This window comes from Rhinolophus ferrumequinum, chromosome 14, assembly GCF_004115265.2.
Source record: "Rhinolophus ferrumequinum isolate MPI-CBG mRhiFer1 chromosome 14, mRhiFer1_v1.p, whole genome shotgun sequence".
Taxonomy (NCBI): Eukaryota; Metazoa; Chordata; class Mammalia; order Chiroptera; family Rhinolophidae; genus Rhinolophus; species Rhinolophus ferrumequinum.
Genome location: NC_046297.1, coordinates 35,824,803 through 35,968,981, shown reverse-complemented (window position 1 = coordinate 35,968,981; position 144,179 = coordinate 35,824,803). Strand labels below are relative to the sequence as shown.

Below are 144,179 nucleotides of genomic sequence, written 5' to 3'. Positions count from 1 at the left end.
TGACACAGTGCTTTGATCACTCCTCACCATTCCTCATGTGACGCCTCTGGCCCAGAACTACAGAATCTTGCCAGTGGTTGCAAGTGTCCTCCACTGTATGCACTAACTTCCCACGCATCCAAGTGGTTTCTGGGCATACTGGATTTCACAGATCTTTAAAATTAAACCAAAAAGGGGGGAACCGCGACCACCATAGGAAGGATTTATATTTTTAATTTTGCTAAGAAGGGTATTTCAAAACAAAACCAATGAATGTTTACTGTCCCTTTCATTTCATAAGAGAAAGGCTATTTTAACACCAAAAAGAAAGATAGACTAATCTCAGAATATAGGACAATTTTTATGATAGTTTTAGGAAAAATTTGCCACAGTGTTCTTTTTAACTCATCCAACTTCACATTGGAAAAAATTAATCACATACCAGTGTTTTGGAGCTACTATCTTGATCCTCGTCTGAAAATTACCAACAAATTAAAACTCACTTGTGTTTTCAAAATCAATGTATATTTATTTAAATCAAAGTAATACAAGAATATCATTTTATACGTCTAATCTACGTGGTTTATAATGAAAAACTGCAGTCACCTGTCACTCTTGCCCCTGAACTCTGATTCTTGCTTCCCAGAGGCAGCTGCTATCCACTTCTACTTTCAGCTGTCTTTCTTTCCTTGTAGTTAACTCATTTTTAAATAACATGTACTTATTAATATTAAAAACCTTCTTGTTTTTAGTCTAAAAGCCTACTTTAATCTTGTTGCTCCCTTCTCAAATTGAATTTGAGCTATGGAATAAAATATATATTATCTCAAATCTCAAATCCATCTGTGTTGCTTCCCAGATAGTCAATCCCTCAGTGATTACCACCATAGACTATATATGTAAGATGGTGTCCTACTTCAAGTAGGCAACAACTAAAATTCTAGACTCTTTCAATTAATGGTCACTCTTCTTATGCCTGCTTTCATTACCATTGTTAAATTCTTCTCTTTATGGGCATTTTAACAACCAGGAGAACTTGCTTATGCTTAGAACTAGGGAAAGGAGTTTGATGAGGGTATTCATCAATTATGTTGGCCTTCGAGGGAAGAATAAACACTTAATGAAACACAAAAACTACTTCCAATAACAGGACATCCCTTTCTTGTCCAAATCTGTATCCTGGCTTTAGCTAATGGAGGAAATATCTGATTTTAATCAGAATCCATTCCTGCAAACAGTATTTTGAATCAGACTCCAAGATAGCACGTGGAAGGCAACACAAAAAACCATTAGCACCTACTCCCTCTGAGGAGTGGGTCCATAGAGTTGATAGGAGAGGGAGGAGAAAAGAGATCTTTCTGTTTACATACATAAATAACAACAATAAAATAGCTTTTATTTATTGAATTGACTCTATATACCAACTACCATTTAAAGCCCTCACAAGCATTATCTCATTTAATTCTCGCAACAACCAAATGAGGTAAAAATAGTGGCTTTTTACCCCACCCGCCATGTTACAACTGAGGAAACCGAAGGTAAAGAACAACTTGGTGAAAATGACCTGGGCAGCCTGACAGAGCTGAGATTTAATGCCTAAGGAGCCTGACTGCAGAGATTATGTTTAGCCCCTATAGTATACTGACCATGAGCCACATTTATACTTTAGAAATCTTATTAACAAACTGAAATAGGGCAGACTGTCACGAAGTAAAACATCTATCTCCCTCTGAGAGCTTGGCTGCAAAACATACATGACTAACAAAAAGCCACAAAAGCAAAGCTACAGTAATCTGATTTAATAGCTGAGTAATATCACACTTTCAATTTTATAAAATAACTGCATTTTATACCTCAGCTTGTTTACAAGGTAACCATGAATTATGAAGTATCCTTGAGACCCATCAAAGAAGTAACAGTCTACAATAGTTATAAATAGCATGGTAGTTAACATAAGCATTAAATATGTCATCAAAGCTTATTATTTTCAAATTTGGAAGAGACTTGTAAATTTTATTCCAATTCCCTCTTTGCACAAGAAACCAAAGAAGTTAAGTGACTTGCCCAACCAAGGTGACACAACTAATTAGCAGCAGGACTGTACTCAAAGCTGAGGTCTCCTGGCTCCCAACCCAATGCTCTTTTCCTGTTGTGTTCATGACATCCTCCCTATGAGAATATTATGGTCTTTCTAGATGGGACTTGGAGATGTCTGTGAAGCTGATTTTGGTTAAAAATACCTTTCTTAAGTATTTGGTAGGAAAAAGACATCTTGGTTGAGAGATCTTCATTACAGCTTAGGGGATAGAAAGAAGACATGGGTGTCCCCCTCTGATGCTGACACACCGTGCTATCCTGGAGTCCGATTCTGGAGCTACTGCCTGACACATTGAAAATTAGAAGAGATGCGGTGGGAGGGCAGGAGGTGGGGTAAGTGAAATTTGGATGAGCTATTAAAAAAAAGACTCTCCAAATAAATTTTAATGGATGCATTCTTTTGATTTTAGAAAATACAGATACATGGGACATGATCTCTGCTGTTAAGGAGCTTGAAATCCAACAAAAGAGGCAAAGTTCAAAGAGCTTGGCTGACTGGTGTGGTGTAGATCCCTTGAGAACATGGCCCCAGCCCAGAGCAAGAATAAGAAGGGTGCTGTAGTAGATGGCCTGCACACAAATGCTTTTCTGAACCCCTGAGTCACCAATCTGGCTAACCCATTTTCTATCTTCACTTGGTTACCTCCTCGAACTTGTACCGACTCTATCAGCTTTCCATCTTCTTTATTGGACATTCAGACTTCAACTACATTCTTCATCCTGAAGTGTTATCTTTTTTTTTTTAATTCACCCTTTTGCAAATCAAATTCACCCAAGTGCAAATCAACTTCACCCTTTTGTAACTCAAATTCACCCAAGTGCAAATCAAATTCACTGTTTTGCAAATCAAATTCACCCAAGTGCAAATCAAATTCACCTTTTTTTTTTAATTTATTGGGGTGACAATTGTTAGTGAAATTACATAGATTTCAGGTGTACAATTCTGTATTACATTATCTGTAAATCCCATTGTGTGTTCCCCACCCAGAGCCAGTTCTCCTTCCATCACCATATATTTGATCCCCCTTACCCTCATCTCCCACCCTCCTCCCCCTTTACCCTCTGGTAACCACTAAACTATTGTCTGTGTCTATGAGTTTTTGTTTCTCATTTGTTTGTCTTGTTCTTTTGTTGTTTTTGGTTTATATACCACATATCAGTGAAATCATATGGTTCTCTGCTTTTTCTGTCTCACTTATTTCGCTTAGCATCATACTCTCAAGATCCATCCATGTTGTCACAATGTTCCTATATCATCTTTTCTTACTGCCGAATAGTATTCCATTGTGTATATATACCACAACTTCTTTATCCATTCATCTATCGAAGGACATTTTGGTTGTTTCCATGTTTTGGCCACTGTAAACAAAGCTGCAATGAACATTGGAGCACACGTGTCTTTATGTATAAATGTTTTCAGATTTTTTGGGTCTGAAGTGTTATCTTTACTGACAGTCAGCTAGCAAAATTCCTCCCATGGTGTGGTCAGTGGCTCTATTCTTTGGTAAGATTCCCTCAACTAATCTCCTTACTTCCCCTCCTCTCAAAACAATGGCAACTGCAACCACATGGGAGGAGTAGCAGAGTATATCTAGTGAGAGTCTGGATCAGGCATTCAGTGTTCTGCTTTATCTATCTCCAGCCTCTCCTTCCAGCCCCAAATTATCAGCTATATAAATGAAACTCACTATTTTGTTTTGTTTTTTCCTAGCTTCCTTACTCTTCTAGGCAGAACTGGTCACTTGCTCCTCTAGGCTCCCACAACTGTCTATACTTCCTATCATATAGTATTTAAAGATTCTTATCAGCCCAGATGGCTGCACTGGTGATTATATCAAATATTTAAAGGAGAATTGACACTAATTCTTCACAAACTCTTCACAAATCCTTCACAAAAAAATAGAGGAGGAAGGAACACTTTCCCAACTCATTCTATAAGGCTAGTATTATCCTTATTCCAAAACCAGACAAAACCATCACAGATAAACATCCCTTTTGAATACAGAAAAATAAAGCAAACTGAATCTAGCAACATTTTAATGATTGTACACTGTGATCAAGTGGAATTTATCCCAGGAATGCAAAGTTGGTTCAACATGCATAAATCATTGTAATACACCATATTAACAGAATAAAGGACAAGAACCACATGATCATCTCAATGTGGGATAAGCATTTGACAGAATCCAACATGCTTTTATGGTAAATCACTCAACAAACTAGGAATAAAGGGAACTTCCTCAACTTATTAAAGAGTATCTATGAAAAATCCACAGCTAATATACGTAATGGTGAAAGGCTGGATACATTCTCCCGAAAGTTAGGAACAAGGCAAGGATGTCTGCTCTTGCCATTTCTATTCAACACTATACTAGAACTTCTAGCCCAAGAAATTAGTTAAGAAAATAAAAGGTATCCAGATAGGAAAGGAAGAAATAAAACTATTTACAGATGACATGATATTATATGTAGAAAATCCTAAGGAATCTACTAAAAAAAGTAGAACTAAAAAAACTATCAACAAAGTTGCAGAATACATTGTATTTCTATGCACCAGCAATGAGCAATCCAAAAATGAAATTAAAAAACAATTCCATTTACAATCACATCACAGAATAAAATAATTACAAATTAATTTGATAAAAGAAGTACAAGATTACTGCACTGAAAATGACAAAACTTTGTTGAAAGAAATTAAAGAAGACTATATAAATGGTAAGACATCCCATGTTCATGCATTGGAAGACTTAATATTGTTAAGATGGCAATACTCCTCAAATTGGACTATGTATTCAATCTGTATCAAAATCCCAATGGCGTGCAATGGCGTTTTTTTGCAGAAAGTGACAGGCTGAGCCTACAATTTATATGGAAGGGCAATGACCCAGAATGGTTCAAACAATCTTGAAAAAGAAGAAAATAGTTTGAGTGCTCTCATATCCTGATTTCAAAACTTACTACAAAGCTATAGTAATCAAGACAATGTTGTACTGGTATATAGATAGACATACTTGTATAGATCAATAGAATTGAGTCAAAAAAGAAATCCTTAAATTTATGGTCAATTGATCTTCTACAAGGGTGTTAAGACTATTCAATAGGGAAAGAACAGGCTTCTCAAAAATAGTGCTGGAGCAATGGGATAGCCGTAAGGAAAAGAATTAAGTTGGACCTCTTCCACACACTATACACAAATATAACTCATAAAGGGATCATGGACCTAACTGTAAGAAATGTGTTATATTCATACCATGAAATATATTATACAGCTATTAAAAAGGCATGAAGTACATGAAACTAATAAAAAAAAAAAGGAATGAAGTATTGATACAAGGTACAACCTGGATGAAACTTGAAAACATGCTAAATGAAAAAAGTCAGTCACAAAAGGCCTCACATTGTATGATTCTATTTATATAAAATGTCCAAAACAGGCAAATCCATAGAGATAGGAATATTATAGAGTAGTGGTTATCAGGAGCTGGGAGGGAGAGGAGAAGGGGGAATTTTTGCTAACGAATACAGAGTTTCTTTGCGGGGGTGATGAAATGTTCTAAATTTAGATAGTAATGTTGGTTTTGCAACTCTGATCTATGAAAAACCTCCAAACTGTACACTGTAAAATGATGAATTTTATTGTGTGTAAATTATATGTCAATAAAGCTGTTAATATGAAAAAAATTCCTATCATACAGCATTAAAATTACATCTCTAAATACTGGAGGTGCCAAAAAAATGTATACACATTTTAAGAAATGTTCAACATTTCTCAAGCCGTAGTTCGCCGTATGCAGAAGTGTCTGGACGCTGATGGTAACCACTTTGAGCACTTCTTGTAATTGCAGATTTCATCTTTTGTTATCGGTATATATTATTACAATTTTAATAGTTTTCATTTCTTAAAATATGTATACGTTTTTTTGGCACCCTCTGTATATTTCTCCTACTACCAGAATTAGACTATGAACTCCCTTCATCCTTACACATTGTAGGTACTCATATGAATATATACTTGTTGATCCAGTAATTACTGACATATTTGAAAGACGTTTAAAACAGTTGGAAGAAAACATTATTAGTGGCTGAGCAGAGGCATGAAGAAGGAAAAGCACCAGGTTTGACCAGTCAGCAGTTCCTGTCTGGCCAGGAGATGTAGGAAAGGAAGCAGTCAGATGTGAGTGGTAAGAACAATGCTACCTAATCTTTGTTCTATTTTGAATTGTTAAATATTGCTTTTTGTTTGTTTTTGTTGTTTAGATTTTATTGGGGAAGGGGAACAGGACTTTATTGGGGAACAGTATGTACTTCCAGGACTTTTTCTAAGTAAAGTTGTCCGTTCAATCTTAGTTGTGGAGGGCGCAAATCAGCTCCAGGTCCAGTTGCCTTTCTTAGTTGCAGGGGGTGCAGCCCACCATCCCTTGCAGGAGTCAAACTGGCAACCTTGTGGTTGAGAGGATGCGTTCCAACCAACAGCCATCCGGGAGCTCAGCGGCAGCTCAGCTCAAGGTGCCGTGTTCAATGCTAGTTGCAGGGGGCAGAGCCCACCATCCCTTGCGGGAGTCGAGGAATCAAACTGACAACCTTGTGGTTGAGAGCCCATTGGCCCATTTGGGAATTGAACCTGCAGTCTTCGGTGTTAAGAGCTCGAAGCTCCAACCACCTGAGCCACCAGGCCGGCCCCAAATATTGTTAATTGATGGTTTTTTGCTAACTAAAAATATTTTCATATTCATTCTCTCCCCTATGCCTTTTCCTCCCTCCTTAGTTTAGTCAAAAGCTATAAAGGAGGTTGCTCCAATTGGAGCAAAATAGTTTCATCTTTGGCTACCACACCAGCTCTTCCCACTCTGGAAATCTTGCTTTAAAAGCCTAAGGTGATCATCATGCTTCATTCACACAACTACTCTGCCCTACTTTCACACAGGTCTAAAGCCAGAAACCTATTCACACCTACCTACGCAACTTCATTCCTTCCTTCAATTCATTCGACAAATATTTGTCAAGCACTTCCTTTTTGCCAGGTATTGTGCCAGGTACTATATGGCAGTGAATAAGTAAACTGCTCTCAATATATGTTATAGTATCCAACGCTGAGCTAAAGCATTTCTATTGGACTATTAGCAACATTTTAGAAAGAACTTAAAAACCAGGCTCTCGTGAATGTGTGGGAATACTATCTTAGATTTGACCGTAATGGAACTATGCAGTATTAAAGGATTTCATTTGCAATATTCCATTTGATACTGAAACCTATTAAAAAGGATAGGATAAGTATTATCTTCATTTTGCAGATGAAACAAATGAGATTTGGGTAGATTAAATGATTCCTTCAAGTTCACACAGCTAGTAAGCAGCAAAGTTAGCTTGGGAACCTAGCTGTTACTTTTAATTGGTTGTATTTTCCTATTACTCCTTACTGGAGTGAAAGGTCTGACTTCACAGGGGGCAGCTGCCTCTCTCTGTAAACAATAAGGCAGCAAAGAACTGTTAGGTTTGCTCTTTTTAAATTTGTAATAAACCACCACTCTGCTTATTATCAATTTTATAAACAGGCAGCTGTTAAGCAAAGTAATGAACAGATGGGGACAGATGGGGACATTTCGAAAATATGTTTCTGTGAGACTTGTAAGTGCATAGTTAATGAAAATAGAAATCAAATGTTCAGACTGTTGGTCTCTAGCAAAGTGTGCAGTTCCTGACCCAAAGTTCTCTCCTGGAGATCTTTCTCATTTACCTCAGCTATTGGCCTTTATGGGAATAACTTCCAAATTCAATTCAAATGTTATGGGAGTGACAAAATACCTGGTGCACTGAGCATATAAACAAGAATGCTGTAATGATATGGCAAGTGCTGTAATGATATGGAAATTGTTTTAAGAAACAAACAATTATGTGTAGGAAACAATTAAGAATAATTCTACATCTGAAATCTTTCAGAACCACCAAGCTTTCCAGCTTTCTTAATGAAAAAAACATTTTTATTAAATACCTACCATATTTCCCCAAAAATAAGACCTAGCCGGACAGTCAGCTCTAATGCATCTTTTGGAGCAAAAATTCATATAAGACCCAGTCTTATTTTACTTGTAGTAATATAATATATAATAAATATAATATAATATAATATAATATAATATAATATAATATAATAATACTGGATCTTATATAAGACCGGGTCTTATATTAATTTTTGCTCCAAAAGACGCATTAGAGGTGATTGTCCGGCTAGGTCTTATTTTCAGGGAAACACGGTATTATGTACTGGACATTATGCTAACTGCTATACAGGTAGTATATCTTATTTAATCCTCAAAACAACCCTTTGATTATTTTTCATTTTACAGATGAAAAATCTGAGGCTCAGAGAGGTTGAATGACTTGTCCCAGGTCCCACAGCTCCTAAGTGGACAGAGCCAGTTTGGGCTCCCAAGTGCATCCTCTTAATCAAAAACCCTATAGGGCTTTTTGTTTTTCCTCCAGATGTAACTGTTCTTTCATCTTACTGAGATCTCAAAGACCTTGGCCTCTTTTTCTCTCCTTCTGGCCATTACCATTCCTTCCATCACTCTCTATCTTCCAGCCATGCCAAACTACTCACAGTTACCCCACTAGTGTGTTGCATGGCACCTCTTTTCCTTTGTACACATGGTTCCCCCTGCCAGGATGAGCCAATTCACAGAGCTACCAAACCCATTTTGAAATCTGGCACAGTGACAGATGAAAAAGAACCATAATAGTAGAGTATATTTGAAAAGTTACTATGTCACTCCCATAATACTGCAAGAATTAAAGAAATTACAGAACTGGAAAATTCATTGTAGATTTTACACATGAAAAGATCTTACTGGTAGAATGTAGGGAACACACTCTTCAAGTGTAGTTTGAGATTTACATAATTTGTTCCTGTATTATAGGACAAAGATACGCATAGTTAATACTTCAAGATATTTCCAAAAATATCATTGCTAGTCAATGACAAAACAAAATTTCAAATACATTTTTAATGAAATATACATATATATATATATATATACACACACACATACATATACACATATGTATGTGCATATGGGTGTATATATACATATATATACATATATATAATCTCAAATAAAACCTAAGTTTAAAGCAAATTCAGATCACAATATTATCAATTTTCTAAACAAAAATAAAAATTTAAGACACATCAGATGTTAAGTGAGCATCTAGAGGAAAACCTCTTTGCTCTTAAATGCTTATAGTAGTAAAAAAAATTTTTTAAAGAAACGATGAATTTAGTTTCTGTGTAAAGACTATAAAAAGAAACAAAATATCTGTTCGGCACAGCTCAGTTCTGCCATATCTTAACCTTTTGCTATATTTAAAATTACGGATGTGGAAAATCAGTTTTGCTATTTTTTAAAGAACTGTATTGGTTTATAAATTCTGTTTTTTGTCTTTATATAATTGATGACAAATCAATACTTTGACTTGGGACACTATTGAAAACAGTTTGGAGGTTCCTAAAAAAATTAAAAATAGAACTATAATACAATTTCAAAAGAAAAAAGACTGGGAGGATGTATATGAAACTGTTAACAGTGTTTGTCTCTAGTGAGTGAGATGCAAAGATTTCCCTTTTACTTAAAACATTTATAATTGTAAAAAAAAATCAGACTAAATGGGCAAAAATCAATGAAGATATTTTTGTTTGGGGAAAAATGGTCACTTGACTCAAAAGATTCTTCCCAAACTTTCAAAAACTGTCCAATTCCCATATTACATTATATTAAATAATCCCCATATTACAATACATTATTGTTTTTAAGGTAGGGACATGGTTTACAATTTTGTTTATTTTATGATTAATGTTTTTTCCCCAGCTTTATTGAAGTATGATTGACAAATAAAAATTGTGTATATTTAAGCTGAACAATGTGATGTTTTGATACACATTGTGAAAGAATACTACAATCAAGGTAGTTAGCATGTCCATCCCCATACATGGTTACCATTGTGTATGTGTGTGGGGAGAACACTTGAGATCTAGTCTTTTAGCAAATTTCAAGTACATAGTACATTATTAACTGTAGTCACCATGCTATAAATTAGGTCTCCAGAACTTATTCACTTTATAACTGAAAGTTTGTACTCTGATCAATATGATGCTAATGTAGTTTTGATTCTACTAACTTGACAAGAACAACCAGAAAGAACAAATTTTCAGGTTAATCCTGTTTTTGAAGCCCAACTCTACAACACATAGTCAAGTCCTCTCCACCCTGTCTACGCAGGCTTGTTCCACAGGCATCATGCAAGACAGAGGGTCAGTGCACTTAACGATTAAAAATAAATCAGATCATTATCTCAACAGACTCTAGGATGGCAAGAAATAATATTCACCATTTGAAATATGGCAAAACATTGAGATTTGACAAAGGTGGGTGGAGGATGCACTGATGTTCATTCCATAATCACATTTCAGTATGCTTAAAAGGTTTCATAATACAAAAGATTAGATGATTTAAAATTACTTATGTATATACAAAAGTTCACAAACTTGTTTGTCTGCCCTGTATACACATACACATTTTTAAAATTGTATTTTCAAACCTTCCTTCTCAATAAGGAAACCTTTTTGTAGACTCTCCTCTTGCTAAAGCCTATGCTCTTTCCAAGTCTCCACCTCAAAAAAATACTATCTTCTGGGGCAGCCGGATAGCTCAGTTGGGTAGAGAGCAGTACTCTTAATAACAAGGTTGCCAGTTCAATCCCCAGAGAGCTGTGCTCTCTGCAACTAGATTGAAACAACTACTTGACTTTGGAGCTGATGGGTCCTGGAAAAACACAAATAAATAAAAGCTTTGTTTTTCTTTTTTTTTTAAAGAATGTTTTATTTACTGATTGTACTATCTGTTTTGTACTATTTGTTGTGAATACCATGTGTTGCCATATATAATGTGCACTTTTTTGCCCGAATTTGTGAGGTAAAAATAAGGATACGCATTATCCATGGGTGGTACTAATTCCATATCTATGTAAATGTTTTTAGTTCTTTATTTATGCTTATGAGTCAAAAGTGTAACTCTAGAAATCAATAACGATATCTGCATACAAAATAATACCCTGGAATACAATAATCAGTTTTGTTGAAATTACAACAAACTTGCAACGTGGAAGAGTTCTTGGCCTTCTATGATGTGTAAATATAGTAAATTTGTTACCAATACATAAAATTTCTTGTACTTTGTATCTGTTCTTTTGTTTTGCAATTATTTGTTACATAAAATTTCTTGTACCATAATATGTTAAAAAATAAATTCTAAAATTCCTTTATAATACAAAAAACAAGTACCTAAATGTAAACAAATAAAAATTTGAATTAAAAAATTAAAATGAAAGCTTCTCCTGAAAGTTTGGGCCAAAAACGTAGGTGCGCATTATACACAGCAAAATACGGTATATTGGATCTTTGCATATTAGAATAGATGCATATTAGAGTAGATGTTGGATGCACTCTCAATGTCAACTACCAGATTCTATGCACTTTAACCACATCTCCCAACAACTCTGAACCAAGTCAACAGACAGTGAAACTCAGGCTTGGAACCCTATTCTGCTTTTGAAAGCAAATGGTTTATGAATCAAGACCTAACCATGATTCCTTGGTGTGGGATTTTAAAACAAGTACTCTTTCACCTTTCAATTCTCTTGCCACTTCCTCTAGGCTAATGGTTCTCAAAGTGTGAGTCCCCAGACCTGCCACATCAGTGTCATGTTGGAAACTTGTTAGAAATGCGAATTCTCAGAATACATGCTTTCTTGGCCAGGGCAGACAATGGCTGAGAGATTGGGAAGAAAGAAAGGCCAAGGCCTGGAAGTTTCAGTAAGACAGGAAACAGTTGCATTAGAAGGAAAAGAGACCCTATAGGGTCTTGATTAAAAGGAGCCGAAACTGGTTGTGTCTACTTAGCAGCTGTTGAACCTGAAACAAGTCACTTAATCTGTCTCAGATTTCTCGTCTTTAAAATGAAAAAATAAACATAGGGTTGTTTTGAAGATTAAATGAGACATACTACCCATATAGCAGTTAGCATAATGTTAAATAATATAACAGGGATGTCATGCAGGGTGTGGGGACACAGTCCCAGAGAGCAATTTCCAGGCTCTCGGCCTCAAGTGGAAAGGTGCTGGCTCGGATAGTAGATGGTCCTCAGCTGTGACTAGTTGGCCATCAGCTGTAACCAGTTAGCCAATTAGCCACTAATATAATTGCCATGGCTACGTTGGTTGGTTGGTTAGCAGAGAAGCGGTCAACATATTGTGGTTCGTGCAACTCCTGCTTCCTGTGTCTCCAACCCAGCCGCCAGCGAGACTATAGTGGTACGAAACCCCTATGCATGGTTCCATGGGTGTTCCTTTTTGGCCTCACCATATTCTGTGTTCTTATGTGGGGAGATGTGAGGAGCGGGAGCTGAGACCCCGTGTGACACCCTGCATGACATCCTCCCACCCCTCCTTGGGGGTCCAACTCCTGAGAACAGTGGCTTCCGGGTACCACACACAGTGTGGGGGCCACCATTCCTACCTGGCCGGAAACCTGGTCGCAGCACCAGGAATCTGATTGGGTGGTGGCCTTGGTGTAAGATGTCCACAACTCTAGGAGCCATCGGCAGCAGCAGACCACCAAAAGGAAGACAACGCTTGCTTTCATCAATAGGGCAGCATGCCATCCGGAGGCTTGAGAGTACCACCAATTCACCGAGGGGTCTCGTTTCTCCCAAGCAGATTGTGTTTCCTATTCCCTGCGCCGCTCCTCACGGGCTTCCTGAGACTGAGTGTTCATATACACAAATTGCTGCACCACCCTTTGGAGAGCTTTGGCCAGCACCATACGCTGCTCGGGAAACTGAGCTTTCGTACGTATAAACTGCTCCATTACCCCTTTGAAAATTCTGGCCGGCACCATACCCTGCTTGCTGCACCATGTGTCATGCAGGGTCTCAGCTCCTGCTCCCCACACAAGAACGCAGGATATGGTGATGCCAAAAAGGAACACCAACGTGGGAGTCATAAATGTGGGCCATAAAAGTGGGAGTCATACCACTATATTCTCACTGGAGGCTGGGTTGAAGACACAGGAAGCAGGAGCTGCAATCTGCGGTCCGCTTCTCTGGCAACCAACCAACCCCCTAGCGTAGCCACAGCAGTTACATTAGTGTCTAATGGCTAACTGGTTACAGCTGATGGCCAACTAGTCACAGCTGATGGCCATCTACTACCTGAGCCAGCACCTTTCCATGTGAGGTCTAGAGCCTGGAAACTGCTGTCCTGGCTCTGTCCCCACAAGATATTTAATAAAATTTTACTTTCATTAAGGAAGCTGGAAAGCTGGAAATTGTAAAAGATTTCAGATTTCAGATATAGAATCTGGGGATGGGGCCTAGAGAACTGTGTTTTAACACGTCCTCTTGGTGATTCTGAACCATATGCTCAAGTCTTGAGAACCACATTAGAATCACCTGGAGAGTTTGTAAAATTGCCATCCCAGGCTGCATGCAGACCTATTAAACCAGAATCTATAGGGCTAGAGCCAATCCAGGCCTCAGTGTTTTCAGAGCTTCCCAGGTGATTCCAATGTGCAGCCAAGCTAGAGAGCCACTGCTTAGGCTCACACTAACATAATTTAAGGGTTTATTAAGCACTTATGTGCCATGAATTGAGCTTCTGATTTACATTTATATATAATCCTCACAACAACTGTAGAACTTAGTTTCATCATTCTCACTTTAAAGAAATTAATATTGAAGCTTAAGATGAAGTTTTCCATCTTGCCCACAGGCACCAACTTAGCCGATCCAGGACTCAAATTCAGAATTCTCTGACTTAAAATCAGAACCACAGCTCCCTCCCCACTGCCAGATAATGCGGCTTTCTTAGAGCTCTCATGAGTATAGGAGCAAGTGTAGTCCGCTGAGGGGTGAAACTAAAGACTTCAGAGTAGGTGGTGGTTACACAGCTGCTAGAACTAACAAAGCTCATGTTTGGGACTCAGACAAACCCAGCTTTAATGCTGGTTCTGCCCACGGTACCACTTTGTAACTTAATCTCCCTAAGCCTCAGATTCCTCAGGTATAAAATGGAGATACTAATATTTTATAGGATTGCTATGAAGATTAAATGAGATGACACCCACGAAAGTGCCTGGCCCATACTAAGAGCACAGTAAATGTTTGTATATTCTTCCCCAGAGATAAATTCCTCCTCTACTTTGACCCTAACCTGTTAGGGCTCAGGGGGAGGAAGTTATTGCCATGGGACTCAGCCTTGGAAAGAGCAATTTCTCTTTCTTCAATGTTTTCCAATGGTCGATTCTATTTACATTTTATGTTCTTCACTCAGTCCCTAATGAGAGCGAGTTAGTCCTTCTCCCTACCACTGTTTGAATCACCCAACTGTCATGCAGGGACTCTGGTCCTGCTCCCCACACCAGAACGCAGGATATGGTGAGGCCAAAAAGGAACCATAGACAAGGGAGTCATACCACTATATTCTCGCTGGTGGCTGGGTTGGAGATACAGGAAGCAGGAGCCACACGATCAGCAATCTGCCGTCTGCTTCTCTGCCAACCAACCAACTAACCGTCTTGCCAGCATAGCCATGGCAGTTATATTAGTGACTAATGGCTAACCAGTAACAGCTGATGGCCATCTACTACCCAAGCCAGCATCTTTCCATGTGAGGCCGAGAGCCTGGAAACTGCTCTCCTGGCTCTGTTCCCACCCCCACCCAAAACTTTGCCTAGATGCGTGAAATGGATCACCTTCCTTTTCTAGTTTGACAATCATTCTGCACAGGTCAACTCTCTCCTCTCCTGATTAACTGACCCCTCTGTGGTCCAACACCTACAGTTCTTGCCTGATACTAAAGATTAAATGTAATTACAGTGTTGGCCAGCATAACGTTGATGGCACATGGTTTGATGATAACTTCTTGGCCCTTTAGAATACCCAGCCTCTGGGAAAGGCTTTACGTGAAGTAACCTAATTTCTCATCCTCCATCGAGATTGTCTCGTCTTTCCTCAGTATTCCACCACTCCTGGCCAGAAAGGCTTGTTTCTTTAGACTCAGACAAAACTGAAAAGGACTTTAAAGAGGGAGTTTTGAGTCCTTTCCTTTTGTTTCATAGGTGAGGAAACAAATTGTTGTAGGTGAAGTGGCAAGTCAGTGGTGAAGCCCAGACTGTAACTCAGGTTTTTCGAACCCCAGCAAAGCACTCCTGCATCAGGAAGATGTTTCATAGTAGAGACTGCTCTGGACTAAAGTGGCAGTCCTGTGATCTTACAGCAACAACCAAACCAAGCTTTAGTGTCCATCTGGCTATTTTTTTGTTAATATTTTAAAATTGTATATTAATTAAAATGTCATAGTAGAATAACGTAACAAAAAGAATAAAAATCAAGAAAAAGACAGAAAAAAAGGTGGGGTGGGGATGGAGAAGAGAGAAGCAGCTAAAATTAACTGACAGGAAAAGAGAAGGAAAAGGGCAAATGAAGACTGAGGCACGGAATGGGTGAGCATCCTGCACCAGCCTTGTTGGTCAGAGGCCGATCCTCAGCTACTGGTTCTATCACACAAATAATTACTTAGAGAACATCACCGTTCCCACAATCAACCCTAATTGCCCCACCCCACAGATCTAAGGATCTGTTACTATTCCCTCCTTTTTCTACCCATAACACTGCCCTCCATTGGTAGCTGAGCCCAAAAATCAGGGAAAACTCAAGGTATATGTGTTGGAATAGCTGGCTCAGAAAAATAAAAATCCTGCAATGCTCAGTATAAAATCTAGGTTCTCCTGACTCTCAATGCATGAAACACTCTGGAGAACTTCTTTTTTGGCCTGATTTAATACCTTCCAGGGTCAAATTTGGATACACTCCTGTCATGCAGGGTGTCACGCGGGGTCTCTGGTCCCTCTCCCCACATAAGAACGCAGGATATAGTGAGGCCAAAAAGGAACACCCACGGAGCCATAGATAGGGGAGTCATACAACTATAGTCTCACTGGTGGCTGGGTTGGAGACACAGGAAGCAGGATCCACACGATCTGTAACCTGCTGTCCACTTCTCTGCCAACCAACCTCACTTGCTAGCTGCAATCCGCCGTGCGAACTGCAATCCGCTCTTGCAGGCTCAGCCACCATCTTCTTGCTAGCCCCCATTTACTGCTAGCATAGCCACGGCAGTTATATTAGTGACCAATGGCTCACTGGTTACAGCTGACAGCCAACCAGCCACAGCTGATAGCCATGCAATCACAGTTGATGGCTATTTACTACCTGAGCCAGCACCTTTCTATTGTGAGGCCAAGAGCCTGGAAACTGCACTCCTGGCTCTGTCCCCACAACTCCCATCTCTAATTCACTCAAAGGGCATTGAGTCAAACTGGAGATTCCAAGAACAAGTGTCATGCACGCGCGGTCTCTAGTCCTGCTCCCGCATAAGAACGCAGGATATGGTGAGGCCAAAAAGGAACACCCACGGAGCCATAGATAGGAGAATCATATCATTATAGTTTCGCTGGCAGCTGGGTTGGAGACACAGGAAGCAGAAGCCACATGATCCGCAACCCGCCTTCCACTTGTCTCTGCCAACCAACCTCACTTGCTAACTGCAATCCGCCTCTGCAATCCGCAATCCACACTCCGTCACTTGCTAGCTTAGCTACGGCAGTTATATTAATGGCTAATGGTGAACTGGTAACAGCTAATGGCTAACTAGTCACAGCTGATAACCACCTATTACCCGAGCCAGCACCTTTCCATGTGAGGCCGAGAGCCTGGAAACTGCTCTCTGGGGCTCTGTCCCCACAACAAGGCTGAATCTCTTTCCATTACACTTTGAGAAGGTACATAATAATGCATAGGGAAGAACCAAGAGCCATAGACACATCCTGACTCATTCATTTTTTAAGTTGAAGCTGTTTTTTTTTAAGGAGGACTTTTTTTTTTTTAACAGGACTTTGCTAGGGAATAGTGTGTTCTTCCAGGACTTTTTCCAAGTCAAGTTGTTGTCCTTTCAATCTTAGTTGTGGAGGGCGCAGCTCAGTTCCAGGTCCAGTTGCCATTGCTAGTTTCAGGGGGCGCAGCCCACCATCCCTTGTGGGACTCGAGGAGTTGAACCGGCAACCTTGTGATTGAGAGCCCACTGGCCCATGTGGGAATCGAACCGGCAGCCTTCAGAGTTAGGAGCAGGGAGCTCCAACCGCCTGAGCCACCGGGCTGGCTCTAAGTTGAAGTTTTTATTGAGATAATTACAGATTCATATCAGTTGTAAGAACTTAGAGAAATACAATGTACCTGTACCAAATTTCTTCCAATGGCAACATTTTGCAAAACTACGATATGATAACCAGGATGTTGACCTTGATGTAATCCATTATTCAGATTTCTTCAGTTTTACTTGTACTCATTTGTGTGTGTATTTAGATATATGCACTTTTGTCACCTGTGAAGGATGTATCCATCAAAGTGTAGATACTGAAGATCCCTTGTGTTACTTTATCATAACCACAAAGATCCCTTGTGTTACTTTATCATAACTACACCTCCTTCCACCATACCTAATCCTGGCAACCACTATTGTGTTTCTAAAATTTTGTTATTTCAAAAATTTTGTATAAATGGAACCACAGAGTATGTAACCTTTTGGGGTTCGCTTTTTTTCACTCAGCATAATTCCCTGGAGAGTCAACCAAATTGTTGCATATATCAATAGTTTGTTCCTTTTCATCACTGAGTTCATTCACTTTTTTACTCTTAGAAATTAATACTTTTTTACCTGAAGGACTCTGGAAATTGTCTTAATCCTTCTAAGCCTCCATTTATTCATCTGCTTTTTTTTTTAATGGTTCATAGTTGATATAAAAATCAAAGTAATAGACATAATGATGTTGTGAACTATAAAGTGATGTACACATGTAAGACGGTATAATAATAGCTTCTTTGAGGGAAGCTTGTATTTTAAATTTTGTTTTTTCTGCTTCTTCCAGACATACCAAATTATTCCCATTTTGGGATTTTCTTCCAGCCAACTGAAATCAGGGGGTATGGAGATTTCGTTTTCAGGCCTCTCTCAGGAAATTGCTTACCTGAGCAGAGAGAAAGAGGTGGTGGGGTGAGGAGGGAGAATTGGAAGGAGGGAGGGGGGGGAAAGAGAGAGAGAGGGAAAGAGAGAGAGAGAGAGAGAGAGAGAGAGAGAGAGAGAGAGAGAGAAGGAAAGAAGAGGAGGGAGGGATGAAAGGAGGGAGGGATGGAGGGACTGGGAGAGAATGAAGCTTTCAGAGCCATTTCAAATATTCTCAAACCTGTTCTGATGGCAGAGTACCTAAAAGTTACATTAAATTTGCATAACAATGTCAAAATCATCACTAAAAAAAACAACCCAGTATTAAGTACAAAAAGCAATTTCAATGGCAAAAAAAAAACAAACAACCCTCTAATTCTATGTATGCCATCAGATCTCAGTCATGAACACACATATTCATGAAAAAGAGCAGGAGGTCTAAGTACGGTTACCTGTTTCTGAGTTTTTCAGTAAATATATGTACATTTTGCGTCCTACGAAAGTTCATCAGAATACAAGTGGTAGCAAGCTCTAATTCTTCTCTCAAGAAAAAATTTAGGAGAGATAACTTAAAATCTGAAAGTTCTACCTGTTAACCTGTTTTTTTCACCAGGAAAAAAGTATTGATTCTGTTTTAGTGGGAATGTTCCTGTCTAGCTCACTTTCTACTTGAATCAGCTAAATCAGGATTACTCAAGGAGCTTTTAAAAAATATAGATTCCATTAGTGCAATAACATATTTTGAGAGAGAGAGAGACCGCATTCACATAACTTTTATTATGGTATATTATAATTGTTTTATTTTATTATTAATTGTTAATCTCTTACTGTGCCTAATTTATAAATTAAACTTTATCATAGGTATGTATGTATAGGAAAAAACATAGTGTGTATATATATATATATATATATATATATATATATATATATATATATATAGGGTTCGGGACTATCTGGGGTTTCAGTCATCCACCAGGGGTCTTTGAACGTATCCCCTGCAGATAAGGGGAGAATAGTGTGTGTGTATATGTGTGAGTGTGTGTGTATATGTGTGAGTGTGTGTGTGTGTGTGTGTGTGCCAATTTCCACTCCTACTAATTCAGTAGCTCTGGCAGGGGACCAGGAAACTTGTTTTGTTTTTTGTTTTTAAGTTCCTTGGTGATTCTGACATTCATCCTGTTTGGGAACCTCTTCTATTTGGTATTTGTCTTCAGTGCCCCCTGGGCATATCTGGGTATGCCTCTCTCCTGGATGATCTGTTCTCACAAAAGTTTTCCTTTTTTTCAAAATCTGGTTTCCATTGGGTTTTCAACCTTCTCACTCCCTGGAACTACTCTTGTCAAGGTCATCATCACTTTTTTATTTTGTTCAACAGCTCAGTAGCATCGGACACAGTGGCACACCCACTTGACTTGAAATACTTTCAACTTTTCATTTCCACGATGTTGGACTGTCCTACCTCTCAGATTCATCCTTCTCAGCAACTTTGTTGGCTCTACTCCCCTGCCTCACTCCTTAAGGTCCCATACCTGGAGTTCTAGCTAGGCTCTTTTTTGCCAGGTCTGAACTTTGTTTCTAGGTGATCCCATTTAAGCAGTTGGCTTTAAATACTATCGATATGCTAATGGCATCATTTATAGTTCCACCCCTGACCTTCCTGACCTTCCTGAGCTGCCTACTTGACATCTTCATTGAATATCTCACAGGCATCTCAAACTTAACATGTCCAAAATAGGAGGACCCTCTTTCTAAGCAGCTCCCTCCATCATCTTCCACTCCCAAAAGGACCCAAGAGGTGGAGAACTGGCTTTTTGTGCAACATGGTGAAGGCCAAGGTATTTCTGTATTAAAGTCATGTCTCTATCTCACCCCTTCAATGGTATGTTCTCCTTTTTTTTTTCTTGACACCCCCTCCATTCCCCCTCCCCCCCAACATCACCAGCTGGTTCTGTTGTCTTTCTCATTTCATTTAAGAGCAACACCATCCCTTGACTACTTTTCTAGTCCATGACATTCTGACATTCATAGTCTCTCCTGGAACTATTGTAACTGCCCCCTAGTTGGTCTCTCTGCTTCCATTTTTGCCTTCTAAGAGCTGATGATCCACTGAGCACTATTAAAAATATAAATGAAGTGAGACCACTCTCTGTTTAAAACTCTCTAATGACTTTTCATTGCAAGTAGAAAAAAATCCAACCCCTTATTTTGGAGCTTACAAAACTAAACAGCATAGCCCTGAACACTTGTACTGCTGTTCCCTCTGACTGAAGGTTCTTCCCACAGATCTTTGCATTGCAGACTCCTCAGCTTTTAGGCCTTGACTCAAACATCACCCTTAGAGAAACTTTTCCTGAGCATGTTATCTGAAGACTTCCAACCTTCCCAGTCTTTCTCTTTCTTGGTATCTGATTCATTTTCATCATTGCCCTTTCACTATCAGACATTTTTATTTATGAATTTGTTAACTTGTTTATTGTTGGTCCAGCCCCACTAGAATATAAGCTATAGCTCCATAAAGCAGATGCTCAATTAACATTTATTTAATTAAGTCACTCATTTGCAACATAGTATAAAATGACTGACAGGTACTCCAAGTATTCTGTTTTTCTTGGGCATTGCATTTTAACTGGGATCAAAGCTTTAAGATCAGGAAAAAGCAAGTTGTGAAATTTCAATCATCAGTTTACTGACTGAGGAGAATTTCTTCACCACTCCCCTGAAAAATCATACCTCTGTTTTTATAGGCCACCCCACTTTCTGTCTGTACTTGCTTCTGGATCCCCTCCAACTTTCCTGGGATGTTCCCTTGGAAAACTGTTCTTTCCTAGTTGGACCCATTCCCCCAGCCTCAATAGATAGATGTTTAAGTGTCCAGGTGTACAGATTCTTGTTTGCAGTAGCTACACCTTGGGTACCCTTGTTAGAGGCAATGCCTGCTTCTGGAGGTCCCTTGAGCTCTTCTCACCCTCCATCTCAGCAGTTTTCAGTAGTCTACTGCCACCTCAGAGTTATGCTCCTGATTGTCCACACCCTCATTCCTGCCTACCAGCTCTGCTAAGCCTGTTTACAGTGCCTTTTCAGGCCTGTACTTTTTCTTGCTTTTTTACTGGCTAAATGCCTAATTCTGCCTCCAGCTTCTCCATTTCTGGAAACATTCCATTACTGCTGCCACAGTTCTGCCCCCTAGTAGCTAAAACTGAAAACATACATCCCTGGTGGGAACCACAGCACTTCCTCTTTCTAAGCAGCTCCCTCCATCATCTTCTACTCCCAAAAGGACCCAAGCGGTGGAGAACGGCTTTCTATGCAGCATGGTGAAGGCCAAGGTATTCCTTTATTAAAGTCATGCTCTCTATCTCACCCCTTGAATGATATGTTCTCCTTTTTTTTCAATGGTATGTTCTCCTTTTTTTTTTCCCCCTCCATGTCCTGTTCATGACAGGGATGGCAGTTATTCCAAGGGCTGGACTGAGAATTTGGTACCACTTTAAATTAACAGTATTCTGTAAATGTTCAATATGTATTTAGTGAGGGTGGAGAGAAACTAGTTTTCTATTAGTAAAAATTACTCAAACTAAGGTATTTATAACATGTAATTTCTAAACCTTCTGGGAAGAATAATTTTTTTGCCCTCCTGAGATAACCACAATTTTGACTTCTGTTACCTCCGGTTATATTTGTTTACTGTTGAACTTTGTATAAATGGAATCATACAATATGTACTTTTTTGTGTGTTGTTGTTTAGCTCTTTCAGTATGTTTTTAGGATTTATCCGTATTGTTGCATGTAATTGTTCTTTTTATTGCTGAATAGTACATTATTGTATGGATGTACCATAATTTGTTTACCCATTGTCCTTTTGATGGACATTTAGACTGTTTCCAGATCTTTTCAGGCTACTATGAATAAAGCCACTACGAACATTTGTGTACAACTCTTTTCATGGATGTATGTCTTCCTCTTGGGAAGTTACTTTAGAAGCAGAATTGCTAGATCATAGGGCATATATTTAAGTTTATTAGAAACTGCCAGTTTTCCAAGGTGGTGGTGTCATTTTACATTTTGGGAGACATACAAAACTGTTTAAAATTTAGATAATAAAATAACTCACCCTCTGTTACTAGCTTTACACTATGCTTTATTCAGTACGAGAATTTCATCGGTTGTGACCACCAGGCTCCAAGGAACTGTCAGCTGGAAGTTCTTGGGGCTGGAAACTTATCTTTCAGTTTTATTTTACAAATTGTCCGTTCAGGTTACAAAATTCGTCTTTCAAGATTGGTCAATTCTAGCAAAGCATGCCTTTTTGTATCTCTGAAAAATGCTGTGTACTTTTGGTCAGTTCTGTAAGGAGTCAGGTGAAATCCCAAGTTAACTGCTACAATATTTCAAATTTATCCTAGCGGTGTTTTTAATGCCCCTATAAGAACACTGTGGAAAAGTCTGGGCATGTAGATGTGGTTCTCTTATTGTCCTTTTCATTTTGGAAGATGGGGTTGGAAACACCTTTACTCTGTCATCTAAGACCTAAAATGCTTTTTGGTTGTAACACAAATATTTTAAAAATCATAGAACTAATATATAGCTTCATAAATTTTTTTGAGGTTAACACCCTCGTAATCATCCTCCATGAAAGGAGACAGGAACTTGCCAGTCACTCCAGAAGCCATTCTTGTGCCCATCTCACCACAAAGAAGAGTCGTTCTCCTGACTTTTCCTTTTTACCTTCTTTTACTTGCAATTTTATTATCCAACTATGCATCCCTAAACAACGTACATTTATTTATTTATTTATTTATTTATTTATTTATTTATTTATTTATTTATCTTTTAAGTCTTCTAAATCTATACATTTTCCTTTTATCTCTTTTTCCCCCTAGCAATTTGTTTGTTGAAGATTCTGGATCATTTGTCCTGTTGAGTTTCCCAGAGTTAGGATTTTGTTGACTGAAACCTTATAATGTAGTTTGTTTATCATTATCCTCTGTTCTCTGTATTTCCTGCAAATTGACAGTTGCATCTAGAGGCTTTATCAGATTCAGGTTTGAATTGGGGGAAGAAGACTCCTTTGTAGGTCGTGTTGTCTTCTTCATCAAGAAGCACATAATATCCAGGCAGCTCTCTTTTTGTGTTGCTAGGAGCCATTGAGGCTCAATTCATCAGAGATTGCAAAATGATGATATTCCAATTCTACCATCCCTTCTTCATGTGTAGTTGAAATGCTTCTACAAAGAGAAATTTCCCGTCATCAGTTATTTGGCTACCCCATGGTACATTAATGGGAAATGCAAGATATAATCTTGAGTAAATAAATTTTTTATTTACCAGTTTTCAAAACAAAGATTTAGTTCCTAAGCATCCTCGCAAGAGGATCAAATTTTTCTTTAATATCATTATAAAACCTATGAACTTAAACATTTTTATCTTTATTGATATTCAAACTGTCTTTTCTTTAGCAATGACAACCTCTTCAAAAATGTACCCAAAACCTTTTAACGCGATTCGGTCAATTTTTGACAGATTTTTTTCTCTCTTTGGTGTGATATAATTTTATAGGCTCAGCATACATATGTCCAGCCTTAGTCCTGGATTCAGCTCTTTTTCCCCCCCAAGAAGCTTTGTTTTTATTAGTGGGAAATGGTATTTCAAGACCATGTTTTGGTGTTAGAGTTGATAATTGCTATTGGGTTATTATTGTTTCCTCTCTTATTCTCTCTTGCTCTCTTTCTCTCCCTCCTTTCCTCCCTCTCTGCCTCGCTCCTTTCCTTCCTTCCTTCTTTTGATAAAATACTTCCTCAGTCATATTGACCCTTTCAATTTCAAATTTTACATAACCTATATTATACCTTATTTTCTCCTAAGTAAAAATCCTGTTTCTCAAGGACAGTGGAGATAACAGAACTGGAATATCACATAATTTCTCATTTTCTTTATTCCTTTTGTCACGCAGGGTGTCATGCGGGGTCTCAGCTCCCGCTCCCCACATAAGAACGCAGGACATGGTGAGGCCAAAAAGGAACACCCACGGAGCCATAGATAGGGGAGTCATACCACTATAGTCTTGCTGGCAGCTGGGTTGGAGACACAGGAAGCAGGAGCCACACTATCCACAACCCGCCGTCCATGTCTCTACCAACCGACCTCTCCTGCCAACTGCAATCCGCCCTTGCTAACTCAGCCACCATCTTCTTCCTAGCCCCCATTTATTGCTAGGGTAACCACGGCAATTATATTATAGCTCACTGGTTACAGCTGACAGCCAACTAGCCACAGCTGATGGCCATCCAATCACAGTTGATGGCCATTTACTACCTGAGCCAGCACCTTTCCACGTGAGGCTGAGAGCCTGGAAACTGCACTCCTGGCTCTGTCCCTACACCTTTATTTTTAAAACAGATTTATTTAAGTATATTTGACATACAGTAAAATGCACCCTTTTTAGGTACACAATTTTGATGAGTTTTGGCAAATGTATATAGCTATTTAGTCATCACCACAATCAAGATATAGAACATTGCCAGCTCAGATTCAGTGTGAGAGGGAATACACAAGGACATGCGGATAGTGGGAGGCATGGTTCACTGGGGCTATCTTTGGAGACTTGCTACACATCAAGCTTCCATTTGGGGCCCTTTTCTTTCCTTCTCATTCCATATACTCTCCCAAGCAACCCATCTACTTTCATTCCCTTAATACTGACTCATGATGGCTCCCACATCCTTATCTCCTGAGCTCTAGACTGACATGCAGACATAGTTTCCTGAAGGTGTCACATTATCTTTTCCCAACCTGCTTCTCCCCTGCATACCATACCTTAGTTATTATGAATTACCCTGTGATTTATCCTTCATCTTGGAACATACTGCCTCTCCTTCACCTCTTCCTCAATTCCTACAGTCAACAGATTTCAAGGCTGTCAATTACCTTTTGAAATATCTCTGGACTCAGTCCTTCCCGCTACAATTTTTTGAGTTTGTACCCTTGTCATCTTTCATCTAAATAACCATTTTGTTTCTGTAGACTCTTCTTCCAGTCTAATACTTCCCTTCTCTCCATCACTCCCTTTCTCCTCACACTTCTTCCTTCCCATCTCTTGTTTTCTTTCAGTCTATCCTCAATAGTCTGCAGTTATATTTCTAAATATAAATCAGATCATGTAATCTGCTGTCTAAAAATCTTGAATGACTTGTCACTGATTATAGGATAAAATACAAACATTTGAATCCTATACAAGGTCTTTTTCACATTCTAAAATATACTTGCAGTTCTCCCAAATAAGCCATGAGTTTTCCTTTTTTTGCATGTTTCTTTTTTCTTGGTATGTCCTTCATATTTTTCTATTCATAAATTTCTCTCTTTCAGGAGATAAAGCAATAGCTTCCTCTTCTGTAAAGCCTGACTTGATTTTTCCCAGAGACACTTAGGATCACTCTCCTTATGCTCTCATATCTTTTATATAATTCAATCATGTTTTTTTTTATATAATCTTCACTACCCCCTTCCACCTCATTCTGGAAAATATGCTTCTTCAGAATAAGAACATCTTTTTTAGGTGTATATTCTTGTTGCTAACATGGAGACTGGCTGTATCAGTTAGATTTTTTTTCTATTAACAATGGAAGCCTGACTATGATTAACATTAACCAAAGGGAATTTACAAGAGGAATATCAACTCATAGAATCAACTGGAAGAATGGAGAGCTAGATTTGGAAGTAGGAAGTGTCCAGGGTTATTTTTGAGAGATAGGAAATAGAAGTGGACAGAACAGTCCAGTCTTGCTGCTGGAGCAAACTAGATGAACTTCAACCATTTTCTGTCTCTTTGGCTAGGCAAAGTTCTAGAAAGGACTATCCAATTATCCTAGCTATGCCCATTTCTAGCCGTGAGACCAAGGTCCCTGGTGAAGTCTTGTATAATCAGCCAATGGAGATAGGTAATTTCTTTTTTTTCTTTCTTTTTTAAGATAGAGAGAATTTTAGTTTACTATATAATTATAAAGATAACCATTGGAGAAATACAGAGATTATAAAATGTCTGAGTCATAGGAAAAAAAATTCCCAAAACAATGACACTGTCACAATATAAACTCACTTATTTTAAAAAAGAATCCTCAAACTGGAACACAAAACAAAACTCATCTATCTACATGCTACATTTTAAAAACTCATCCACAATAAAGAGACCCAGACAGGTTGAGCAACTAATGCAATAAAATAGAAATCATGGCCAAGAAATTAACAGCAACTGTAGGTCATATTTAGGGGTAAAAATCCAGTTTAAAAGATAAGAACTATAATCCTCAAAGAAAATTTAAATGTGGTGATACACAAAATAAAACATCAACATGTATAAGTAAAAACTACAGGTAATACAAGGGTAAAGAACCAGAAACAGAACAGAATTAATTCTCCACTGTTGGCCTGTGGTAGATCAAACAATTTTTTTTAATGGACAAAGCTGGAATAATCTGAGCAACAAAGTAAAGTAATATTGAATTATAACCCAAAGTTATAAAATAAATATCCATGAGTCCACAATGATTAAATAAATGATTGAATAAGATTTTTCTTTTTCTCTTCTTCTTAAAGAAGTCCCTTTATCATTTCTTGTAATACTGGTTTAGTGGTGATGAACTCCTTTAGCTTTTCCTTGTCTGGGAAACACTTTATCTGTTCTTCATTCTAAATGATAGCCTTGCTCGATAGAGTAGTGTTGGTTGTAGGTCCTTGCTTTTCATCACTTTGAATATTTTGTGCCAATCCCTTCTGACCTACAAAGTTTCTGTTGAGAGATGGGCTGACAGAGATGAGGTAATTTCTTGAAAGGAATAAGCTGGTGTTGGGAAGGGAAAATGGATACCTGCTAGTTAAAAAGACAACAAACATTCATTATACTAGCACATAGGAAGCACTCAATAAATATTTTAATGTGAATCAATGAATGAACACTTAAACATTTTTATTTCCTGCTGTACTAAACTACAGCCATTCACTTGAGCCATTCACTCAAATAAACCCTTCCCCACCTTTGCCTGGGCAGCCCATCCTTTTGCATTGTCCTTTCTCTTCTTTTTTCACCTGGGAATTTGCTTGTCTTCTAAGAGTCACCTTGTGGGGACAGAGCCAGGAGTGCAGTAGCCAGGCTCTCAGCCTCTCGTGGAAAGTTACTGGCTCAGGTAGTAAATGGCCATCAACTGTGATTGGATGGCCATCAGCTGTGGCTAGTTGGCCGTCAGCTGTAACTAGTGAGCCATTGGCCACTAATATAACTGCTGTGGCTACAAAATGGGGGCTAGCAAGAAGATGGTGGCTGAGCTAGCAAGCTGTCATGCGGGGCGGCCTGCAGGGTCTCTGCTCCCGCTCCCCACATAAGAACGCAGGATATGGTGAGGCCAAACAGGAACACCCACGGAGCCATAGGTAGGGGAGTCATACCACTGTACTCTCACTGGCGCTGGATTGGAGACACAGGAACCAGGAGCAACACAATTCTCAACCCTCACTGCACCACTTGCAGGCTCAGCCACCATCTTCTTGCTAGCTCCCCCTTTTCTTGCTAGCATAGCCACAGCAGTTATATTAGTGGCCAATGGCTCACTGGTTACAGCTGACGGCCAACTAGCCACAGCTGATGGCCATTTGATCACAGTCGACGGCCATTTACTACCTGAGCCAGCACCTTTCTATGTGAGGCCGAGAGCCTGGAAACTGCTTTTTGGGGCTCTGTCCCACACAAGCGCAGATTGCAGTTAGCAAGTGGGAGTCAAGTCGAGTGAAGTCGGTCGGTTGGCAGGCAGAAAAGCGGACAGCAGATCGCACGTCGTGTGAATCTAGCCTCCAGTGAGAATATAGCGGTATGACTCCCCTCTCTATGGCTGCGTGGGTGTTCCTTTTTGGCCTCACCATATCCTGCGTTTTTATGTGGGGAGTGGGACTAGAGACCCCGCAGGCCGCCCTGCATGACAAATGGCGCAGGGAGCACGGTACGGTGCTGGCCAAAGCTCTCCTAAGTGTGGTGGAGCAATTTGTGCGTCAGTCTCAGGAAGACCAGGAGGAGCAGCTGCTGGAGAGCTGGACCCCCGTGGAGGGGTGGGAAGACATGGATGGTTCTCCAACCAGCATAGGCCGGAGAAAGAGAAGGTCATTGTGGCCCTGTGATCTGGGAAGTTCTTGTTGAGGCAGCCCGGATGCAGGACTTGTAGTCCCAGGAGGAAATGCTTGCTGAGTCCTCCGTGGGAGCTGAGGGTGAGGTCAAGGTCATCCCTCACCCCCAGCACAGCCCTGGCAAATGACTATGGACTATGGGGAATTGCCTTCCATCCCTAATTTAATGGACCCCTTGACTGTTTGCTTGGGAACATACCACCATGTAGTGGAACTGGCGGATGTTTGCTTTTGTGTCTTGACAGGGCCGCCATCGAGAATATGTAAGCACCTTGACTGTGAGTTGCTGTTGTTCCAGCACGGTACCCTGAGAGCTCTGGCTGTGCCCAGAGAGAGAGTGGCAGTTCTCTGAGAACCCTGGCTGAGCCCAGGAAGTCTGGCTGTGCCCGGGGAGACTGGTGGTACCCTAAGAAGCCCAGGAAGTCTGGCTGTGCCCAGAAGGACTGGTGGTGCCCTGAGAAACCCTTGCAGTGGCCAGAGAGCCTGGCTGTGTCCAGGATATTGCATTTACCTCCAGGCTCCTCGCACAGGGCCCCTCAGGAATACGCTTGTCACGTAGATTTTTGTCACGTGAGGTGAGATCCTGTAGGGGTGGAGTGTGGGGACAGAGCCAGGAGTGCAGTTTCCAGGCTCTCAGCCTCACGTGGAAAGGTGCTGGCTCAGGTAGTAAATGGTCATCAATTGTGATTGGATGGCCATCAGCTGTGGCTAGTTGGCCGTCAGCAGTAACCAGTGATCCATTGGTCACTAATATAACTGCTGTGGCTACAAAATTGGGGCTAGCAAGAAGATGGTGGCTGAGCTAGGAAGAGCGGATTGCAGCTAGCAAGTCAGTTGGTTGGCAGGCAGAAAAGCAGACAGCAGGTTGCACGTCATGTGAATCCAGCCTCCAGTGAGACTATAGTGGTATGACTCCCCTACCTATGGCTCCGTGGGTGTTCCTTTTTGGCCTAGCCACATCCTGCGTTCTTATGTGGGGAGTGGGACTAGAGACTCTGCCTGTCACCCTGCATGACACCGTGTTTTCCCGAAAATAAGACCTAGCAGTACAATCAACTCTAATGCTTCTTTTGGAGCAAAAATTAATATAAGACCTGCTATTATACCCGGTCTTATATAGTAAAATAATAATATTTTACTATAATATTTAATAAGACTATTTTGCTATTATAGTAAATAAGACTATTTTACTATTATAGTAAAATAAGACCGGGGTTTATATTAAGTTTTGCTCCAAAAGACTCATTAGAGCTGATTGTCCGGCTAGGTCTTATTTTCGGGGAAACACGCTATGTCCCTGAGCACACTTTGTTTACCTTGAAGTTCTTCAGAGATCTAGTTAGTCATGCCTAGAAATGAAATTAATCTGGGAGAATAACATAATAGATCAGGGTTCCATTTAGAATTTTTCTATTTTTCATTTACTTTTTTTTCTATAACAAACATTTCAACAGAATTTAAAATATTTTCAGAAAGAGTATTTTTCACTTGTTTTTAATTTTAAGATTTAAAAAACATCTGTTTTCAGACTACCAAGTTCAAGTATGAAATGGAGGAAATGAGTCATTAGGAATAAGAGTTAATTTTTGCAACAAAAAAATCTTATGTATTCTGAAAAATTTACCCCCCTTCTTTCCCCTCCGCCCTCCCCCTCCAGTTCAAGGTTTGAGCCTTGACTGCCCCCCTGGCGGTTTCCAGTCGTCTGCCTCCAGGGCACACAGCTGCACTCAGCAGCCCAGCTCCAGGGAGAGCTGTTGTTTACAATTTACAATCTTAGCTGATAGAGGGCGCAGCTGGCCCTTGTGGGAATTGAACCGGACCTCGGTGTGAGGAGCACTGCTCTCCAACCACCTGAGCCACTGGGTCGGCCCCTTAAATTTTTTATTTGAGGCTTAGAAGTTAATTTTTTACAGTTAAAATAGAAGCCTTCTATTAAAATTGAACAATTCTAGCATAAAATAGAAAATGGAAAAAATTTTTAATCTTTTAAAATGTAAAGTATATTTTGATTCACGTAATGCTTTTGTGGGATAGAATGGCAGATGAGACATACAAGTTTGGTAATTGCACACACCCTGGGCATCTGTTTTCAAAAACTAGTGAAAGGAGTTTCATTGCAGATGCCTGAATAATTTTGTGATTACGTAATGTTCAGGTTAGTTTCAGAAATCATTTAAAACAAAGTAACCAAAAAAGATAAAAATGTAAAAGAGTCATGTCCAGATATGTTTTTTAACACTCAGAAGCTGTGACTTTTATTCTTTCCTCTTTCCAAACTGCCAAACTGGCTTTTCTGGAAGCAGGCTTGATCTGGATGAATGGCAGTAGTAATATTTCTGTTGGGGTAACTCTCCTTTGAATTTTTGGTCTCTTGCTCCCTCCCCTAACTCTTTAATCTTTCTTTTATTTTCTTCTTCTATCTTTTTGTCTTGTCCTTGTGGCTTTCCTTGGTTTCCTCTGGGCTCTTTGCTTGTGCACTCCCATATTTCCCTTGGAACTCTTCCGGCTCTTACTTGTCATGCTTTCCCATGGTCGTCTACTTCCATGCCTGTTTTCCTACACCAAGTATTTAGGAAGTGTCTGGGAGTGCAAAAGTAAACAGTAAACTTTGGTTTTCAGCTGCCCTGGGTCAAATGTTAATTAGTGTGACAAATCTTAACAAACACTTATAATTGGTGATAGTGTACTTGCTAAGGTATAGAACATACAAAATATGGGTGTCTCTCACACCCAGTAGGATGACTATTATCAAAACAAAACAAAAACAAAAATGGAAAATAACAAGTGTTGGCAAGGATGTGGAGAAATTGGAACCTTTGTGCATTGCTGGTGGGGACATAAAATGGTGCCGCTGCTGTGGAACATAGTTCTTCAAAAAGATAAACATAGAATTACCCTATGCCCCACCAATTCCATTCCTAAACATATACCCAAAAGAATTAAAAGCAGAGACTTAAACACATACTTGTACACCATTGTTCATAGTAGCATTATTCACAATACCCAAGAGGTGGGGAAAAAAAATAAAAACAGAGAGGGAGCCAAAAAAAATGTATACACATTTTTTTTTTTGTAATTGTAGTTTTTGCAATTTTTTTTTAACCTTTTAAACAGCAGTTACTTTTTTTTTTAGAGTTTTTATTGTGGAAAGGGAACAGGACTTTATTGGGGAACAGTGTGTACTTCCAGGACTTTTTTCTAAGTCAAGTTGTTGTCCTTTCAGTCTTAGTTGTGGAGGGCGCAGCTCAGCTCCAAGTCCAGTTGCCATTGCTAGTTGCAGCGGGCGCTGCCCACCATCCCTTGCGGGAGTCGAACTGGCAACCTTGTGGTTGAGAAGATGCACTCCAACCAACTGAGCCATCTGGGAGCTCAGAGGAAGCTCAGCTGAACGTGCCATGTTCAATTTTAGTTGCAGGGGGCGCTGCCCACCATCCCTTGGAGGGACTTGAGGAATTGAACTGGCAACCTTGTAGTTAAGAGCCCACTGGCCCACGTGGGAATCGAACCTGCAGCCTTCGGAGTTAGGAGCATGGAGCTCTAACCGCCTGAGCCACCAGGCCGGCCCCTGTATACACATTTTAAGAAAGGAAAAAAACTATTAAAATTGTAATACTCAATATACACCAATAACAAAAGATGAATATAAGTCATGTGTATACATTTTTTGGCACCCCCGATATATATACAATGCAATATTATTCAGCCATAAAAAGGAATTAAATTCTGAAACATGCTACAACATGGATAACCTTGAAAACATTATGCTAGATGCAAAAGGACAAATATATAATTCCACTTATATGTGATACCTGGAGTAGTTAAATTCATGAAGACTAGGTAGAAAAGTGGTTGCATGTGGGGGTAAGGGATATGAGGAGTTGGTGTTTAATAGATACAAAGTTTCTGTTTGGGATGGTGAAAAAGTTCTGGAACTGGATAGTAGTGATGGTTATACAATATTACTAATGTACTTACTTAAGGCCACTGAATTGTATGCTTAAAAATTTACTATTTACAATAGAAAATTTTATGTTCCATTTGTTTTACCACATGCAAAAAAAAAAAAAAATGTAGGTGGTCTGTGGCTAGCCCAGACTAGGTTCTGCCAAAGTACCTGTACTCCCAGTTTATCTAATGAGAGCCATCTGTAGGCTTCATGAACCAGCTCTGTGTCTGCTCCAACTCTAAGGACCTAGAGGAGATTGTATCTGTCTTTCCTAACCTCTGTCTGGAGAGGGAATTACTGTCATTAAGTGGAGCAGTTTCTAGAAAGTGCTGTTTAGTATGAATCACAACTTTGGGAAAAGCCCAGAGCTGTGCATTGTAACTGGGTATAATATGGGACTTCTGTAGAGTTAGTACGTTGGATAACATTAAATTTTTAAAAAATCTTACATTTATTACCAAAATTACTCCTATTTATTACAGAAAATTTAGAAAATAAAAGTACCAGGAAAAACAAGTCACCTATAATCCCATCATTCAAAAAGAAATAACTGTAATATTTTGGTGTATATCCTTTCAATTGTTTGTATTTCATCTATATCATATATGCAAATATGTATAACTTTTATAATCTCACTTTTGAATGTAACAATTTTTTGTAAATATCTTTTGATGGGAAACATGCAGACAAAATGTTTAATGGTTATTTAATTAAATTTGTTCTGTTACCTTTTTTGGCTTTAAAATAAACTTTTATTTTGGAATAATTTTAAATTGATAAAAAAGTTGCAACGGTAGTAGAGTCCCTGTGTATTTTTTGCCTAGCTTCCCCTAATACTGATATCTTATAACCTTTACACATTTGTCAGAAAAATAAATTTACCTTGGTACATTTCTAAACTGCAGACTTAATTTGAATTTCACTAGTTTTTCAATTAATCTTTTTCTGTTCCAGGATCTAATCTGGGGTACCACACTGCATTTAGAACAAGTATTTTTTGACCATTTAGCACATGCAAGATATTGTAGAGGATGCAAAAATAAATAAGTCACAGGCTTGCCCCCAAAGAGTTCTCCATCTGATAAGGAGGTAATATCGATACATACAAGGTGTGACAGTTAAGTTTGCACCAATGTTGCTAACCTTTTTTGATGTCAGAGGGATTATTCATTATGAATTTGTACCAACTGGACAAACAAATAACCAAGTTTACTGTTTAGAAGTGCTGAAAAGGCTGCGTGAAAAAGTTAGATGACCTGAACTTTTCACCAACAATTCATGGCTCTTGCATCACAACAATGCACCAGCTTATCTGGCACTGTCTGTGAGGGAGTTTTTAGCAAGTAAACAAATAACTGTATTGGAACACCCTTCCTATTCACCTGATCTGGCCCCCAATTACTTCTTTCTTTATCTGAAGATAAAGGAAATATTGAAAGCATGACATTTTGATGACAGTCAGGACATCGAGTGTAATATGACAGCTCTGATGGCCATTCCAGAAAAAGAGTTCCACAATTGCTTTGAAGGGTGGACTAGGCACTAGTGTCGATGCATAGCTTCCCAAAGGGAGTACTTCGAAGGTGACCATAGTGATATTCAGCAATGAGGTATGAGGTATGTAGCACTTTTTCTAGGCTGAATTCACAAACTTAATTGTCTGACCTCGTAAGCCAGTAGTTCAGGGCAGGTTACAATAACTGTGTAAAAAGAACAAAGGGCTGTGGTGAGTCCATTTGGAAGGTCAGAAATGTTTAGTGAAAAAAGTTGGCTAGGCATGGACAAAGTCATGGATGTGGAAGGTTGAGGGTTTTTCAGAGATTGTAAATAGCAGTTCAGTGTGTCAACTACGCAGGCCATGTCACCCTTTCTCAGGTCTCACCGTGAATCAAACTCCTCTCTACAGCTTTTTAAAAATTCGGATGTTTGAGCCCAATTCTCCTATCTATTGCACCTGAATTTAAGAAGGCAGGGCTAAAAAGCTTTTTTAAGAGTCCTTGGGTGAATAGGAGAGAATCCAGAAGATATGGTTAAAATAAAATCAGAGAATCACTAAACTGAATCGACTCTATTAGTGTTTTAATAAATTTGAATATTCCTTTTAGTAGATTCATCAATAGCAATATGAAATAGAGGCACTGCTCCAGGAAATTGCTTAGGCGCTGATTATAAAATGACCCATCTCACCGGCATCTCTACTTATGCATGCTTGAAAATTCCAGCTGCCTATAAGTGATCAAGTGACTGCCATATTGGCTAGAACTTCTGTACATGACGTTATCCTCCTGATTCCTCATCTGTGAAGTGGTGGGTAGTACTCAAAATATGTTGGATTTGTCATTTTATGGTTTAGTGTTGCTTTTAGTATTGTTGAGATACTGTTATCTTTTTAGTATTCAGGATCCCGAAATTCTTTCTTCAGCCACTTTTGAGAATGGTCTATTTGAAGTGTAAAAAAAGCACATATCTATGTGTAAAGCTGAGCTCCCACTGGTTCTTGTGCTAGTTGATCTACTGGGGCATATCTGCACACAAGTAGTGGTTAGAATTTAGATACTCAGGACCTTACTTTTGCTTTGAACACTGTTACACTGGCCCCTTAACCACTTTGGTGGAGCAACAAATAAACAGAAAAGGCTTCCAGGCATTATATGCTATCAGGAAAAGGGGCCTGGGCTACCTTATGCAATCTGTTACCCTGATTTAGATACATGTTTGGGCTGGAGGAAGTCAAAGGCAAAGATTACACCTAAAAAACAAAACTGCAGAGATTGGCTCATAAAACAGCCTCAACAGTTTAGACTCCCCCTGGTGGCCATATGAGTCAGTAAGGTAATTTGCAGAGCTACAACTTGGCCTTCCCTCCCTTGATCTTTGTTCAAGTTTCCTTAAATAGACGTTCCAACTTAGGAATTCTTTATACCAGAAAAGAATAGAGCTTCTTCAAAGCTTTTGTTTCTGAGTTCAAGAATTCTGTCCTAAAAGTGGGAATAATGTCAACATCTTAATTTGAAAGCAGAAAGGACAATAATAAAAGACAAATTATAGGTTCCAGTGAATAAAATGTACTTAACATTTGGGGCATGTAGGAATAATGCCAGTATTAATCAGTAGATACAGATATGTGAGCCAAAACAGAAACAGCAGTTCCGGAATAAAACAAATGCTACTACTGTGATGTTTTCAAATATTCAACAGACAGGTAAAACTGTACTTTTTTATTCAGTTAAAGTATATCTGTTTAAATTTGTGCTTATAAGCAATAAGCTCCATGAGTCCAAGAAAAGTGTTAATGTGTGTAACATGTTCTTGGGCAGAGTAGATACCAGTTCCTCTTTTAAAATAAAAGAAATACCTAATTGTTTACAATGTTAGATCCCTCTAAACTAATACTCAACTCAAATTTTTCCTTTCTACATATAAAAACAGACTGTTGGAAGGTCCTGACCAAACTCAAGTGCTGAAGCATAGGAGCCTGGGCAGGTAAAGAATCAGAACAAAGGTATTTTCATAGAAGCTTTCTTTGCTATATGGTGCTAATCAGAGTGTGTGGCTTGAGTTGTGACCAGATTGGGACAGGGGCTGGACATAGAATACAGTCTCACCATGGTAAGTCCTCTGTGGGGAAAAGAGTCAGCTCTCTTTAGAGAGTATGTACTTCAAGGAAGCAATCTGTGGCTACCACAGCATTCCTTCTCTGATCCAACATTTAGTCCAACCTTACAGCTTTCCCACACATGGTTCCCCCTCTGGTAATATCTTTCCCCACTCTTCACAGCACTGGTTTCCTGTCCTTCAAGTCTCAGCTTAAGAGTCACCTTCTTACAGAGGGCTTCCCTGACCATCATATCTTTCTCCATCAGGATGCTGTTGTTTCTTTCTCAACACTCCTTTTACTTTTTAATTGTATTTATTGGTTTGTTTACCTGGTTAGTGTCTCTCTTTTTCCATAGATTGAACTCCATTAACGCAGGGTCTGTGTCCATTTCCATCAACATTTGTCTGGCACAGTATATGGCTCAGTAAAAACTTTACAAATATGTGTTGAACGATTGGATAAATTTAGCATTGGCTAAAGACAAGAATATAGGTTTCGTTTGTTTGTTTGTTTTAATTAAAGTTTATTGGGGTGACAATTGTTAGTAAAGTTACATAGATTTCGGGTGTACAATTCTGTATTACATTTTATCTATAAATCCCATTGTGTGTTCACCACCCAGAGTCAGTTCTCCTTCCATCACCACGTATTTGATCCCTTTTACCCTTTTCTACCACCCCCTCTCCCCTTACCCTCTGGTAACCATTAAACTATTGTCTGTGTCTATGAGTTTTTGTTTCTCATTTGTTTGTCTTGATCTTTTGTTGTTTTTGCTTTATATACCACATATCAGTGAAATCATATGGTTCTCTGCTTTTTCTGTCTGACTTATTTCGCTTAGCATTGTAATCTCAAGATCCATCCGTGTTCTTACCGCCGAATAGTATTCCATTGTGTACATATACCACAACTTCTTTATCCATTCATCTATCGAAGGACATTTTGGTTGTTTCCATGTCTTGGCCACCGTGAATAAAGCTGCAGTGAACATTGGAGCACACGTGTCTTTATGGATAAATGTTTTCAGATTTTTTGGGTAGATACCCAGGAGAGGGATTGCTGGGTCATACAGTAATTCTATTCGTAATTTTTTGAGGAACCTCCACACTGCCTTCCATAGCAGCTACACCAGTCTGCATGCCCACCAACAGTGTATGAGGGTTCCTTTTCTCCACAGCCTCTCCAACTCTTGTTATTATTTGTCTTGTTGATGATAGCCATTCTAACTGGGATGAGGTGAGAGATATCTCATTGTGGTTTTTATTTGCATTTCTCTGATGATTAGTGATGTTGAACATTTTTTCATATGTCTATTTGCCATTTGTATGTCCTCTTTGGAGAAATGTCTCTTCAGGTCCTCTGCCCATTTTTCAATTGGGTTGTTTGTTTTTTAGTTTTTGAGTTGCGTGAGTTCCTTGTATATTTTGGATATTAGCCCCTTATCGGAGGCACTGTTTGCAAAAATCTTCTCCCATTCAGTTGGTTGCCTCTTTATTTTGTTGATAGTTTCTTTTGCTGTGCAGAAGCTTTTAGGTTTCATATAGTCCCATTCATTTATTTCAGCTTTTACTTCCATCGCCTTTGGAGTCAAATTCATAAAATGCTCTTTGAACCCACGGTCCATAAGTTTAGTACCTATGTTTTCTTCTATGCAGTTTATTGTTTCAGGTCTTATGCTTAAGTCTTTGATCCATTTTGAATTAATTTTGGTACATGGTGACAGATAGCAGTCCAGTTTCATTCATTTGCATGTGGCTTTCCAATTCTCCCAGCACCATTTATTGAAGAGGCTGTCTTTTTTCCATTGTATGTTTTTTGCTGCTTTGTCAAAAATTATCTGTCCATATATATGTCGATTTATTTCTGAGTTCTCAATTATATTCCATTGGTCTACGTGTCTGTTTTTCTGCCAATACCATGCTGTTTTGATTATTGTTGCCCTGTAGTATAAGCTAAATTTAGGGAGTGTAATACCTCCAGCATTGTTCTTTTTTCTTAGGATTGCTTTGGCTATTCGGAGTCTTTTGTGGTTCCAAACAAATCTGATGATTTTTTGTTCTATTTCCTTAAAAAATGCCATTGGGATTTTGATGGGGATTGCATTAAATCTATATATTGCTTTGGGTAATATGGCCATTTTAACTATGTTGATTCTTCCAATCCATGAGCATGGAATATATTTCTTTGTTTCTTCTTCAATTTGTGTTTAAAATGTCTTGTAGTTTTCAGCATATAGGTCTTTCCCATCCTTGGTTAAGTTTATTCCTAGGTATTTTATTCTTTTTGCTGCAATTGCAAAAGGAATTGTTTTTTTATTTCTTTTTCTGAGATTTCATTGTTAGTATATAGGAATGCAATGGACTTTTGTACATTGATTTTGTAGCCGGCAACTTGACTGTATTCGTTGATTGTTTCTAATAGCTTTTTGGTGGAGTCTTTGGGTTTTCTATAGATAGCATCATGTCATCTACAAAGAGTGAGAATTTAACTTCTTCATTCCCAATTTGGATGCCTTTTATTTCTTTCTCTTGCCTGATTGCTCTGGCAAGGACTTCCAACACTATGTTGAAAAGCAGAGGTGATAGGGGACAGTCCTGTCGTGTTCCTGAACGTAGAGCAAAGGGCTTCAGTGTTTCACCATTAATTATGAGATTAGCTGAGGGTTTGTCATGTATGACCTTTATTATGTTAAGATATTTTCCTTCTATACTTATTTTATTAAGTGTTTTAATCATAAATGGATGTTGTATCTTGTCAAATGCTTTTTCTGCATCAATTGATATAATCATATGATTTTTGTCCTTTATTTTGTTTATGTGATGTGTCACATTGATGGATTTGCGTGTGTTGAATCATCCTTGTGCCCCTGGGATGAATCCCACTTGGTCGTGATGAATAATCTTTTTAATGCATTGTTGCATTCGATTTGCTAGAATTTTGTTTAGAATTTTTGCATCTGTATTCATCAGAGAAATTGATCTGTAGTTTTCTTTTCTTGTGTTGTCCTTACCAGGTTTTGGTATCAGAGTAATGTTGGGCTCATAAAATGAGTTAGGGAGTACTGTCTCTTCTTCAATTTTTTGGAAGAGTTTGAGCAGGATTGGTAATAGATCCTCTTTGAATGTTTGGTAGAATTCACTAGTGAAGCCATCTGGTCCCGGACCTTTGCTTTTGGGAAGGTTTTGGATGATGATTCAATTTCATTACTGGTGATCAGTCTGTTCATATTTTCCAGTTCTTGATGGTTCAGCCTAGGAAGGCTGTGTTTCTAAGAACTTTTCCATTTCTTCTAAGTTATTAAATTTGGTGGCATTTAATCCTTCATAGTATTCTTGGATGATCCTTTGTATTTCTGTGGCATCTGTGATAACTTTCCTTTTTTCATTTCTGATTTTGTTTATTAGTGTCTTCTCTCTATTTATCTCAGTGAGTCTAGCCAAGGGTTTGTCAATTTTGTTAATCTTTTCAAAGAAGCAGCTCTTTGTCACATGAATTTTTTCTATTGTCTTTTTGTTCTCTATTTCATTTAATTCTGCTCTGATTTGTATTATTTCCTTTCTTCTGCTGACCTTGGGTTTCATTTGCTCTTCTTTTTCTAGTTCTTTAAGGTATAACGTGAGGTTATTTATTTGGGATATTTCTTGTTTCTTGAGATAAGCAAGATAGGCATTGTAATGATATAAATTTCCTTCTTAAAAGTGCTTTCACTGCGTCCACAAAATTTTGGTAGGATTATTTTCATTGTCATTTGTTTCTCTGTATCTTTAGATCTCTCCTCTAATTTCTTCTTTGACCCAGTCATTCTTTAAAATTATGTTTTTTTAATCTCCATGTATCTGTGGCTTTTCCTGCTTTCTTTTTGCAGTTGATATCCAATTTCAAAGCTTTGTGATCAGAGAATATGCTTGGTATGATTTCAGTCTTCTTAAATTTTCTTAGGTTAGTTTTATGTCCCAATATATGGTCTATCCTTGAGAATGTTCCATGTACACGAGAAAAAAATGTATAGTCTGATGTTTTAGGATGAAGTGCTCTATAAATGTCAATTATGTCCATTTCATCTAATGTGTCATTTGTGGCTGCTATTTCATTATTTATTTTCTGTTTGGATGATCTATCCATAGCTGTCAATGACGTATTTAGGTCCCCTAGTATAATTATGTTTTGTTTAATTTCTCCCTTTAGTTCTGTTAGTAGTTGCTTGGTATATTTCGGTGCTCCCTGATTGGGGGCATAAATATTGATGACTGTTGTGTCTTCTTGTTGTATAGTCCCCTTTACCTTTATGAAATGTCCATCTTTGTCTCTTCTTACTTTTTTTATCCTGAAATCTGTTTCATCTGATATCAGTATAGCTACACTTGATTTTCTCGGGATATGATTCTCTTGGAGTGTCAATTTCCACCATATCACTTTGAGTCTATGCTTGTCCTTGTCGCTGAGATGCGTCTCTTGGAGACAGCATATGGTTGGGTTTAGTTTTTTGATCCAATCTGCTACGCTGTGCCTTTTTATTGGTGAGTTCAGTCCATTTACATTTAGGGTGATTATTGATATGTGAGGATTTCCTATCATTCTATCTTTAGTTTTCTGGTAAGACTGTGTCTCTATTGTTTCTTTGCCTTTTGTTGTTGTCTATTATTTCTGTGTGGTGGTATTCTGTGATGTTTCTCTCTGTTTCTTTTTTATTACAGTATATATTTCAGGTCTGGATTTTTTTGAGTGGTTACCCTTAAGTTTATGTAAAAGAAAGTTTGGTATTTAGAGTATTCCATTTTCTTCAGCATGCCTACTTTCTCCATTCCCATATTCCGGTTCAGGCCTTTACTCTCCCCCTTTTTATGTTTTGGTTGCCACAAATTGTCCCTGTTGATGGCGGTCGAATAGCCTCCTTTAGTATTTCTTGTAGTGCAGGTCGTGTATTAGAAAATTCCCTCAGCTTCTGTATGTCTGGAAAGGTCTTTATTCCTCCTTCATATCTAAAGGATGTCTTTGCGGGGTATTTTATTCTTGGCTCATAATTTCTCTCTTTCAGTAGTTTGAATATTTGGTTCCATTCCCTCCTGGCTTGTAGAGTTTCTGCTGAGAAATCTGTTGATAGTCTAATGGGCTTTCCTTTCTAGGTTACCATCTTCTTTTCCCTGGCTGCCTTGAGCATTCTTTCTCTGTCGTTGATTTTTGACAGCTTCAATACAATGTGCCTTGGAGAAGGCCTGTTGGGATTGAGGTAATTAGGTGTTCTATTTGCTTCTTGGATTGGAGGATCCAGTTCTTTCCACTAGTTTGGGAAGTTCTCATCGACTATTTTTTTAAATGTACTCATTTTTCTCTTCTCTCTTTCTTCTTCTTCTGGTATGCCCGTTATTCTCATATTGCTCTTTCTGATGAAGTCAGAAAGTTCTTGTAGTTCTTTCATTTCTTTTAAGTCTCGAGTCTCTTTCTTCTTCCATCTGTGTCATTTCCAGGTTTCTATCTTCCGTGTCACTGATTCTTGCCTCCATCTGGTCAACTCTACTACCTAAGCTGGCTCTTTCATTCTTCATTTCTCCTACTGAGTTCTTAATCTCCAGAAATTCTATTTGGTTCTTTTTAAAAATTTCAATCTCTTTGGTAAAATGTTCGTGTTGTTTTTTGATTGTGTTTCTGAGTTCATTAAACTGCCTTTCTGTGTTTCCTTGCATTTGTTGAGTTTTTTCAGAACTGCAATCTTGAATTCTCTGTCAAGTCACATATTTCCATATCTTTAAGTTCATTTTCTGGAGACTTTTCACTTTCTTTCTGAGCTGTCTTGTTGCCTTGGTTATTCATGGCAATTAATGGTTTATTATTTCTCTGTCCTAGACATCTACAGGAGTTGGTACTGCAACAGGTTGATAGGAAGAGGTCTTTCTTTTGTTTTCCAATATGTGTTTGTAGAATGTTTTATTTTCTCTCCGACTGCAGCCTTTGTTTCTCTCTCACACTGTAGTGATATGTTTTGTCTGCACTATTCTAGCTTCTCACTATGGGGGATTCCCTGGAAGGCGGGCTTCTCCTCTGTTAACAGTTCGCCTTGGCGATAGGGCACCGCGTCCGTGTGGGGATGCGGTGACCTTTTGAAGTTCCAAAGCTCTTCCTGCACCAGATTCAGAGCCCGTGTGTTTCAGCAGTTCGGTTTACTCCTGCAGGGATCTGCCCAGATAGGTGGGGACAGGGACGGGGTGAGTTGTGAGAGGTGGCCCAGAGCAATGTCTGCGACCACAACCACAGCCAGTCCTGCTTCCACAGCTCCCTCCCCTTTGCTGGAACTAGTTGGGCTGCGAATCTGTGTCTGTGGACCACAGTTCTCAGAACTGCAGATATTCTGTTCTTTTGATCTGACACTGCTACTTTTCTGCTTCTAGCACTGGGTAGGTGGAGGCGGGGTGAACTCTGGGAGGGAGGGAGGAGGCGGCTAGGCTCAGTGCCTAAGGCTTCTATTCTCTGCAGCACTAAGGGCTTACACCACCGTTTTCAGCGTTCTTCCCTCAGTCTTTGCTCTGAGGTCTCTGCCGTGAACATTGGGTTCAGCTGTCCCCTCAACCCTGTGGGCTATAAGCGGAGCCCTAGCAGTCCCAGTTCTTCCCTCTCCCACGGCTGCGGTAGTTCTGGGATGCAGCGAGCTTGGAGTACTGAGCTAGGTTTGTGTCTTGTGCCCGCAAAAGCGGCTCCATCTCCGCACTTCTCCCTTTCCTCCTCCCTTGCTCACGCAATTTGCCCACCTTTAGGTGAATTCAGTAGTGAGACTCTTCATCTTGCCTCTCTGCTGTGCAGGGAGACCTTTGTGGAGTTATGGTTGTTTGATTTGTTGTAAATTCCAGGGGAGATTTCCAGAGCTCACCTCACACCACCATTTTGATGACGTCTCCAAGAATATAGGTTTTATCTCCTATGCCAACTCAGACCTATTGCTATGGAGTGCTTGTGTTGGAATGATTCTGAGACCAAGTCTGTACTCAGTAAGAATTGAAAAATGGATCATTGTGGTAGGCTGATAATGGCTCCTCAAAAATGTCCATGGGCTAATCCTGGAAACTGTGAATATGAGGTCTGCCAATTAAGTTCGCGAATTCAGCCTAGAAAAAGTGCTACATACCTCGTTGCTGAGTATCACTACATCACCTTCGAAGTAACCCCTTGGGAAGCTATCCACCAATACCAGTCCAGTCTTCAAAGCAATTTTGTAACTGTTTTTCTGGAATGGCCATCAGAGCTGTCGTCGTATTACCCTTGATGTCCTGAATGTCATCAAAATTTCTTCCTTTCAATATTTCCTTTGTCTTCAGATAAAGAAAGAAGTAATTGGGGGCCAGATCAGGTGAGTAGGGAGGGTTATTGGTTAACTGTATCTAATACAGTTATTTGTTTACTGGCTACAGACTCCCTCACAGACAGTACCAGGTAAGCTGGTGCACTGTTGTGATGCAAGAGCCATGAATTGTTGGCAAAATTTCAGGTCGTTTTCATGTAACTTTTTCACGCAGCCTTTTGAGCACTTCCAAATAGTAAACTTGGTTAACTGTTTATCCAGTTGGTACAAATTCATAATGAATAATCCCTCTGATATCCAAAAAGTTTAGCAACATCTTTTCAACAAGTTCGTGAACTTAATTGTCTGACCTCATATTTTACCTCAAATGGCAAAATGGACTTTGCAGATATAATTAAGTTAAGGATTTACAGAGGGATAGATTATCCAAGATTATCTAGGTGGGCCCAAAATAATCACAAAAGTCCTTCTTAGAGGAGAAGATGTGATGTTAAAGCAGAGGTCAGAGAGAGAGAGAGAGAGAGTAGAAGATGCTATCATATGCTGCTGGCTTTGAAGATGGATAAAGGTAATTCCTACAGCCGAGGCATGGAAAAGATAATGAAATAGATTTTCCCTTACAGTCTGCAGGAGGAATGCAACTTTGATGGCTGATTTTATACTTGTTACCTCAAGCTATAAGATAATTGATTTGTGATGTTTTAAAGAAGAATTTGTGGTGTCTTGTTATGTTTGACATAGGAAATTAATGTAATCAGCATTGTCACAGTATTCGTACAATATTCCTGAATAATTAACAGTAAGCTTTCATGAGCTCATACAAGCTGATTCCTACATACCATTGCAACTATTCTAAGAATGGCTAATAACTTAACTGAGGAGACAGTGCCTTGTTTTCATGGTATTTATTTCCTACCCACTAGCATTCAGGTGTTTTATAAGTAGAATAGTTATAGTTATTACTTCCTGATCTCTATGAATTTCTAATGAAGTTCTAATATAATCTATGAAGTTCTAATATAAAATCAGCAATGTCATGAACCAGTGTGACATTTTGTAGAATGATGAGATCATCAAGGTTTCTAAAGGTTAAATTGCCAGAAATGGAGAGTTAATTTAGCCCCAAGTCAAAGGTATAAAGCTGTTACATATTGATTTCCCCGGTAGGGGAAAACAAATTGTTTCTGATATTTTCTGAATATCTGGATGGTGGAAAACAGCATACTCCAGATTAACAGATGTATACTAGGTGCTGGGAACTGTGCTGATTTGCTCCAGTAAGTATACCACATCTCAACATCAGCTGCAAGTGGAGTCCAACCTGATTGACATTATGACTAACTACTGTTAGTATCATGTGTCCCTCTTCCCCTGGAGTCAATCTCACCAAATCCATAGCCATTTCTAATCTGGGCACTCTAAGTGCTTGCTCTGCTTGCCATGGACGAATAGCTCCCTTGATTAGAGCCATCTCTTCTATCAACTCCCAATAGGGGCAAAGGTGGGGTTCACTCTAAATGACAGTGTATTAGTCTGCTTAGGCTGCCATTAAAAATACCATACACTGAATGGCTTAAATAATAGAAATTTATTTCTTATAGTTCTGAAGGCTGGGAAGTCCAAGTTCAAGATGCCTGCCAATTCAGTACTGGTGAGAGCTCTCTTCGTGCCTTGCCTATGTCTTCATATGTCCTTTCTAGGTTTGTGCATAGGGAGAGAGACATCTCTTTCACTTTCTCTTCTGTATAAGTCCACTAATCCTATTATTTTGGACTCTACCCTTATGACCTCATTAAACTTTAATTACATCCTAAAAACCCTATCTCCAAATACAATTACATTGGGGGTTACAGCTTCAACATATGAATGTGGGGATGGGAGGCACCATTCAGCTCATAACAGGCAGAGCATGAGCTGGATAGGTGTGTGCTGTGCACTTCAGATATTTTGTGGAACATATTCTCTAGTTGCATGTACTCTCTACTTCTCAAATTGTTGCTCTTAAATCTTTGGTAAAGACTTTGTGAATAGCAAATGTAACTGTATAATAGTGCAAACAAGTTCAAGTTTTATTATTAATATTTCTGTTTCTTTTAAAGGAATGTGTAGTCTGTATTTTTAAAACCAAAAATAAAACTGACACAATTTAATCCCATTTTCATTATTATTATGTGCTGGTAATTCTAAACAATGTAAGCAATAACCTCTAAAAAATCTTTTGTTGGTCTGGGTTCTAAATACTTGCTGCAGTTACTGATGAGAGATTTAATTGCTTCAAATTGACACTTTTTAAAAAATTTTCCTTTAATAAACCTGGTATTCTACATGGAAGTGAATTGGGGAAGCTCCCAGTTAATATGGTTGGATCCTTACACACATAGAGTTGCCTGTTCACATTCAAGAGTAAGTTCATAAGAATTCAGAATGATCTGAGCTCACTTTGGACTCCGTTCATGTATTGGACTCCAAATCTTGTATTATTACATATTCTTGTATTTAAATGGTAGATTTGAAAAAATTAATGATAGTTATAGATAGTAGTAGCTATATAGACAGAGAAAATTTGAATCACTTTATTTCTGCCATTCTGCGTTACCACTTAAAGTTTCTATTTGTCTTTAAAATTTAAAACAGTGAGATAGAGTGTAAACTGCAAGTTGCATATTTTGGTTTGGTAAGTGCAAGTTATAGTTCATGCATGAAATATTTTACCAAATTTGAATATATTTTCAATTAAAATGTACTATTCTTGTAAAATTGTTAATTGTTTGTTTTAAACCTAGAAAAAGAATCAAGAAAATACAAAGTTACATCAGTTGTACCATTTAGTAGTTGCCTAAATTATACCTTTTGCAGGTGGTTTGATTTTATTAAAATTTATTTTTTACTGAAAATTGTTTACACAAAATATTATTGGATTAAGGTATAACCAAGAGATCAAAGTTCAATGTGATAAGTATATATATAGGTATATATAAAATCTTTTGAATAAACAGTTATGCTTTTTCCTTTTTGTTCTGAAATATATGTTTTATTATTATATTTAATTTTTAAGTTTAGTAGAGGGAAATTTTCATTGTGTATATTTTCTAGTCATTATTGTCATTCATTTAATTTCTTGATTACTAAAAATGATCCATTTGTGGTTTTAAAAATGCTAGGTACATCCCAGCCCAGCCCAACCCTCTCTCTTGATCTCTCCCACTTCTCCCTGGGTCATTTGCCCACAATTCACTAATTCCTGACATTTCTTAAGCACTGCAGGTTAGCTACCTCTGTGAATAAAAGAAAGGCACCTGTAAGGGAATTAAGAGGAAGGGAATGTGCCTGTGTTGGGGTCCGAATTTTCAAGGAGTACACTCAAACACCAGCACTTGAGATATCCCAGGGGAAAATGACTTGGCGTGAATAAGACTGGAGACTATAAGATCCAGCTGCCCCCTTCCTATTGGGAGTCTCCATCCTTTGTCAAACCTAGGCTACATTCTGTCAAGGGAGATAGAAGCTTCCTTCTGTTTACCCAACTACCCCTGGAAGGCTATAGATCTTGTATCTTCAGTTCCTCAGCCCCTAAGGCATAGTATTAGGCTGAAACTATAGATTTTTAGGTAAAAAAAAAAATGTCAAACAGCTGCAATTTCATGTGATTCAAGTGTTCCTTGGTGCTGATCATGATGATTATAATGAAGAATTTCTTTCAGTTCTCTAATGTCGAGGTGTTCTTTCACAGGGAGGGCCAGAGGGCTACAGGCCCGGGCCGCAGATTCTAAATGGGCCTCAACCTAATGGGCCTCAATCTTTGGAGATGGGAATGATCTCTACAGAGACACATTGTTACAATGGAAAGAAGAAATCAATCACGTAATTTTAAATTCAGGTTTCATTATCAGACCGCACAGCCTACAGAATACTACCTAAATAAATCATCTAATTATTTTGTGATTTATATAATTAATTATGTTACATTCCATGTTTTGTATTTAAAAACATTAATGTTGTTAGATATAAGCATTTTAAAATATTTCACAATTCTTATAACTCTGTTTTGATATTTCTTCAATTTTTAATATATCAGCAGTCTCCCCAAATCTGAGTGACCTAGGTCTCTTGTTACCTTTAAGAGGCTATCTGGGTAATGTTCATTTTCATGTTGCACGCACACACATGTGTGTACCCTTGAAGCTCATTGTTCATTTAACAAATGTTAATTAAACACCAACAACTGACCACCTAACTGTACTAACTCTAGGAAAGTAATACAAAAAATTCTCTTAACAAATTCATAGTCTAGTGAAATATAAAGACAAATCTTTAAAATGGCACTCCATAATTCAGGGACAAATTTATCGTTTCAGGTTTTTGTATACTGGTAAGATAAAAAATTTCAGCTTTAATACCCTGCTCAATGTTCAGATCGTTTGTATAGAGACTCAATAGTCTGTGAACCTTTCTGGCCAAAACAGTTTATTTAGCCTGATGAAGACACAGCCAGATCAGAAAAAAATATAATTAAAAATTTAACTAAAAGGAAATCATGTTCTGGTTTTACTAGTGATTTAAAGGGAAAAAAATAGATCATATTATGCTTAATATATATTTTGTGTGTTTTGAAAGATACATTTCATATGCGTGTATATATATATATATATATATATATATATATATATATATATTTATTTCACCCAGTTTTGTAATTTGATCAGTCAGGTAAAAAATTCTTTAAAATTTGTAGTTTTAATCTTTCTTTGGATATTCTGGGGTTATAAAATATTTTAAAAGTTCTGCTTACGTTTATAAAATGTTGCAGAAGGTTGTTTACAGTTATAAAGTGTAGAAGATTATTGTGTTTATATTTATAAAATGTTGTAGAGTGTTGTTACAATTATGAAGTGTAGAAGGTTGGTTGTGTTTATAGTTATAAAATTTTGTTGAAGTTTCCTTTGGTGACTATATCAATACTGAAAATAGTGTAATTTAAATAATACTCTCTGTTGTTGTATTAGACAAAACTCTTTTGGTTGCAACTGATGGTAACTCAATTGGATAGCCATTAACCACCTTAGTTGCAGGTGCTCCCAGCTTCTCTGCCTCACAGGAAAGATGGAGTTGTCATGGCAAAGGCTCTAGTTCTTCCAGTTTGACTTACAAACTCATATCTGAAGCAGTCACTGTTGCCATGTAGATAGGTATCTTTTAGAGAATAACTCAATAATTGCATCACCACCTGGACTTCATGGAGTAGGGAATGGCTGGTTCCCAAAGGAAAGAACATTAGGCAGATAAATTACATTTGTCCACTGAAGTTTTCTTTCAAAATTAGTGTCAACTGTGAACAGCCTTGTTGGGGCTAAGTCTGGATTTTCATCATTTGGAAAGGAGAAAAATGACAATACTGCTGGATAAGTCATTATTTCCTAGAAAGAATAAAGCTGTAATTTGCACCATTATGGGCATCAGGGTTTGTGCTGAGACTAAAGAGATTTTCTTGTAGGATTACATTTATGTTTGGTAGGAAAACAATCTCTAACCTTCATTATTTTTGGTCGAAAATAGGATAGCTGGCTTTTTTTTTTTTTAATAGAAGAAAGCCTCAGTAAATCCTCTGTAAGTCTCCATTGTTTAAAAATTCTTCTCTAGGGCAGATGACATGATATTGTATACAGAGAACCCTGAAGAATCCACCAAAAAACTATTAGAACTGATAAATAAATGCAGTAAAGTAGGAGGACACAAAATTAATATTCAGAAATCAGTTTCATTTTTATATACCAATAATTAACTATTGGAAAGAGAAAGTAAGAAAATAATCCCATTTACAATTGCATCAAAAAATGCCCATGAATAAATATAACCAAGAAAGGAAAAGACCTGTACTTAGAAAACTATAAGACATTGAAAAAAGAAATTGAACAAGATACAAATAAATGGAAGGATAACATTGTTAAAAGGTTCATACTACCAAAGCAATCTACAGATTCAATGCAACCCCTATCAAAATACCAATGGCATTTTTCACAGAACTAGAACAAATAATCCTAAAATTTATAGAGAACCACAAAAGACTTCTAATAGCCAAAAGCAATCTTGAGAAAGAAGAACAAAGTTGGAGGTATCACAATAGCTGATATCAAACTATACTACAATGCTATAGTAATCAAAACAGCATGCAACTGGCATAAAAACAGCCACATAGATCAGTGGAACAGTAAACCCACACCTATATGGTCAATTAATCTATGACAAAGAAGACAAGAAACGGCTCTGGGGTAAAGACAATCTCTTCAATAAATGATGTTGAGAAAACTGGACATACATGCAAAAGAATGAAACTGGATCACTTTCTTACACCATATAAAGGAATAAACTCAAGATGGATTAAAGACTTAAAATGTAAAACTCCAAACCATAAAACTTCAAGAAGAAAACGTAGGTAGTAAACTCTCTGACATTGCCCTTGGAATTTACATTCTCCCCTGGAATTTACAACAAATTGAACAACTATAATTCTACAAAGGACTCCCTGAGTAGCAGACAGGCAAGACTAAGAGATGCACAACTGAAATCATCTAAAGGTGGGCAAATGGGGTGAGTAAGGGGAGAGGGGGGATGGAGGAAGTGCAGAGATGTGGGCTGCGTGGTGCGGGAAGTAGACCAGAGCTTGGAGCTCCAAGCTCCCTGTATTCTGGAAGTACCACAGCCATGGGAGAGGGAAGAATTTGGACTGCAAGGTCCCATCTGAGGGATCAGCATATAACATGGCTGAATCCAACACTCACGGCAGAGACCTCGGAGTAAAGACTGAGGGAAGAGGGGTGAAAACAGCGGTTTAAGCCCCAAATGCTGGGGAGAGGATGAAAGGCATAGGCAAAGACCCTGACCGACCGCTCTCTACCCTCCCAGATCTCGCCCCACACCACTGGCCCACTTCTAGAAGCAGAACAACAGCAGTGTCAGATCAAAAAAACAATATTTGCAATTCTGAGAACTGCATCCCATAGCCACGGATTCGCAGCCTAACTAATTCCGGGGAAGGGGAGAAAGCCTTAGTTGCAGGACTGGCTGTGCTGGTAGTCAACACCATTGCTGACAGCCTCCTCTCACAACCCACCCCGCTGCTGCCCAACCTACCTGTGCAGATCCCTGCAGGGGTAAACAGAGCTGCTGAAACACACAAGCCCTGAATCTGGTGCAGGAAGACCTTCAGAACTTCAGAAGCTCTCCACATCCCCCAATAGAGGTGGTGCCCTGAGACCCAGGTGACCTGCTCACAGAGGAGAAGCCCACATTCCAGGGAACCTCCCTCCCCCATTGTGTGAGAAGCCAGAACAGTACAGAGGAAATATAGCACTATAGCGTGAGAGAGAATAAAAGGCTGCAGACAGAGAGAAAATAAAATATTCTACCAACACCTACTAGAAAGCAAAAGAAAGAACTCTTCCTACCAACTTGTTGCAGAACCCACTCCTGTAGATGCCTAGGAAGAGAAATAATAACTCATTAATTGCCATGAATAACCAAGGTAACAAGGCAGCTCAGAAAGAAAATGGAAAGTCTCCAGAAAATGAACTTAAAGACATGAAAATACGTGATGTAAAAGACAGAGAATTAAAGATTACCGTTCTGAAAAAACTCAACGAGATGCAAGAAAATGCAGACAGGCAGTTTAATGAACTCAGAAACACAATCAAAGAACAAAATGAACATTTTACCAAAGAGATTGAAATTTTTAAAAAGAACCAAATAGAATTTCTGGAGATTAAGAACTCAATAAAAGAAATGAAGAATGAAATAGCCAGCTTAGGCAATAGAGCTGACCAGTTGGAGGAAAGAATCAGTGACATTGAAGATAGAAATCTGAAAATGACACAGATCAAAGAAGAGAGAGACTTGAGAGTTAAAAGAAATGAAAGAGGGTCCGGCCCGGTGGCTCAGGCAGTTAGAGCTCCATGCTCCTAACTCCGAAGGCTGCAGGTTCGATCCCCACATGGGCCAGTGGGCTCTCAACCACAAGGTTGTCAGTTCAATTCCTCGAGTCCCGCAAGGGATGGTGGGCAGTGCCCCCCTGCAAATAAGATTGAACAAGGCACCTTGAGCTGAGCTGCCTCCCGGATGGCTCAGTTGGTTGGAGATGGATGGCTCAGTTGGTTGGAGCATGGGCTCTCAACCATGAGGTTGCCAGTTCAATTCCTCTACTCCTGCAAGGGAGGGTGGGCAGCACCCCCTGCAACTAAGATTGAACACGGCACTTTGAGCTGAGCTGCCGCTGAGCTCCCGGATCGCTCAGTTGGTTGGAGCGCTCCTCTCAACCACAAGGTTGCCGGTTCAACTCCCGCAAGGGATGGTGGGCAGCGCCCCCTGCAACTAGTAAGGGCAACTGGACCTGGAGCTGAGCTGTGCCCTCCACAACTAAGACTGAACGGACAACAACTTGAAGCTGAACGGCACCCTCCCCTAAGATTGAAAGGACAAAAACTTGACTTGGAAAAAAGTCCTGGAAGTACACACTGTTCCCCCAATAAAGTCCTGTTCCCCTTCCGCAATAAAATCTTTAAAAAAAAAAAAAAAGAATAAAAGAAATGAAAGAACTCTACAATAACTTTCTGACTCCATCAGAAAAAAGCAATATAAAGATAATGGGCATACCAGAAAGAGAAGAAAGGGAGAAGGGAACAGAAAGTTTATTCAAACAAATAGATGATGAGAACTTTCTAAATTTGTGGAAAGAACTGGATCCTCCAATCCAAGAAGCAAATAGAACACCTAATTACCTCAATCCCAACAGGACTTCTCCAAGGCACATTGTGTTGAATCTGTCAAAAATTAACGACAAAGAAATAATCCTTAAGGCAGCCAGGGAAAAGAAGACAGTAACCTACAAAGGAAAGCTCATTAGGTTATCATCAGATTTTTCAGCAGAAACTCTACAAGCCAGAAGGGAGTGGACTCAAATATTCAAACTATTGAAATAGAAAAATTGTGAGTCAAGAAAATATATCCAGCAAAGATATCCTTTACATATGAAGGAGAAATAAAGAAATTGAGGGAATTTTCTAACACATGACCTGCACGATAAGAAATACTGAAGGAGACTACTCGACCTGAAACAAAAAGTCAAAGAATACAAAACAATGAGTAGTATTATGAACAGACAGACAGAAGTAGGAAATGGTAATCCCCACACCAAATGAGACACTATACATAAGTAAACATAACATACGTAAAGAAGAAAAAAAAACACTTAAAAAAAATAGAAGGGTGGCCAGATGACTCAGTTGGTTAGAGCATGAACTCTGAACAACAGGGTTGCCTGTTCGATTCCCACATGGACCAGTGAGCTGCCCCCCCCCACAACTAGATTGAAGACAATGAGCTACTGCTGAGCTTCTGGAGGGGCAGCCAGATGGCTCAGTTGGTTAGAGCATGAGCTCTCAACAACAAGTTTGCCAATTCAATTCCCACATGGGATGATGGGCTGTGCCCCCTTCAACTAAAGACTGAAAACGGCAACTGGACTTGGAGCTGAGCTGTGCCCTCCACAACTAGATTGAAGGACAACGACTTGGAGCTGATGGGCTCTGGAGAAACACACTGTTCCGCAATATTCCCCAATTTAAAAAAAAAAAAAAGGAAGGAAAAAGACAACTTGCTACTGCAGCACAGAAATCAACTCACAGCATAAACTGGGATAATTTGTGCCAACAAAAACATAAAAGGGGAGAGAGTAAAGGTCTTAACTAGTACAAGGGAATGGAGAAAGGAAGCATGCTGAAGAAAGTGGGAATACTCTAAATATGAAACTTGCTTTTACATAAACTTAATGGTAACCACTGAAAAAAAAACCTCCAGAACTGAAATATATAAGATAAAAAAGAAGAAATAGAGGGGAAAATCATAGAATCACACCATACTGAAATAATAGACAGCAACAAAAGGTGAAGATACAATGTAGACACGGCCTACCTGAAAACCAAAGATAAAATGATAGGAAATCATCATATATCAATAATCATCCTAAATGTAAATGGACTGAACTTACCAATAAAAAGGCACAGAGTAGCAGATTGGATAAAAAAACTAAACCCAACTATATGCTGCCTCCAAGACACACATATCAGGTACAAGGACAAATATAGACTCTAAGTGAAAGGGTGGACGAGCGGCCGGATGGCTCAGTTGATTAGAGCGAGAGTTCTCAACAACAAAGTTGCCGGTTCAATTCCTGCACGAGATGGTGGGCTGCACTCCCTGCAGCTAAAGATTGAAAATGGCGACTGGACTTGGAACTGAGCAGTTCCCTCCACAACTAGAATGAAGGACAATGACTTGGATGTTATAGGCCCCGGAGAAACACACTGTTCCCCAATATTTCCCAATAAAATTAAGAAAACAACAAAAAATGAAAAAACCCTTAATGGTCCTTTAAAAGAAAAAGTTTGGAAAGGATGGAAATTGACACTCCAAGCAAATGGTATTCAGAGAAAAGCAGATGTATACATACCAATGTCAGATGAAACAGACTTCAGGATAAAAAAGGTAAAAAGAGACAAAGATGGACATTTCATTATGATAAAAGGGACTATAAAACAAGAAGACACAACAGTCATCAATATTTATGCCCCCAATCAGGGAGCACCAAAACATATCAAGCAACTACTAACAGAACTAAAGGGAGAAATTGACCAAAACACAATTATAGCAGGGGACCTAAATATATCGTTGACAGCTCTGGATAGATCATCCAAACAAAAAATAAAGAAAGAAATAGCAGCCCTAAATGATACATTAGATGAAATGGACATAATTGACATTATAGAGCACTTCATCCTAGAACATCAGACTGTATATTCTTTTCTAGTGTACATGGAACATTCTCTAGGATAGACCATATATTGGGACATAAAACTAGCCTTAGCAAATATAAGAAGATTGAAATCATACCTAGTATATTCTCTAATCACAAGGCTTTGAAATTGGATATCAACTGCAAAAAGAAAGCAGGAAAAAACACAAATACATGGAGATTAAACAACATAGTTTTAAAGAACGACCGGGTCAAAGAAGAAATAAGAGGAAAGATCAAAAGATACATAGAAACAAATGAGAATGAAAATACATCCTACCAAAATTTTGGAGATGCAGCGAAAGCCTTTTAAGAGGCCAGTTTATATCATTATCTATCTCAAGAAACAAGAAAAATCCCAGATAAACAACCTCATGTTACACCCCTAAAGAACTAGAAAAAGTAGAACAAATGAAATCCAAAGTCAGCAGAAGGAAGGAAATAATAAAAATCAGAGCAGAATTAAATGAAATAGAGAACCAAAAGACAATAGAAAAAAATAATGTGACAAAGAGCTGGTTCTTTGAAAAGACTAATAAAACTGACAAACCCTTGGCTAGGCTCACTAGATAAAAAGAGACACAAATAAACAAAATCAGAAATGAAAGAGGGGAAGTTACCACAGATGCCACAGAAATATAAAGGATTATCCAAGAATACTATGAACGGCTATATACCAAAAATTCAATAACCTAGAAGAAATGGACATGTTCTTAGAAACACATAGCTTTCCTAGCTGAATCACAAAGAACTGGAAAATCTAAATAGACCGATCAACAGTAAGGAAATTGAATCAGTCATCCAAAACCTTCCCAAAAGCAAAAGTCCAGGACCAGATGGCTTCACTAAGTGGATTCTGCCAAACATTTAAAGAGGATCTAACTGTCTGTGGGAACAGAACCCCAGAGAGCAGTTTCCAGGGTTTGGCCTCACATAGAAAGGTGCTGGCTCAGGTAGTAGATGGTTATCAGCTGTGACTAGTTAGCCATCGGCTGTTACTGGTTAGCCATTAGCCACTGATATACCTGCCGCGGCTAAGATAGCAAAGGGTGGTGTAGTGGCGTGGCATGGTGGAGTGTGGATTACGGATTGCAGAGAGGATTGCAGCTAGCAAGTGAGGTTGGTTGGCAGAGACAAGTGGACGGCACGTTGTGGATCATGTGGCTCCTGCCTCCTGTGTCTCCAACCCAGCCTCCAGTGAGACTATAGTGGTATGACTCCCCTATGTATGGCTCCGTGGGTGTTCCTTTTTGGCCTCACCATGTCCTGCATTCTTATCTGGGGAGTGGGATCAGAGCACCTGCATGACACCCTGCATGACATTGTCCTACTCAAACTCTTCCAAAAAATTGAAGAAGAGACAATGCTCCCTAACTCATTTTACGAGGCCAACATTACCTTGATTCCAATGGTAAGTATAACACAGAAAAAGAGAACTATCAACCAATATCTCTGATGAATACAGATGTGAAAATCCTAAACAAAATTCTAGTAAATCGAATGCAATAATGCATTAAAAAGATTATACATCATGACCAAGTGGGGTTCATCCCAGGGGCACAAGGATGGTTCAACGTATGCAAATCGATCAATGTGATACACCACATAAACAAAATAAAAGATAAAAATCATATGATAATATCAATAAATGCAGAAAAAGTGTTTGACAAGATACAACATCCATTTATGATTAAAACACTGAATAAAATGTGTATAGAAGGAAAACACCTTAGATTAATAAACACCATATATTGCAAACCCTCCATTCATATAATTAACAGTGAAAAACTGAATCCCTTTGCTCTACATTCAGGAACATGAGAGGACTGTCCCCTATCACTCTGCTTTTCAACATAGTATTGGAAGCCCTAGCCAGAGCAGTCAGACAAGTGAAAGGAATAAAAGGCACCCAAATAGGGAATGAAAAAGTTAAATTGTCACTTTTTGCAGATGACATGATGCTATATATAGAAAATCCTAAAGACTCTACCACAAAGCTATTAGAAACAGTAAACAAATACAGTATAGTTGTTGGCTACAAAACCAACGTACAAAAATCCATTGCATTCCTATATATTAACAATGAAACCTCAGGAAAAGAAAAAAAATTCCTTTTGCAATTGCAAGAAAAAGAATAAAATACCTAGGAATAAACTTAACCAAGTATGTGAAAGACCTATACACTGAAAACTGTAAGACATTTTTAAAAGAAATTGAAGAAGACACACAAAAAATGGAAAGACATCCTATGTTCATGGATTGGAAGAATCAACATAGTTAAATGGCCATATTACCCAAAGCAACATACAGATTTAATTGCAATCCCCATCAAATTCCCAAAGGCATTTTTTAAAGAAATAAAACAAAAATCATCAGATTTGTATGGAACCACAAAAGACCCCGAGTAGCCAAAGCAATCCTAAGAAAAAAGAACATTGCTGGAGGTATCACAGTCCCTTACGTCAGCCTGTACTACAGGGCAACAATAATCAAAACAGTTTGGTATTGGCAGAAAACAGACACACAGACCAGTGGAATAGAATTGAGAACCCAGAAATAAACCCACATAAATATGGACAGATAATTTTCAACAAAGAAGCCAAAAAAATACAATGGAGAAAAGACAGCCTCTTCAATAAATGGTGCTGGGAGAATCGAAAAGCCATATGCAAAAGAATGAAATTACAATGCTATCTGTCACCGGATACCAAAATTAATTCAAAATGGATCAAAGACCTAAGCATAAGACCTGAAACAATAAACTGCATATAAGGAAACATAGGTACTAAACCTATGGACCTTGGGTTCAAAGAGGATTGCATGAATTTGACACAAAGGTAAGGGAAGTAAAAGCTAAGATAAATGAATCGACTATATCAAACTAAAAAAGCTTCTGCACGAGAAAAGAAACCATCGACAAAATAAAAAGACCACCAACCAAATGGGAAAAGGTTTTTGCAAACAATGTCTCTGATAAGGGGCTAATATCCAAAATATAGAAGGAACTCATACAACTCAACAAAAAAAACAAACAATCCAATTAAAAAATGGGCAGAGTACCTGAATAGACATTTCTCCAAAGAGGACATACAAATGGCAAATAGACATATGAAAAAAATGCTCAACATCACTAATCATTAGAGAAATGCAAAAAAATCACAATGAGATATAACCTCACACCAGTTATAATAGAATGGCTATCATCAGCAAGACAAATAATAACAAGTGTTGGAGAGACTCTGGAGAAAAAGGAACCCTCGTACACTGTTAGTGGGAATGCAGATTGGTGCAGCCTCTATAGAAGGCATTGTGGAGGTTCCTCAAAAAATTAAGAATAGAATTATCATATGACCCAGGAATCCCTCTCCTGAGTATCTACCTCAAAAATCTGAAAACATTTATCTGTAAGATGTATATGCTCCGATGTTCATTGCAGCTTTATTTACAGTGGCCAAGACATGGAAACAATCAAGGTGGCCTTCGCTAGATGATTGGATAAAGATGTTGTGGTATATATACACAATGGAATACCATTCTGCCATAAGAAAAGATGAAATAGTGCCATTTGCAACAACATGGATGGATCTTGAGATTATAATGCTAAGTGAAATAAGACAGAAAAAGTCGAGAACCACATGATTTCACTGATATGTGGTATATAAAAATGAAAACAACAGAAGAATAAGAAAAACAAATGAAGAAACAAAACTCATAGACACAGACAATAGTTTAGTGGTTACCAAAGTGTAAGGGGGGAAATATATATGGTGGTAGGTGAGGGTAAAGGGGATCAAATATGTGGTGATGGAAAGAGAACTGACTGTGGGTGGTGAACATACAATGTGATATATAGATGATGTATTACAGAATTTTACACCTGAAATCTATGTATCTTTGCTAATAATTGTCACCCCAATAAACTTTACTTAAAAGAAAAATCAATGGGACTACATCAAATAGAGTTTTAGCACAGTAAAGGAAATCACCAACAAAATGAGAAGTCAGTCTACCTAGTGGGAGAAGATATTCACCAATGATATATCCGATGAGGGGTCAATATCCAAAATATATCAGGAACTCTGACAACTTAATCCTCCCACCCCCGGAAACAAGCAATCCTGTTAAAAAATGGGCAGAGGACCTGAATAGACATTTCTTCATAGAGGACATACAGATGGCCAACAGACATATGAAAAAATGTTCAACATCACTAATCAGGGAAATACCAATTAAAACCACAATGAGATATCACCTCACACCTGTCAGGATGGCTATCATCAATAAATCAACAAACAACAAGTATCAGCAGGATATGAAGAAAAGGGAACTCTTGTGCACTGTTGGTGGGATTGTAAGTTGGTGCAGCCACTATGGAAAACAGTGTGGGGGTTCCTTAAAAAAGTAAGAATAGAACTACCATGTGATTAGCAATTCCACTTCTGGGTATTTATCTGAAGAAATCCAAGACACTAAATGAAAAAGACATATGCATCCCTAAGTTCATTGCAGGATTATTTACTATAGCCAAGATATGAAAACAACCCAAGTGTCCATCAATAGACGAATAGATAAAGAAGAAGTGGTACATATATATAAAGAGCCATAAAAAAGTATGGAATCTTACAATTTGCGACAGCAAGGATGGACCTAGAAGGTATTATGCTATGTGAAATAAGACAGGGAAAGATAAATACCATATGATTTCACTTATATGTGGACACTAACAAACAAAGTAAATGGACAAACAAAACAGAAACAAACTCATAAGAACAGAGAGCATTTTGATGGTTGCCAGATGGTGGGGGGTGGGGGATGAGTGAGAAAGGCAAGCTTGGCAGAGCCTCAGGCTGTGAGCAAAGGCTAGATATATAAATTAATATGGCACATGTGCTGAAATCTCAAGCAGTTGGATAGGAGACAAAAGAGGGAGACAGTGTCTTGATGGTCTGAGCTCTAGTACTACAGAATTTAGGCTTTCTACAGGATAGGTTAAGATTGTTTAGATTGGCACTGTGCTGCAGTGTGGTGGATGGCTTAAGGAGGATCAAGACTGGAGGGAGGGAGTCAAGTTAAGAGTCTGGTGAGAATGTGATGAAAAGATAAACTAGTTGAGTCCAGGGAATATGTCTTACTGATCTTTGTATCCCCAGTTCCTGCTATAATTCCTGGTACATGTAATGCGTTCAAATAATTACTAATTGAGCTAAGTTTACTTTTCCTTTTCCACATTCTAATGAAATCTCCATCTTTTTGCATTAGAACCACATTTCTAGTGACTATTATAATACGTACTAGAGTTCAAGGGAACAATTCTACAAATACATCAAGCAAAATACTGAAAAATAATTATGCTGCTAAATAAAACAAACTGGAAAATCTGCCTAACCATGATCTTAACTCATTCTACAAACATTTATTGATCCTTCCCACACTTTGCTATGTGTTCCTTGTTCCATAAGTATGTGGATAAGAATATAGATTTTTAAAGGATTATTTTAATCACCATTGCAATAAAAAAAAAAAGAAGAAAACACTAAAGCTAGATGGCCTATCAACTAAGAAATGCTTAGTGCAGGAAGTAAGGAAACCTGTAGCTGTCATTGCCTATAAAAGATGAGGCAATGATCTTTTGCTGGGATCATTGTTGATTGATCTGTTGAGATGTATTTTTTTTACCCATCAAAACAAATTTTATTTAATACAACTAAATCCCAAGGCAGTAATTAGTCATCTTCTCCAATGTTAGCTTTTTCTTTTTTTTAAGGATTTCACTATAAACCCCCGTGGACATATTTTATTATTTTTAAGTTAAATTTATTGGGGTGATATTGTTTAGTAAAATTACATAGGTTTCAAGTGTACAGTACAAGTGTATTGTACAATTGGAACCTATATACATTATCTATATATTGCATTGTATATTCACCACTCAAAGTCAATTCTCCTTTTATCACCATGTATTTGATTGCCTTTACCCTCTTTACCACCCTGAGATATGTTTTTGAAATCTCTAAAACCAGAGTTTAGTGTGAAATTGGGCATTTTATATAAATATATAACTGTAGAATAAGGTATCACAATGGGGAGAACTAAGCTAGGGAGTGAAGGCAGGAAGAGAATGAAGAACCATATGACGCCTGATAGCAGTTAAATTACTAACCACCATCATGCTGGGAATCTGACACCATTCAACCTCTTCATTGGATATTCACAGGGGATTACATCTGCGCCCACATTTCTTCTGCATTTCGATGTTGAATTAGTTTTCATATTTCTTTTACATTACTCACTTTTGGATTTTTTTCTCCAGTGCCCTCAGTATCAGTGAGATATTTTGGGAAGAAGTTTGCAAATGATAATAGCATTATTAAGCATATATTCCCACAAGATTTTTTTACAAACATATACATGAGCCCTTTTCATTTTGTGAAATAGGAATGAAGGTGGAGCAAGGACAATTTTTAATAAGGAATATTTTCTGGGACTATCAGAAAGTCTGGGTGTCATTTTCCTGTGATTTTAGCGCTCTTGTGATTTTAGCACCTAAAATTTATGCTGTGACAGTGCCCTTAATAGTTTGCCATTCCCAGAAATAACTATTTAATGTTGATTCATTTCTTTCTAACCACAGTATCAAAACAAGGTACAAGAATTGACATGGCAATGTTTGGCAGAAAAGACTTGTGAAATTACAAAACAAGAATCTCATATTGCTAAAAAAATTGTAAAGAGCATTAAATCTTATGGTTGCTAAATCACTCCTGGCTCTGTGATTATTGACTTGGCAACTAAGTGGGCGGGGGTTGGGGTAGAAGAACTATTGATCTGGAATTCTTAAAGCTAGAAGTGTTGAAAACTATGCTGAGTCATGAGGTGATATTGTAGTAATATAAGTTTCTAGTACTGCATGAAAGGTTTAAAAAATAAATGTTAGAAAAAAGAATTGTTCATTGTAACCCTAGTTATTCCCTGCCTGGGGAATATGATATACTAGCCAATTGACAACTGTTTTATTATATCTGTTAAGATGTTTCAAGTGCAAATAACAGAGAACCCACCTCAGAAGGACTTAAGCAAAAATGATAATGTAGTATCTTATATAACAAGAAGTCTGGAAGTATAGTAGTACCAAAGTTCACTAATTCAGGGACTTAACCATATCACCAAGGGCCCAGATTCTTTCCATCTTTTTGTTTTGCTACCCTTACAGTGTTGGGCAGTTCCTTCAGAGTTGCAAGATGGCTACTGAAGCTCCAGCAGCTCCAGGCATCACTACATTAACAACTGGAGTTAGAAAAGAAACTATTTCATCTTTGGGTATCTCTCTTTTTTAAAATAATTGTGGTAAAATACATATAAAATTTACCATCTTAACTATTTTTAACTGTATAGTTGAGTGACATTAAGTACACTCACATTTTGTGCAACCATCTCTACCATCTATCTCTAAAACACTTTACATCTTGCAAAACCGAAACTACATGTTAAGCAATAACTCTCCTCTTCCCTTTCCCAGCTGTCCTTGGCAACCACCATTCTACTTTCCATCTCTGTAAATGTGACTGTTTTAGGTACCACATATAAATGGAATCATACAATATTTGTCCTTTTGTAATTGTGTTACTTCACTTAGTGTAATGTCCCCAAGATTCATTTATGTTGTAGCATGTATCAGAATTTCTTTACTTTTAAAGGCTGAATAACATTCTACTGTATGGATATACCATGTTTTGTTTATTACTCATTTTTTTAAATTAATTAATTAGTTAATTAATTAATTTTTAAACTTTCTTTTTTTGGGGGTAGGGGAACAGGACTTTATTGGGGAACAGTGTGTACTTCCAGGACTTTTTCCAAGTCAAGTTGTTGTCTTTTCAATCTTAGTTGTGGAGGGCGCAGCTCAGCTCCACGTCCGGTTGCCATTGTTGGTTGCAGGGGGCACAGCCCACCATCCCTTGCAGGTATTACTCATTTGTTGATGGACATTTGGGTTGCTTCCACCTTTTGGCTATTGTGAATAATGCTGCTATGAACATGAGGTATGATCAAAAACTATAGTTAATGTGTAAATTTTAAAAATATTTATTACAGTAAAAGACACATTGCCACTAATCCCCCTCAAAATACTCCTTGCTTCAAACACTTATCCCATCTTTCTTGCCACTTTCTGAAGCAGTTCTGGAGATTCTTTTCTATGAGTGTCTTTAGCTGAACTGTCGTGGCTGCCTCGATGTCCTGAATCAATTCAAAACGTTTACCTTTCATGTCATTTTGATTTTGGGGAAGAGCCAGAAGTCGCACGGTGACAAATCCGGTGACAAAGGTGGATGAGGACACACTGTAATGTTTTTATTTGACAGAAATTGCCGTATACCAGAAGCGATGTGTGACACAGAGCATTGTTATATGGAGGATGAAACCGTTTGCCCATTTCTCAGGCCATTTTCTACGCACATAGTTTCTTAAACATTCGTAAAGAGAATTTTCAGGACTGCTTCAGAAAGTGGCAAGAACGATGGGATACATGTGTTTGAAGCAAGAGGGAGTATTTTGAGGGAGATTAATGGCAATGTGTCTTTTAATGTAATAATTTTTTTAATTTAAACATTCACCATATTTTTTATCATACCTTGTATATGTTCGAGTCCCTGCTTTCAATTCTTTTGGAAGTGGAATTGCTAGATTGTGTAGTAATTTTATATTTAATGTTTTGAGGCACCACCATACTGTTTTAAATAGTGCCCGCACCGTTTTCATTCTCACCAACAGTACACAAATTTTCCAGTTTTCCTATATTTTCACCAACATTTCTTTCTTTTTTAACATTAGCCATCCTAGTGGGTGTGAGGTGATATCGAATTCTTTTTTTAATTTGCATTTCTCTAATGATCAGTGATCATCTTTTCATATCCTTACTGGCCATATCTTCTTTGGAGAAATGTCTATTCAAGTCCTTTGCCCATTTTTTAAATTGTGTTTTTGGTTGTCATAGAAGTTTTTTATACATTCTGGAGATTAACCATTTATCAGGTATATTGATGCACAGAGGTTATACATTTTAATGAAGTCCAATTTATCTATTTTTTATTTTGTTGCCTGTGCTTTGGTGTTCTGTCTAAGAAATCATTGCGAAATCCAATATCATGAGGATTTTCTCTGTTTTTTGTTTTTTTTATTTAGAGTTTTAAAGTTTTAGCTTGAAGAGCTAAGAAATCTTTTCTGGAAGCCTACTCAGCCAATTTCTCCACATGCCTCACTGACCTAAGTAGAATCTTATGCTTCTCCCTAAACCAATCACTGGCAAGGAGAATGTAATAGCCATGAAAAGAAATTAGACCAAACAAGACTCACTCCCTCTAGTTAAGGCTGAGGACTGCTTTCCTGACATGCAGGATTTCAGGAAAGAAAATGAGGCATGTTTATCCTAAACAAATCAGGGTTCTCAGCATTGAAGAAGATGCAACTATCTGTTTCTTCTATAGTTATCATCCCCCTTATTAGATATAACCCAATAGAGGACGAGGACATGCAGAGACTGATTATAAAGACTGGGATTTGGAATTTCCTGAGTCCATTCATCACCCCACATCTCTGATTGTATAGGTCTATAATGATGAGTTAACACATATTCTGGTTTTTCAATGAAAATTAAAACATCAAAATCTAGTTTATACATAGTCATTTGTGAGTGTGATTAAAATGACTTTATTCTGATTATTTCTGAGGAAACCAGTTAACCAGAGTTTCTAATTCTGTGAGGTTGAAGCCCAAATCCTAGTTCTAGATCTAGTACCTCAGCCATGATCATGCTAAGACGCTGCACCCTCACCATGAGTCTTTCCTGAAGCAGCCAGCCAACCACATCTATTTAATTCTCCATGTAGTTATAGTTAATATTCTGACACAGATTCAAAGCACATGATCTCACTTGGGAATATCAAATAGAGAAAAGATAAAAATGTTCCATAAATTAGTAAGAATAAAAATATACAATAAAATATAATAAAAATATAAAGAATGAAAATATAATCTCTGTACCCCATGGGTGGTTAGGTAAAAGAAAGGAATAAATACTTATTGAATGTATAATATTTGTTAGGCACCATATTTTAGTGATTAACTATGGAGAAGGATGGATTAGAATATTAAAAAATAAAATGATATCCATAATCAAACAGTCTGACCCTTGATATATTTCTTTCTATGCTTTTGACATGCATGGAATATTAAATTTTTATTTAGCTTTATACAGTTGCAATCATACTATTGTTCAGACTGAGTCCAAGTTGTTCCAAGATTCGTGCCTGAGAAGCCACAAGTTCAAAGAACACACCAGGTGGCTAGGTGCATGACATAGGTTTATTTAGACTTAACTGAGTGGGGAGAGTCTCTGGTGGCAGCCGTTGAAAGGGGAGCACTCCACATGCAGGCAGAGAAGAAGCAAGGTTACATAGGGACAGCAAACAAAGCACATTCTGTGAGAAAAAACCATCTGGAAGGCTCTGCTGGCCTGCTGTCCTGTACACAACATCCCAAGGAGCCAGGAGACCTTGACTGCCTGCTAGCTTATAGTACTGTGGGCCAGGTCTCTATAAGCATATATGCATTTTTCCAAATAAAATACACATTCTCATGTAATTCTAAGTTATTCATGAATACCATTTTGATAGCTATAAAATATTGCATTGTTTACAATTACTATTTTATTGGACATTATTTCCAATATTTTGTTATTATAAATTATGTGATACATGTCTGTAAATAAAGCTGTTTCACCATTTTGTGATTACTTCCTTAGGATTAATTTTCAAAATGAAAAGTATTGGGTAAAAGGGCATGAATATTTTAAGGATATGCATATAGACCCAGTATTACCAATATTAATATATCAATAATCATTTAAATATAGGATCACTCTACTAGATTTCAAAACGTGTTACCACAACATGACAAAAATAAAAATTTAATGGTATTGAATCAAAATTTTAAAAAATTGTAGGTCAGGAGCCAAGATGGAGGCAGTGGTTGGAGTCTCCTTGAGGTGCTAGTTCCTGGTCACAGAGCTTAGTGGAGCCTACCTGCCAAGAGGCCCAGACAGCTGCAGCCACAGCCCCCCAAATCAAGAAATTTGCTATCTACCAATGGGGCCCAGACAAGACTGGAGATAAACCTTATATGCAAACTTATAAAATTGATTTTTCAAATGTGGTCCTATCATGTTGGAGACTTTAATTAAGAATGAAATTGATTCTACCTAGACATTCAGAAGAGTATTTAATCAGTATTAATTTGTAGAACAAACCAGATGCCTGGTACAAACAAAAGTATTCTTACTTTTTAACATGTCTTTTTACTCCATTCTTTTTTTAAAAAAATTTTCTTGGCGAGGGGAACAGGGCTTTATTGGGGAATAGTGTGTACTTCCAGGACTTTTTCCAAATCAAGGTGTTGTTCTTTTCAATCTTAGTTGTGGAGGGTGCAGCTCAGCTCCAGGTCCAGTTGCCATTGTTAGTTGCAGGGGGCGCATCCCAACATAACCTTGTGGGAGTCAAAGAGTCAAACTAGCAACTTTGTGGTTGAGAGCCCGAGCTTCATCCAACTGAGCCATCTGACACTCACTGGTCCATGTGGGAATCGAACCGGCAGCCTTCGGCATTAGGAGCATGGAGCTCTAACTGCCTGAGCCACCTGGCTGGCCCTAAAATAACTTTCTTAATGACCTCTTTGCTTCTAAGCTCCCTTTATTTCAATTAATTGTAAACACCACAGGAAGAAGTCTTCCTGACACATCTTTTCTATTATTACATACTCTTTTCAAAAAGGCCAATGCTCAACATCAATTCCTCCGTTCACTCTCAGCTTACAAGATAAATTTCAATATGGAACTCAAGACTGTTCTCCATAGAATCTCAGTTGACCCTCCCATCTTATCTTTAGCTTCTACACTCAAATTCATCTACTCACTGATCATACTGGTCATTCTGCCTTGGTTCAAATTGATATACCAACCGGGAACTCTCTCCTCTCTTCTCTAGCCATCTCATTCTTATCTATCCTTCAGAAACAATTTAATTCAAACCCCTTTTCTGTGAAGACTCAACCAACCTCAGTCCTCATTTATTCACTAATTCAACAAATGCATAAAGAGAGCATATATTGTATCCTGGCACTATTAGGCAAGGAGATACAACCATGAAAATGGTATAGTTCCTTCTATCAAGGGTTTTATACTTCCTAAATGGAAGGGTAATTGCAATGTAAGAATGAGTGATGTGGGGCAGGACCGGTGGCTCAGACGGTTAGAGCTCCATGCTCCTAACTCCGAAGGCTGCCGGTTCAATTCCCACATGGGCCAGTGGGCTCTCAATCACAAGGTTGCCATTTCGACTCCTCATCTCCCGCAAGGGATGGTGGGCTGACCCCGCTGCAACTAAGATTGAACACGACACCTTGAGCTGAGCTGCCTCCCGCTGGCTAGGTTGGAGTGTGTCCTCTCAACCACAAGGTTGCAGTTCGACTCCCACAAGGGATGGTGGGCTGTGCCCTCTGCAACTAGAAACGGCAACTGGACCTGGAGCTGAGTTGCGCCCTCCACAACTAAGACTGAAAGGACAACAACTTGAAGCTGAATGGCACCCTCCACAACTAAGATTGAAAGGACAACAACTTGACTTGGAAAAAAGTCCTGGAAGTACACACTGTTCCCTAATAAAGTCCTGTTCCCCTTCCCCAATAAAATCTTAAAAAAAAAAAAAGAATAAGTGATGTAATAAAGTACATTCAATAAGAGCATATAGCAGCCTCTTGCTTGTATTGAGTGTGGTGGTCAAGGAAATATCCCCAAGTACTGAAAGGTGAATAGAAAGCTAGCTAGCAAAGAAGGGACAAGGGCATTTCAAACAAGAGAAGGATTAGAAGCATGAAAGCAGAAGAAAGCATTTATAATTTGGGGACCAAAATCAAAACAAACCAAAATACTCAAGGATTCCAAACCCTTAAGTAGATTCTAAATGTTCTCTCTCAAATTCTGAAGCTAGGGAAAGAATTGGCCAAATCTGTATTTGTCACTCTGGAGGATAGATTTGTGCAGAGCAAGACCAGTCAGAAGGCTGTTGCAGTACAGTAGACAAATGCTGAGGAACTCAGTTCAGGGAAAGCAGTGGGGATGGACAGGATGGGGCTTCATGTGAATGTCATTATGGAGGTGAGATGGTCAGGTCTTACTCTATGGGATGAGAGTGAAGAGAATAAAAAATGACATCTAGCTGTGAAAAATAGTGGGGATCCAGACCATCCAGGTGGGATGGAATGCTGTGGGGAAACCAAGACATCCTCTTAAAGGGCCCCTCACAGACTCACTCGCTCCCAGGCACTCACCTTGGGCTCCTGCAGGGGGACGGTGACTGAGAGGTCGCCAGAGGCATACGGGGAGGCATACAGACAGGTGTATGGCTTTGAGGCTAGGGCTGGAGTACAGTTGTCAATTTCCCTGTATGGGGTCCTCCTGTGCAGGCTGCATGCAGATGCCATCTTTAATGTGTTGAGCCCTCCCTCTCTGCTTACCACCAAATCTATATCTGATTGTTCTGGTGAGCTCCACTGCTGTGCCCTCCTGACTCATTGAGACCCTGCCACACCCAACTCTGCCACACCAGGGGCACTTTCTCGAGAGCAGCCAGCCCTGCCCAAATTGTACTCTTTATTGGAAAACTACTGGACTGCCCAGACCCCAAGCAGTTGGCAACTGGCCTGGGTGTGCTCTGAGACTTTTGCTGAGTTGCTCCAGGCTCAGTAGTGGCACCAACCCAGAGTCTATGTTAACCTGGTGACCACAACTCTTCCCACTCTATTGATTCCTTAAGACCCTACATCACCCAACTTGCATACCACATGAGACTCTATCACCAGCTGAACCTTAAGGGAGCTGGCAGGTGACAGTGGGCCTCAGGGTGTTCTGGCTTTCTTCAGAGCTACCCCAGGTGTGGTACTGGTGGCAGCAGTCCTTGCTTCACAGTGTGGCCTTTCCCAAATGTCTCCAGGTTTAGCACAGGCAAACAACTGCAAATGGCTTTGTAGCTCCTACCAGCTAATCCCTAGCTGGTCACAGGCAGTGGGTGATCTGGGCCTACACTGGAGCCCTCCTAAGAGGCCCCAAAACCAGCATACTTGGAGGTCATTTTCAGACCACAGTAGAACACCAACCAATTAGCTCCATGAGTGGCACACAAAAAGGGTGGTCTCAACAGGCACCAGAGCCCACTTGGGTGAATCCCACTCAGTGGGGTAAGCCCCCCTGCACATCAGCCCGTAAGTTGTGGATGTGGCCAAACCTCACAGCCAATCAGCCTGGGGTTAATCCCACCCACTATTGTGCCAATAGCAATCAAGTCTCAACTATAACAGGAGAACACACACAACCCACACAAGCGACACTTCTGGAACACCCAGAGCAGGTGACCAGGGAGATAGCACCAGGACCCCACAGGGTACTTACTACATAAGGCCACCCAGCCAAGAATGGGAGACATAGTAGATCTACCTAATACATAGAAACAAACACAGGGAGGCAGCCAAATGAGGAAAAAAAGAAATATGTCTCAAATGAAAGAACAGTAAAACACTACAGAAAAATAAGTAAACAAAATGGAGGCAAGCAATCAACCAGAGACAGTGTTCAAAACAATGGTTATAAGGTTGTTCAAGGAACTTAGTGAGAATTTCAACAAAGAGATAGAAGCATCAAAAAGGACATAGAAACCATAAAAATGAACCTGTCAGAAGTGAAGACTATAATAACTGAAATGAATAATGCACTAGAAGGAATCACTAACAGACTAGATGAAACAGAGAATTGAATCAGTGTTTTAGAAGATAAGGTAGCAGAAAACACCCAATGAGAGCAGCAAAAGGAAGAAAGAATCCAATAAAATGAGGGCTCTTTAAGGGGCATCTGGGACAACATCAAGGGTAACAACATTCACAATATAGGGGTAGCAGAAAGAGAAGAGAGAAAGCAAGGGATGGAGAACCTATTTGAAGAAATAATGATTGAAAACTTTCCAACGTGGCAAAGGAAATAGACATACAAGCCCAGGAAGTGCAGAGAGTCCCAATCGGAATGAACCCAAATAGGCAGACACCAAGACATATAATTAAAATGGAAAAGGTGAAAACCAGAGAGAATCCTAAAAGCAGCAAGAGAAAGGCAACTTGTAACTTATAAGGGAGCTCCCATAACATTGTCAGCTGATTTCTCAACAGAAACTTTGCAGGCCAGAAGGGATTGGCACAAAATTTCAACATGATGAAAAGCAAGGACCTACAACACAGATTACTCTACCTAGCAAAGCTTTCAGAATCAAAGGAGAAATAAAGAGCTTCCCAGACAATATCAAGCTAAAGAAGTTCATCACCACCAAATTAGTATTACAAGGGGTGTTAGAGGGACTTTTTTAAGATGAAAAAAAAGCAAAATTATGAATAATAAAATGGAAGTAGCTATGTATCTATCAACAATTACTTTCAATATAAATGGATTAAATGCTCCAATCAAAAGACATAGGAGGTCTGAATGGATAAAAAATAAAACCCTTACATATGCTACTTACAAGAGGCCCAATTCAGATTTAAAGATGCACACAGGGATGAAAAAAGTGATGAAAATTTTTTTTCCATGAAAATGGAAATGAAACAAACACAGAAACAAAAAAATCTGGGGTAGCAATACTTATACCAGACAAAATATACTTTAAAACAAAAGCTATAATAAGACACAAAGAGGAACTCAGTAATTCCACTTCTGGGTATCTATCTGATGAAATCCAAAATGCTACTTCGAGGGGATGTGTGCATCCATATATTCACTGCAGCATTATTTACAATAGCCAAGATGTGGAGGCAGCCTGGGTGTCCATCAATGGGTGAATGGATAAAGAGGAGGTGGTACATATATACAATGTAATATTGCTCGGCAGGGAAGGGAATGGGTTCTTGCCATCTGTGATGGCATGGATGGACCTGGAGGATATTGTGCTGAGTGGAGTGTTAGACAGAGAAAGACAGATGCAATGTGATTTTGCTTATATGTCTAAAGAACAAAACAAATAAAACAGAAACAAACTCATAGATACAGAAAACATTTTGATGGTTGCCACATGGGAGGGGGGTTGGGAATGGGTGAAAAGAGGTGAAGTGCTTAAGAGGTACAAATTGGTTGTTATAAAATAGTCATGGAGATGCAGGGTATAGCATAAGGAATATAGTCAATAATATTGTAATAACTATTTATGGTGTCAGATGGGTACTAGATTTATTGGGGTAATAGATGGTAGGGGGTTGAGGGACACTGTGCAAAAGGTGAAGAGATTAAGAAGTACAAATTACGTCTGAAGTACAAGATTAAGAAGTTACAAAATAGTCATGGGAATACAAAGCACAAGGAACATAGTAAATAATATGGTAGTAACTATGTATAGTGCGCGGTGGGTACTAGACTTGTCAGGAGGATCACTTCTTAAATTACGGGATGTGGAAAAAAGATATGGTGAATGTTTAAATTTAAAAAATTTGTTACAGTAAAAGACACATTGCCATTAATCCCCCTCAAAACATTTCTCCTCCCTTCGAACACACTTATCCCATCATTCTCGCCACTTTCTGAAGCAATTCTAAAAGTCCTCTTTCTTGTTGTGGCTCCTTTGATGTCCTGAATCTATTCCAAATGTTTATCTTTCATGGACATTTTGACTTTGGGGAAGAGCCAGAAGTCGCATGGTGCCAGATCTTGTGCATAAGGTGGATGAGGACACACTCTGTTTTTATTTGACAGAAATTGCCATACCAGAAGTGGTGTGTGATATGGAGCATTGTCATGATGGAGTCTTTCCATTGTGATCAAGAAATACAGTGAATGCTGCTGCAGAGTGCCATCCAACAGAAAGGCAGGGATGCTTCAATGGGAAGTGGTGCGTCAGACCTTAGTATGCGAGAAGTTTGATGCAGTCAGTCAGGTGTGAGCTATGATTGAGAGAAGGTGTGTTTTAAAGTGTTCTGTAAATCATCCATCATCATGACAATTGCTCCATGTCACACATCGCTTCAGGTATACAGCAATCTCTGTCAAATAAAACCATTACGGTCTGTTCTCATCCACCTTATTCACCGGATCTGACATCGTTCAACTTCTGGCTCTTCCCTAAAGTCAAAATGATTCAGGACATCGAGGCAGCCACGACAGCGCAACTAAAGACTCACGAAAGAGGACTTCCAGAACTGTTTCAGAAAGTGGCAAGAATGATGGGATAAGTGTGTTTCAAGGGAGGGGGAATATTTTGAGAGGGATTAATGGCAATGTGTCTTTTAGTGTAATAAATTTTTTTATTTAAACATTCACCATATTGTTTGATCACACCTCATATATGTCTAGCCACTATGCCGTACACCTGAAATTAATATAAAGTAATAATAAAAAAAAGAAATGTGTGAATATCAAATCTCTTGAGGAGTAGGAGTAGACAATAAGGGGATAGGGAGTATGAATATACCACATTTTGTTTATCCATTTATTTGTCGATGGATATTTGGGTTGTTTTGACCTTTTGGGCATTGTGAGTAGTGCTGTTCTGAACATGTGTGTAAAAGTAATTTAGCACCTGTTTTCAATTCTTTTGGTACATACCCAGCAGTAAAATTGCTTGGTCATATGATAATTCTGTTTAACTTTTTGAGGAACTGCCAAACTGCTTTCCACAGCAGCTGTAACAGTTTACATTCCCACTATCAATATACAAGGGTTCCAATTTCTCTACATCCTTGCCAACACTTATTTTTTAAAGTTATAGTCATCCTAATGGGTGTGAAGTATTTCATTGTAATTTTGATTTACCTTTCCCTCATAACTAAAGATGTTGAACATCTTTTCATGTGCTTATTGGTCATTTGTACAACTTCTTTGGAGAAATGTGTATTGAAGTCCTTTTGCCCATTTTTTAACCGGTTGGTTTATCTTTTTGTTGTTGCGTTGTAAGAGTTCTTTACGTATTCTGGAGAGTAGACCCTTATCAAATATATAATTGGCAAATATATTCTCCCATTCTGTAGGTTTTCTTTTTACTCTCTTGATAGTTTAAGTTTGATGCACAAAAGTTTTTAATTTTGAGGAAGTCCAATTTATTTTTTCCTTTGTTGCTTGTGTTTTTTGTATCATATCTATGAATCTATTGCCAAATCCCAGGCAGTGAAGATTTACCTGTATGTTGTCTTCTAAGAGTTTCATGATTTTAGCTCTTATATTTAGGTCCTTCATCCATTTTGAGTTCATTTTTGTATATGGCATTAGATAAGGGTCCAAATGCATTCTTTTGCATATAGCCAGTTATCCGAGCACCATTTATTGAAGAGATTATTCTTTCCCTATCAAATAGCCCTGACACTCTTGTTGAAAATCAATTCAGTATATACGAGTATGTTAAGGTTTATTTCTGGACTCTTAATTCTATTCCATTGGGTCTACATGTTTACATTTATGCCATTACTAGTTTTGATTACTGTAGTTTTACAGTAAGTTTTAAAATTAGGAGTGTGTGTCCTCCAAACTTGTTCTTTTCAAAGATTATTTTGACTATTTGGGGTTCCTCTGCAATTCTGTATTAATTTGAGGATCATATTTTCCATTTCTAAAAAAAAACTATTAGAATTATGATAGGGATTACATTAAATCTATAGATCACTTTGGGTAACATTGTAATCTTAACAATATTAAGTCTTCTAATCCATAAACATGGATGTCTTTCCATTTATTTGAGTCTTCTTTAATTTTTTTTCCAGCAATATTTTGTAGTTTTCAGTGTACAAGCCTTTCACCTTCTTGGTTAGTTATTCCTTAGCTATTTTATTCTTTTGCATTATATTTTAACTGTGTGTAGATTTTTGAAAGCCGTATTGAGGAGTCACATTCAAAGCAAAGAAAACCATGTAAGAGATTCACATCTCTTATATCTCTTACCTCTGTATTAGGCGAGCTACATCTAGCTGGGAATGGCTGAATCATCAAAGTGGTGTGGTAGGGACAAGGTGAAAGAGTGAGCAAGAAGTGAGTATGATGCCTTACAAACTATGAGAGGTGATAGATAGCCAACCAGGGATTCGGGGCTCTCCCGGAAGTCTAGTTAATACCTTCTCTCTTCTTTGACCTCTTAGACATCTTTCTGCCCTCTCAGTCATAGCTGATGATCTCATTGAGACAAAGAAACCATTAAAAAGGAACTCCCTCATTTCCACATACTAAGTCATTATTCCTATCTGTATGTGCACCCATGGACTCCTTTCCCCTTGTTACCAGGGAGCAGGTGATTTTTCTAGCAAAGGTCACTTTCTACTTGGGTTCCCTGCCCACATACTCAATACTTTGCTGCCTCAGATATCCCCTTTCTCTCTTCTTCATCACTGTTTCTCTCTCCATTGCTTCATTCCCATCAGTCTGCACACTCTGTATAACATTTATGTCATTTATGCCCCCATCTTAAAAACACTCTCTCTTGACCCCATGTTCCCCTCGAACAACCACCTAATTTCTCTGTTCTATGCAACAAATTTCTTGGAAGAGATGTTTATACAAGATTTCCTCTACTCCTCAATTTTTATTAATCTTTTAAAATTTTACTTAATAGGTAATATATGTACATGGAAACAGAGTCCCTCTATTTCTGTACCTTAGCCATCAAGCTCCCTCCCAGGAGGCAACAACTATTCTCAGTTTCTTGCATAATTCCTTCAGAGATAGTCTATAAATTCAAATATACATATAGTACATATGAGCAACACAAATAGTGAATCCTAATGTAAGTCACGGACTTTAGTTAATAATAATATGTCAATACTGGTTCAATTATAATAAATGCATCACATCAATACAAGATATTAATAATAGAGGAATCCTTGAACAGGGGAAAAACGGAATATATGGGAGCTCTGAATTATCTGGTCAATTACCTGGAAAACTAAAACTACTCTAAAAAATAGTCTATTAGTTAAAAAAATAGCTATCGCACACTACTCTTAGGTCAAAATGAAAATCAAAGCTAAGAAAATCAGACTATGTAAAATATACCAATAATATAAAGCACTATAAGGTATATTAACAGTTAAAGCAGAGCCTAGGTGAAAGTTGGTAGACATAAATATATATAGTAATAAGATATATGAATATAAATAACTTAAGCATCACTATAGAAGTTAAAGCAGAAGGAATTAGTAAATTCCAAAGCAGAAACTAAAGAATCAGAAAATAGAAAAACGCTGGAAATAATAAATACGAATGCAAGAACTGGTTCTTTGAAAAAACAAATAGTAAAAGAGACAAACTATTAGTTAACAGAGGAAACTGGTGGCTGAGGAAGGGGTGGATGGGACATTTACTTTAAAACTGAAAAATGAATGCATTATTAAATATTTCAGACATATCAAAAGGCACAGACAATAATGTAAGACACAACTGTGAAACCACCACCAATCTAAAGAACAAAATATTACCAAAGCATTTGAAGCCCCTGTGCACTTCTCAATTACATCTCCCTCCAGTTCACCACTATCTTGACATTTTAGTGTTTATCATTCCAATGCATTTCTTCATAATTTTAAAACATATATGCCCCTAAAAATTTACGTAATTTTGCATGTTTTGAACTATATAAAGGTGATTTTACACTATTCTTCAACCTGTTTGCTTAACCGTTTTTTAGATTATCCATGTTAGTAGATATAGCACTAGTTCACTCCTTCTACCTGCTATATACAACAACCACGTTGTATAAATATACCAAGGTTTACTTATTATTCTCGTTAATGACAAGTTTACAGCTTTTTTTGCAATATAGTGTTGCCATGTACATTCTTGTATCTGTAGGTGTATCTTTGGGCACGAGTGCAAGAATTTTCCTAGAAGTGAGGTAGGCACGTGTAATTTCACTAAATAATTCCTAATTGCTTTCCCAAGCACTCCTGTCTATATAGACTACCAAATAGTTCCAGTTGCTGCAATGCTCAACAGGGAGACGGCGACTTTTCACTCTACATTTTGATGTTGATGGCATTTCACGTTATACAATTTCTTGAATTTTTATTTCAATTTATCCTCACAAAAAGCCTGTGGGTTGGGTATTATTATTTACATTTTGAAGATGAGAAAAAAATCTCTTCGTTTTAAGACGTTTCTTTTCTTCTTTTTAAGAAGTGTCTTACTATTCAACTTAGATAATTGCACTTTTTTCATGCCAGTCTTGGAAAAACTGTCTGCTTGCTGGCGGTTTCACTGGGTATCCAGAGCCGGCAGCTTTCCCCACTCCTCCACCTCTTCAAAACCTGCTCGACACTCCGCCACTCCGAGGCCATTGCGGCTTTGTAACGCGGTAGAATAACAGAGTTTGGACCACTGGAGTCACCGTAGTCCTCCCCTCTTCTCCCTCCACCTCTTCGGTGCTTCGAGGGAGCCCTCCGCCGCGCTGGAGTAGGCGGGGCCGGCGACTTCGGGAAGTACCGCGCTTCGGGATAGGCCAAGGCTTGAGGCACTAGCGCTCCGGTCTCCGGAAGTGCTGCTGTCTCTCTCTGTCTTTCTGTCTCTCTGTCTCTGTCTCTCTGTCTCTCCCTCCCTCTCTTTCCCCCTCCCCTCCCCCTCTCCCTCTCCCTCTCCGTCTCCCTCTCTCTCACTCTCTGTCTATCTCTCTGTCTCCTGAGCCGCAGTCGCTGAGGTTGGACGGCTGCCCCGGAAGTCCTCCCCCTTTCCCCTCCCGTGGCAAACATGGCGGTGGACTCAGCGATGGAGCTGTTATTTTTAGATACTTTTAAGCACCCGAACGCTGAGGTAAGTCTTCACTATTTGATTCTGACCCTGCTTCTCGACTTTGGTACCCTTACAAAAAAATCCTTAGGCGTGCTTCCACTTTTCTTCCTGCCGGTTGCCGCTTTAATTCCTCACATACACCCCCCCTCCCTCCCAGCAGTGTGTGGGTACTGCGTCTGAGGGAGGGCAACGGTGGCCCCCACATTTCTCTGCGTTGTTACCTCAGGCTCCCGCCTCTTTGGTTGAGGTGGCTGCTCAGCTTGTTTTGCTCTCCCCCTCCCCCCTTCAGCTTTAGGCCTTGAAATGATCTTGGTTCTCAGGTGTACCTCAGGGGGTGTTTGGGAAGGGTCCTCAGACCGCTTGTGTTTGACAGTAGTGCAGGTAACCGATCAGCTCACCTTGGCTTCGTGGTTCCTAACTCCCTTCTACTAGGTCCATTTCCTAACGGGAGTTGGGTTGCCCAGATGTGGCACTCATTCGGTTTAGGATTGCGGCGTTCTCCAGTTTGCCCTGAAACTTTAATACTTACCTCCTGGAAAGATTTCACTCATTAGGACATGAAATACTTACATGGAACGGCTTTTGCGTGGAGAATACCTGCGAGGAGGGGAAAATTGAGAGAATTGTAGTCAAACTATAAAGCACTGTAGTATTGTCGTTTTGAGGGGCGAGGGTGGGGAATTGTGGAGTAATCGTTCGGTAATAATCTGAGCGGCCCTGAACATATATGACTGGCTCTGCGGTATGTAAATTGAATGTAGCTAAATAGCTATGAGTTCTCGAAAGCCGGTCAAAAATGAACATTAAGAAAGTCCACAGAGAAATTAAAGAAACCTCAGAACCCACACATTTTCTTTCAGTGTAGACTTAATCATTTTAGAGAACTATTCTTTCCTTGGAGATAGTGATAATAGTGGGTAGTGGTTGTATCTTAATGCTTTACTTGACAAAATAAAAAAATGTCAACGTTGGTCTTCTAGTTACTTTAATGAGTGGTTTATAGGTGTATAAAAATAAAATGTTTGGAAACTTTAGCATGTCTTACTAACAATGAATTAATTTGTTGTCTCGCATTTCATGTAGGTCAATTAGCTCTTTGTTCAATGACCATACTTTTCTGGCTGTAATTCCACCTAGGCTTTAGAAAACTCACAATGGAGGCCGTAGTTGGATCAGAACAAACCTGTCATGTGTACAGAAATAGAGAACAGTTAAAAATGAAAGAAAGAAGCATATGATGAATTAGTAGTATTTTAGTTTAGGAAAATTAGCATTCATTCACTTATATATTTAAGAATCTGGTATTTCTTTATTCATTCTTAGACAAACATTGAGGACCATGAGAGGATAGGAACAGTATCCTGGCAATGTTTGGGGAAGGCTTAGTAGAGATCACATTTGAACTGAGTCCTGAAGGAGAAGTGGGAATTTATAGGGGGATATGGATTTTTTTTAAAAAAAATTTTAGTTCTGGATCCTGATTTCCTGGAACCTTTTCCTGTATCTGAAGCCTATTTTTAAAAATTTATTATTTTATTTGTCAATTACAGTTGGCAGTTTATTTTATATTTGTTTTAGGTGTACAGCATAGTGGTTGGACATTTATATAATTTATGACGTGATCCTCCCATTAGTCTAGTATCCACCTGGCACTATACTTAGTTATTACAATGTTATTTTTTGACTTGGGAGGGATATGGATTATTGAGATGTTTTGTTTTAAAGGAGTTTATAACTAAGTATTGGAGAGTAGGTCTACAACATTATGATTCAAGTTAGAATGTGATGAGTGCATAAAGAGACAGAATGCCCATCACTTTCTGACATACTAGGACCCCAGTTGGTATTTATTTAGCCCCCTTTTGTTGGTACAAATAAAGGTTGTGTGATTTCCGAGGAGAGATCTTTATTTGAGAGCATTAGGAAAGACTTCATCAAGGCAGTTGGCATCTCAACTTGATCTTTGGTGGAAGAGGGTATGTTCCACAGTAGTAGACAGGAAAGGAGGATATTCTCTTGGAATAGTCAGTCTTCTGTAGTGTATGCGAAAGTAGCAGTGCGAAGTGGCACCTGAAAGGTGGTTCCAAGCCAGGTCATAGAATTCCTTGATGCTCAACAGAGGAGTACAGACTTTATTTTGTAGGAAATGGGTAGTTTTTGAGCAGAGTTCAGTTTTGGACTTGCTGAGTTTGTAGTGCCAGAGGAACATTCAAATGGGGATATCCAGTTGGCAGTTTGATATAGTGGTTTGGGGCTCCGGAGAGATGTTCGAGGTGGAGATAAGGATTTGAAGTCGACCTCTGGCAGTGGATGAAAATCTTATTTCTTGTAATTTTATTTATTGTACTTAGCTACTCTGCTCTACTTCCCTCTCCCATTTTGCCCTCTCGACATGGTGAACTGTGCTTACAATTACTTGACCCTTCCAAGTTCTTGTTTGCTTTCCTTTTGTGCATGTTTCTTCCTTTGTCTGGAAAGCTCTTCCTTCTCTTTCTCTTCCACTGATTCTTGTTTTCCTTGCAGACTTAATTAGCTCAGGTGCTACTTCCCAGACACTCTTTTCCCCCCATAAATATTTGCTCACAATCAGAGTTAGGTAAATACTTCTCTGAATTTTCAGTTTTCTGTGTGAGTCTGTGTTACAGCAATTTATCTTTCTGTCTACCCCAATAGATTGTTCCTTAATGGCAGAGACTATGTCTTGTCTTTGTATCCACAGGACCTAGCATACCTTGGAACATAATATACTTTTAATAAATGTTTAGAAATAATTGTTGAATAAAAGTGGTAGTGCCTAATACAGAAACTCTTCTACTTACAAGCAGAATATTTTAAAAGGCTGTTTGTAAAATCTAAAGTTCATTTTTGTAGGTCCACAATGACTATACCCTAATTACTACTAATACCATTAATTAATTAATTAATTGAAGGCGTGGTGGAGGAGGATAGAATTGATAAACTTTTCTTCTAAAGTTCCTTTGTAGATACTAATGAGACTTTATAGCCATGTACCACGGAGCTTCTATGTATAGTCATGAGCTGCATAACAACATTTCATTCAACAATGAACTGGATATATGATAGCGGTCCCATAGATTATAATGGAGCTGAAAATTTCCTTTGTCTAGTGTCATAGCTGTTGTAATGTCCTAGTGCAACTCATTACTCACGGGTTTGTGGTAACACTGATGTAAACAAACCTACTGTGCTGCCAATCATATGAAAGTTTAGCACTTAAAATTATGTATAGTATATAATACTTGGTAATAATCAATGACCGTGTTATTGGTTTATGTATTTATGATACTGTACACATTTTAGGAAAGACTAATTTGAACAGTTTTTTGGTCTGTTGATATGCATGATATTCTTCTCAGCTTCAAGAGAGGCTCAAGATTTGGTCCTTCTAGATGCAAATAGCGTGAACCATTCTTATTGTGAACTTTGACCACTAGATAATGATCAGGCTGGCTGAACTGCTAAGAAAAGCAGTCCAAAAGCAATGTGAAATTTTATTTTTAAATTATTGATCACAAGAGCTTCATTTGTTTGATTCTGTGTCATATAATACAAAAAAAATAAGTATACAGTAAATGTATGCTATCCATTTCTTTTATTATGATAAACTCTTAGTTTGTGGATTTTTCTTTTTTTAAATTTCAGAGAGGGTTTACCTCAACTATTCAATACCTAAATTGCTTCCCTTGATCTTTTGATTAGTTGGTATGTTTAGTAGGTTAAGTTAATTTAAGTACAGATCCACAATCCATTATCTGAATTCCATATTTAGAATTCAGGAATTCTAAAATGGCAGAAAAACCTACCCTGAATTCATTTGGCCATGCAATCTGATTTGAACTGACATGATGGTAGTTAATGATCTTTATTTATAGTGGGAATGTTTGTTTATACATGTGACTGCAGAAATATTGTTTTCCTTACAAGATACATGTGACTGCCTCAGAAACCATTGAGTGTGTTAAGTGTTATAATACGTAGTATTTGTATCATATTACCTTTCTAAAAATCTAAAAAGTCAGGAATCTAAAAGGCATCTGGCTCTAGAGGTTTCCAATAAGGGATTGTAGGTCTGTATTGGCCTAAGCAGAACATCAGCGAGGTGAATTGCAGAAAATATTATTACACAAATGGGGAGATTTGACTAGGTATATTTTATCTTCAGCTATTTTATAAAAGAGTGCTTTACACAGCGTTGTAAATAATATAATAGCACTGTTTTAAAGATACAGAGTTTAAGATTATTTGTGACAGTCAGAGTAAAGAGTAAAGATACAGAGTTTAAGATTATTTGTGACATTCTGAATGCAACAAATTGAAGATGAGTAAATTTTGAATAGACAGAGTGTTTGCTTACAGTATGTCTCTCCCTCCCCCCTTTTTAAAGCAAAGTTCTCATATAGATGTGGTTCGTTTTCCATGTGTGGTTTATATCAATGAAGTCCGAGTCATACCCCCAGGAGTAAGAGCCCATAGCAGCCTGCCTGACAGTAGAGCATATGGGTAAGTCAGCATTCTTTTTAAAAGTATTGTGACTGAAGATTGTCCCAGAAACATATTCTTAAATGAAAGGTAATATTTTGTAAGTAAAAAAAGTATTTTATAAGTAAAAAAAAAAACACCCTAAAACTTTATTCAGTTTTAGTTATGTTGCATTGTAAATTAACTCTAGGTGTTCTATATAATCCACATATCATCATAAACTTAAAAAGAGTAATTATTTGATCTAAGTACTAGATTAAATTTTTCTTTCTTTGTTCCTTTTTTTATTTAATAAGTGGAAATAGGTTTATATTCGCCAAAATATTCTAGGGTGGCATAATATAGTAGATAAGTATTTTTAACTTTTTTCCTTGAAAATAAATAAGAATGTCTGAATATTTAGAAGTATATCTTTTATTATGTTACTACATTTTAATTACACTGTTTTATAGTAATAAGTATTCATGTCTTATTTATGATCTTTTAAACTGATACATGTGTCTTTTAAAAAATAGTATCTTCACATTAGCTATTAGTTGTACTTAGCAAGTTGTTATTTGATGCTTTATCTTTCTTAGGCTCTGTGGCAAAATGTAAGACATGGTCACTGACATGGAGTTATTGATAACTATAAAAACTGACATAAAACAGGAATTTGATCTTGGTTGTAACTTGAATAATATTTTCTTTTGATTTTAATTACATGAATTGAAGATATAAACTAAGATTTGGTTGTGGAAACATGAATATATATGTAGTAAATATATCTATGTGAGTTTTTAGCATATAGCCTAGGTTTTAATCTTATATATCAGTACCACATTTCATTATGTGCATGCTGTGATAGCTCATTTTCTATTATGTAAAAGAGTTAAATCAGCTATTTAGTGTTGAGTGTTGTGGTACAAAGTTAAGTGCTCATTTCTTTATAATTGTGAAAAGTAGTTGGTTATTTATAGAATCAGATAAAAAAATCTTCAAATGTTTTTAGGTCACTCAAAAAAAAGTAAAACAAAAGCAATAAGAATGTTTAATGTTTATAATGATAAATCATTATGATTGACTTCATATCTTTTTTCCATGTTTAAGGAAATAGAAACTCACGTTTTCCTATAATTTCTTCCTACTTTTCCTATAAACGGAGATGCGTATAGAATGGGAAAAATGGAGTAATTTTAGTGTATCTAGCAGTTTTCTCAAATTGTACTGCTTTTGGTCCAGAAAGGTCTGTTAGCTATTGCTGCATAACAAAAATACAGCAAATTTTGCAGCCTAAAACAGTAAAACATTTATTATCTCACACTGTTTCTGAGGGTCAGGAACCTGGTAGCATCCACGTTGGCTCAAGTTTTGTCATGAGGTTAAAGCTAAGACACGGGCCCGGCTGCAGTCTCAGATTTTTTTTTTTTAAATTTTATTTTTTAAATTTATTGGGGTGACAATTGTTAGTAAAATTACATAGATTTCAGGTGTGCAATTCTGTATCACATCATCCATAAATCACACTGTGTGTTCATCACCCAGTGCAGTCTCAGATTTGACTGAGGTTGGAGATTTTGCTTAGAATTAGAAGCTCACTCACATGGCTGTTGGCTGGAGACTTCAGTTCCATGTCAGGAGATCTTCTTATATGGAGTGCTCATTTCACAACATGGATTCCTCTAGAGTGAGTGATCCAAGAGGGAGAGACCCTACCCAAAAACGGAAGCCACAGTCAGTGTGTTTTATAACTTACTATCAGAAGTGACATGCTGTCGCTTTTATCATATTATTATATTATATTTTATTATATATATATTGGTTACATATTCTACTGGTACAGTGTGGGAGGGAATTATATAAGGAGGTGAATATCAGGATCTTTGGGGGCCATTTTGGAGGCCAGCTACCACAGCAGGCCAAATGAATCTCTACCAATAGCTAGTTGCAATGGGTAAGAGTATTTGTTACATTTTCCCTCTTATCTTTCTCTTTTTTCTTAGCCATTCTTGGGGGTGAATGGTTGTTCGAGTTTTAATAATTCCAAATGTGAAATTGTCAGAAACAACGTTATACACAATATGTTACAAAAAAATAAAGTATTAATTCAGTAACACAGATGTAAGATGTCAGGAAGGGAAGCCTGACATCTCAAGGTTGAAAGTAATGCTAGAGATCAAATGATATTTGTGCAGCATACTTTAAAGTTTTTCTCATTATAAAATTCAGAAATGTAATTAAAATCTCTTAATCCCTCCATACTGAGAGAATCCTAACATTTGATCCTAACATTTTTAAATTTATATTGTGTGTTTGTGTATGTGTTTAGTTATTTTTTGTAACTATTATACCTTATACAAAGTTAGGTTTGAGTCAACAAGTTTTAAGATGAAAGTCTAGTACAGTCATATTACCATTGATTCTTTAAATTGCCTTTCAGTGACCAGGAGCTGAATCTTTGGTACATCAAAAGTAAAGAATTTACATTTCAGCCCTTTTCCTTTTCTTTGAGATATTGGAGGCCAGGGTCTAGTTTGAAGAACAAGGATGGGAGGGAGAGACTAGAGTTGTTGAGCACATAATAGTTGAATTCGGGTAAGGTAAATATATGGTGCTACTCTGACCCCGTTGTATACTGTTCTGTCTGTTCCTTTATTTCATTTAACATTCTGTCAGGAATACTTTCACATCATTCACTTTTATTTGAAAATGTGATTTCTAATGGCTGCATAATCTAATGAATGACTTACAAGGTTGGACCATTAAGTTTGCGAACTTATCCTAGAAAAAATGCTGCATACCTCATTGCTGAATATCGCTATGGTCACCTTCGAAGTACTCCCGTTGGGAAGCTATGCACTGACACCAGCGTCTAGTCCACCCTCAAAGCAATTGTGGAACTCTTTTTCTAGAATGGCCATCAGAGCTGTCATCATATTACCCTTGATGTTCTGAATGTCATTAAAATGTCTTCCTTTGAATATTTCCTTTACCTTCGGGTAAAGAAAGAAGTCATTGGGGGCCAGATCAGGTGAGTAGGGAGGGTGTTCCAATACAGTTATTTGTTTACTGGCTAAAAACTCCCTCACAGACAGTGCCATGTGAGCTGGTGCATTGTCGTGATGCAAGAGCCATGAATTGTTGGCAAAAAGTTCAGGTCGTCTAACTTTTTCACGCAGCCTTTTCTGCACTTCCAAATAGTAAACTTGGTTAACTGTTTTGTCCAATTGGTACAAATTCATAATGAATAATCCCTCTGATATCAAAAAAAGTTAGCAACATCGTTGCAACAAGTTCGGGAACTTAATTGTCAGACCTCGTATTGTAATTTATTTGGCTAGTTCCTCATGTGGGGACCATTAGATGGTTTTTAGTTTTCAAATTGCAAGTAATAGTATCATGGACATCCTCTTGAAAGAAATCTTGGTTTGCATGTCAGTGTTTCCATAGAAACACTTTCTAGAAAAAAGTATTTCGGGATCAAATGGTGTGAACGTTTTCTCAGTCTCCTGAATTTTATTGCCATATTATCTTTCAGAATGATTATACACCTGTTTGTACGCTTACCAGAAGTGCATGAGAGAATCTCTATGATAGTACTTTGGGCATTACACTTTTTACCGTTTGGATTTTTTATAAATAAACAACAAAGCATGCAGTGTTTAAAAATCAAGATTTTAGTTGAGCCTAGGGAATTTCAGCTAAATGTGAAATATATGTCAAGTGTAGCAAGATTTCATTCTAATGCAAATTAAATAGATTTAATCTTTATATAAATCTACCAAAAAACAAAAATATTTGTGTAAATTGTGGCTATATAAATTTCAGTTTAGGGTTTAAGTCACAGTTTAGTGCTCTGATGCTAAAATTATTATAGTTTTGTATTAATGTGAATTAAGTGGAAATCAAATTGTAATTGTAATATACAACTTGAAGTTAACTTCTGATTCTTTTTGCTAATGAAAGAAAATGATGTAAAGAATTATAAAATTTGATATCAAAATTAATTAGAATTTATCTTTAAACTGCATTAAAATTTTTAAATTTTTAGGTGATTTAGAACGGTCCAAGTAGCAGGCAAATGATACTTGATGATTAAAATTGTTTCAGTAATACTCCAAGTAAATAGTTGAGAATTGGATGTGAATAAAATTACAGGAAATAATTACAATCAACTGTATATTTTTGTTATTTAAATCTTAGGACTATTATATTTTAATTCTAGAATTGATTTTAAATTTATATTTTCTTTTTTTGTTTTAATTTAGGGACTGTTTATTGCAAAGGCTGATGTTTCATCTTTGTTTCATTCACAGGGAGACATCTCCGCACACATTTCAATTAGACTTATTCTTTAACAATGTAAGCAAACCAAGTGCCCCAGTTTTCGATAGGTTGGGAAGGTATGTACCTACTAGGTAATTTCATCAGAAACTCATGAGTTAGTAAGGAAATCTTTTTATTCTTTCGGTGGGAGAAAGGATATATGTGGTGATAGACCCAAGACCTCAGGGTTTAATTTTATCAATTGGCAGTATTAAAGAAATGTCAAGCTCCTAAGAAGATGTTGAGTTTATTTACAAAACAGAATTTTAGATGTGTTAAACATTAGCCATTTTTTGTTTGCTTCTTATGGGTGTATGCATTTCTTGTACATATCACATGATTTTATAATAACCTAATTTGGAAAAGATTGCTTTTCGATTCTTAAAACTATATAAACACGTTGAGAGCTAATGTTTTGTCTGTGTCTTTTATATTATACAACTGCATAATTTAAAATTCCATAGTTATGGTTTGTAAAATGAGAATTTTGTTAATAGATACCTCTGTTTTGGATTGTTTAACACATGCTAGGTATTATTAAAACTAGTTGTTTTGATAGCTACAGAATAATTGACCATTAAGTGGGTTTATGTCAAATTCATTCATAAAATAAAAAATTTAAAAGGCTGCTTAAAAATGGAAAAATTTCTATCCCTATCAGGGATTAAGTTTTTTAGACATCACTTCTTCTTTCATTGATTCTTCATTTATTATTAAATTATACTGATAATTTAACTCTTTAAAAAATTAAGGGAACCTAGATAATCCAAAGCAGCTAATTTTTAATGTTATAAAATGTTTTTCTTATGCTATTACGTACTTGATAAAAATAGGTGTTTTTCTTTAATTTTGGTCCCAGTACAGTACGTTTTTTGAAAACTGTAATGCATGGTTCTCTACTCTGGCTGTGTATTAGTATTACTTGGGGGGATTTTATAAAAATACTGATATGTACTCTCACCCCAAATGAATTATATCAGAATCTCTGGGGGGTTTGGTTTTATACTTTTTAAAATAACACGGGGGGGGGGGCAAATTTAACTCAAACTTTGCACTTCATTAAATCAGAAATGAATCTAGAATCTAGAAAGACTTCTTTATGAACTGTGGTGTTCACTGTTTGAGCCTATATATTTATTCCTACTCTTTTGGCAGCCTGGAATATGACGAGAATACTTCCATTATCTTCAGACCCAACTCAAAGGTAATAACAGAAATCAGTTTTCAACTTGTTACTACTGTTTATTTTTACCTCCATTCAGAGTTTTTGATCCAAATAAACCAGTGATGCAGAATGTCAGCGTGTTTGGTTCTAGTTCTGCAGAATAGCATCATTTTTCTGATTCCTCTTCTATCCAGAAATGGTTTGTTTATTTATTTATTTATTTAAATACATTTTATTGGGGAATATTAGGGAACAGTGTGTTTCTCCAGGGCTCATCAGCTCCAAGTTGCTGTCCTTCAATCTAGTTGTGGAGGGTGCAGCTCACTGGCCCATGTGGGAATCGAACTGGCAATCCTGTTCAGAGCTCGTGCTCTAACCAACTGAGCCATCCGGCCGCCCCTCCGGAAGCTCAGCGGCAGCTCGTTGCCTTCAGTCTAGTTGTGGAGGGCACAGCTCACTGGCCCATGTGGGAATCGAACCGGCAACCCTGTTCAGAGCTCATGTTCTAATCAACTCAGCCATCTGGCTGCCCCAATCCAGAAGTGTTTTAAAATGGAGCAAAAACATTGTAATGTCATTTTCTACCTAGGTAGCTCTTTCTTCACATTTTATCCTTGAGTCAGGAAGAGGTCAGCATCTGTGCTTTCCCTTCATTTCATTTAGGTGGGCAAGTTCAGAAGATGACAGGCAGATAAATTATTAGACGCTAGTGTGCCTTAGTAAAGTTTTCCTAAGAAGTACATATTTCATATTTCTTCCTTTCATATCAAAGTGTGCTTTTTTTCCTTGATGTACCAAATTCCATTCTAGAAGCATCTAAAAGATCTGAATCATGGAAGATCTGAAGCCCCAAAATAATTGTGATCTAGTATAGGACTACTCAGCCTGCTGTTTGTTTTTGGTGGAGTATAAGTATTTAATCCTCACTATCCTGTTTCAGTTTCTCTCCTCATCTTCCTTCCAATGGGATTTCTGTCAATCCCTGGGCATAGTCTTTGAGCCTTTCTTCTGGTCCCCCGTTTCCATTAACTAAAATTTGCTTGAGTTAGCAAGGAGAATAATTTCTTCCTTATTTTGCCTTTAGAAGGAGTCCTATTAACACTTATTACTTGGTCTTTACCCAACATGGTAGATTGGAAAGAGAACTCAGAAGTCAGTGCTTTTGTTTCTAGTCCAGGTTCTTCTACTGACATGCCAATTTTCTTATCGATAATATTTATCCTCACTACGTCTCATAGTTATTGTGAAGATAGAGGAATTAATGTAGATAAGTTCTGAAAAAAGTTATTTTTATAAGGAAATACTGAGGGTTAATGGCATTGATAAAATCTTTGATCTTTTTAGGAGAAAGTTTCTTTGCAAAAACAATTTTTTTAATGTTTCTGGTTACCCTTACTTTTTAATTACAATGTGGGTACATAAGATACACCTGTATGTTGAGTTGGACATGTAAAGAATGTTACACAATTTTTTTGATTTTAAAAATCTTGAGACTGATGTCTCCATGACCTCTGTACTACTGGGATTTAATTCATTAATTGGTAGTAATTCCCATTTAGTTTCATTCTCATTACTCTTCTCTTGGTTAGGAATCTGATTATGCTTTTTGAACAGGGATAAAATAAAGGACTGGGGAGATGTATCCTTGAGATAGATTTAAGTTTGGTAACTCTGGAGAGCCGTATAAAAGCTGTGCCTCTGGGTGAATTTCCACCAATACTGACCTTTGCATTTTCAGCACACTTTTAAAAATCTTAGTTGAACCACAAAGTAATTAATATCAGTTTACCTCTGGCATATTAAAATATTAAATTGAAAGATATTTTCCACTCACAAATCAGGTGAATCAGGTGATATTTCCAAAAATATTTTAATATTTTTTTTCCATTTAATATCAGTTTACTTCTGGCATATTAAAATATTAAATTGAAAGATATTTTCCACTCACAAATCAGGTGAATACTGATGGTTTGGTGCTAAGAGGCTGGTACAACTGTCTGACACTGGCAATATATGGATCAGTGGACAGAGTGATAAGTCATGACAGAGAATCTCCACCACCACCACCTCCACCTCCACCTCCTCCTCAGCCACAGTCAAGTTTGAAAAGGAATCCAAAACATGGTGAGAATTTTAAATTTGCTTTTGTCAGTGACACATGTTGGTTAGAACAGGAATAGGTAGCTCAAAGAGCTCTTCTATCTTTTGAACATTGTGTAAGACTTCAGAAGGCATCTGTCAATCTCCTATTCTTTCCTGTAAGAGTTTCTTTTTATGTTGAAGTGATTACATTTTATTTCCTTTTTCTACTTTCCTAGAATGCTTTTTAAATTGTCCTGAGATGTGTCTTTTTTGTTTGTTTTTAACTGGGGAATAGTGGGGAGCAGTGTGTTTTTCCAGCACCCATCAGTCGTTGTCCTTCAATCTAGTTGTGGAGGGTGCAGCCCAGCTCCAAGTCTAATCGCTGTTTTCAATCTTAGTTGTAGGGGGTGCAGCCCACACGAGTTATAGGGGGCACAGCCCACCATCCCATGCGGGAATTGAACCGGCAACCTTGTTAAAGAGTTTCCGCACTCTAACCGACTGAGCCATCCGGCCTCCCCTGAGATGTGTTTTTTAAAATTTCAATATGTAAATGATAATGTAATCCAATGGTTATTATTGTTTACTATCAAAGTTGTCTCTAAAATAATTGAAGAATAGGCAGTAAGTTTGGTATTATTATTTTGTGTTTGTTTATTTTATTTTTTTATTGTTTTTAAATTAGTTTCAGGTACACAAAACAATGTAATAGACATTTATCATTTATATCCTCACACTGTGTCAACCCCCCTCCCCCCATCCACTCTCTCTCTAACATCGCACACAGCCATTACATTTCCACCGTCTCTATTCCTAATGCTGTACTCCGCTTCTTGTGACTACACACTCTCTCTCTCTCTCTCTCTCTCTCTCTCTCTCTCTCTCTCTCTCTCTCTCTCTCTCTCTCTCTCTCTCGTAGTTGACATTCATTATTGTTCAGCTTCAGTTTCAGGTGCACAGTGCAGTGATCAGGCATCTACATCTTCCCTGAGGTGGTCTCCCTAATGAGACAAGTGTCCATCGGATACCCTACAAAATCTTTACAACATTATTGATTACATTCCCCAAATTAACGTTCGTAACCCCGTGGCAATCTTGTGGTTACTGACTGTGTTTTCTAATCCTCCCACCTTCCCCCTTATCCCCACACCCCCTCCCATCTAGCAACCCTTAGTTTTTCCTCTATGTCTCTGAAACTGTTTCTGACTAGTTCATTCATTTATTCTTTTCTTTAGATTCCACATATAAGTGAGATCATATGGTATTTGTCTTTGTCTGACTGACTTCACTTAACATAATGTTCTCTAGGTCCATCCATATTGTTGCAAATGGTAAGATTTCTTTCTTCTTTATGGCTGCGTAATACTCCATTGTATAAATGTACCACAGTTTCTTAATCCAGTCGTCGACCAATGGCCATTTCGGTTGTTTCCATGTCTTGGCTATTGTGTATAGTGCTGCAATAAACATAGGGGTGCATAAATTTTTTTGAATTAGAGTTTTGGATTTCTCCGGATAGATACTGAGGAGTGGAATTGCTGGATCATAAGGTAGTTCCATTTTCAGATTTTTGAGATACCTTCATACTGTTTTCCATAGTGGCTGCACCAATCTGCAATTTACTGCAATCCAACAGTGCACAAGCGTTTCCTTTTCTCCACATCCTCGCCAGCACTCGTTGTTTATTGATTTATTGATGATAGCCATTTTGACTGGGGTGAGGTGGTATCTCATTGTGGTTTTTATTTGCATTTCTCTAATGATTAGTGAAGTTGAGCATTTTTTACTATGTCTGCTAGCCATCTGTATGTCCTCTTTAGAAAAATGTCTCTTCATGTCCTCTGCCCATTTTTTTATTGGGTTGTTTTTTTTTTTTGGGAGTGGATTCGAGTGATTTTATAAATTTTGGATATTAACCCCTTATTGGATATATCATTGGCAAATATCTTCTCCCATTCAGTAGGATCTCTTTTTGTTTTATTGATGGTTTCCTTTGCTGTGAAAAAACTTTTTAGTTTGATGTAATCCTACATCTTTATTTTTTCTCTTCCCTTGCCTGAGGGGATATATCAGTAAAAATCTTTCTCCAGGAAATGTCTGTAAAGTTTCTTGCTATATTTTCTTCTAGGAATTTTATGGTTTCAGATCTTACATTTAAGTCTTTAAGCCATTTTGAATTTATTTTTGTATATGGTGTAAGGAGGCGGTCCAGCTTCGTTTTTCTGCATGTGTCTGTCCAGGTTTCCCAGCACCATTTATTGAATAGACTGTCTTTACCCCACCGTAAATTTTTGTTTCCATTGTCGTAGATTAAATGACCATATAGGCATGGATTTATTTCTAGGCTCTCTGTTCTGTTCCATTGATCTATGTGTCTGTTTTTATGCCAGTGTTTGGTATTATTTTTGGAATACTCATATTAATGGCATTTTTTCAGGAGTGCATTTCAAATTTGTTTAGATGTCTAAATTTTTGCTAATGCAGATTTTTCCACTTTTTGAGAACCTTTTGCCTATTAGCTGGAGATAAGAAAAATGAGAACTCCAGTAAATTTCAGTGGCTTTCCTTGTATAAAGGAGACACCTGTACTCCTGTGTCTCTTCTCCTTACTCCATTATTATTCACTGTAAGCTATTGAAATGAGACTCAGGAATACATTTTGGAATTATAATTGAGGTTAGTAAGAAAAAATATTTTATTTTACAATGAGCATTTTATGAGCACAAATAAAATGACCATTGTTTCTCGACATAATAGTGTGGTGTGTGCTCATTGTCTCAGGTGGTGGTCACACACTGTATTTTAATCTCCTATATCTTACCTGCTAAGCACAGTTCATCTTTCTTTTCTTTTTTCCTTTTAATCTTTTATTCTGCTGCGCTCATTTGTCTTTTATATCAAACTGTGAGTTCCTTGTGGGCAGAGTGTTTTTGTGTCTCTGGTTTTTCTTTTAAATAAAATTTATTTAAACTAAAAAAAATAAAATGGAGTTCACTCGTTTCTCCTACCCTTCACCTCCCCACATCTGGCAACCACCCGTCTATTTTATTTATGAGCTTTATTTAAAAACTTTTTTTGAAGATTTCACATATAAGAGATCACACAGTATTTGGCTCTGACTGATTTCACTTTAGTAAAATTCCCTTATGGTCCTTCCATGTTGTTGCAAATCACAAGATTTCATCCTTTTTTTAGGGCTAAATATTCCGTTGTGTAGATATACCACAATTTCTTTATTCATCTATCAGTGGACACTTAGGTTTCCATATCTTGGCTATTGTAGATAATGCTACAGTGAATAGGGAGGTGCATATATCTTTTCAAGTTAGTGTTTTCATTTTCTTTGGATAGATATCCAGAAGAGTAATTGCTGGGTTATATGGTAGTTCTATTTTTAATTTTTTAGGAAACTTCTTACTGTTTTCCATCGTGGGGGTGTAGCACTTTACATTCCCACAACAGTGCACATCCTTTTCTCCACATCCTTGCCAACACTTGTTATTTCTAGTCTTTCTAATAATAGCCATTCTAACAAGTGTGAGTTGGTATCTCATATTGGTTTTGATTTGCGTTTCCCTGATGAGATCTTCTGCCCATTTTTTAATGGATTGGTTGTTTTTTTGCTGTTGAGTTATATGAGCTCTTTATATATTTTGGATTTTTAGCCCCTTATCAAATATGTGATTTGCGAATAATTTCTCCCATTCAGTAGGTTGCCTTTTCATGTTGTTGAAAGCTTCCTTCGCTGTACAGAAGCTTTTAAATTTGATACAGTCTCACTTGTTCATTTTTGCCTTTGTTGCTTTTGCTTTTGTGTTAGATTCAAAATATCACCAAGACCTATGTCAAGGAGCTTACCACCCTACTTTTTTTTTTTTTTTAGGAGTTTTATGGTTTCAGGTCTTCCTTTCAAGTCTTTAATCCAATTGAGTTAATTTTTTTTTTAATTATGTTTTAAATTTATTGGGGTGACAATTGTTAGTAAAATTACATAGATTTCAGATGAGCAATTCTGTATCACATCATCTATAAATTACATTGTGTGTTCACCACCCAGAGTCAGTTCTCCTTCCATCACCATATATTTGATCCCCCTTACCCTCATCTCCCACCCCCCAACCCCCTTACCCTCTGGTAACCACTAAATTACGTTCCCCAGATTAATTTTCAAACCCCGTGGCCATCCTGTGGTCACCGACTGCCCTCCAATCCCCTCACCCTCCCCCCCACCCTTACCCCCCACCGCCCATCTAGCAACCCTCAGTTTTTCCTCTTTGTCTCCAAAACTGTTTCTGATTAGTTCATTCACTTATTCTTTTCTTTAGATTCCGCATATAAGTGAGATCATGTGGTACTTATCTTTCTCTGTCTGACTTATTTCACTTAACATAATGTTCTCTAGGTCCATCCATGTTGTTGCAAATGGTAAGATTTCTTTCTTCTTTATGGCTGCGTAATACTCCATTGTATAAATGTACCACAGTTTCTTAATCCAGTCATCTACCGATGGGCATTTTGGTTGTTTCCATGTCTTAGCTATTGTGTATAGTGCTGCAATAAACATAGGAGTGCATAAAGATTTTTGAATTGAAGTTTTGGATTTCTCCGGATAGATACCTAGGAGTGGAATTACTGGATCATAGGGTAGTTCCATTTTCAGATTTTTGAGATACCTCCATACTGTTTTCCACAGTGGCTGCACCAATCTGCAATCCCACCAACAGTGCACAAGGGTTCCCTTTTCTCCACATCCGCGCCAGCACTTGTTGTTTGTTGATTTATTGATGATAGCCATTTTGCAATTGAGTTAATTTTTGTGTATGGTGTAAGATAGTACAATTTCATTCTTTTGCGTTTTTCTGCCCTATTTTCCCAGCATCTTTTATTGAAAAGTCTGTACTTTCCCTTTGTATATTCTTGGCTCCTTTGTTGTAAATTAATTGATCATTTATGTAGATTTTTTTCTGGGCTCTCTGTTCTATTCCATTGATCTGTGTGTCTGTTTTTAGGCCAATATACTCTTTCTAATAACTATAGCTTCGTCATTCAGTTTGAAATCAGGAAGCGTGATACCTCCAGCTTTGTTCTTCTTTCTGAAGGTTGTTTTGGCTATTCTGGGTGTTTTGTAATTTCATATACATTTTAGGATTGCTTGTTCTATTTCTGTAAAAAATGCCATTGTAATTTTGAAAGGGATTTTATTGAATCTGTAGATTGCTTTGGGTGGTATGGACCTTTTAACAATATTATTCCAATCCATGTGCACAGAATATCTTGCCATTTATTTGTGTCTTCAGTTTCATTATGCATGTCATTTACCTCCTTGGTTAAGTTTATTCCTAGGTATTTTATTTTTGTATGGAAACCCAATTGATTTTTATATCCTCCAACTTGACTGAACTCATTTATTCTAATATTTTTTTCATGGAGTCTTTAGGGTTTTCTATTATAAATAGAAATATATGTCATCTGCAATAGAGTTTTGCTTCTTTCCAATTTGGAGGCGTTTTGTTTTCTTTTTCTTGCCCAATTGCTCTGGCTAGGACTTCCAATACTATGTTGAATAGAAGTGGTGAGAGTGTGCATCCTTGTATTGTTCCTGATCTTAGAGTAAAAGCTTTCAGCTTTTCACTGTTAAGTTGTGGGCTTGTCATATATGGCCTGTATTATGTTGAGGTACGTTCCCTCTGCCCCCCATTTTGTTGAGAGTTTTTAGTATAAATGGTTGTTGAATTTTGTCAAATATATCTTTTTCTGTATCTGTTGAGAGGATTATATGATTTTTATCCTTCATTTTGTTAGTGTTGTATTACAAAGACTGATCTGAGGGTGCTGAACCATCCTTTCATCTCTAGAATAAATCCCAGTTGATCATGGTGTGTGATCCTTTTAATGCATTGTTAAATTTGTTTTACTAATACTTTTTTGAAGATTTTTGCACTTATATTTGTCATTGATATTGGCTTGTAATTTTCTTTCCTTCTGACATACTTGTCTGGTTTTGGTATCAGGGTAATGCTGGCCCCGTAAAATGAGTTTGGAAGGGTTTCCTCGTCTTCTATTATTTGGAAGAGTTTGAGAAGTGTTGGTATGAATTCTTGAATATTTGGTAGTGAAGCCATCTGGTCCTGGACTTTTGTTTATCGGGAGGTGTTTCATTACTGATTCAATCTCTTACTAGTAATTGGTCTGTTCGGATTTTCTGTTTCATCATATTTCAGTCTTGGTGAGTTGTTGTTAATAGGAATTTATCCCTTCTAGGTTGTTCAGTTTGTTGGCATATAATTTTTCATAGTATTCTCTTAGGATCCTTTGTATTTCTGTGGTCAGTTGTAACATTTCCTCCTTTATTTCTGATTTTATTCATTTGAAATCTCTGTCTTTTTTTCTTAATGAGTCTTGGTAAAGGGTTGTCCATTTTGTTTATTTTTTTCAAAGAACCAGGTCTTAGTTTCATCGATCTTTTCCACTGTCTATAGTTTTATAATAGCTACTCTAAATTTTGTTAAATTTACTGAGTTGTTTTAAAATTGACATTTAAGCTTATGCATTGTTTATGTATGTATGTTTTTAACTTATATTGATATAATTACAGCTTTATAAAAAGTTGCAAAGAAATGTACTGGGAAGTTCTCTGTATTCTTCCCTAGCTTCCTCCAGTGTTAACATCTTTTACAACTATAGTACAATATCAAAACAAGAAAATTAGCATTGGTACAATCTGTAGAGCTTGTTCAGATTTCACCAGTTATACATGCACTCATCATGTGTTTGTATTTGTGTGTGTGTGTGTGTGTGTGTGTGTTTCTGTATGCAATATTATGTCATGTCTAGCCTTTCATAACTACCACCACTATCAAGATACTTGATTGTACCATCACAAGATTCCCTGAAGTTCATCCGCTTTAAAGCATGTATCAATAGTTTGTTCTTTTTTGTTGCTGAATAGTATTACATAGTATGAATGTATCATAATTTATTTAACTGTTCAATCATTGAAGGGCATTTGGTTTTCAGTTTTTGACTTGCAAATAAAGCTGTTAGGAGCATTTGTGTACATCTTCCTGTAGGAAAATAAGTTCATTTCTCTGGGATAATGCTCAAGGGTATATACAGTATATTTTGGTATGTGGGAAGTCAGAAATTCTAACTTTTCCTAATATCAGTAAATTAGCAAAATTTCTCTTAGACATCAGAAGGAAAAGTTAATAAATCCTAAAGATAAAAAACTCAAATGATGAACAGTAGTTTTGTCATGTATTCATTTCTCTATACTTTAATAATTTGAAAGTTCTTTTGTTGTCTAATAAAACTCTAGCTGATGGGGAGAAAGAAGATCAGTTTAATGGAAGCCCTCCAAGACCACAGCCAAGGGGACCAAGAACTCCACCAGGACCCCCTCCACCTGATGATGATGAAGATGATCCCATGCCTTTGCCAGGTACAAATAAAATCAGTGCTATTTTTTTAACCCCCTTGATAATGTTAATAGTGCTTTTTTAAAGAAAGAAAATTAAATGCTGAAAGAAAATTGATGAATGCTACTCTCTTTCATCCTGTGCAGTATTTCCTTGTTGTTTTCTGTTGGCAGGTGAACTTGTTTAAAAAAAAAAAAATCAGTTAAGTCATTTGAAGCTACATCAACATTGCTTTGAAAATAAAGGGTTAATGTGCTATAGTGGTACGTACAGAAGAGAACTAGTAAAAACAAGCAGTGTGTATTAGGAGAGATAAAAGTCTGCATAGTTCCTTAATAAATAAAAAAAAGGACTAGTTTATGGTATTAGAAAATAAAATAGTGTATTTTGTTAACTTGGACAGCGTAAAGTTGTGCAGTATATACTCAATATTTTTTAAAGGCAAGCTTTTTTAAAAAAAGTGTAAGCTAAATCATTCAAAAATGTCATCACGTAATTACAGTATCCAATCCTGCTGCCTTATGTTATTTAAGCCATTAAAATAATCTGTGCTTTGAGGACCTGAATAGACATTTCTCCAAAAAGGGCATAGAGATGGCCAAAAGATGCTCAACATCACTAATCATATGGGAAATGCAAATTTAAACCACAATGAGATATCACCTCACACCTGTTGAATGGTTATCATCCGTAAATCAACAAGCGTTGGTGAGGTTGTGGAAAAATGGGAACCCTTGTGCACTGTTAGTGGGATTGTAAATTGGTACAGCCACTATGGAAAAACAGTATGGAGGTTCCTCAGAAAATTAAAAATAGAACTACCATATGACCCAACAGTTCCACCTCTGGGTATTTAGCTGAGGAAATCCAAAAACATTAATTTGAAAGATATGTGTACCCCCATGTTCATTTGCAGCATTATTTACAATAGCCAAGATACGGAAGCAACCTACTTGCCCATCAGTAGGCGGATGGATAAAGAAGTAGTGGTACATATATATACGAAGGAGTATTAGTCAACCAAAAAAAAGAACGAAATCTTTTTTTTTTTTAAAGTTTATTGAGGCGACAATTGTTAGTAAAGTTACGTTGGTTTCGGGTGTACAATTCTGTAATACATCATCTATTTATCACATTGTGTGTTCACCACGGAGTCAGTTCTCCTTCCATCACCATATATCTGATCCCTTTTACCCTCATCTACCACCCCCCACCCTCTTACTCTCTCGTAACCACTAAACTATTGTCTGTGTCTGTGAGTTTTTGTTTCTTCATTTGTCTGTCTTGTTCCTTTGTTTTCAGTTTTATATACCACATATCAGTGAAATCACATGGTTCTCGACCTTCTGTCTGACTTATTTTGCTTTCCATAATAATCTCACGATTCATGCATGTTGTCGCAAATGGCATTATTTCATCTTCTTTTATGGCAGAATAGTATTCCGTTGTGTATATATACCACCTCTTCTTTATCCAGTCTTTATCCAAAGAATACTTTGGTTTCCATGTTTTGTCCGCTGTAAATAAAGCTGCAATGAACATAGAAGCACATACATCTTCATGGTTAAGTGTTTTCATATGTTTTGGGTAGATACCCAGGAGAGGGATTGCTGGGTCGTGTGGTAATTCTATTCATAATTTTTTGAGGAACCTCCACACTGCCTTCCATAGAGGCTGCACCAATCTGCATTCCCACCAACAGTGTATGAGGGTTCTTTTTTCTCCAGAGCCTCTCCAACACTTATTATTTGTTTTGTTGATGATAGCCGTTCTAACTGGTGTGAGGTGATATCTCATTGTGGTTTTCATTTGCATTTCTCTGATGATTAGTGATGTTGAGCATTTTTCGTATGTCTATTAGTTATTTGTATATCGTCTTTGGAGAAATGTCTGTTCAGGTCCTCTGCCCATTTTTTAATTGGATTGTTTGTTTTTTGTTGTTGAGTTGTATGAGTTCCTTATGTATTTTGGATATTAGCCCCTTATCAGAGGTGTTGTTTGCAAAAATCTTCTTCCTTTTTGTTGGTTGCCTCTTTATTTTGTCGATGGTTTTTTTTGTTGTGTAGAAGCTTTTTAGTTGGTATTGTCCCATTCATTTATTTTAGCTTTTACTTCCCTTGCCTTTGAAGTCAGATTCATAAAATCTTCTTTGAACCCAAGGTCCATAAGTTTAGTACCTATGTTTTCTTCTATGCAGTTTATTGTTTCAGGTCTTATGTTTAGGTCTTTGATCCATTTTGAGTTAATTTTGGTACACGGTGACAAATAGCAGTCTAGTTTCAAGGAATGAAATCTTAACATTTGTGACAACATGGATGGACCTAGAGGTTGTACTAAGTGAAATAAATATGACAGAGAAAGACAAATACCATATGACTTTACTTATATGTGGAATCTGAAAAAAAGCAAAATAAATGAACAAACAAACAAACTCATAGATACAGAGAACAAATTGATGGTCAACAGATGGGAGGAAGTTGGGGGATGGGTGAAAAAGGTGAAGGGATTACAGTGTACTAATTCCCAGTTATAAAAACAGTCATGTGGATGTTAAGTACAGCATAGGAAATATAGTCAATAGTATTGTAATAACCATGTGTGATGTCAGATGGGTACTAGACATATCAGGGTGAGCCCTTTGTTAGGTATATAAATGTCTAATCATTGTACACCTGCAACTAATGTAATATTATATATTAACCTTAATTGAAAAGTAAATTTGAAAAGTAATCTGTGCCTTAAATCTCAATTTTTCAGGGTCTGGTGACAAGGAAGAGGATGCTCCGCATAGAGAAGATTACTTTGAGCCCATTTCTCCTGATCGGAATTCTGTTCCCCAGGAAGGTCAGTATTCTGATGAAGGAGAAGTAGAAGAGGAACAGCAGGAAGAAGGTGATGATGATGAAGATGACGTGGATGGAGAGGACGAAGAGGATGAGGATGAGGATGATCGACATACAGTAGATAGTATCCCTGACGAAGAAGAGGAAGATGAAGAGGAAGAAGGTGAAGAAGATGAAGAAGGTGAAGGTGGGTTCCATTAGCTAGGACTTACTGGTTTTAAGTGCTAGAAGCTAATTTGATGTAGCTTTGAGCTATGCAAAAAAATTTATAATAAAGATAGGCCTTCAAGAAATCCAAGAGTTAAAAAAAAGAAAAGAAAAGAAAAAAAAAGAAACCCAAGAGTTGGAATGTAATTAGGTCTCAAGACTTGGCTAGAAATGGAATTTCCATGTTTGCTTTATGTTGCTATTTTTTCTGTCAACTGACTTGTTTCTGTGTTCACCTCACAGCTTTAATCTTTTCCTTTATACCAACCAGCTGACCTGGCTGTATCTCAGTTCTATTTCCAATTTCCTGGGAGAGAGATTCTCTTTAGCTTACTGTGGTATCAGCTGCCTCTTGATATCATCAGATTGGCCAGGGAAGCAGAGTCATACAGCAAATACATGGTGACTAGGATTTGGTGAGCTGTTTTCAGAGTAAGGAGTGGTGTAGTAAACTGGGTAGCATTCCTAAAGATGTCCGCTACCTAGCTATTTGAGCAAAAAGCGACGTTATTTTTAGAAATTCAGGGGGGAAAATATCAACACAGGGATATGTGATAGTATGATGCACTCCTTTCATTAGGTTTTGCTTCCTTTGGAAGCAAAAAAGAGATTTTCAAACTATTTGACTCTTAATTTGTCCAAGAAATGCTATATAATTTTAAAGCATTTAGGCAAAATGACAGAAAATCTGCCTTGGTTTTTTCTAAAATAGTGTAGGTGAGGGTCATTCTACCTGAGAGGGAAGGTCATTTCAGTATCCCAGGGGCCCTTTTACAAAATATAAATAATTAGGTTGAGTGCTAATTTTTTAGCTTCCTCCATTGCCAGATTATCAAATAATCGTTTTTAGATTCATTATATTTAACTGGCAAGTAATAGTTAGATGTCAGGGAGGCTCTTTTCTTAATCCGAGAACCTTTTTGTAGAGAAGATGAGAGAATAAGATTAGTTAATTTCTAATCTTATTTCTGTGCGGAAAAGATGCCTATAGCATAGTAAAGTGTAAAGCTGAACAGTTACAATAGAAGACTTTGCTTATGAAGGTTTTCTTTATTTTATTAGAAATTATAAGTGTTGGTAATTGTTTTTAAGATGTTGGGGTAGAAGTTAATTTTGTTGAGGAAATAATTAATTCTTATTTTTTGCCATACTATTAAATAAACTTTTTAGATTAAACAATTTTTTTTGCATTAAACAACAATCATGTAATAATTGAATATTATCAACCTAATTTTCAGGGGATGATGGTTATGAACAAATTTCCAGTGATGAAGACGGAATTGCTGACTTGGAACGTGAAACATTTAAGTATCCAAACTTTGATGTTGAATACACTGCTGAAGACTTAGCTTCAGTTCCTCCTATGACATATGATCCATATGACAGGGAGCTTGTACCACTTTTATACTTCAGCTGTCCATACAAGACTACTTTTGAAGTTGAAATCAGTAGAATGAAGGATCAAGGTCCAGATAAAGAAAATTCAGGGGCAGTAGAAGCCTCAGTGAAGTTAACTGAACTGTTAGATTTGTATCGGGAAGATAGAGGTGCAAAATGGGTAACAGCTTTAGAAGAAATTCCAAGTTTGATAATAAAAGGATTAAGTTATTTGCAATTGAAAAGCACAAAACAAGACTCTCTTGTCCAGTTGGTTGACTGGACCATGCAAGCTTTAAATTTACAAGTAGCTCTTCGTCAACCCATTGCCTTAAATGTCCGACAGCTCAAAGCTGGGACCAAATTAGTGTCCTCACTAGCAGAGTGTGGAACTCAAGGAGTCATGGGACTCCTACAAGCAGGAGTGATCAATGGATTATTTGAGCTCCTATTTGCTGATCATGTCTCATCTTCCCTTAAGTTAAATGCTTTTAAAGCTTTGGATAGTGTCATTAGTATAACAGAAGGAATGGAAGCTTTTTTAAGAGTTAGGCAGAGTGAAAAAAGTGGCTATCAAAAACTTCTGGAGCTCATACTTTTAGATCAGACTGTGAGGGTTGTCACTGCTGGTTCAGCTATCCTTCAGAAGTGCCATTTCTATGAAATTTTGTCAGAGATTAAAAGACTTGGTGACCATTTAGCAGAGAAGACTTCATCTGTTCCTAACCACAGTGAACCTGATCATGACACAGATACTGGACTTGAAAGAACAAACCCAGAATATGAAAATGAGGTAGAGGCTTCAATGGAGATGGATCTTTTGGAATCCTCAAATATAAGTGAAGGGGAAATAGAAAAGCTTATTAACCTCCTAGAAGAAGTTTTCCATTTAATGGAAACTGCACCTCATACAATGATCCAACCTCCTGTTAAGTCTTTCCCAACAATGGCACGTATTACTGGACCTCCAGAGAGGGATGACCCATATCCTGTTCTCTTTAGGTAAGACATTTTTGGTTTTGGGAAATCTATTTCACAAAATCATTGGAGGCAGTTTTATGTGGTTGATTTTGTTATCAACCACATAAATAGATAATGCGTATCTGTGTAAGGATACTTGATATTTCTAAATAGTTGAGAAACAGAAGTATGTTATTGTGGGTTAACTATATTTTGTTAGTATTTAAAGTAATAATAGCAACTTAAAGATAATCAACGGCAATGCTTATATAAGCATGTCTGAGCAAGAATAAATGAGAAACTGCTGAGTTGCTTCTAGGAAGGTGGTACAAGAGGATGGCATAGGAAGGAGAAAGGTTTTCCGTATGAACCTCTTTGTACCTTAATCCCTGTAATACACTATAAGTTAAACTTACATTTTACTAAATTAATTTTACAGTCCTGGTTAAGGATATCTTTAAGGTTGAATCAGCACTTGTTTCTGCTATCTAACTTTCTAGTTATTTGTTGATACAATTTTGCCATTATTGGAAATCAGCACCCACAGTAGATAATTTTTTTATTTTGTTTAAATTTTTGAGACTTTACTTGGCATTTTTGCCTGTAAATAATTTTCTGCTAAAACTATGCTAAAAATGGTTCTTGGATTTGATGAAAGAGTGCTGTGTATGGTACTATTAACTAGTCAAATACTGAAATTAATAATTTGAAATTTTTTTCCTCTGGAGGTACTAATTCAGATATACTAACTGCCTAGACTAAATCTGAATATGCTGTATATTTTTTACAGTATATGTCCTATGTTTTTCCTAGATACACTAATTCATATATGCCATGGGTAAGTTAGGAACATGGTGAAGAAGAAGCATTTGATAAGTAGCCAGGGAAGAATTTAAAGTCAGGGTTGATCCCGGAAAGAGAAAATTTGTCAACAATTATTTATTCATTATCTGTCAAATGCTAGCTAGGAAAAAGCCTCACAGAAATTTCACTTTTGTTTGGTGGAGAGTCGATTTGTTATTTACATTGTTTTTAGTTAAAGCAGTATACTGGCCATTAAAATTTTTACCTCTTCTGTCTAATGACTATTTTGTAGACTTAACACATCAATTCATTTTTTTACAGGTATCTTCACAGTCACCACTTCTTGGAGTTGGTTACCTTGCTTTTGTCAATTCCAGTAACAAGTGCCCACCCTGGTGTGCTGCAAGCCACAAAAGATGTCTTAAAGTTTCTTGCACAGTCACAAAAGGGTCTTCTATTTTTTATGTCAGAATATGAAGCAACAAATTTGTTGATCCGAGCTCTGTGTCATCTTTATGATCAAGATGAAGAGGAAGGTCTTCAATCTGATGGTGTTATTGATGATGCATTTGCCTTGTGGCTACAAGACTCAACTCAGACATTGCAGTGTATTACAGAACTCTTCAGCCATTTTCAGCGTTGTACAGCCAGTGAAGAAACTGACCATTCAGATCTCTTGGGAACGCTTCACAATCTTTATTTGATTACTTTTAATCCTGTGGGAAGATCAGCTGTTGGCCATGTTTTCAGTCTTGAGAAAAATCTCCAAAGTCTTATTACTCTAATGGAGTACTATTCCAAAGAAGCCTTAGGGTAATTTTTCTACTTCTTAAATTTTCTATTATGTGGGAAAACTACATCACTAATGGGCTAGTTTCTTAAAAAGAAGGTGTTGCTTTGAAAGTAAAAACTATAATTGTATTTTTGCATAACACAGTTTATTAATTTACGCATTAGAATAACAGAAATCTGAAATACAAGATGTGGCTGTAAAGCAATGAAGTGGATCTTTTAGCAGTTTCTTCCAGTTTCCCGATGGTGTTGACAAAGATTGCAGCTGTAGTACTCCTGCTAATTTGTGTGGAGGGGAATCCTAAGACACAGGATTATGTCCCTTAAGAGTGATGAGAACTGGTGCTATCTTTTGCCCTCTAAACTATTCATGGTGCTCTGGTTTCAGAAGTGCTTTGACTGTGGGGAGAATTGAAAATGATAATAATTTTCAAGAGCTTGTCCAGTAGGGCAGAAGGTTTTAGCATATGAGAAGAGAAACATGCTTGTTCTTCCTGGAATGTGTCATACAAAGCAATGGCATCCAGGTAACTGGCCTCACAATGGAGTCTTGATATGACTCCTTGAGTGACGGGTCTTTTAGGGAGCTTACGAAAGGCACACAACAGTGGTTTCTATGTGTTGCTGTATCTTCACAGTTCTTTAGCAGAAGACTGAATGATGATGGCAGTAGATTGATTCATCACACTTTCCTATTTATCCAAAGTGGACAAACATTTTAAAGGAGAACAATGAAGTGTACTTCGTAATCTTTCATTGCTAGCAAAGTATACTTGTTAATATTTCATTGTTCTTGTGATCTTATTTCTTAATAGAATTTCACTTTCCATTGTTCTCTTTAAAACCAAGTAGGAAAAAAATGTTTAAAATTGTTCCTGAAAAATTGTTTTTGTACCAAAAACTTTAAAACCTTATTTTGTTTCAGTGATTCCAAGTCTAAGAAGTCAGTAGCTTATAATTATGCATGCATACTTATTTTGGTGGTGGTTCAGTCTTCCAGTGATGTCCAAATGCTAGAACAGCATGCACCATCTCTCTTGAAGCTTTGTAAAGCAGATGAAAATAATGCTAAATTGCAAGGTATGGTACTTGAAGTTATTTTAAGTATTTATGATATGTGAAGGAAAAACCCTTTGAATATCTGTAATTAGTACTTTATCATGTTTTGTTACACCTAGTAATACTCTGTTTTTAACTCCCTGAAAGGTACCTTTTATGTAGGTATTTCATAATGGTGTTCTTAAAAAGATTTTTAGGAAATTGTTGAAAGTATCTTTTTTTCTGAAAAGTCATGGAAATTGGTGGTTGGTTGAAATTCCTAATCAAAATGGAAGAAGTAGTTTAAAGATGAACTCTAAAGTTCAGTTTTGTGTATAGTTTGCATGTATGTGTATTTTCTGTATATGTATTTCTAAGTACAACTTAGAAGTCCTTCATTTGTGGTTAATTAATGTGCTATCCTTAAAAGTGAAGAATAATGAATATGAGCATTATATTCTAAAGTATATAAATATGTTGAATGAAGTTTATGGAAAACCTGTGTGGGCAGTCTTGAAAAGTTTAAGCTATATCTAACTATAATTTTTTTTATTTTATTTTGGTTCTTGGCTTTTTGACCTTACCAAGTAGAAAATTTGATAACATTGAGTAAATATTATAAATAGCATGTGGCTTCTTTTTAATCCTAAATTTTATATGTGATACTACCAGTAAAAGTTGAATAGTAAATTCAACTTCCATACTGGAAATAGATTTTTTTTTCTGAAGTATGCCTTTATAAAAGGAGGGCACACGTATTCTTCAAAGGTATTAATAATACTTTACTATATATTCTGAGCGATGGGCACACTTGTATTTGTCTATTATTCCTTATATTTTTCATTTGAGCAATATATTCTGTATATGAAAGTGTTAATTTAAAAATACGTAGGAAGAATACTTATGAGGTGTAATCAAACAATATGGTGAATGTTTAAATTAAAAAAAATTATTACAGTAAAAGACACATTGCCATTAATCCCCCTCAGATACTACCCATCGCTTCAAACACACTTACCCTATTATTCTTGCCACTTTCTGAAGCAGTTCTGGAAGTCCTCTTCCGTGAGTGTCTTTAGTGGCACTGTCGTGGTTGCCTCATTCTGAATTGATTCCAGACGTTTAACTTTCATGGTCATTTTGACTTTGGGGAAGAACCAGAAGTCACACAGTGCCAGATCTGGTGACTGAGGTAGATGAGGACACACTGTAATGTTTTTTTTTTTTTTTTTTTTTTAAGATTTTATTGGGGAAGGGGAACAGGACTTTATTGGGGAACAGTGTGTACTTCCAGGACTTTTTTCCAAGTCAAGTTGTTGTCCTTTCAGTCTTAGTTGTGGAGGGCGCAGCTCAGCTCCAGGTCCAGTTGCCGTTGCTAGTTGCAGGGGGCACAGCCCACCATCCTTTGCGGGAGTCGAACCGGCAACCTTGTGGTTGAGAAGACGCACTCCAACCAACTGAGCCATCCAGGAGCTCAGTGGCAGCTCAGCTCAAGGTGCCGTGTTCAATCTTAGTTGCAGGGGGCGCTGCCCACTATCCCTTGCAGGACTTGAGGAATCAAACTGGCAACCTTGTGGTTGAGAGCCCGAGCTCCAACCAACTGACCATCCGGGAGGCAGCTCAGCTCAAGGTGCCGTATTCAAGTTTAGTTGCAGGCGGTGGAGCCCACCATTCCTTGCGGGACTCGAGGAATTGAACTGGCAACCTTGTGGTTGAGAGCCCACTGGCCCATCTGGGAATCGAACTGGCAGCCTTCGGAGTTAGGAGCATGGAGCTTTAACCACCTGAGCCACCGGCCGGCCCCCTGTAATGTTTTTATTTGACAGAAATTGCCATACCAGAAGCGATGTGTGACATGGAACATTGTCATGATGGAGGATGATTTACAACACACTTTAAAACACACCTTCTCTCAACCATAGCTCACACCTAACAGACTGTGCCAAACAAGGTGAAACTTGTCACACACTGTTACTAAGGTTGACACGCAGCTTCCTGTATTGAAGATCCTGCCTTTCTGTTGGATGGCACTCGGCAAGAAATTTACTGTATTTCTTGATCACACGGAAAGGCTCTGTGTCCCGCATTGCTTCTGATACGGCAGTCTCTGTCAAATAAAAACATTACAGTGTGTCCTCACCCACCTTATTCATCAGATCTGGCACCGTGCAACTTCTGGCTCTTCCCCAAAGTCAAAATGACCATGAAAGGTAAATGTTTTGAGTCAATTCGGGACATCGAGGCAGCCATGACAGTGCAACTAAAGACACTCATGGAAGAGGACTTCTAGAACTGCTTCAGAAAGTGGCCAGACCGACGGGATAAGTGTGTTCGAAGCGAGGGGTAGTATATTGAGGCACATTATGGCAATGTGCCTTTTACTGTGCCTTTTATTTAAACATGCACCATTTTTGTTTTGATTACACCTTGTAGGTATACACAGTGGTAATCTTCATGGAGAAGTGTACAACCAAGACATGACTACTACTTTCAGTTTCCTTTAGTCTTCCTATCACGTGTCTGGAACTGGTATATCACTTTTTATATTAGAATGCTTTTTGATAAAACATTTGGTCTGATGTATAAGTGTTGTGCCATAGCCTCTAGATGAGAATTTTGAGTTCAGTTGTGGTAAATGGTATATTTCATTTGTGTTTGTTTTGTAAACAAAGTTTGCTGTTATTTTGGGGTGATGGTGTACTTTTAATTTTATAAAGGCAAACTAGGAAAATGACAATTTAAAATTCATGCTAAGGGAAAAAGCACTCAGTAAATGTTCCCCCATAGATTTTTGATCCTTTTAGAAATTAAATACATTTTGTGTAGTTTTTTTAGTGTGTGAAGATAATCACAGCATTAGGTGAATAAACACTGTGTTATTAGTTTATAGGCAGTCAACTGTATAAAAAATTTTTTTTCATGCTGCAAAAAAATTCAGTTTACTTAAATGGTCCTGTTTAAACATGTAAATATTTAAGTTTTCAGAAACCAAATACTAAAAGTGGTCACTTCTTATTTCTAAACCAGTATAGTAGGGCCTTTATGTTTCATTTTAAAGCTTGTTTGAAGAATTAGACGTAAGTTCATCCCTATGGGAAATTTAGGTTATTTAAATCAATGTAGATCTGATAATGTTTTTCTTTGGAAAAGAACACCTTTACTTCCTTTGTTATAAAGGCTTTTATTTTAAAATATTATGAGTTACTCTTTTTGTTTTTAAGAACTTGGCAAGTGGCTTGAACCTCTGAAAAACCTTAGATTTGAAATTAACTGCATCCCAAACCTGATTGAGTATGTTAAACAGGTGAGTAAAAGTTAAAAGTGCCTGATTTTATGATGTGTATGGTAGTATATAGTAATATTGAATTAAATCACTTATGTAGATAATGCAGTAATTGTTAGGTGTACTACCTGATTTATTAGATTTTTGTGGGTACAGATTGATACATGGATGTAGATGGGTGTGTGATTGTATATGTACATGAACATACGTTTACACAATCCTGTGTACTGTAAGGCTTTCCATTACCACATTCAATCCTATTTTTCCTGTCAAATTGGATAATATCATCTAACATTTTGATGACGTTTACAAAAGTTAAATACCATAATAATGTAACATGTAATTGTTTCAGTTAAACTTGAGTGAAAAGAATTTCCCTCAGAATTTTTAAGTGAAAATTGATGGAGTCAATTCCAGATAATTGCAGTGGGGGCTAGTTCAATTTTTGTTAATTTGGGATGGTCAAATCTGCAATTGAAGTAATTTATGAAAGTTGAAAATCATAAAATTCAGTATTGCAATTGAAATAATATTACAGTAATTCATAATATATTACAGTAAGTCATAGTGAAAAATTCATTAAAATCATTGTACATTGTTAGTTTGGGAAGTTTTAAAATTTTTTTATTGCTCCTTAGTTAGTACAGTGTGCTAGCATAGGAAGAAGGGCTAAAAGCGCTCATAGATGTGTAAAAAGTTTTAAGCTAAGGGCAGAATTGACCTTGAATTGTCTCTTTCATTTAACAGATGAACTATGTGTAGATGGGAGGGGTGCGAGAGTATGTGTAAACCATCTTGTTCTTGGAGTTGAAAAGTTTGTTATTAAAGTAATGTATGTAGTATATTGTTTAATCTGTTGCTATTCTGACTCAAACAAAGTACTGTTTGGGTTTATCTGCTTCAGAGTTATCTTCACTAGCTTGTCTGCCCTTCTCTTTTTATTACTTCATCTCTCCTGGGATTACATTTACCTCCTAGGATGCCATCATATTCTTCTGTGTTCCTTACGTGCCACAGCTGACAGCTATAGCTTTTTATTATATTCAATCTTTAATTTAGCACAAATACAGTAATGTCCTTTAAATTTAGATGGTCATGTATGCAGGATACTTGTGGATGGGCAGGAGAATATATAAGGTGTCTAGTAAATATCAGATGTCTTGGGTAAAAGTAACCAATAAGACATTCAGTTCTAGAAATTCAAATTACATGCTGTAATTAAAAGAGTTTTGATTTTTATGTAAGTTGTTACCCATTAATTGTGGTTATTGTAAGTGACTCATTCCAAGAGTTACTAACCACAGTTGATTTAAGACGGAAACTTTACTCTGTGGCTCCCTGCTGCCTTATGTAATTTGTGGAATTATTGAAAGGCAGCAAGGGAGAAATTAGAGGAAAAGATAATCTAAGGTATGAAACTATGGGGGGAGAGGAATTATATTTTTAACTTTCTCCTCTGAGGTTTAGAAGCTGAAATAGTAACATTTTAAAATGTTATTTCTTAGAAGGTATTTTAACCATCTATACACTGCTCTGTAGAAACTACAGAAACAAAGCAATTTAAACATAACTGTTGTTGTCTAACCACTGTGCTATACACCTGAAATTAATAAAGTGTAAAAAAAAATAAAAGAAAATGGTTGAAATGAAAAAAAGTAAAAAATAAATAAACATAATTGTTGCCAGGAAACATAGCATGGGCAGGTGCTAAGGACATAGGCAACTGTATTTCTTTTTCCTCTAACCATGCCCCAACTGGCCATCATAACTAGATTCCTGTGGTATCTGCATTTTAAAAAATCTATGTTGTGTGGTGCTAAAGCATTTCCTGTTGCTTCTTCAGTTTTGAAAGAGGTTTAGCACCTACAGGGCTCTGTAAAATCAGAGTCATTTTTGGGAGATAGAATGTGTATAAAGAGTATACAAAAAGGAGCTATTTTAAATTCTTAATACAAAGTCTCATACATTTCTGTATGTTACCTTTGTTTTAGTACTTTTTAATATACTTGTACTTTGCAATTATTCATTTTATTTACATAATATCATATATGGTAAGCATATACCAAGATCAAATAACCTCTATAAACTTTGTAAGCCTATTTATGTTTTAAATTTACTTAAGAAATTTAAAATGATGTAAGTACTTAACTTGAAACTCATATTTTTAACTAATGCCTTTGGTGTTTTCTCTTGGTCTGATAGATACCAAGAAATTAAACTTTCTGTTCATTTTTATTTTTAAAGAATATCGATAACTTGATGACTCCAGAAGGAGTTGGTCTTACTACTGCCCTTCGTGTTCTCTGTAATGTGGCATGCCCACCACCCCCTGTTGAAGGTAATGTGGCTACTATACTTTTAGAATTACTATTTTTTTAAGCCTAGTATAAATATCATTTATTAAATAAAATATTCAAAAGTCTTAACTGATTATTAACATGTAAGTAATTAGTTTTTCTTTTCCTCTTATCCTATATAAAGGTCAACAGAAAGACCTGAAATGGAATCTTGCTGTTATTCAGCTTTTTTCTGCTGAAGGAATGGACACCTTTATTCGGGTTCTACAAAAATTGAACAGTATTCTGACTCAGCCTTGGAGGCTCCATGTCAACATGGGGACTACCCTTCACAGAGTTACTACTATTTCAATGGCTCGCTGTACACTCACTCTTCTTAAAACTATGCTGACGGAACTCCTGAGAGGTGGATCCTTTGAGTTTAAGGATATGCGTGTTCCTTCAGCACTTGTGACTTTACACATGCTCCTGTGCTCTATCCCCCTCTCAGGTCGTTTGGATAGTGATGAACATAAAATTCAGAATGATATCATAGATATCTTACTGACTTTTACACAAGGAGTTAATGAAAAACTCACAATCTCAGAAGAGACTCTGGCCAATAACACTTGGTCTTTAATGTTAAAAGAAGTTCTTTCTTCAATCTTGAAGGTTCCTGAAGGATTTTTTTCTGGACTCATACTCCTTTCAGAGCTGCTGCCTCTACCATTGCCCATGCAAACAACTCAGGTATCACTTCCATATAACATGCATCTTGTAAATGACTGCAGTAACACTTTTTAAAAAGCCGGTGATTTTGTTAAAAAAAAAAAAGAACAATCCCTCATCCTTTGCCCCTAAAAAAGACATAACTGGGTGAGGGTGAGATAAAACTGAAGCAAGTCGGTCATTAAGGAAATATGGGAGTAACATTTTAAATAAATTTTTGTTAATGTGAATTTTGTTATGCCATTATGTATACTTGTACTTTTGTTATTTTTAATCATTTTTTCTCCTTTATCATGTGTTAGAATTTGCCACTAACTAGGTTGCTTCGTCAATGGACTCTGCTCTACTGACTGCTAACTTGAGAACAATAAGATTTTTTAGATGCATTGAATTCTAGCAAATATTTAATTGTATCAGAAAATTAAATGTTTTAAGCATGCACTAAAGATGTTCTTTTCATAACAGTTCTTCCTGAACAGTTTTTGTGACTATAAATAAATATTAAAAAATCTACGAACACACACATTATACTTTTTTAACAGGTTATTGAGCCACATGATATATCAGTGGCACTCAACACCCGAAAATTGTGGAGCATGCACCTTCATGTTCAAGCAAAGTTGCTCCAAGAAATAGTTCGCTCTTTCTCTGGCACAACCTGCCAGCCCATTCAACATATGTTACGGCGTATTTGTGTTCAATTGTGTGACCTTGCCTCACCAACTGCACTTCTGATTATGAGAACTGTGTTGGATTTGATTGTAGAAGACTTGCAAAGGTATTTTCATTTTGCGTTAAAATTTTTTCTTCAAATTATTCTTGATACATAGAATTTTTTTCATTTAGAATTTGGAAACCAGGATTTAGAATGCTCAGATAATATATGTGCATATAAATATACACATATACATCTACACACATAATATGTATATGACTATATATAGATTTTTTTAATTAGAAAACTTTATTTCATTATTTCATGTGCAAAATGCCTTGAAGGTCTTGATTTTGGATGTTTAAAGGTGAATTATAAAGTACTCTGATTTAAGAAAATACATTATTGCAAACCTAAATTTATAAAATTTTATAGTAATTGTAAAATTTCAGAGAAGTTGTCATATACAAGAAATGAAGTGTTTTATTCAGGATTGGTATAAGTTGATGTGTTAAAAAAATAAATATTAGTTAAATAATGCCTTAAAATCAAGAATTTTGTTTACTAAATGTATTGATTTTATTTCAGCACTTCAGAAGATAAAGAAAAGCAGTATAGTAGCCAAACCACCAGGTTGCTTGCTCTTCTTGATGCTCTGGCTTCACACAAAGCTTGTAAATTAGCTATTTTACATCTAATTAATGGAACTGTTAAAGGTGATGAAAAATATGCAGAGATATTCCAGGATCTGATAGCTTTGGTTCGGTCTCCTGGAGACAGTGTTGTTCGCCAACAGTGTGTTGAATATATCACATCCATTTTGCAATCTCTCTGTGATCAGGTATTTATTTATAGTTATTTTATAAAGTTTGTGTGTGTGTGTGTGTGTGTGTGTGTGTGTGTGTGTTAAAAAGCACTTGATGTACTCTTTACTGTGAACAAGGAAATCTCACCTGTTTTATTTCTCCTGCTATTGTTCAGGGAGATAAATTTGACTAGTGAACCAATAATAAAATGGTTTGGTGCTTCATAGCTTCCTTTGAGTTTGTACTTCACAGGTTTTTTATGAAAAGCTCTTTCCTTTTCTATAAGATTGCATCCTTGGATAGTTGCTTTATGTGCCAGTGTATTGTTTGGGGTTGGTTATGTCTAGTATGTTCATTTTCCTTCCAATTACATTATATACTGATTCATTCTTGAATTTTATAGCTTTGTGATTGGTTGAATTAATATCTTGTTTTTCTGTTAGGACATCTTTAGAAGGCATCACAGGCTACTACTAGTGTGTTTCAGACTACTCTGCTTGCAGATGTTGACTAAAAGTGGTAGTTATTTCTTTCTGCTGTTTATATTATTGACTTCCAGTTTATAGTTCCATGACTTAATGAGAATTGTTTTTAACTTTGAAAGACTATTGGGATATTTGGAGATTTATATGCCTAATTCCATTCTAGCTTATTAAAATGCTCCTGCTATTTGATCATCAGATGTGATTTTTTTTTTTCAGGCAGAATATTTTTAGTAGGGTCCCATGTTGGCAAATAATCTTTTTCTTTAGCTAATGAAAATTCAGTTTGGTTACATTTAATACTTAAGTCAAGGAGGAACAGTTTTGGTGTTACTTGTTTTCACAGAAAGGGAACCTGGTAGAAAAGAGTTTTGGAACTGGTAGAAAGGATATTTTAAGTCTTTATACCTCAAAATGTCTATTTGACTGGTGTTTGTTATATAATCTATGTTAGCTTTTATGACTATGCTGAATAGCATTGCAGCATCCTAGCTACTTTGATCACATAGACCTCATTCTTGGCCTCACATTGTTTTGTTTCCCTTCTGGTTCAAGCTTTGTTTTATAGTTTTAACCCAAGTTGAAAAGTGGTTTGCAGTATGTTGAAGTTACTAAGGTGATGAGACATACCTAAAAATGTTCCTGTAAAATCCATTTCTATAAAAAGAATCATGGGAGGTTTTAATTATTGTTAGCTAAACTTGCTTAGCATTGAAAAACTTGAATTTTAAAAGTATATAAAAACTAGAGGAATATATTTAGTTCAAAGACTTTGTTTAAATGTGTATTTGCTCTATCCATCCCTTTTTGTAATGTTTTAAATTCAAGTATGGATATATTTATTAAAATTTATTTCTCTGAATGGTTTCTTTATAAACTTAAAAATATTCAAATGAATGAATAATACAGTGATTTAAAGTATTTTGATACCAAAAGTACTTCACTTAATCATTTGAGGATACAAACTACACTCAGTGACAATACAGAAGGAAATAATTTTAAAGAGATGTTCTTTTAAAGTAAAAATATTGTAAGGTATAATATTTAAGTCTATTTCTTTAAGTATTGATCCTTGTATTAACTTTAGAGGAGGGCAGAATGACTCATTTGTTCTTAGTGTATTTGAATCTATGTTTAGGATGGGACCTTAATGATATTTGATGAGATAATAATTACTAAGTACATAATACTAATTGCTATGTATTTCTGAAATAAAAATGCTAAGTGATAGTGATAATCATTTAAAAAAATTATTTACTTCTTTCTCACAGGACATTGCACTTATTTTGCCAAACTCTTCTGAAGGTTCTATTTCTGAATTGGAGCAGCTCTCCAATTCTCTACCAAACAAAGAATTGATGGCCTCAATCTGTGACTGTCTACTGGCTATGCTAGCTAACTCTGAGAGCAGTTACAACTGCTTACTGACATGTGTCAGAACAATGATGTTTCTTGCAGAGCATGATTATGGATTATTTCATTTAAAGAGGTAATGCTTTATCTAATTCAATATATTCTTTTTTTTAAAAAATGATACATATATATAATTTTTTTTTAATTGGGGAATATTGGGCAACAGTGTGTTTCTCCAGGGCCCATCAGCTTCAAGTCATTGTCCTTCAATCTAGTTGTGGAGGGCGTAGCTTAGCTCCAAGTCCAGTTGCCGTTTTCAATCTTTAGTTGAAAGATTAGGGGACCATCCCATGCAGGAATTGAATCAGCAACCTTGTTGTTGAGAGCTCGCGCTCTAACTAAATAAGCCATCTGGCTGCCCCTCTGCAACCTCAGCGGCAGCTCGTTGTCTTCAGTCTAGTTCTGGAGGGCGCAGCTCACTGGCCCATGTAGGAATTGAACCGGCAACCCTGTTGTTCAGAGCTCGCGCTCTAACCAACTGAGCCATGCGTCTGCCCCTAATTTAATATATTCTTGAATTTCATTTTTTTCACTCTTGTCACCTCACTGTCCCCCAATATTAATTAATTTATAGCTATTGTAGAAAGTTGAAGGTGTGGTTTCTTTCATATGGAGAAATTTTGTATTTATGGAAAAATTTCATTAGTGGAATGTGCTAATAATAAAATCTTTAGGATTAAAAACATAAATTGAATATTCAGACAAATTAATGTGGGCATCTTAGAGTATTTAAGGAAATCTTATTGTTCCAAGGATGTTAATTCATGCTTTAAGATACTTTTTTTGTTGATATATTCATCTCTAGTCCTTCAAAAGTGATGATAGTGTGCTATTATGGACCCTAAAAACTAAAAGTGCTGATTCTATTTTTTTTTGTTTTCTAGAGGAATGACTGAGATGAAATTAATTTAAAATGATATAAACGCCTTGCTACTTAGTCTCTCAAATGTAATTTCTTCTCCAGTCTCTCCATGCTGTCATCTTTTTCTTCATGCTGGCTTTTACATAGGTTTCCTTGGTAATTTGTAGAAGCATGTAGGATTATGAGATAGAAAGGAGGAGGAAGCATATATTTGTACCTCTTACTGTTAATTCGTGTAACATTGGTTGAAAACTTACATTTCAGTCATTGTGTTTGGTGCTGTCTCCTACCTGCTCCACTTCTTTGTCCTGATAAATCTGTCTTCTCTCCTGTATTTTTTCTCAGTTGGTGGCACCTTCTGAACATTCAAGTTTTTCTCCTCCCCTCTCCACTCCCCAGTCTCTCACCAGAGTCTTTTAAGTGTTGCTTTTTGAATGTCCTTTTTCCTGTTGCCTGGTTATTTACTCTATATCCTTTAAATCTCACCTTATAATGGATCCACTGAAGAAATGGACATTAAAATATTCTAAAATCTTAAAAAATAGACACAGACACACGCAATACTCATCTTACACACTACATTTCCAAGAAAACGAAAAAGATTGGGTGGGTCACTTCATAAATTATGTAAATGTCTAACCACTATGCTGTCCACCTGAAAGTAATATAAAATAGTACTGAATGTCAACTATAATTATAAAAATACCAGCCACAGGGATGTGTAGTGCAATATGGGGAATATAGTCAATAATGTTCTAATAACTATGTACAGTGTCAGGTGGGTAGTAGACTTGTTAGGGTTATCACTTGGAGAGGTATATCTAATCACTGTGTTGTTCTGTACTCCTGAAACAAATGAGTGAATGAATCAATGAACAAACAAATAAATAGGTAAATAAATGAAATCCACCCTCACCCCCCCCCCCCCCAAAAAAAAGAACTTTCGTTGATCCCTCCATTATTGGCTGGGTTAGGTGCTCTCACAAATACTGTGTCTTCTTGACTTTACTCAGCACCTAGAAACCTGGTACATAGTAGACACTGAGGGAATAAAAATGAATACTAGATCCATTTGGTCCACAAATACTTACTGAACGCATTCACTGGGCCAGATGCTGTTCTAGGTGCTGGGATTCAGTTAAAAAAAAAAATCCTGCTTTTTTGGTGCTTTCATTCTATTAGAGGTAGACAGACAATAAACACATAAATAAAATACATAGTATATTACAGAAAACCATAAAGTAGGACAGACAGTGGGATAGTGAGTGCCAGACTGAGGGTAGAAGTCGTCTTTTGAAATAATGGGGTGTGATTAGGGAAGTCCTTACTGAGAAGATGACCTAAAGGAGGTGAGGAGTAAAATGTCAATATCCTGGGGGAGAACAAGTACAAATGGTATGCCTAACATGTCTGAGATAGCTGTGAGGCCATGGTGGCTGCCCTTGGAGTGTGTAATCAAGGAAAAAAATGATAGGGCATAGTGTCAGAGAAATAATGGAATAAAGAGGGGGACAGATCATCAGGGGCCTTTAGGGGCCATATTATAAGGGCCATTGCAAAGTTTTGAGCCAAAGTATAGCATGATCTAGCTTTTACCTGGCTTTTTAATAAACAGATCACTATATACTTTTACATAAAGTCTTCACAGCAACTCTGAAGCAGGTTCCACCTTAAAAAAATTTTTTGAGATAATTTTAGCCTTTCAGAAGAATTGCAGAAACAAGTACAGAGTGCAGATATACCCTTCATCCAGCTTACTTTTATGTAATGTCGTATATAACCATTGGATGTTTATCATAAAACTAAGAAGCCAACCTTGGCAAAATACTATTAACTAAAATAAAAATCTTATTTAGATTTTACCAGTTTTTCCATTAATGTTCTTTTTCTGTTCCAGGATCCAAGCTGGGATCCCATGTTGCTTTTAGTTATTATGTACCTTTTGTCTCCTCTCTTCTTGTTTTTCATGACCTTGGCATTTTTAGAGTACTTGTTATTTTGTAGAATATCCCTCAATTTAACTTCATCTGATATTTTCTCATCATTAGGTTGAGATTGTGCTTTATTGAAAAAGGTGCCACAGAGGCAGTGTACCTTTCTCAGTGCATGATATCAGGAAATAAATGATGTATTACTGATATTAACCTTGATTACTTGACTGTGGTGCTATTGGTCAAGATCCTTTACTGCAAAAATTACTGATTTTCCATTTTTCATTACTAAATATTTGGGAAAATATACTTTGAGATTATGCAAATATCCTATTTCTACTTAAAACTTTGTCCACTAATTTTGGTATCCGTTAGTGAACCTTGGCATGTGGCAGTTATTACTGTGGTTTTCTATGGTGATTTCCTATTTTTCTCATTCCTTGTATATTAATTATCCTTTTATAAGGAAAAATGATCTCTTTTCCCTAATTTACTTCTTCAGGTATTTATATCAGAATTCATGGACATTAGTTTTTTTCTTGTATAATAATCTAATATTATTTATTTTGTTGCTCAACTTGTGTCACTGATTTTGGTTTCTTTCATTGGGTTGAGCTAGGAAATACATATATGTGTCCTAATTCATGCATGCATATACATCTACATTTATTTTTGTATCTATTTATTTGTATGTATGTAGTTTTTAAAATGAGTCCATGCTGATACTCTAACTCCAATCCAATATCAGAAAGTTGATTCTTTGTAACCACATTCATGTTTTATGATGTACAGTTCTATGCACATATTGGTAGATTTTATACATACGTATAGATGCGTAGGCCATGTTATTATCACTACAGTTCTATAGTTTCATCACCCTGATATTTCAGTGTTCTGCTTTTTTATAGAGAACTTCTCTATGAGTTGAGCAACAAAATGCCAGAATTTGGTATTGCTATATTTTTTTATTTTAGACATTCTAATAGGTGTATCGTGGACCCCAGTTTTTTGATAGACTATGGAAGTAAGGCTCATTTGCTTAAGGTTATATGTAAAGGTTAATAATTGGTATGGTCTAATTTTGAACCCATGCTTTTTCGTTTAATTGTATTATCTTTGTATTTAATCTCATTCTTCTTTGTTGTGCCTTGTCCATTTCATTATTTTATAACATTCTCAAGAGCAGGAATACTATTTTTCTCTCTTGTATTGCTTTACCAAAGTCTTATATGATGAGTTGTCAGAATCGGACCCCATTTTTCAAATACAAACACTGCATATTTACTGTTAATATACTTATTTTCATTTTGGCTAATTATATTACAACTTAAGGGACATAACTGAATGTTAGACTACTTTGCCCTTGAAATTCTCTTTTGATCAACTAAGAACTGTGTAAATGCATAGCATAATTTTAGCAGGACTATGTATATTGTCATGGTTTTAGATCTATATTGTCATGATTGTTCTGTTTGACATCTCTCTTGTATCGGGTTGGCAAACTATGGGCCACAGGCTAAATGCAGCCTGCCACCAGTTTTTGTAAATAAAGTTTTATTGGAACATAGCCAGCATTTATGTGTTGTCTGTGGCTGCTTTTCCACTATACCAGCAGTTGAGTTGTTGTGGTTGAGACTGTAGAGAGAGAAACAGACTGAGTTGTGTATAGCCTGTAAAGCCTTATATGTTTACCATTAGATTAGGCTCTTTACATTAAAAGTTTATTGACGCATGCTCTATACCTTTGATTTTCTTCTGTCAGAAAGATGTCACAAAGATAGTCTTTTTTTCTATAGTTATTGTATAAGATAGGCTTTTTGTTCAGACTTCTGAGACAGCTATAACTTCTTGTGTTAGAGGAATCATCAAGTTATAAGAAAGTGTAAAAATAGGGAACCTGTAAGTTTATTTTGCTAAGTTTTATACCTTTATTATTTGGGGAAAGTTTTTCTGTAAGAGCTTAAAGCTTTTCTTTAAAAGGTGTGTCAGCTATAGATAGTGCTGTGTTCGTTCCATGGTTTGTGTACACAGGCACACCAAAGGACCTTTATATTTTTAAAATGGTAGAATAACTTTAATTTGGTCTGAACTGAGATAGTTCATTTCTTATACTAGATTTATATGCTCAGATTTTAAGACATTTCCTCTATTTTCTTTATTTATAGTTCTTTAAGGAAAAACAGTAATGCTCTGCATAGTTTACTGAAACGAGTGGTCAGCACCTTTAGTAAGGACACAGGTGAACTTGCATCTTCATTTTTGGAATTTATGAGACAAATTCTTAACTCTGACACAATGGTAAGTGTGTGTGTGTGTATACATATGTATATTATAGGTATGTGGTATTTTTTAAATTTATAAATTTTTGTCATAAAAAATCAATTGGGTTCAAAAATATCTTGGAATAATGTTTTTTGAAACTTAGAATAGTAGTGTTGTTTTTCTGTGCCCTCTACTTACTATAAAATCAGGTTTTTGTTTTATTTAAAAAGATACATATTTAAGAGAAGATTTTATTGAACTCTATTAGACACTTTTAGTTTAACTGACTTTGCAACTTAGAGAAAAACACTATCTGTCGTGTAATTTTTTTACACAATTTTTTACATTGAGTTACCTTGCTAGGGTCATTCAGAAGAGTCAAATTTTATCAGTCTCTTAATGAAGTAGTATGTATTTACTGTCGTTTAATTGAGCATTTGCTAATTGTATTTTGGATACTGTGATACTGGAGTAAATGTAAAGTTTTATTATACTACACTATTTTGGATACATCACAGATATGAATTAAAGATTGTTTCCCCAACTCTAAAATCTTATTGTTAAAATTGAATTAAGAATTTCTCTCATTAGTAATTTCCAAAATTATGGTGTATATTGAGGACATAATTCTAAAAATCAACAATAGACCTGCCTTTAAAAAGTGTTTGTGGTTGAATAAGTTTGGAAATGTCTCCCCTGATGGAACTTAACTGCACATTAGTATGTCGCCAGCTCTAAGTCCTGAATAAATAGAAACTTGCTATTGCTGTGCAATCCAGTTTTGTCCAAATATATTGCTTGCAAAATACGTGTGCGCAATGTGCACAGTTGTTATCCCATGGGTTAGTAGTCTGTCAACACTGGTTTAAGAAATTAAACTCATATTTAAGATTTCTATTAGGGAAGAGTTGTAGAGGACCTGTTTCATACATTGTTACCAAAATAAATATAATATGGGATGGTTTCATAAGAAATAATTAAATTTACTGTTTTAGTGTGTTTCTCTTGTGCATATCATTTATATTGATAATATTTACTCCAGTAAGCCCTGCTTGGCTGCCTGTTGTATTTGTAGTTATTGTTGTGCCAATTTTATCAGCAAATTATTGTTTGTTTTATGTCATCTATAGTTTATTAAAGTGACTAAGTTTACCAGATGCTTTGATTTTAGAAGACTGACATGTTTAACAGTAGGACTAGCTACCCTAAAGAGATTTTAGAGGTTTACTTGATGGACGACTACTTATTGGTTTTACCAGATCATAAGTGACATGTTGCTAATAAATCAATATGATAGCTTTTCTTAGCACATATCATCAGTTAAATAGTTCCTAATCAAAAACCACTAACCAGTGTTCATTCATGTTATCCAAGATCTGCTGGGCTCTCAAAGACTACTAATTAATGCTTTTATTCATCCCTCATAGGTGCATTTCCTTTTCTTGACCTCTTTCATTGAGAAGATCAAGGCCATCCTGTTTAATTTCTAAATCCTTTCACTCTCCCCTAGATTGTTTCCCTGTTCTTTTTAATCTGTTGTTTACTTTCTTAAAAAAATGTTCCCCTGCATTCATTTCTATCAGGTAGATCTTCTCCCTTCTAATATTCTACCTGATTCCTTTTCTCTCTTCTGTCTTTCCCTCTTCTTTGTCTCCTTGCTCTTAGCTAGTGGGTAGAATCTCTGAATATCCAAAATCATATTCATTATGATTCATGTTTTATGTGCCCTGCTTTTATACCATTGATCTTCCCTGATCTTCAAGATAGAAATCATGAAATAGTAGCCAACTTTCCCCCTTCTGTTCATCTTTAGCAGCTGCAGAATTACATTATAGAAATTACATTACAGATAGTGTTTTTCTTTGTCAGTTTTATTCACAAAACCTTTCCTACCTTAGTGCTTTTTTTGTATTTTACCACTATTACCTTAAATTTCTCCTCCTTTTTTCATAACATTTTTATTGAGGTATAATCCACATTCCATAAAACTCACCCCTTTAAACTGACAGTTCAATGGTTTTTAATATATTCATAGAATTGTGTATAATTTCAGAATGATTTCATAACCCACTGAAGAAGCTCTGTACCCATTAACAGAAACTCCCCATTCTCCCTTTCCACTAGCTCCTGGTAGCCACTAAGGGGATTCTATTGAATCTGCAGATCAATTTTGGGAGTACTGTTATCCTAGTACTGTTGTCTTCATGTCCATGGACACAGGGTGGCTTTCATTTATATCTTTAATTTCATCTTATGATATTTTTCAGTTTTCAGTATATTTTGTGTACTTCTTTTAAGTTTATGCCTCTAAATTGGGAATTTGAAAAAAGCTATTATGAATGGAATTGTTTCTTAATTTCTGAATTGTTCTTTGTGTTTAGAAATATGATTGATTTTTGTATATTGATATTGTGTCCTGCAACCTTTCTGAATCTGTTTATTCTAATAGTTTTTTTTAAGTTGTTTCCTTAGGATTTTCTATAAACAAGATCATGTTATCTACAAATAGAAATAGTCTAACTTTTTCCTTTCCAATCTGGATATTTTTAATTTCTTTTTCTTGCCTAATTACTCTCATAAGAACCTCCAGTACATGTTGAATAAAAGTGGCAAGAGTTGACATCTTTGTTTTGTTCCTGATCTTAGGAAGAAGGCATTCAGTCTTTCACCATTAAATATAGTATTAGCTATAGTTATTCCTAGATGTCCTTTATAAGGTTGAAGAAATTCTCTTCTATTCCTAGATTTTTGAGTGTTTTTATCATGAAAAGAGTTGGATTTTGTTGAATGCTTTTTCTCTATCTATTGAGGTGATCATGTTTTTCTCCATATTCTACTAATAATATAGTGTATTACATCGATTGATTTTCACATGTTGAACTGACCTTGTATTCCTGGGAGAAATTCCACTAGGTCGTGGTGTACGATCCTTTTTGTATGTTGCTAGATTCAGTTTGCTTTATTTTATTGAGGATTTTGGGGTCTATATTCATAGGAATATTGGTCTGTAGCTTTCTTAGGACATTTGTCTGGCTGTATACAGCAAGCTGGGAAGTATTCTCCTTTTATTTTTTGGAAGAGTTTATAAAGGATTGTTGTTAATTCTTTAAACATATGGTAGAATTCACCAGTGAAGCCATCTTCGCCTGAGCTTCTCTTTGTGGAAAGTGTTTTTGATACTAATTAAATTGCTTCACTTGATATAAATCTATTCAGATTTTCTGTATCTTGAGTCAGTTTTGCTGGTTTCTGTCTTTTTAGGAATTTGTTCCTCTTCGTTCAGCTACATTACTAACTTGATGACACACAGTTGTTCATAACATTTTCTTTTTTTGTTGTTGTTGTTGTTTTCTGCTCCAGTCAACAAAAGGGAAACTTTATTGAAGCCTCAGGGCCAAGGGGTTTGGGCAGGAGGCCGTCCTGTGGGCAGAGGAGGTGGTGGAGGGGCCTTATTTGACCTTCGTGGGCATAGATTGTTGGTGTGGCCACACTTCTTCTTGCAGCAGTTGACAGCACAGGGATGCAGGCGAGAGTAACACTTGTGGCAGATCATCTTATCACAGTGGTTCTTCTGGGTGAGCTGGTAGAGGGAAGGCTTGGTGATACCACCCCGCAGACGAAACACCAAATGCAGAGTGGACTCTTTCTGGATATTATAGTCTGAGAGAGTGCGGCCATAGCTTTGCCTTTTCTAGGATGTTATGTAATTGGAATCATACAGTATCTAGCAGGTCTTCCATATCTCTTCATGGCTTGATAGCTCATTTCTTTTTAGTGCTGAATGATATTTCATTGTCTGGATGTAGTACATTTATTCATTCAGATGTAGTACATTTATGCCCTACAGAAGGGCATCCTGGTTGCTTTTATGAACAAAGCTGCTATAAATATCCATGTTCTGGTTTTTGTGTGGACATAAGTTCTCCCCCTCTCTCTGTTTTTTTTTTTTTTTTTTTTTTAAGATTTTATTGGGGAAGGGGAACAGGACTTTATTCTTTTTTTTTTTTTTTTTAACTAGGTAATTAGTTTTAATGTTGAGTTTATAATACGAGGGCCAGAGCTTTCTCCCAGACTCAAGTTTATAAGTTCTCAATTGGTTTGTGAGGCCAGTAGGGATACTTCTTCTTGTCTAACTTGGTTTCTGGGAAGACTTCATTCAAGTCCTCAATGGTCATCTGATCGAATGGAATTATGTTCCTCAACTTCTCCAGCTCTTTCTCGTACTGCTCAATCCTGGTCTTCGACATAGACAGAAACTCAGCACAACTTTTCACATCTTCTTTTTCTTCTGCATCTACCAGGTTACTGTATTTATCCTCCGGCACAGGAACCTTCAGTGCCTTAAACTTCTTCTCAAAGTCATCTTCCAAGCCGGCCTTCGCAACATTGGCCTTGTAGTAAGCCCAGTCGATAGCAGGTGGATTCTCAGGTAGAGTGGCCAACCTGGAGGTGAGGGTCTCATTCCAGGATTTCAGGGAGTTAGCAATGGCCTTCTGGTTTCGGGGTATTATCTCCCCAAAAGCCACCCAGTCAATGGCTTTTAGAGCAAGTTTTCGCCCAGCCATCTTGAGATCCTTCACCGACCCCGGCGGCCCACAGTTCACAGCCAGGACTTTATTCTTTATCGGGGAACAGTGTGTACTTCCAGGCCTTTTTTCCAAGTCAAGTTGTTGTCCTTTCAGGATTAGTTGTGGAGGGTGAGGGTGCGGCTCAGCGCCAGGTCCAGTTGCCGTTGCTAGTTACAGGGGGCGCAGCCCACCATCCCTTGTGGGAGTCGAACCGGCAGCCTTGTTGTTGAGAGGATGCACTCCAACCAACTGAGCCGTCTGGGAGCTCAGCGGCAGCTCAGCTCAAGTTGCCGTGTTCAATCTTAGTTGCAGGGGGCGGAGCCCACCGTCCCTTGCGGGAGTCAAGGAATCGAACTGGCAACCTTGTGGTTGAGAGCCCACTGACCCATGTGGGAATCGAACCGGCAGCCTTTGGAGTTAGGAGCACGGAGCTCTAACCCCCTGAGCCATCCGGCCGGCCCTCTCCCCTCTCCTTTTTTTAACTGATTATTTTGGTTTGTTTTCTGGGGTCTTAAAAATAATAATCATTGTAATACTTTCTGATACAACTTTCTGATTCTAAACTTCCCATCTCTCAGTGAAAGGGGTATCAATAACTAAGAATGATGAAAGAAGCCAGATAGATGCCTTGATAATTTGTAATCTGGTTAATATACTTATTTCTATAAAATTTATTTAGTCTGTGATAAGTTTTGTATGAAGTTTATATGTTTTGTCAACATTTATGGGACAGTTCCTTTAAAGAGAACTCCTCACAATCTGTTTCTGTCAGAGCATTCTGATTATCTTATTTACCTTAAAATTTTTTTCAATAAATCATGAGCTAGACCATCATCAACCTACCCTTCACCCCCATCTCGAAACAGTAAATAAAATCCTTGTAGACATAATGGTTTATTGAATTTCTCATTAAAACTGTATGTCCTCTTCTTTAACACAATGTAAGTGACTTCCTTGGTCTAATTTTCTGAAAGGAACAGTGTATTTCAGGCACAGTATCAGTTTGAGTGGGAAAGTAATTTCATTGAAATGTGTCCCGTTATAGGACAGATGGTAGGCACTTCAAACAAAATTTTAATTGTTAATGCCTCTTTAAAAATACTAAATCCTGCATCTGGATTGGTGGGTGTAGTTTCTTAAGAAACCATACTCATTTTGAGCCATTTAAAACGGCTGTGTTCCTCAGATTTGAAACTACTACGTATTCTTTCATATGTGACAATCTGGAAGAATTTATTGTCATAATCCATCCAAGATTTGTTTTGCTGGATAACTTTTCTATCATTGAATTGTCACTGCAAAATTCATTTTATTATGTGGCATACTTTTTAAAGGAAAAAATACTAACTTTTCTACATAACAAAAGACAGTCTTAAATATGATAGTTACTATTTCTTTAGTGGTTTGTTTTATCTCCAGAAAGATAAATTCAGATTTCATCAGTTCTCTGTTATAGCAGGCATTGAATTGAGTGAGTATCAATCAGTATGTTACGTGTCCTGCATATGCCAGTGTATTTGCCATTAGATATTTTTGTTGAGAAATCTTGGTGTCAGTAAATTGAATGCATGTGTTACCTACTTATTTTGTGAGTCTTACTCGAAGAAAACTTATTTCGGGTTAGAGCTGACTAAATCCTTCTTAAAACAAGCCATTTGTGCTGATGTAAAATCAAAATATTGAGGGGAAGTTTGCAGCAAATGGCTTAAATATCTGAATAAGTTTGGAAGCATCTTTGCAAATTGCACTGTTCTCAAATTTAACTTGTGTGTGATATTTACAGGGATGTTGTGGAGATGATAGTGGTCTCATGGAAGTAGATGGAGCTCATCCATCAAGGACGATGAGTATTAATGCTGCAGAATTAAAACAGCTTCTACAAAGCAAAGAAGAAAGTCCAGAAAATTTGTTCCTTGAACTAGAGAAGCTTGTTTTGGTAAAAGTAAAAAAAATAAAAAATAAAAACAAAAACAGAAATAAAATAAAAACAGTGTATTCCCAGTACTTCTCCATTTGACTAGTACAAGTTTTTCTAATGACTTTTTAAAACAGTGAACCCTCAGTTGGGTATTTATACAAACTGAAATTATTCTTTGAGTTAATAATTTGGAGTGAAGTCCTCCATACTATTATGAATCTTAAATGAAGGCAGTACTTTTTGAATTGTTTATTGTTTGAATACAGGGTGCCCCCTGCTACCATTCTTTAGAAATAAAATGACAAGTGATTTTGATATTTGTTTTAGTATGTTTAATGTTAAGTTGATAATTCCCAGATGGTGCTCCAAATTTCTAAGTAATGGAATAATACAACCTTTTCTACTGAAGAGTCAGTAAACTTAGAGCCTAAATGTCCATGTTTTACGTGCATCTTCTTACTCTGTTTTGTTTGTGTCTAGGAGCATTCAAAAGATGATGACAATCTAGACTCGTTGTTGGACAATGTAGTTGGACTTAAGCAAATGCTGGAGTCATCAGGTGATCCTTTACCTCTTGGTGACCAGGACATAGAACCAGTACTTTCAGCTCCAGAATCTCTCCAGAATCTGTTTAACAATCGGTAAAACAAGCAATGTTTTGTGGTTGATGAGTAGATACTATGTATTCAGTGGCTGGGGTCTAGAGAGGGCCAGCAAACTGTTTTTCTGTAACAGACCAGGAAGTAAAAATTCTAGGCTTTGCAGGCCACATTAAGCCTCTGAGCATTCAAAAGATGATGACAATCTGGGCTTGTTGTTGGACAGTGTAGTTGGACTTAGCAAATGCTGGAGTCATCAGGTGATCCTTTACCTCTTGGTGAACAGGACATAGAACCAGTACTTTCAGCTTCAAAATATCTCCAGAATCTGTTTAACAATCGATAAAACAAGCAATGTTTTGTGGTTGATGAGTAGATACTATGTATTCAGTGGCTGGTGTCTAGAGAGGGCCAGCAAACTTTTTTTCTGTAACAAACCAAGTAGTAAAAATTATAGGCTTTTCACATTAAGCCTCTGTTGCATATTATTCTGTAACTTTTTGTTTGTTTCTTTTGGTTTTAAAAAACACTTTAAAAATATACAAACCGTTCCTAGGTCCCTGGTTGTATAAAAACAGGCCAGCACAATGGGGACCATAGTTTACTGATCCCTGATATATGCCTCTTGATCTTTGGAGTGCTGTGCTATTACCTCATAATGATTATTCAGTGTAATGGAGTTATTCTCTGAATTTAGAAAAATTAAACATGGGCAGTTTCTGTACACATTGGTATAGCATAATAAACTTGGCTTTTTGGAAATAAAACCAATGCTCTGTTTTATTGTATTGAAAGGTCACAGTTTGTCACAAGAGGATTACTGTCTAACTTACTGTTTTTTAAGGATACTTTATTCTTAAGTAGCTTTTTAAAGGAGTCTTTTCAAGTGCTAATTTTACTAATACTTTATAGGGTTACATTTTTAATTGTACTTTCCACAGATGTTATCTAGGAGATAAGCTAAAATATTTGATTTTGGAATTCTGCTTTTTACCAAATACTTTTTCTGTTCCAGGACTGCATATGTACTAGCTGATGTCATGGATGATCAGTTGAAATCTATGTGGTTTACTCCATTTCAGGCTGAAGAGATTGATACAGATCTGGATTTGGTATAATTTTAATTTTATTATTAAATATTTAGAAAAAAGTTACTGTTTTTTTGTTGTTGTTTGTGTATTTTTAGCTCTAAAATAGGTTACATATTATAAGGCTGTTAAAAGTCCGTTTGGGGACTAGTACTACAAATTTTTATGTCAGTCAGACACGGATTCTCTGTTTTTAAGCTACTTGTTTTACTTCTTTCTGGTTAGTGATCTATACATATGAGAATGAGACATTTTAGGGGAAAATCACATTTTTGCCTAAGTACTCTACTTTGTTTTCTTATATTTGTAGGGTAGAAAATATTCCGCAAAATTATAATTTATTCTGTATTTGGGTTTAAGGAGAGGCACGGTGTTGTGGTATCTGCTCTTAATTTGGGGAAATGTAAAGAATGTATTTGTTAGAATAATATAGTACATATGGAAATTGACATTCTTAAACACGAAGACTTAAAATGTAATGTCTGTTTTATGCTTCTCAGCGATGTGTTAGGGAGGATGATTTCAGCCACCTGTTATTGTACCATATGATTTTTTTTTTCTTCATTAAAGAAATAAATATATTTGGATATTTCCTGGTCCAAAAAAAGTTAGTATTCAGCATGTGCAGTAAAACTAAGAGAATGATTCACAGTTAAAATGTATTTAGTGTATTGAGGGCTCCTTTTCCTTCTTTAAAGATCACATACAATTCATTTAAATCTCATTAAAGAATTAATTTCTTTTTTTAGTGTAAATTGTTCAACTATTCTATAGAACTGTGCTGTCAAATAGAACTTTATGCAGTGACAGAAATGTTCTATAATCTATCCTGTTCGGTATAACAGCCACTAGGCTCATGTGACTGTTGAGCAATGAAATATTGCTACTGTGATTTCATTTTGATTTAATTAATTTAAGTTTAAATAGGCACACGTGATTAGTGGCTACCATATTTGGCATCACAGGTCTAAAACATTTGTGCTAACTTTATGTTGAATCACAGCTGTCTTGTGATGATGATTGTGACCTTACATGGCTTAGGGAAATTTTAGGTCTTTTAGGTTTGATAAATTTGAATAAAACCTAAGTAAACATAATTTTCACTTCTCTGAAAGTGAACTTAGGTTGGAACCTCATTAAATGCATAGAACTTTGAGATTTGTGGCATTGAATCCTTTTATAGCAGATATGTTGACTGTACAAGGCTTGCAGAGTATGTTATATTCAGATTCTTTTGGAACAGTTCTGGATATACTACATTAATTTATATAGAGAAATCATGAGTTTCTTGTCAGGCAGCAGAGGTCTCTCTTCAGTTGACAGCATTTCTTTGAGGAGGAATGCCACCACCTCCCCTCCAAAAAACACACCTGAATTCCTAAGATTTTTTTTTAACTACCAATTATGTTGGTTTTTGAAAAGATGGAAAGAGGCAAACCTATAATTTATTTATTATGAGAGTCATATAATTGATAGGAAATAAGAATTTCTGTAATCAAATAGTTACATTTAAGGTTTTCTTTCATTTTGTTGAATTTTTTATGACTGCAGGTAAAAGTTGACTTAATTGAACTCTCTGAAAAGTGCTGTAGTGATTTTGACTTGCACTCAGAATTAGAGCGCTCATTTTTGTCAGAACCATCATCTCCAGGGAGAACCAAGACCACTAAAGGATTCAAACTTGGGAAGCACAAGCATGAGACCTTTATAACTTCAAGGTAAAATTTATTCTACTGAAGTTTTTGATAGTGGTCATGTAAGCTTATTTATTTTAATGTATTTTAAGTTAGACATGACTGTTAAAGGATAAAGGAATTTTACATAATACTTGAATAATGAATATTGTTTGGAAATTTTTTTAAAGATAATAGTTTGGCCAGGACATACTACTTTATTCTACTTTATGAGCGTTTGGAGGTTTAAATAAGAGTGAACTGGTTACTTTAAATAATTATTAGTCATATCAATAAAATGTGAGTACCATTCACTAGTTTTGTTGTATTTCCAGGGAAAGTACAGGTATACCTTGGAGATACTGCCCATTCGGTTCCAGACCACTGCAGTAAAGTGAATATCATAATAAAGCGAGTTACATGAAATTTTTGGTTTCCTGGTACATATAAAAGTTACATTTACACTATACTGTAGTCTACTAAGTGTGCAGTAGTGTTATGTCTAGAAAATAATGCACATACCTTAATTACAGAATATTTTATTGCTAAAAAATGCTAACTGTCATCTGAGCCTTCAGTGAATTGTAATCTTTGCTGGTGTAGGATTTTGCCTTCAATTTGTAAAAAACGCAGTATCTGTGAAGTTCAGTAAAATGAAGCACAGTAAAAGAAGATATGCTTGTAGTAGAGATACTTGCAAAGTTAACACAATTGGAATAAAATAATTGAAATGTAGTTTTCAGTATTGCAAAGATTGACTGACGTTTTTATTGGAAATATGAAAAAAAAAGTTTTCAGTGAATATTTTTGTTTTAATAGTGGAAAATCGGAATACATTGAACCTGCCAAACGAGCTCATGTTGTGCCGCCACCAAGAGGAAGGGGCAGGGGAGGATTTGGACAGGGTATACGACCCCATGATATTTTTCGTCAGAGAAAACAGAACACAAGCAGACCACCATCTATGCATGTGGATGACTTTGTTGCAGCTGAAAGTAAAGAAGTTGTCCCTCAAGATGGAATACCCCCACCAAAACGGCCACTCAAGGTATCACAGAAGATTTCTTCTCGTGGTGGATTTTCAGGCAATCGAGGAGGACGGGGTGCTTTTCACAGTCAAAATAGATTTTTCACACCACCTGCTTCAAAAGGTAACTTCTTATGTATGTTTCCTAATGGGTTAGAATATTGAAATATTAGAATATTAAATAGAAGTGATTTAGATGGCATTGATTCAGATATTTTTCTGTTACTACAATTAAGCTGCTTCTAGACCATTCATACTGTTTTCAGTGTACTGTAGTGGATAGAAAGAAATCTTTTCCTTTGATTATTTGCATATTCAGTGATGAGTTTAAGTCTTGGCTAATTAGTTTCCTTTTCACATTGAAAATTATGTTTATCTTTTTGAATAATTTTATATGTTATTTTCACAGTTGTGTTTATCAACAATTTCCTTGTGATTGTTCTATGTAGTTCACCATTGATTTTTCTCTACTTGGCTGCTGATGTTGTATTTAATCTATTTTAAGTTGTTTCAAGATTTTAGAAACAGAGTGAAGAAATTATACTTCACTAATGATTGAAAACATGCTTCACTAGCAGTATGTTTTTCTGCTGCTAAGTAAGTGAGGGTGAGAATGAAAGAGAAGAGGAGTTTATATTAATAGCAGACATACAACTGTGTTAGGAACTTTTATAAGTACTTTATATATAATACTCTCACATCAACAGGTAGGTTCTGTAAATACACCCACTTTACAGAGGAGAAAACTTTCAGCCAGCTGACCAGGACACATAAGTGTAGAGCCAATATTTGAACCCTGGCAGTGTGGCTCCAGAACCTCTGCTCCTACCCATATATAATGCTGCCATTTTATATTCCATTTACAGAATTTCATAGTTTCTCTGACATTACTTTTGAAGATTAAGTAAAATCTTCAAAAGTAATGTCCAATCTTCCTTAATCCAATTGAAGTCATGAAAAAGATTTCATTGTGTTGCCTTTAGGAAACTATAGTCGTCGGGAGGGAACAAGAGGCTCCAGTTGGAGTGCTCAGAATACTCCTCGAGGAACTTACAATGAAAGTCGTGGAGGCCAGAGCAATTTTAATAGGGGCCCTCTTCCACCACTACGACCACTTAGTTCTACAGGTATACTTTCTTTCTACTTGATATTGCTGAGAGTGGAGGCGAATCCTCCTTTCCAAATTGTTGAATGTCATATACTCTGATTTTGGGAGAGAATATTTTAGAATGTAGATGCGTAGTTCTAAAGTCAATTTAATTTTATATCTGAATGAGTGCCCAATGCACATTTTTATAAACATAATAAAAATTTTAGATTCTGAACTATGTGTATAATCTGAGCAGTTTCATAGTGCTCTGTTTTTATATTTCAATAATGAAAGCCAATTCTTAAGGTACTTTTTGACCGAAGTATTTTAGCAACAGATATCTTCATAGGGTATATTCTGTCTTTGTTTATAGTATTGTCTTGTGTACGTAAGCATATAATCTTTTCTAAAACATTACTATATCAAGTCCAGAATTATTCTGGACAGTGGTAGCTTTTGGTTTCAAATGCACATCATTTTTTTTTTATAACAGCTTTATTTGAGATGTGATTATCACATATAAGGCAATTTACCTATTTAAAGTGGATAATTCACTGGTCTTTAACACATTCACAGAACTTGCCCATGGATTTTAAAGGAGTACAGAGTAATTCTTGTCTTGGTTTGAGCTCAGTTCTGTAGATGAGTATATGATAGGAAAAGAAAGGATGTTGTAACTAAAAATTATATTCTTTCTTTTACAGGCTACCGCCCAAGTCCTCGTGACCGTGCTTCAAGAGGTCGTGGGGGGCTTGGACCTTCCTGGGCAAGTGCAAATAGTGGCAGTGGAGGCTCAAGAGGAAAGTTTGTTAGTGGAGGCAGTGGTAGAGGTCGTCATGTACGATCCTTTACACGATAAAAATGATTTTGGGAACATTCTAAGTATATAGGAAGATTTCATGAGAACAATAAAAATAAAATAAGACATTAAAGGACCAGTTTAGATTTAGCAGTTATCTGGAGATATCTGAGAGAATATTTTTATCTGAAGCAAGCAGATTTTGTTTGATACCTACACAAGATTTCAATAAAAATCCAAACTTTGTATGTATGTTTTTATATATTTTTTCTCCTTCATATATAAGACTTTAGAAAATTTCTTAGGTAAAAAATGAATGATGAAATGACTTTAGCCTTAGTGTAATTCTTGTGTATACCACAGATGTTCCCAATACTTTCTCAGCTCATGGTGCCCTTTAGTGTTTCAGTAATTTTTTCACAGCACACCTAAGACAATAGAAATGCCTAATAATTCCATTTATTAAACAGATAGGTCCAAACAACTTAGTAAGAATTTATGTTATAACCACTAGTAACTGTGGACACTGCACAACGTCTCAAACCTTGGAATCAGCTTAGATGGATACCATCACTGTCATCTCCTGTTCTATGCTTTTTGCACGGTACTTTTATCACAACTGTTAAAAACTCAGTTTTGTAAAGATACACTGTGAATAGTGCTATCTAATACTGAAAATATAAACTACCTCAAACTAGTTTGTGTTGTGTCCAACAGATATACTCCCCTTAAGAATTTAAAATATCCTGTGGTAGTGATACTAATTTACTAAGGTACCTAGTGCACAGTGTTGGGAACCTTTTGGCTGTAACAAAAGAAACACAACACTCTTTTTCTGTTTGTTAGAAAGAAATACATATGTACTTTGTGCTTCAGCTTTATACCTACTTATGTTATTTTATTACACAGTGATTTAAAGCCTAAATTGAGGTGTATCCTAATACTGATATTTTGGAAATCAGAACTATCTAATAAAATCTGGACTTTATATTCAGAGATAAAGTTTATAACTGAGAAGATAGCTATATTGTCCCCAAGAGATAGATATCTTAACATACTGAGCCTATGTAACTGACATAAAATGCAGAGTTCACTTAAACAACAACGGATTGTATGAATCTCATTCCATTCTTTTATCACTCTGTTTTGCTGAACTATTTGTGAATGAATAGAAAGTTTGTTAGGAAAAAGCCTTGAAGAAAAGCTCAGCTGTAAAGATTCTGATGTTTAAGTGAAAGGTAAATCTTTTTATAACTAATGGCCTCAAAAAACCTAAGATAACCTAAACCCCTTTCAATTGTCAAATCTAATAAGCTCATCTGTAAAGATGCATTTTACATTACATAGAATTTGAAGTTTGTCCCTAATATCTGATGCAAGTAAATATAAAAATAATTCTTAAGTAAATTTCTTAAATGGTAAGAACATGGCTATATATAGACACATTTCTTGATTTGTTTTTTAGCTTTAAGTTGAATATAATCTCGAAAACATCAGAGTTGTTTATGCTGTTTGTTAGTTTAATACCCAGTAGTTCAGGCCCACCAAAGTAATAAATTATTAATATAAAAGCAATTAATACCAGGCAAATTAAAAATGTGCCAGTTAACTGAGAATCTTAGAAAAATGAGAAGGGAAGGAATTCAACATGTTGACTATCCATTTCATGTACATATCACTCAGTCTTTATAACAGTCCAGCCTGTTTTAAAGTTATCCTAATTTTACCGATTGAGAAAACTGAGGAGCTGGACTGAAAATTGATAGAAACAGGATTTAAGACCAGGTTGGCTAGCTTCCAATTCTTTGTATCTCCATTTTGGAGAGGTAAGAAGCTACTTGTTAAGTTGCATGGTATTAGAGATCAGAATTAGTTAATCAGACCTAACACTGTTTTAGCTATTTCAGAAGTGAGCCAGATAGAAACTGGAGGGTGGTTGCTGTCTTATACATTTAGAACTATATACGTATAATACTATGTACCTTCAAAAATAATTATCAATTGTATGTGTACTTTGGTAGAATAGGTATATGTGTTATTTGCAAAACTTTTTCATGAGACATTTCAGGAAAAGTTTTGAGTGATACTGTGTTTGCCCAAAAATAAGACCAGATCTTATATTAATTTTTGCTCCAAAAGACGCATTAGGGCTTATGTTCAGGGAATATCATCCTGAAAAATCATGCTAGGGCTTATTTTCCAGTTGGGTCTTATTTTCAGGGAAACATGGTATTTAGAAATTAATGAAAAATGCAGAATACCCTGGAGAACAAAACTTATTCTAGGAGTTTGATAGAATGATTTATTTATTTCACAAGAATTAAAAAAATGCTCTGAAATGTTACTCTTCATTTAAAAACAATGTTGCTGGTAGTAATTGGTGTGTGTAAAGCAGTAGCAATATCGTTAGTTTTACTGCTTTGTATAAAAATAATCATAAAAATACCTGCAGATTGAGAATGTGGAAACGAGTGTGTCTCCGAAGTACTGTGTTCCACGTACCCTAATACAGCCTGGGGAATATAAAGATGAATAAGATATATTATCTGCCCTCAAAAATCTCAGCCTAATAGAGGAAACAATTACGTAAGCAAATTTTTAAAAAAGTAAATTGCTAAGTGTATGAACATGGAATAACTTAGAGTTCTTGAATAATCCAACCAGTGTATTTCAAACTGATTTTATTGTGGAGTTTTTAAAGTAACTTTTTATTTTACTTTTTCTCCTTTTTAAAAAAAATTTAAAATATTGAGATAACATTGGTTAACAATATTACCGTATTTGCCGCATATAATGCGCAGTTTTGGCCCAAATTTGTGAGGGAAAAATAAAGATACGCATTATACATGGGTGGTACTAATTCCGTGTATATATAAATGTTTTTAAGTCTTTTATTTATGCTTATGAGTTAAAAGTGCAACTCTACAAATCAGTAGCAATATTCATATGCAAAATAATACCCTGGAATACAATAATCGGTTTTGTTGAACTTAAACAATGAACTTGCAATGATAATGAGTTCTTGGCCTTCTGTGATGCATAAATATTGTAAATTTGTCACAGGTACATAAAATTTCTTGTACTGTCATATGTTAAAAAATACATGCTAAAATTCCTTTATGATATAAAAAACAAGTACTTAAATGTAAACAAAAATTTGAATTAAAAAATTAAAATGAAAGATTTTTTTCCCTGAAAGTTTAGGCAAGTAACATGGGTACACATTATAATGGGAGCACATTATACATGGCAAAATACGGTATATAAGTTTCAGGTGTACAACATTACCGTTCAATATCTGTATACACTACCAGAAGTCTAGTTTTCATTTGTCACCATGTATTTTAACTCCTTTACCCATTTTTCCTCTCCCCACCTTTTCCTCTGGTAGCCACCAGTCTGTTGTTTGTGTCTATGAGTTCTGTTTTGTTTGTTGTTTTTTTGTATTTCCACATGTGAGTGAATTCATGGTTTTTGTCTTTTCCCATCTGACTTATTTCACTTAGCATAATACCCTCAAGATCCATCCTTGTCACAAATGGTAGTATTTCATCTTATAGCCGAGCAATATTCCATTGTATGTGTGTGTGTATCCTTTATCTGTTCTTCTGTCGATGGATATCTTGGCTATTGTAAATAATGCTACAGTGAACATAGTACATACATCTTTTCAAATCAGTGTCTATTTTTACTGATGATTATGGTTACATGTGGTTTTTTCTGGATACCATTTGCTTTGAGTATCATCTTCCACCCTTTCACTTCGGGCCTGTCTTTGTCTTTGGAGGTGAGATGAGTCACCTGAAAGCAGCCTGTAGTTGGGTCTTGTTTTCTAAATCATCCAACTGTTCTGTGTCTTTTGATTGGGAAGTTCAGCCAATTTACATTTAGGATGATTATTGATTTAGGAGAACTTACCACTGTCATTTTACCTTTTTTCTAATTGCTTTGTATCTCCAATGTTTCTTTTCCCTTGTGTTTTTGTCTGCTATTTCAGTTTCGTGGTTTTCTGTAACGGTTTTGTTTCCTCTTTAATGTTTTGTGTCTCAGCTCTGGATTTTTGTTCTGTGGTTATCATGAGGTTTGTATAAAATGTCACATAGATAAAATAGTCCTTTTTCTTCTGATAGCATTTTAATTTACCTATGGATGTTGTGTCCTTTTTCTCCTCCCTTTTTATGTTTTTGTCAAAAATGATGCCTTTTTAGGTTGTGTTCATTACCAAATTGAAATAGCTATAGTTTTTTGTTTTTTAAAATTTTTACTGGGGAAGAGGAACAGGACTTTATTGGGGAACAGTGTGTACTTCCAGGAGTTTTTCCAAGTCAAGTTGTTGTTCTTTCAATCTTAGTTGTGGAGGGCGCAGTTCAGCTCCAGGTCCACTTGCCGTTGTTACTTGCAGGGGGCACAGCCCCCACCCTTTGTGGGAGTCGAGGAGTCGAACTGGCAACCTTGTGGTTGAGAGCCCGTGCTCTCTAACCAACTGAGCCATCTGGCACTGGCCCATGTGAGAATCGAACCAGCAGCCTTTGGTGTTAGGAGCACGGAGCTCCAACCGTCTGAGCCACTGGGCTGGCCCAATAGTTATTTTTAATGCTTTTTTTCTCTTTAACATTTTTTATAATTGTTTAACACCTTATTCTAATATAGAATTGCAATTACCTGCTTTTTATTTGTCACCTTACTCAAAGTTTTGTGTACTTCTGTCTTTTTGTTTTAGGTAGACCTCCTTTCAGCATTTCTTGTAATGCAGGTCTTGTGGTAAATTCCTTCAGCTTTTGTTTATCTGAAAAAGGCTTTATTTCTCCTTATCTAAAGGACAATTTTGCTGGATAGAGTATTCTTGGTTGGTGATTTTTCACCTCAATATTTTGAATATATCATTCCACTCTCTCCTGGCCAATAAGAGTTTTTGTTGAGAATCGTGATGATAGGCCTGATGGGGTTTCCTTTGTAGGTTACTGTCTTTTATTCCCTTGCTGCCTTAAGAATTCTTTCTTTAATCTTTGACTTTTGGCAGCTTTAATACAACCTTGGAGAGGTCTTTTTGCATTGGGATAAATCAGTGTTCTGTTAGCTTCTTTTACTTGTGTGTCCAGTTCCTTCTCCAGGTTTTAGAAGTTTTCATCTATTTCTTTGAATAGACTCTGTTCCCTTCTCCTTCTCTTCTGGGATACCCGTTATTCTTATGTTGTCCTTTCTAATAGAGTAAGATAGTTATCATAGAGTTCTTTCACTTAAAAAAGTCTTAATTCTCTGTCTTCTTAACCCTGAATCATTTCTAGATTTCTATCTTTGAGCTCACTAATTCTCTTCCATATGGTCTGCTCTTACTTCCAATACTTTCTAATGCATTTTTTATATCATTTATTGAGATCTTCAGCTCCAAAATTTCTGTTTGGTTCTTTTTTTTATAGTTTCAATCTCTTTGGTAAAGTACCCTTTTTAGTTTGTTGCTTGATTTCAGAGCTCATTGAATTGCCTTTCTGAGTTTTCTTGTGTATTGTTGAGTTGCTTCATGACTGCTATTTTAAATTCTCTGTCATTTAGATTACAATCTTCTGTGACTGAGTTTGGTTTCTGGAGAAGCGTCATTTTATTTTTGTGATACCATGTTACCTTGGTTGTTAATGGTGTGTGATGTGTTCTTCCTCTGCTGGCGAATTTGAAGTAGTGAACACTTTATTCAGGTACTGTTTTGGTTTTAACAATTTAGTAGGTTGATAAACAAGTTTGTTTTTCAGTAGATGGTGCTACAGTACAAGTTTTGTTTTTTTCTTACCTGAGTGGTACTTGTGCCTCCCAGATGTGGCAGATTATGGGGGAGGTCGGGTTTGTGAGCCTGCTGCAGTGCTACCTAGTTCCCTATGGTTGTTGGTGCTGCTGTATTGTGGCTGGGAGGCTGGAGATGCCTCTCAGCTGTTGCTACTAGGCTCTTGGGTGCCTACTCTATTGCTGCCCACTTACTCTCCACTAGACCATGGTGTGGGGATCACACCCTGACTCTTCTGCAACCATTGTGTTCTCTGGGCCGCAGGCTTAGCCCTGTTGGCTGGGGAACCAGGGCTGTGGACTCTGTCCTGTTCTTCCCCCTGTTCTGCTCCCGCTACCTGTGCCCAGTACGCTGAGCAGAGGACACTTTGTTAGGTTATAGATGTCCTACTAGTTGTAGATGGAAGGGGAGATACTCGTACAAAGGTTATCTCCACCATGATACTGATGGCACTCCAAGTAACTTTTTAAAATAGCTAAAAGAAGACATTACAATTTTATGTCAGACTATAAATATCATCTTTGGGATTGTTTTTGGATAAGGACTCAAGGTGAAAAGATTTTATATGTGATATTTATTTTTAAATTCATAGATGGGACATAATGAGCCAGATCTTATAAGTTCCCTATAAATTCGTAAGCTAGAGAAGGGGATGCAAATTCAAGTATTAGTAGTGGCCTGGAAAGTAACAGAAATGAGAGAAGAGGACCAGGTGAGGAATAGACAGTGAAAACAAGAATTGGCAGTTGACATTTTGGCCTTAATACCAGGGAGAAAACTGGGATTGTTGGACCTGGTGGAGAGTGGCTGCAATACTAAAGGAAACTGCTCTTCAGCTTCAGCTGATTAATAACCTTGGAAGACTGATGAGTCCAATGGTGATGCACCTTGTAACTTCTCTAAAAATACTTGTTTTAAATTTTACATTAAATTTTAATTTGTGTTTTAAAAAAGCCATAAAATTTACCTTCTTAACTGTATTTTAGTGTAAGTTAAGTAGGGTTAAGGATATTCATACTGTTTTACAATTAGTCTCCAGAACTTACAAATCTGAAACTCTATATCCATTAGACATCTCCCAATTTCCCCCTTTCTCCAGGCCCATGCAACTGCCATTCTACTTTCTGTCCCTGTGAATTAGATAACTCATATAAGTGGTATGTGTCTTTTTGTCACTGGTTATTTCATTTAGCATAGTGTCTTCAAGATTCATCCATTTTGTTGCATGTGTCAAAAATTCCTGCCTTATATGGCTGAATAATACTCCATTGTGTGTATAAACTATTTTGCTTATTCATCTGTTGATGGACGTTTGAGTTGCTTTCACTTTTTGGCTATTATTAATCATGCTGCTGTGAACATGGGTGTACAAATATCTGTCCAAGACCCTATTTTCAATTTTTTGGGATATATACACAGAAGTAGGATTGCTGGATCATATGGTAATTCTCTCTCTCTCTTTTTTTTAAGAATACTGTTTTTTAATAATCCCACCATACTGTTTTCCATAGTGCCTGCACCATTTTACATTTTTACCAACAAGGGTTTAATTTCTTCACATCCTCACCTACACTTGTTATTTTCTGTTTGTTTTTTTAATAGTGCGCATCCTTACAGATGTGTTTCCAACTCTAATTTTAAAGAGAAGCCCCAATTTCAGAATTATTAATGTATAATCAATTTTCAAATATGGCGATTAATTAAAATAAACAAAATTTCTGAGCCAAACAAAATATGGGTACAAGGCAAAATGTGGCCATAGGGTTCCAGCCTGAAGATAGCATCTATTTTAGAAATTGCTTCTGGGTTACTATAAAAACTTATTTTCATTTGGGACTGTAAAATTTGTTATAAGACATGATACAGAGAAGTTTTCTGGAGCCAAAAAGCTTGGGTTTGAGAAATTGCTCATCACTTGCTAGCTATGCAACTTTAATCTCTGATCTTAAATCTGTTCTACTTCATTAGGTTTTGGAGATTAACTAAAGTATGTACTTGATTTTTTTTTTTTAATTGGGGAAAGGAAACAGGACTTTATTGGGGAATAGTGTGTATTTCCAGGGCTTTTTCCAAGTCAAGTTGTCCTTTCAATCTTAGTTGTGAAGGACACAGCTCATTTCCAGGTCCAGTTGCCATTGTTAGTTGCAGGGGGCACAGCCCACCATCCCTTGTGGGAGTCGAAACGGCGACTTTGTGGTTGAGAGGATGTGCTCTAACCAACTGAGCCATCCGGGAGCTCAGCTGCAGCTCAGCTCAAGGTGCCGTGATCAATCTTAGTTGCAGGGGGCGAAGCCCACCATCCCTTGAAGGAGTCGAGGAGTCGAACCAGCAACCTTGTGGTTGAGAGCCCACTGACCCATGTGGGAATTGAACTGGCAGCCTTTGGCATTAGGAGCGTGGAGCTCCAACTGCCTGAGCCACCAGGCTGGCACCTGTACTTGATTTTTTTAAATTTGTTGGAGTGACAATGGTTAGTAAAATTACATACGTTTTAACAGTACAATATTTTTAATTTAAAGTTTATTAGGGTGACAATTTTTAGTAAAGTTACACAGATTTCAGGTATACGATTCTGTATTACATCATCTATAAATCACATTGTGTGTTCACCACCGAGTCAGTTCTTCCATCACTATGTATTTGATCCCCTTTACCCTCATCTACCACCTCCCTCCCCCCTTATCCTCTGGTAACCACTAAACTATTGTCTGTGTCTATGAGTTTTTATTTCAAATTTCTTTGTCTTGTTCTTTTGTTGTTTTCGGTTTACATACCACATATCAGTGAAATCTTATGGTTCTCTGCTTTTTCTGTCTGAATTATTTCGCTTCGCATTATAATCTCAAGATCCATCCATGTTGTCACAAATGGTCCTATTTCATCTTTTCTTACCACCAAATAGTATTCCATTGTATATGTATACCAGAACTTCTTTATCCATTCATCTATTGAAGGACAATCTTGGTTGTTTCCATGTTTGGCCACCGTAAATAAAGCTGCAGTGAACATTGGAGCACACTTGTCTTTAAGCATAAATGTTTTCAGATTTTTTGGGTAGATACCCAAGAGAGGGATTGCTGGGTTTTATGGTAATTCTATTCGTAATTTTTTGAGAAACCTCCACACTGCCTTCCATAGTGGCTGCACCAATCTGCATTCCCACCAACAGTGTAGGAGGATTCCTTTTTCTCCACAGCCCCTGCAATACTTGTTACTATTTGTCTTGTTGATGATAGCCATTCTAACTGGGGTGAGGTGATACCTCATTGTCGTTTTTATTTGCATTTCTCTGATGAAGAGTGATGTTGAGCATTTTTTCATATGTCTATTTGCCATTTGTATGTCCTCTTTGGAGAAATGTCTCTTCAGGTCCTCTGCCCATTTTTCAATTGGGTTGTTTGTTTTTTTGTTGTTGAGTTTCATGAGTTCCTTGTATGTTTTGGATGTTAGCCCCTTATGGGATGCACTGTTTGCAAAAATCTTCCATTCAGTTGGTTGCCTCTTTATTTTGTTTATGGTTTCTTTTGCTATGCAGAAACTTTTAAGTTTGATATAGTCCCATTCATTTATTTTAGCTTTTACTTCCCTTGCCTTTGGAGTCAAATTAATAAAATGCTCTTTAAACACAAGGTCCATAAGTTTAGTACCTATGTTTTCTTTTACACGGTTTATTGTTTCAGGTCTTATGCTTAGGTCTTTGATCCATTTTGAATTCATTTTGGTACATGGTGACAGATAGCATTCCAGTTTCACTCTTTTTGCACATGGCTTTCCAATTCTGCCAGCACCATTTATTGAAGAGGCTGTCTTTTCTCCATTGTATGTTTTTTGCTTCTTTGGCAAACATCATCTGTCCATATTTATGTGGGTTTATTTCTGGGCTCTCAATTCTATTCCATTGGTCTATGTGTCTGTTTTTCTGCCAATACCATGCTGTTTTGATTATTGTTGCCCTGTAGTTCAAGCTAAAGTCAGGGAGTGTGATACCTCCAGCATTGTTCTTTTTTCTTAGGATTGCTTTGGCTATTCAGAGTCTTTTGTGGTTCCATACAAATCTGATAATTTTTTGTTCTAGTTCTTTAAAAAAATGCCTTTGGGATTTTGATGGGGATTGCATTAAATCTGTATATTGCTTTGGATAATATGGCCATTTTAACTGTGTTGATTGTTCCAGTCCATGAGCACGGAATGTCTGTCCATTTCTTTGTGTTTTCTTTAATTTCTTTCAAAAATATCTTATAGTTGTCAGCATATAGGTCTTTCCCATCCTTGGTTAAGTTTATTCCTAGGTATTTTATTATCTTTGTTGCTATTGCAAAAGGAATTTTTTTTTTAATTTCTTTTTCTGAGATTTCATTGTTAGTATGTAGGAATACAGTGGACTTTTGTATATTGACTTTGTAGCCGGCAACTTTACTGTATTCATTGATTGTTTCTAATAGCTTTTTGGTGGAGTCTTTAGGATTTTCTAGGATTTTCTATATATAGCATCATGTCATCTGCAAAGAGTGACGATTTTATTTCTTCATTCCCTATTTGGATGCCTTTTATTTCTTTCTCTTGCCTGATTGCTCTGGCGAGGACTTCCAACACTGTGTTGAAAAGCAGAGGTGATAGGGGACAGCCCTGTTGCGTTCCTGAATGTAGAGCAAATGGCTTCAGTTTTTCACCGTTAATTATGATATTAGCTGAGGGTTTGTCATATATGGCCTGTATTGTGTTAAGGTATTTTCCTTCTATACCTATTTTATTCAGTGTTTTAAACATAAATGGATGTTGTATCTTGTCATATGCTTTTTCTGCATCAATTGATATAATCATATGCTTTTTGTCCTTAATTTTGTTTATGTGATGTATCACATTGATGGATTTGCATATGTTGAACCATCCTTGTGTCCCTGGGATGAACCCCACTTGATTGTGATGAATAATCTTTTTAATGTATTGTTGCATTGGATTTGCTAGTATTTTGTTTAGGATTTTTGCTTCGGTGTTCATCAGAGAGATTGGTCTGTAGTTTTCTTTTTGTGTGTTATCCTTACCAGGTTTTGGTATTAGGGTAATGTTGGCCTCATAAAATGAGTTAGGGAGTATTGTCTCTTCAGTTTTTTGGAAGAGTTTGAATAGGACAGGTATTAGATCCTCTTTGAAAGTTTGGTAGAATTCACTATTAAGCCCAGACTTTTGCTTTTGGGAAGGTTTTGGATGACTGATTAAATTTCCTCACTGGTGATGGGTCTATTTAGATTTTCCAGTTCTTCACGATTCAGCCTAGGAAGGCTATATGTTTCTAAGAACTTGTCCATTTCTTCTAGGTTATTGAATTTGGTGGCATATAGTCCATCATAGTATTCTTGGATGATCCTTTGTATTTCTGTGGTATTCCTGATAACTTCCCTGCTTTCATTTTTGATTTTGTGTATTAGTGTCTTTTCTCTTTTTATCTTAGTGAATCTAGCCAAGGGTTTGTCAATTGTATTAATCTTTTCAAAGAACCAGCCCTTTGTCACATTAATTTTTTCTGTCGTCTTTTTGTTCTTTATTTCATTTAGTTCTTCTGTGATTTTTATTATTTCCTTTCGTCTGCTGACCTTGGGTTTCATTTGTTCTTCTTTTTCTAGTTCTTTAAGGTGTAACCTGTATTTATTTATTTGGGATTTTTTTTGTTTCTTGAGATAGGCCTGTCATGACATAAATTTCCCTCTTAAATCTCCTTTCGCTGCGTCCCAAAAATTTTGGTAGGATGTATTTTCATTCTCATTTGTTTCTATGTGTCTTTTGATCTCTCCTCTTATTTCTTCTTTGACCCGGTCGTTCTTTAAAAGTATGTTGTTTAATCTCCATGTATTTGTGGTTTTTCCTGTTTTCTTTTTGCAGTTGATATCCAGTTTCAAAGCCTTGTGATTAGAGAATATGCTTGGTATGATTTCAGTCTTCTTAAATTTTCTGAGATTAGTTTTATGTCCCAATATATGGTCTATCCTTGAGAATGTTCCATGTACACTAGAAAAAAAATGTATAGTCTGATGTTTTAGGATGAAGTGCTCTGTAAATGTCAAGTATGTCCATTTCATCTAATGTGTCATTTAGGGCTGCTATTTGTTTATTTTCTGTTTGGATGATCTATCCATAGCTGTCAACGATATATTTAGGTCCCTTACTATACTTGTGTTTCGGTCAATTTCTCCCTTTAGTTCTGTTAGTAGTTGCTTGGTATATTTCGGTGCTCCCTGATTGGGGGCATAAATATTGATGACTGTTTTGTCTTCTTGTTGTGCAGTCCCTTTTTTCATTGTGAAATGTCCATCTTTGTCTCTTGTTACCTTTTTTTGTCCTGAAATCTGTTTCATCTGATATCATTAGGGCTACATCTGATTTTCTCTGGATACCATTTGCTTGGAGTGTCAATTTCCACCCTTTCAGTTTGAGTCTATTTTTGTCCTCGTAGCTGAGATGTGTCTCTTGGAGGCAGCATATGGTTGCGTTTAGTTTTTTGATCCTATTTGCTATGCTGTGCCTTTTTATTGGTGAGTACAGTCTATTTACATTTAGGTTGATTATTGATATGTGAGGATTTTCTACCATTCTATCTTTAGTTTTCTGGTAAGACTGTGTTTCCATTGTTTCTTCGCCTTTTTGTTTTCTGTTATTTCTGTGTTGTGGTATTCTATGATTTTCCCCTCTGTTTCTTCTTTTATTATGTTATATATTTCAGTTCTATATTTTGTTTGAGTGGTTACCATTAAGTTTATGTAAAATAAAGTTTGATATTTAGAGTATTTCATTTTCTTCAGCATGTTTACTTTCTCTATTCCCATATTCCAGTTCACGCCTTTGCTCTCCCCCTTTTTGTGTTTTGGTTGCCACAGATTATCCCTATTGATGCTAGTAGAATAGCCTCCTTTAGTATTTCTTGTAGTGCAGGTCATGTGTTAGAACATTCCCTCAGCTTCTGTCTGGAAAGGTTCAAGAGTACAATTCTATTATTCATTATCTATATATCACGTTGTGTGCTCAACACCCAGAATCAATTCCCCTTCCATCAATTTTTTTTTTAATGTGTAGAGCAATATTGTTTTAAATGAGACCCTCCCCTGCCTGGAAAAAAAATACTAAATATTGACATACTTGTTAAATTATTTTTGAAGTCATAGAAATTAGTGCCGGCTTTAGAAATAACATGGATGGTATGGAAATAGAATTATACCAATTTGTAGCCCTAACAGGCAATTTTGATGTGTTTTTTTTAGGAGATTTTTAGTTTGGGAACACTCTTTATAATGGTCTTGTGAACATAGATTCTAAGTGAAGATAGTCCAGTTTCTAACAATTTCCAGGATATTTGGGGGCATGTGGGAATATTTTTCAAATATAATATTTGTATTTTAAAAATTAAAGGTGGTTGATGGTATGAATATGCAAGGAACAGTGAGTTGTCTACTTTGGCCAGTCTAGCCCTGCATGGGCAGGGCTAGAGGAAGTGAAGGGTAGGTGGACATGGAAATTGTGGCTAAATTATAATTATGAAAGGTATTTGCTATGCTAAGCCATACATAGTAACTAAAGTTTTTTTGTTGTTATATGAATGGCATTTTTCAAA

General features: G+C 36.8%; 2 protein-coding genes across 2 annotated transcripts; one reads left to right on the top strand and one right to left on the bottom strand.

Annotated features, from left to right (window-relative positions):
- The first annotated feature begins 75,559 nt into the window (after positions 1 to 75,559).
- Positions 75,560 to 131,058, top strand: VIRMA (vir like m6A methyltransferase associated). The gene is made up of 24 exons (XM_033126168.1): positions 75,560 to 75,875; positions 80,260 to 80,375; positions 84,650 to 84,736; positions 85,815 to 85,863; positions 87,780 to 87,948; positions 95,225 to 95,347; positions 98,082 to 98,354; positions 99,613 to 100,753; positions 101,837 to 102,328; positions 103,233 to 103,387; positions 106,567 to 106,649; positions 108,873 to 108,966; positions 109,110 to 109,654; positions 110,176 to 110,411; positions 110,877 to 111,129; positions 112,848 to 113,065; positions 117,948 to 118,080; positions 124,396 to 124,548; positions 125,011 to 125,171; positions 126,145 to 126,241; positions 127,769 to 127,935; positions 128,710 to 129,041; positions 129,901 to 130,044; positions 130,712 to 131,058. Exons 1-24 carry the CDS (start codon positions 75,813 to 75,815, stop codon positions 130,864 to 130,866), a joined length of 5,439 nt encoding a protein of 1,812 aa, XP_032982059.1. The 5' UTR covers positions 75,560 to 75,812; the 3' UTR covers positions 130,867 to 131,058.
- Positions 122,058 to 122,670, bottom strand: LOC117033824 (ATP synthase subunit d, mitochondrial-like). The gene has a single exon (XM_033126169.1). The coding sequence runs from the start codon at positions 122,607 to 122,609 to the stop codon at positions 122,124 to 122,126; it is 486 nt and encodes a 161-aa protein (XP_032982060.1). The 5' UTR covers positions 122,610 to 122,670; the 3' UTR covers positions 122,058 to 122,123.
- Positions 131,059 to 144,179: the final 13,121 nt, after the last annotated feature.

Excerpts from the sequence above, each read along its gene's own strand:
- VIRMA (XM_033126168.1), top strand. The coding sequence starts at position 75,813 with ATGGCGGTGGACTCAGCGATGGAGCTGTTATTTTTAGATACTTTTAAG. Across the intron at positions 80,376-84,649 it reads CCTGACAGTAGAGCATATGG|GGAGACATCTCCGCACACAT; the intron begins GTAAGTCAGCAT and ends TTTCATTCACAG. Across the intron at positions 100,754-101,836 it reads CCATATCCTGTTCTCTTTAG|GTATCTTCACAGTCACCACT; the intron begins GTAAGACATTTT and ends ATTTTTTTACAG.
- LOC117033824 (XM_033126169.1), bottom strand. The coding sequence starts at position 122,609 with ATGGCTGGGCGAAAACTTGCTCTAAAAGCCATTGACTGGGTGGCTTTT.